Source organism: Chanos chanos, chromosome 4, assembly GCF_902362185.1.
Source record: "Chanos chanos chromosome 4, fChaCha1.1, whole genome shotgun sequence".
In the NCBI taxonomy this organism is placed as follows: domain Eukaryota; kingdom Metazoa; phylum Chordata; class Actinopteri; order Gonorynchiformes; family Chanidae; genus Chanos; species Chanos chanos.
The window spans coordinates 12351818-12491420 of record NC_044498.1 but is presented as its reverse complement, the minus strand read 5'-3'; the positions used below and the strand labels follow the sequence as shown (position 1 = coordinate 12491420).

Below are 139603 nucleotides of genomic sequence, written 5' to 3'. Positions count from 1 at the left end.
AAATGCATAAGGAATATGAAAGGAATATATAAAGAAAAAAACAAACTAATGCAACCATCAAAGGTAGAATTTTTATGATTTTTTTTTAAAATGGCACAGTTCTGTGCTTGAAAAAGATTACAGAATTATATTCTTTCATTTTAATACAATTACTTGTTGCAAATATTTTGTATAATTTTTGTTTACACAAGACTTATCACAAGTAGGCTATTAACAGCCCTAAGTATTAGTTTAAATAAACTGCACTAAAATGAAATCTCCTCTGATACATCAGTTCTTTGATTCATACTCATCTCATACTCTCTGTAGTTTTGCAGTTGTAGTGTGGCTAACCCTGGTTTCCTGTTCCTTTGATTTATAAAGGCACCAGAAATGTAAATACTGTTTTGAGAAGAAATGGTTGGTGAACTTCAAAACCCAGGAGATGAATACAAAAATGAATGATAGTAAAAACTAACAAACAAATAATAAAAGATATAACATAGATTTATAATTAGCAAAAAGGGCTATTTGGCCGAATCTACTCGTTATTGCACACGCTTGAATTTAAATATATTTCTGCATGTACGTATGACTAATTTTATTAACACATTCTGAGTATATTTTTATGAAGCGTGAGAATAAATTTGGCGGGTGCTGCATACCTTAAATATCATTCATAGATTGCATAGCTGACTGTCCCATCCTGATATTTGATACTTGGTTAGACCTTCCATGTCAGATGTCTGGTAACCCCGTCCACGGAACAGACATTTCGAACTTCCTCACCCCTACAACTGTGTGCCACAAGGGACAGCATTCAAATTTATGCTGCGCCTAGGAGTCTTCAGTCTAGTCAAGTTGGATTACCTAGGAATCCCTTAGGCCTGAATTCCAAGAGTGTCATTCATATTTTAAACATCTACTCTCACTTTCCTTTTTGGACCTCTGTCCTTTTAGGTTTACGTGAAATCCAAGTTCAAAAAGCATCACACATAACTCGAACGATCCTGCTTAAATTTTGAATGGGCTGACGTGGATCGGTCTCATCGCTCTAAATTAACACTGTATATTTCTAACTGCTGATCATTTTACAGTGTGTATTTGACTACACAAAGTAAGTCAAGAGATGTCATCATTTCATTATTTGAAAGGCTGAATGTTCTAGGAAGCGCTTCCGCTGTTTGTAGTTGAATGCGCTGAAGACTCAGTGGAATGCAATCAGTGACGCTGTACACATTCCTCGTGGTTATATATAACCCAGAGCAGAATGTAAAGACAGTGCTCAAAACGCAGCAGCTGTTCAGTCCGTCAGAGGGATTGTAGTCAGAGGATACAAAGCATATCAGTTAGCTTTCAGTCTTTTCACAAAATGCAAGTAAACATCCATGAAACGCTTTCTTTATTATACTGTTTGAACAGAACTATGACACGAGAATTGTATGATAAATTTTTTTTTTTATGTTTGAGAGATGTTAGAGACGTATGTCAATTAATATTTCACTTATACATCAAACAGATAAGGAGTAGCCTACTGCCCTGTGCCGAGACATCAGTTAATATGTGCCAATCCAGTGCAAAATTAACGACGAGAAAATGTAAAATGTCTTCATTTAAAAATGTACGCAGCAGTGTTTTCTTTTCATTTTCTAAATTTGTTCAGATTATTTATAAAATGCTGCTGATTTAGCATGTCCAACCCACGGAGTGTATATGGCGACCTGGTGTCACATGAATGAGACAAGAAGGCCAACGTAAAAAATGCATATTTGCCCATACTCAACGATTTATTATCAGCGGAACCAAATTAGCAGGCTAATTATCACTTTCAGTTTTACCAACGACAGGGTCTGCATATAGGCTTCAGCCTGGTACACAAATCATTCTATTGTATAATAAGCGCCCTTGTTTAGTGTGCAGGCTTGGAAGCTTGATCATATTCAAACAAAGACAAACAGCCAAATATAGCCTAGGTTTCTGTTGGCTGAGTTAGAAAGTCACATTTTCGTATTTCTTTGGAGAAAGTTGTAAAAAAAAAAAAAAAAAAAAAAAAAAAAACCTGGGAGACCAGACTGCCTCTTTAAGTAAGTCAATTAAACCCACTCTGCGTGGGCACAATAAATCTCCCTGTGACTGTCGGAGCGTGCTGACACTCATTCACTTTCCAGACCTAAATCCCCGGAGATTTATTAAAAATACCAAAATATATGAATCAGTTTGGTCTAAAGGGGAATCTAGGCGAAGCGTGTCCGACGATTTATGTCACTGTGATTAGGCGGAGTCGGCTTGTCGGGAGATGCTCAAAGCTAAATCCATAGACAGCCGGGTCCTCATTTGTTTCAAGAAAAAGGAGAGAGAGAGAGAGAGAGAGAGAGACCCAGTGAATTTCCGTATTCAATTCATATCTCTCCGAGAGTATTAAAATTACCACGGTGGCCACCGGATTAAAAACTACAATATAAAGGGCCCGACGGGGGCAGGAGAGCCGTACTGCACTTGGCATTCAGAGAGCTCACGCTTTCCCCAGGTGTACCTATTTCTTGATGTGAGGATTTCTTTGATGTCTCACCTTTCTTTATAATGAAACGTGGGGTCGAGAAGCGCCGTTAAGCCCTGCGCCACGCAAGCGGCCGTAGCTCGCTCAGTCAGGTCCATAAGACGAGTTATGAATACCAATGAATTTGTGCAAAGAAACGCTGCCCGCACTTTTATGATTTTGGATCAACACCGCCTCTCATTTATTAAAGGTAGACACTTAATTAATATTTTAATTAATATTGATTCATTCACCTTGACTGGCAGGCCAAAAAACACGCAGTCATTTGTTTTGTTTTAATAACCTATCTATCCTAATTTCCATAAGACCTCGGTCTGGTTGCAATCTTCTCAATCTTGGGACTTGCAGGATGCACTGACATCATGGCCGGGCATCTGTTTTTGACTGATCTGTCATGACAAGGCCCTGCTATTCATACTCGCCCCCATAACCCTGCAGCAAAGAAAGTACCTTGTCTCCTGATGGACAGCTGTCTTTACCAATCAAAATCAAGACAGAGAGGGTTCCCACAGTAGAGACGTGGGCACTGGACACAAAGTGATTCTGTACACTGGTCAGTTGTTCTTAGAAGAAACTCCTTGAGCATTTTTATTTTAGGTATGAGAAAAACAAAGGACCTTGTAACAGCCCTCTGCTGGTAATTCTTGAGCTCCACCTACACACACACACACTCACACACACACATACACCAAACAGCTCTGAGGCCTGCCAGACTGCCCATGTCGGAGACAAATGGATGATGTGGCAATGTCACAACCTGTGAGGAGTGCCGCTGGATGATGGGAAAATGGCAAAGTTCTTGCATGCTCAGCAGTGAGAGATTGAGCTGATCTGTGTAGACCCGTTACCTGAGGGTCTACATGCAGACAGACACACACACACACACACACAGACATACACTTGCGTGCTCTCTATCTTTCAAATACACTCAACAAATTGGTCCTTTACTCTTGTCAAATCAAACCATCTTTCCACCATCTGTCTATGTTTGCCTCCCCAGGAAAGAGGTAAGCAGGGGATGGAGAGAGAGAGAGAGAGAGCAGAGCAAAGCAGAAAAATCAACAGCTTTACAAAAAAGAGAGTGATTATCTACATCACTGAGTCAGCACTCTTATTCTAAGCTTGTATTATCAGTAAGCAACTTTTGACCACACACACACACACACACACACACACACACACACACACACACAAGTATTTATAGGCATGTCTGCATGCAAGTATGCTCTATCAAGGGAGATTGTTTATACGTAAAGACACAATACACAATCTAATGGAGAGAGAATATTGATCAATTGTTTATTGGAAACATCAAAACCAGTATACAATATTATCAATACAATTAACAACATCAAAACACACGTCAGGAAATATTTCACTCTCAAAAACGTACAGAAATGTAAAACGCTTTCAAGTACGGCCCAGATAAACAAGGACTGAAGGGCACAAACAAAAAATATATGGCCCACAAATCACAACAGAAACACAGATATATTAGAAAATTTGATTCTGCTCGAGACAGATGAAGCTTACGACTCTGAAGTTGATTTAACTTTCCTGGCTGACAAAGGAGGAAAGGGAAGAAGAATGAGGGAAAAGAAAAATGAAAGGAAACTAATAGCCATGTCTGTCTGACAAAAGAGTGGAGAGAAAACAGATGAGAGAGAGAGAGAGAGGAAGAGAGAAATGAACGCTTGAGTGGAAAATCTGCAGATCCAAACAACATCTTGCTGAGCTGGCTGCATTGCTTGCCGTGTCCTCCAGGAGGGCTGAATGTGCTGACTGTGAAAGGCCTCAGCCAGCTGGCCAAGAGGGGGGCCAGGCCCTGGAGACCTACATGAAGTGTTGGGAAGAGCTTTGGGAGGATGGGGATGAGATCCTGAGGTCTACGAAGGGATTAGATGTGGCATGCCTTTGTTGGCTGATGAGGGAGTGGCAGATTAGAAACGTCCATCTCTGAAGTATGGTGTGAAGATTGAACATCCATGTGAATGAAAGGTGTGTTGCCTTAATTAGGTGCAAAGGGATATGGATCATGCTTTGACTTTGTATGAGAGTTCTAGTGAGGTGAGGTGATTCAGGTAACTGAATGTCGTTTGTAGCTTGGTTTCTCATTCAAACAAATCGGAACATGTGTAAGGTTGGCTTGCTTTCATTATTTTTGACTGATATAAAAAAAAGCATTTTGGGACGAGAAGTTAATTACTACACTCGGGGATGCTGTGATACAAAGCGTATTCTCTGCGAATAGATGAGATCTGCAATGTACAAAGCTAGGTTAGCATAGCTTAACACAGTTACAATGAGTTTGCTGTCCCACGGGCACTTTCCCCTCGGGCATCCCGCGGGACGATGAGGTGTGCCATACTTTCTGTCAAAACAGTACACAGGCCACACCACGGCAGCGCTTAAATACAGCAGTACTGCCACAAACGTGTACACCACCACAAAACGGTCGAAGGGCAGCCTCAGGACAGCGGTGCGACCAGACACGGTCAATACCACCACAAACACGGTCACGGCAAAGCAGACAGAGAACACCACCACACAGTAGATAGTTGGGACGTGACGCGAGAACTCGCTCCCGTTAGCAAGAGTCCCGAAAATCACGCAACCCAGAAAACTTTGGACCACCTTCAAAAGGCCAGATACTGTGGCCATATATCCCACCACTTTTCCTGGTCTGGCTCTCGAAAGAAACACCTCAGCTCCGTAGGCGAAGCATCCCGCCCAAGAGCAGCATGTTACGGCGATGCGAAAGTTCCGCACCTCGCAATTATTATAGGGGCACTCCGGACGAACAAAATAAACAGGATAAACAATGGAGGCCGTTACATAGAGGAGCGTTGCCAGTGCAGCAAAGGTAACTGTCAGGTTTTCCCAAGAGATTGGTAGGCAGGTGTGCAGACGAGTTACATCCAGGGCAAAGATAGCCGACGAGATGGCGAAGCAAGAGCACCATACTGTCATGCAGAAGGTACCGTAAGTGGCACTGTAGCCCGCGCTGTGGGTTACCAGGGAGATGACAGTGCAGCCAAGGGCCAGTTGGGACAAACGGGCAGCACCCAAAAGGGACAGGACAGCAGCCTGGTTTAAATGGTGCCCTCCCTGGGCATTCATGTTTCAATCCTCCCCTTCAAAGCTTCACGTTTGTTACTGTTTGTCTCAAGAGTCCGAACGCCGTGTAATTTATTCTAGAGCAATATGTTGATATGGGCTCTTACAGGGTTGATATCTCAGCATCCAAGTGAACTCCAATTGAGGTGTATATCTGCATATACCCTGTGGGAATTTCTAACCAATCTTTCCTTGTCCTGTGCTTCCAGCCTTTTCCACCCGTTAGTAACTCAATATTATCACAATGTTGGTCCTTTCGTCATGTTTTCTTGGTGTCCCTTGATGTCGTCCTTACCCCAGCTCAGCCAACTGTAGTAGTTTCAGTCTGTTTGGTTATCAGGGTAGAGGTGGGTGATTTTGAGAATGACTTCTTTTCTTAGTCATTCCCTTCAGGCATTCTCCACTTTTGTACTCTCCTCCTGGGGACGCAGAATATTTCTGTCTTTATTTTGGCGGCCGTGACTCAGAAACTGTCACAAACAAAAAACGTCAAAATCACCGGGGACTTTGCCTCCAACACCGCTGATTCAGTCCTCTGTCTCAGCAATGTATTTACCAGACAGCACTGGATCATCAACCTCTAAAAAAAAAATCAGTATAACTATCAAAACAGTCGGCTTTATGTTAATTTACCTATCATTTAACACTTCTAGTCTGTGAGGTATTTACCATAGTGATTTAGGATGCGTCCACAATCTGATGAATGGATTGATGTTTTCGCAGTTTTGTCCATACAGGTATTCCAGATGAGTTCATATAAATAGCAGAATAGAAAAATAGCATTACAAATGGATTCTATTCTGGAATGTTCTTTTAGCCCCAATGACCATGCGGTGACCGAAAAATGTGTGTGTGTCCCAGGCTTCCGCTGATCAGACTAAGCTTGCTGGTTGTCACCCGTATTCTGGTCGACGCTGCTCAGTGACATGTAGTCATGTGTTCATGTGAGTTACACTTTCCTAAATATCCCCCTGTCCGCAGGCATGCCAGCTGAGAAGGAAAGTTATAAGTACTTGGGGTGGGGCAGGGAATGAGGGAGTGAAGGGGGGGGGGGGGGGGGCAGTCAAATGTCTTGGTCAGAAGCATGAGGGGGGGTGAGGCCAACAGGCAACTGACCAAGTCTTTCTGGGAGTAATGTCCAGCACATGGCCGTAAATAGAACCAATGATCTACCATAAAGGGCTGACTGGAGCTAAGAAGTGTCTGTCATAATGTTATACCCGCAGCCATGCTGCCATAACAGCACATCACCATAACTTACTTACCGTAACTTTTCTGTCTAACGTCAGCTACACTGTCATAATGCTAAACATCCAATCTTGAGAAAACACTTTGTAATCAAGTTAAAAAAAAAACATCCTTATTGTGGAGAGGCAACTGAATAGTTCCCTGTTGACTAAATGATGTATTAGGCATGCCATAGGAGACGGCTGGAAAAACATGATGAGAAGGCCTGATTCGCATTTTGGCCCGACTCACATCTGGGTAATTTCCAAGATTTTTAAAAGAAATTTTTAAAAGAATTAGAATAATAGTTCTTCTTCCCCCAGATATCAAACTAATAATTTGTATGGGTGATGACTACTGACAAAGATCTCAAAGCTAACAAATAGTGGATTTTTGAGGGAATACTTCCACCTAGTGGGCAGAGCTATTCACTCCTTTCAGTTATTCTCTACAGAGGCTTAGGGAAAACCAAAACACCACCAGAGGGAACTAGACATCCTCTTAAAACGTTCAACATGCTATTGTTATTACGTTTATCATTACAACATAATGATTTGTTTCTCTATATTCATCTCAAAACTGAGATACAGATTAGAGAACTGTAAATGCCTTTTCTAACACAAGATCTCTCTCCAACATTCAGGTGGAGGATGGATTTCTCTTTTAGATTTTAGGTTCATCTCAAGGTTTGCTCTCATCACCTAACAGCTCTTTTCTTAATGAGACCTTAAGAATGTTCAGTGGTGATGTCATGCCTAGCATTCTATAACGCTGCTACGTGGCAATGAGTTTTGTTGTACTCTCTGTCTGGTTGCACCTGTCTGTCTGTTTGATCCTGTTTACATATTGTTTTTACTGTTTCCATACTGGTTTACAGTTCTACAATGTTGCACCATATTGCACTATATTTATATTGCACTCTCTTTTTGCATAGATCCTGTTTACATACTGTTTTTACTGTTTACATACTGTTCTGCAGTTCTACAATGTTACACTACATTTATATTTATATTCAATGCACTGTGTCTTCCCAATGTATCCCCCCAGTTATGTAGTCCTTTTAGTATAGTGTTTTTCTCTATTTTTTAGCATAGCCTTTTATTTAAGTGTATTTATTGTCTGACTGAATGTGCTGCTGCCTGTCTATGTTGCACCATATGGTCCAAGGAGGACGTTGTTTCGTCTCTGCTGTGTGCCGTACTGTGTATGGCTGAGATGACAATAAAGCTCTACTCGACTTATTGTAAGACACTATTCAAATGAAACTGCATTGAATGAAACTGTGTATGGAGATAATAATTCTGAAATGCTTGGGTGGACATCATGTATCTACCTTTCCTACTTGATAGATTACCTGAAATGTGTAGAGAAAAACGGAAGTCCAACAGAAATATTCTATCATGGGATATTAAATAAACATAATAATAGATCTTATGAATCTGTCAATCACCAGTTATTTCTTAAGATAATGTGTAATGTGTTTTAGTCCAAATTATCATCTCTTTTTTCTAATTTGCAATGGTCTTTATTTGGGTGCCTGGACCCAAAGAACCATTCACACACATATTTATACTTCAAACTATTTAGGACTGAGTGCAGATACCTCCAGACCTCAGTGTGTTTTACCACAACCATCCTCGGGATAAGGTGGGTTTCTCCCGTGGTTATACACCATGCACTGTGTTCAACTAATTACTGACTGCATCTGCAGTGTTAAGCAAGAATGAGAAAGAAAAAGTGAGAAGGTGGCATTCTTTCCTTGAGGACATTTAACATTAACTTTACTGCTTACCACAATCCATGACTGCTCAACCTTGACATCTGGCGGAAGAAAACACCAAATTAAACAACAGCTTGTAGCAAAATGTGTCATTTTTCCCCTGTCAATATTTTCGAACTGAAGAATAGTGTCCTTACTCTGATTACAGACCCAAGCACCCCTATGTCACCTGCACACCCTTCTCCAGTGCCCCGGCAGGTGCGTTCGGCATGTGTCCCCCAATACCCCCCCCACCCCCACCTCCACCCCCCGGCTGGCTCCCCCTTCAAAGCCTCCGCCACAGTTGGAAGTAATTAGGGGGCTGAACAGGAGGGGGGGTGGGCTTGATGGAGAAAGGGGGTGTGAAGGGGCAGTCAGCTAGTTAAGGAATGACAAGTGCCAGGAGCACCAGGCGACCCCCCCCCCCCCCTCCCGTACACTTTGAAGCTCTTTCAGATGGGCAGCAGAGGTTTTTTTTTTTTTTTAAGTGGGGGTAGAGGTTGGGGAGGGTAAGCGTGTGTGTCTCAGTTCATTTGAGCGCGTGGGACTAAGGACATCAAAGCACCGGTTACCCTGAACCCACCTGAAAAACGTTAATTTGCAAGCAGCCAAAACGGAACTTTACTGAAAGATGGCTCACATCTGGCTACTTTCCTATTTTCCCTGAACAGTTTTTTTTTTTTTAGTTTTAATCTCAAACCTTCTCCTTTGCCATGAAAAAAAAAATAGAGAAGAGTGTTGCATTCCCCATACAGAACCTCACATCAGATGGTAACTTTTGACTTCAGATAAGAACAAATATGAGTGAATAATAATTAATAAAAAGACAGCTTGACTTCTGTGACAGCATTCTGTGGGTCACATGACAGTGCTGAGTGATGCTCTCTCTTTATCTGGGTCAGAGAGCGACAGGCGAGGTAAAGTGCTTACTCAGTGGAGAGGAGGGAGAGTTCAGGCCGGTACCAGCTCCAGAGAGCAAACCAAACCTGCATCTGACAAAAGTGATATTATCCTGTCTGACACTATAAAAAGGCCCATATCAGGGCCTGTCAAAAGCAATCTACCCTTTCTCTGTAGACACTCGCGAAACAGCAACAAGGCCGTCAAAAGAATAAACAGGCACGTCAAGCAAGATGTTCCAAAAGTGTTTAGCCCAAAAATATCTCTTTTAAGGTAAACTGAATCACACGAAGAGAAACGGACCGAGGGTCACGCTGACCATGGAAAAGTGGCAGATATGTAACGGTGCTTATAATTTACCAATTATGCTAACGATGTTGAAACTAACCCAGGTTTAATGTAGAAATCAAATCTGAGACCTCAAATATCTTCAATGTAGAACAAATACGACACAATGAATCACGGAGCATGGAAATTTTTATTAATGACTTTATTAATGACTTCATAAATCACTGAAAAACTGTCCATTGGCTATGGGGGGAGTGGCACATCAGTGTCAGAGTAGAGAAATGTCAGAGACCAGAGGGCTGTGTTACTATGGAAACCCTCTTAATTGGCCTTCTTCCTAAATTCACACCGGGCTTGGCTTTATTTTTTACCTAGAGGGAAAAAAACCAGGAAAAATAAAAATCAACCCTATATTTTGGCTAAACTTCCAAGAGGATGAATAGCATTTGAAACAAAAACAAGCAAAGTGTTACGTAGAAAGAGTCAAGTAACTTGGTTTTGCGTATAAAAAATAAAAAGGAGTATTTTCACACATCTACGCATTTCTTTTGCATTACTCTGCCCTCAACATGCGCACAACAAAATCACAAAGTGTGTCACTGAGTGATGTGGGTTGGAATAACTGGAGGCATTTTCTTCTCTTCAGAAGAATAGTCAGAGTTCCTGCAATTCTGCATATTTCAAAAACTCAACAACAACATACTAGAAAGAAAACTGGAAAGAAAAGTATACAGTTTTCACAAGACAACAGAGACTTATTCATCTATTTTGGGTGAGGACAGAAAATGGTCAACAAGCACTTGACGACTGATCGGAATGGCCGGACGTTTTTTTCCTTGAAAAAGCTGAGCTATGCTAGATACTTCCAAAAGGAATTCACACATGGAGCACAGAGATCACAGACACCCCCCCCCCCCCAATTCCTCTCCATCCTTTCTTCATTTTGTCTTCTTGTGTTACCAGTTTTTCCAGAACAACCGGATCTTGCAGTACTGTGCTCGCGCGTGAGAATAAACCACCAAAACACAACAAAGGCACAAAAAAAAACAAAAAACAACACAACAAATCAGCAGCAGTACCATCGCCGCGGCTGCCGCAGAACACACATCAGACAGAGAAGAGACCCTGGAGCCCCAGAACCAAGCCCCCACCCCCCCTCCCCCCGAGTCCCTTCATGTGGCCGAGAGAACGGCTCTTTTTCAGAGGCTTTCTGTCAGAGATGACCCCTTAGAGAGCTTGGAATGGCCCATCATTCCAAAAGACATTCTAACTTCTTCAGTCATCGCGTCATTGTTTCGCTCCCTGCATCCTGATGCTGGTTTATAGGACCTTAATGAGAGAGCTGTTGCGGACTGATGGTATAGGATAGTGATGGATGGGTGTGCGACTGCCTTACGAGGGCTTTCCGCTTATTACAAGGCTCCTCTGACGCAAAACAGCCGTTACTCAACCTTTCGCATCCTGTCTCTTTCTTTTATTTCTGACTCACGAGGACATAAAATCTCAGTCATTTCTGCGGGCGTTGTTATGATTGTTTACTCTTGTTTTGCTTTCTTCCTGTTTAGTTTCCGACATTAAAACACGGGATCGTTCACTAGACGATCATTCTAAACCCATTAGGCATCACCGTCTCCATCTGACTAGATGATCAACACCTTGGCATCCGTTGTGTTTGTCCACACGACACGCCGCCAAAAACACATCTAATGAAATATCTCCGACTAGAACCGGGCCTCACGTCATTGGTTTTTTCCCCCCCCGTCTTTCGGCTGAATCTGACTGGGCCGGGGTCTGTGTTTGTAGGCATATTTGTCTCCGCGTCCCCTTTCACAGGGTTTTAGTAAACTGAACGAGCGATAGTATGACGGGCACTCGTTTATTTCACTGCAAGGACGGTGGCTGACCCTGCAAACGAGCGTTTGGCCCAGGTACAACCTAAGTCAGAGTTTCATCAAAAAGTCACTTTGATGTTTTTGTCTCCCACATTTTGCCTCAGTTTGTGTGATGTAGCTAGCCAGATTGATAAGACAGCTTTAAAAAAATGAAAACAGTGATAAAACTTCATAATATAACAACAATAAAAATACTCACTTACTATGGCAGTTCGTATTTGCATTAGGGAAGCACTAGCACATTCATAAACAAAAGCTCCTAATTTCTGAAGATATATCAATGGATCCAGAAGGGAGAAGCACTGATTTACAGAGACTATGACCCTCCAAATAATTACAGTGGTAATAACTGTCTTTAAATGCTAATCTATGACTATTTTTTCAAGATATTTCTTAATATTAATAGTTATTTTATTTATATCTCTTCTTAATGCTTCGCAATGACTCAAATTAGAGTCTGACTAGAGGAAGTAGGTCAAAGTTCAGTACAACGTGGACTGCTCCTGCAGGCCTCTTCTGTTGGTGTTGGTTGCCATAGTGACGGCTAGAACCCACCTGGTAGTTTTAGCCATTTGGGCACCTTGCCAGGGTCGGTCCGAACCGGTTTTGGAGCAGCCTGATCATGTGTGTCAAATTCATCCTCTGCTGACCTCTGTTGACCAGCTGCTGCGCTGGACTCTTCATACAGTGGAGCAGTCTCCTCAGACAGCTGTGTGGAGCTGGGAGCAGGAGACCTGGGCATGCAGCTGTGAGAGTGGCGGGGAGAGAGAGAGAGAGAGAGAGAGAGAGAGAGATTGTAACACGGTAAGAGAGGGTAAAAGAAAAGCAGAGTAGAAGGAGAAAAGGAAAGGCGGAGGTTGATAGATGGAGGAGATTAAGTGGATGAAAGGAAAGAGAGAGAGAGAGAGAGAGAGAGAGAGAGAGGAAGACGGAAGACAGACAAGGGAAGAAGGAGAAAAAGAGAAAAGAGTAATTGGACCGCATTGCTCTTATCCTTCTGCTCATCCCAGGACCATTGAGAGTGATTTTGGAGTAGAGGAAGTATTCAGTCCTTATGACCCCTTTCATGTGAGAGAACTACGACAAAAAGGTTATAGGTCACGACCTGTTGAGTGGCTGCTGTTATTAGAAGCTTCCTGTGAAGAGTGACTTCAGTGAAAACATCTTAATCTTTCCAGCTACAAGCACTTCCCCTACATGGGACATTAACCACCTGCTGCTATTGCAGAAACATCTGTAGCTTCAGTGAAAGACACAAGTGTAATATCCAAATGTGGATTTCAGGGATTAAGAAAAAAAAACTCCCACTATACTTATTATAATGGCCCCATAACTTTCATACGTCCCCAAATACTCAATGTTGAGAGTTTGTCCACAGCGGATTAATACTGGGTGAAGACGGAGCAGTTAATCTAGACCTATTTTCTAATTCCCAGTTGAGATTTAGGGATATCAGCTTTAATTATTGTTTTCAGTAGGTCTTGTGACATGACGTGACCGACCCGAACCGTTCTGGCGTTCTCATCGTCCTATTTACGCCATCTCGCCCATTAAGTCATCTCAGTGACATGTCACACCAGGCTGCGTTTGAGCACCTCTTCCCCTTTGAAGTGTATACTCTAGGGGGCGACAGGAGGGGTGGGAGGGGATGGGGGGGGGGGGTGACACAGTGGGTGGCGGGCGATGATGAAGGGGAGAGAAGCGACAGGTGGGGAAGAGAGGACGGGGTCGGTAGTTGGGGTTTTACTAGGAAACGTGCGCTATCTTTGGAGTGGTCAAGGGGAGGTGGAGAAGGGGGCAGGGGTGGGGGGGGCGGGAGTGTGAGTGGGGGGGCTCGGTTTAGGAAATGAGGGTGTGTGGGGACACCTGTGGCTTTGGCGGAACGCTTCCATTCTGCCGGAACCTCAAAGGGATTCCAGCACGAATGACTATCCACTCCGGAACATAGCTGCCCTGCCACCGGGAGGGGGGGGAATGCTGCCATGTTACCATGGAGATAGCACAACTTTATTCTGCCACAGTCACCACTAATGAGAGTGGGCGGACAATGTAGTGTGAGGTGGGGGTGGGGGTGGGGGTGGGGGGTCACAGACAATAGTGGACTAGGCTCTGGGGATTGCTTTTAGCATAAAAATACTTTGAAAATACCGTTTACACAACACCGGACTAAAACATACGTGTCATATGATGTTACTTAGGAAAACATGAAAACCTTCTACAATATGTCAAAGGACCGAGACAAATCTGGCCCCTGGGGTGAGTGTCCTGCATCTGGGGTCCAGCTATGGGTATCTGGGGTGAGGATCGTGTTGACTGAGGACAGCGGACACCTACCCGGCAATGAGTTCATCGGCTTGAAGGGCAGACACACTGCTGTCCAACAGTTCCCTCCGCAAGTAGCACTCTGTGGAAAACACCAGCACACACACACACACACGCGCGCGCACACACACACACACACACACAGACGCTATCATTATGCAAAAAGACACATGCTATGCTTCTCACTCTGGAATGCCCCATCCTTAATTATCAGTATGGCAGCCGCCACCACTTGAAAAAGAACGGGTTATCCCGAAAAGCACTGTGGCATGACGTAGCAAGTGCATCGTTAGAGCGTTTTAGACAAGGCTCTTCTCCGTAAAGCAAAACAGTCGTAGTTAAACACGACAGAACGCAGTCGGAGCGGCTGTGAGAAACAGGTTAATGATACACAAACACATTAACAGGTTTCTAAAGACACCATTGCAGTACTGTTATTGGAAAACCCAGCAATTTCTTGTCATTATCAAAGCTGCGTTGATGTGGTCCTATATTCCATTACTGTGTGCAGATATAGCGTGCCAACTTTTTTTTTTTTTTTTGAAAGAGAGCACCTTGATAGGCTGAATGTAACGGCTTTCATGCAAACGCTGACTGTATAAACATACACGACAGTTTCTTCTCTCTCTCTTTTTTTTTTTGCATACTGGTATAAAAGCTGAAGCATAAACCAGTGGAATAAAACTACAATAAATCCTTTGAAACTCGCAAAGCGTGTGTTTGGTACAGATATCTATTTCTAAAATGGGATAAATAACTGTACGAATAACTGTCCCTGTGGACTCGGGGCGGTTGGAATTGTACTGGACCTCCTGCGAAAACAGGCTTCCAGTAAACGAGATTGGTTTTGACGGTATTGGTTTGGACAGGGGATGAAAAGGAGGACATGAACTGGAGGTGACTGTTAACGAACCTGTCGTCACGTCGGAGCCAAAGTACACGAGAGCAGCAGGGAAGAGTTTGGCCTGTGAGAGGAGACAGAATGATCATAGCAGAGCGTTACACATAGATTTACAATTGCACGTTTGTTTGCCTCACACGGAGAATGTGTGTTTCATATCATTAGCCAAGTTCATTTGGAGGACCGACAACTCAGGCTCTCTCTCGGTGAGTAGAACACACGCGCACGCACGCACGCACGCACACACACACACACACACACACACACACATACACACACAAATGCAAGTATGCAACAGCTCCCCAACTCACACACGCATGCACACACACATTCATTCTCACACAAGGAGATCAATGGAGATCACCAAGCTGGATCTGTCTTGGTCCCTGCTCAGAGTGCTGTGTTGCTATAGTGGGAAGACCGTGCTAATTGCTATTATTAGAAGTCTTTGAGGAAGAAACAATGCGTTTAAATGGGCTACAAGGCATTCTGTCCCCGCAAAACGTCCCCTGTTTGAAGAGTCGCTCCCGTAGGGGTTTGGGAGGGGGTGCGGGGTCGGTGGAGGGAGGGGTAAGTGGGGGCATGGTATCAAAGGCTAGCTGGGATGGGAAACATTCCTTCCGTGACATGACACAAAGTGATTAAAGATTCTGTTTGTGTGCCTTTAATGCTTTAAAGTCCTAATAGAGGGAGACAGAGATGGAGACAGAGAGAAGAGAGAGAGAGAGAGAGAGAGAGAGAGAGAAGGACAGAGAGCGAGAAAGAAAGAAAGAAAGAAAGAAAGAAAGAAAGAAAGAAAGAAAGAAAGAAAGAAAAAGAAAGTAGGGACAAGTACAAAAAAACTCCACCAGAACATGACTGTGTGCCAGGCCTACATACATATATGTGGGCAGAAATATTGGTAACATGACAGGGAGAGCTCCACACAGGAAAGCAAATGAAGTTTTGTCTCAAACACAGAGAGAAGGGACAGTCCACAGCTGAAAACTCATTCAAACAGTGATGGGTCTGCACAAATACACACACACACACACACACACACACACACACACACGCATAAAAGCACAGGCTAAATATACACACAAATAAACACGGACGTCTATGACGTGCAAAAAAACACTCACATATACACCTTATGTAGGCTGGAGGGTGTTGTTTTCTGCAATAACTCACACTCACACTCAGACAACCACTGCCTTCATTTTAACCGCTACAAACATTCACTTCTGGACAAACCTTTTTAACATCCACCACAAGAAACACACACACACACACACACCGAAAATCATCAAAAACGATGGGAACCAAAAAAAAAGCATAGCATGACAACTGGACAAACCACAAAACATTCCCTTGTTCTTTCATTTCTTTCCCTCTTTTTAATTCTCTGTCCATTGGTCTCTCTCTCTCTCTCTCCTGTCTGTGTGTGAGTGGTTGTTCTGACAGATGTCTGACACTCAAAATCCTTCTGGAGAGTAACTTTTCTCAGCTGTATTCTGAAAAAAACACACAACCTTAGAACAGTGTTTCTACTGGAAGACACCTCAGAGATGGCAAAGAAATACTGGGGATCTGTTTCTCTCTCTCTCACATACACCATACACACACACACACACACACACACTCTCACTTACTCACTCACTCGCTCACTAACTCGCTCACTCACTCGCTCACTCACTCACTCACTCACTCACTCACTCATTCTGTCTTTCTCCCTCTCACGTATGCATACGCTCAATGGAAACACACCATGATTAGTCCCAGAGACCAAAGGCACATTCAATTTCCCTCACACCCGTACTCATCAGTTTCAGAGAAACACAAACATGCACAAAGCCTCGTCCAGCAGGTCGTCTCATAAACACGTACACAAAAAACATACAAACTGTCAACATAAGCACGCAGAGACACGCAAATACACATATGTGTACATGCACAAGCTCACACATGCTGACATACACTTTAGTCATGCCCTTGGTGGCAAGAATGGAAAGTTTATTTCTAGCGGTGTAATCATAAGAATCTGCCCTTTCAACAATCAGCCTTCAAATTTTGTTTCATCTCCTTTTGCCCATAACAACATCAAACACAGCCCATCGGTCAGCAGGTCACATAGGGAGAGAGCGAGAGAGAGAGAGAGAGGGAAAGAGGGAGAGAGAGGGGGGGGGGGGGAGTGGGGGAGAGATAGGGAGGAGGGGGGGAGAGGGGGAGGGGGGGAGTAAGATCCAGAAAGAAAGCAAGACCATTGCCAGATTGAACCTCTAAGTCCCCTGTACTTGTTAGTCCACTTATATGCCAATGTGGTGCCTGGGTCAGAGAGAGTTTGTTTACGTCTGTGTGTGTATGTGTGTGTGTATGTGTATGTAATATGTGCGTGCGTGTGTATTTGTGTCCGTGAGAGAGTTGAATCTGTTGATTGTCTCCAATAGGCACTGGTGTGTCTCGGTTCATCCAAACCATCCAACATTGCCACGAAGAGATACTAGGAGGCTAATCCTCTCCTCTTTACAAAGAGAGAGAGAGAGAGAGAGAGAGAGAGAGAGAGAAAGAAAAAAACAGAGAAGAGGGTGGGGGTGAGATCAAAGGACCCCATATGCCAATTTCCACCTGGCAAAATCAAAGCCAGCTGAGGTCAGAGCAAAAGGAGAGAATGTTCCGGCCTTTTCCTTTGAAAAGTGAGTGGAGGAGAGGCCCTTCAAATCAGCCCGTCCTCTTTCATTCGTTCATTTTCTCCCTCTCTCTCTCTCTCTCTTTCTCTGTGCAGGGGGTATCCTCGTTCTTTGACCATCTTCTTAACCCAAACCATAAGCCTACTCTAAGCCTGGACTTGACACACTGCTAAATCCTAACCCTGAACCTGACCCTAACCCTGACCTCTAGAAAGTCACCGCTACAAACAGACAGAGAGGGGGAGAGAGAGACAGAAAAAGAGGAACCAATTACACAATTGACCGATGCAGAGAGAGAGAGAGAGAGCGAGAGACAGGGACGGAGAGAGAAAGGGAGGGGGGTGACAAAGACAGAGAGAGTGATAGACAGAGAGACAGAGAAGGGGGGGGGGAAGAGAGCGAGAAAGAGAGAGAGAAAGAAAGAGGGTGAAGGACAGAGATAGAAACAGCTACACAGACCTAGTGATAGGGAGAAAGCACGCTAGGGTTCATATATTTGCAGAAGGGGAAGTGGGATTGTGGTGTTTAAAGAGGTCAGAGGGGGTCCAAAGGAATTCCACAGAATCAACAATCTGCTGTAATCAAACAGTTATCTTGACAATAACTGGACTGCCATGAGCCCACCCACAAAGGGCTGCTGCTCTACACTACACACACACACACACACACATACCCAGTGTATACACACAAACACTCACACTCAGTTTGCCCACAAAATCTCACATACACACCCACATAGACAATCCTGCCACACACCAACACATGCCTCCAAGCTTCGTCTGACAGATATACACAGATGTGTAAAGCACGCACTACAACACACACACACGCTCTGGTTCTTCCCCCCTCCATGGGACATAAGGAGACCAGAACTGATGTTGTCCACGAGGTGCAATGTGTTCTGTGTGTGTGTGTGTGTGTGTGTGTGTGTGTCTATTCAGGGCTGATTATATAAAGTGTATGTGTGAGTAAGACATGCTGACAGACAGATGAGCAGAGAAATACTCTCTCACGCACACGCACACGCGCACACAGACACACAGACACACACACAGATACACACATACGGACAGACAGACAGACAGACAGACAGACACACACACACACACACACACACACACACACATTCTCTTATCTCTGTCTCACTGCCATTACCACACAGACTCGTTTAAAAACGCAGTGGAACAGTTTGTACCATTTTATGTCCTAATTTGAGTTTTCTGTCTTTTGATTTGTAAGGCAGAGACAGGAGAGGCAAAGAAATTTGTAATGTTCCCGGATGAAGATGCTGATCTCAGTGTGTTGTTTATGGCAGTTATTTTGTCAGTGGGTTCTTTGGTAGGCTCATATATTTCAATTGAAACCAATAATCTAAATGACAAAAGTTGATAGAAAGAAAGAAAGAAAGAAAGAAAGAAAGAAAGAAAGAAAGAAAGAAAAATTCATCCCCCTCAAAGTTATGTCTGTTTCCAATTAAATCATAAAAGCTTTGAATTTCATTTACGATAAAAGGAACACAAACAGGCACACAAAACAAGACAGTTAATTAGTTGGGAAATATAAACCGTTAGGAAAGGCAGACTGAAACTGAGAGAGAGGACCTGTGGTTCTTACCTGGAAAAGAGTAGCAGTGGAATCATCAAGTATTGTCTTAGGGGGGGCAATGACTGGCAATTAGAGAAAGAGAAAATTAGGCCGAGTTCTTAATATGTGTCTATGACAGAAAATGTCTCATATGTGTGGAGCTGAGTGAGAGTACAATACACATAAACTCACACAAATAGAAGCGGAGCTGAGGATCTTCTAGGTGTTTCCGCACAAACTCCTTCAAAACGCCGACTGAAAAACAGGAACTTCATTTTCAGATTATGTAAGTACAGCTGAAAAAAAAACCACTGAACATTGACAGGTGTCTTACATTACTGACAAGTCATGATTTCATTCCGTAAATATCTCCTTTAAAGGAGAAAATCAAATCAACCCTGTCTGATATACACACTCTTAACGATTACCTTGATATTCATCAGAAGTTTAGATAGTTTATTGATTTGTGTGTGTGTGTGTATGTGTTGGCTTTTTTGATTATTTGTTTGTCTCTCACCAAAACACTCATTTTCCAGAACAATCTAAAATGCCCTCAGAACTACATTGATTTACCAACCCATTAATAGTTGTAGCGAGGTTACCATTACATTTTCAAACAAATGATTTTTTTTGAACTTTGAAATAAAGAGATAAAAGAAAACAGACTTATACCTCACAGTGCTTTTTGAGTGTGTGTGTAATTTTTTTTTAACTTTTGTAATTTGTGCCTACAGGAGATGGAAGGATATCATTTACTAGAATCTCTCACAACAATCTTTTATTGGTCCCCGTGCTAGAATTCAAAGCTCTTTTTGTTAGGTCATCTGTACACTGTACTATCAAAACTCAAAACTATCAAAATTCAAACAATGAAAATCATTGGCCAACGTTAGTCTACTCAAATAATGTATCAACAAAAAAATACTATTGACAATTCAGTTACAAGAAGACTTCATTTCAGGGCTTAAAACCCTTAAATATATCCCAAACACATTTGAACAAAAAAAATCTAACACTCTCAAACATTCATGGAAAATTTCAATAATGTCACCCCTAAATACTCCCAAACCATTTCAATTCCTTGCCTCTAATGCTCCCAATCATTCACAGATGTTATGAAATCCTTACGCCGGCTAAAACTGCCAAAAACAGAACATGTTGTTATTGTTTGTTGTTTGGCATCTGGAGTTATTATCATATCGGTATTTGTATTTCTCTTTGATTGAAAAATGTCTCGCATCATGCTGATAGTTCCGGCTGGTAAACCACAGTGAGATTAGCATGGCAGTCATAGCTGTGGACAGTCAGTGTAAGGAGTGTGGTTTAGTTCCCAGTACATGCGTACGTGTCGGGGTGTGAGTGTGTGTGTGTGTGTGTGTGTGCGTGCGTGTGCGTGTGTGTTGGGATGTGGGGGAAAGAATAAAATGATCATCATCTTGAGGGTCAGTTTAGAAGATATGCAGTAAGGCTGTCGAGTATGTCTCTTTCTGGGTTTGCATTTCTACATTTGTGTATTTCTATGCTTCTACAGTCACCGTCCTATATATGTGCGTGTGTTGATCAGTATATGCTTCTTTTGTGAAAGAGTGTACACACTCAAGGAGGTCTGTGTACGTATAAATTTGTGTGTGTATTTGTGATTTCAGAACATGCTGGACTCTGTGTGTGTGTGTGTGTGTGTGTGTGTGTGTGTGTGCGCGCGCGTGTGCGCACGTAGCTTATATTCCAGTACATTTATGTATGTGTGTGCTGAGAGAATTTATTTCTGTGTGTAAATCTGGTAAATAAAGAGAGGGGAACATTTTAAATGAAATCAGGCCATGACAGTTATGAAAGACATAGACATCAAAGCTTAATGGAATGGCAAGAGAAGCCTCCTGCACCCCATCCTTCTCCTCCAAACACACTCTTTTAAAAATGAGGTAGAACTGTCCAAAATGTTTCATCTCCTATCTGACACATATATTATTCCATATGAAAGAAAGAAAGATAGAGAGAGTAAAGACTGACAGAAAGATAGACAGACTGCCAGAAGGAAAGAAAGAAAGAAAGAAAGACAGACAAACCTGTCTCCAGTGGTCTGAAAAACCCTTGTAAAACATGTCTGTCTGGGAACTGGACTCTGAGTACCACCTGAAAACAATGGTACAGCGTTACAACAACATTACAACAGCATAACAGCAACACCTCAAAAGAAACAGTAGATCACAGCAGATTTGTCTTATAATGTACAGTGAAAGTGTAGAGTACTCCTGTTGCCTTATGGGGGACCCTCCTATAGTAAATGACTCATCTGTTACTGATCTGCAGGTATGGAGAGATAACTAATGGGCAGATATATAATCTCACCTTAGGATACCTGTCCATCTTCTCTTTCATCTGTGACTCTCTAAGAGCCTTAGTCATCAGAGGAGTCTCCTCTAGCATCCTCCTGAAAAACAGAAAGGCAGAGAAAGTGAAATTTACTGGCCCGACTTTAAAGAGAGTTGGAGAATGTTGTTTCCGTACAAAATAGAGATACTCTTGAAAGAACCGACTTTTGAATTCCTCTGAAAAACTAAAATGTTCCAGATTTACTGCCAAAAAAGTGTTAACATTTGTGAGCGTGAGAGATGAGAGAGAGAGAGAGAGAGAGAAAGAGAGAGAGAGAAAGAGAGAGAGGGAGAGACAGACCGAACTCTGTGGTTCTATAATTCTATGGTTCATAATTGGAGACAATTATACAGTAGAAGCTGTGCCATCGGGCTGTCTGATTCACCAATGGGGCGACAGTGAGCCCCCACCAATTAAGGGAAGTGGGTGGGACACCTCAGGGTGTCTGGCTTTTGTCCAAGACAAACATGAACACAAATCATCTGATTAATGCCAGCAGATCTGTGAAACAGCGCATGCAAGAGATGCACTAAAGCTAACAATGTTAAAACCTGGGTCTACAGAAAACCCCTTCTCTACCAGAACCTGAACAACAAACACCAAAAGTAAAACCCACTGCCCCTGGAAAGTTCCAGACTTTTTTCTAAAGAAAAAAGTAAAGCCTTTTACTCTACATAACTTGACTGGAGCACTAGCACTATGATCCAGGCGAACAAGAACTTGAGCAATTCATATGAAATCAGACATGTCACTCAAAACAACAAAAATAGGCCATGTTTACTCATGTGAAGGAAACGATTGTAATGACTGAATTTTTTTGCGTGAGACAAGAAAGAAAACGAGCCAAGATTAACAAAAGTGAACAAAACAACAGCAAACAAATACAGACAATTATCTGAAAGCCGAGCGCAAAGCTCCAAAAATATCCGTCTGAAAAAGACGTGGACACGTCTGAAAAAATAACCGGAGAACGTACACACATAAACGCATACACTTGGCGTTGTGTAGGGTCCTAATTAAGCAGATGGCTAGAGTAAGAGTGACAGTTTGAACAGGGAGATGGGGACTGCTCCCCCTGTGCCTGCGTTTAATACGCTATCATTACAGAGGGGGCGGGAAGCACCAGCATGCGCCGCTGACAGCCTGATTATACCGTCTCCGTAAATGTTTAAGAGAGATGCAACACAACAATCTCTAAAACACGCACACACCCTCACACGCAAACACGCACACACCCTCACACGCAAACACGCACGTGCCATCACGCTGTCACAAAAAGGAGCAGGAAAGAACACCAAAACACCCTCTCTCTCACACACACACACACACACTCACAGTGTCAGCCACAGATAAATGATACACAGCCAAGGTTTTGCACATAAACACACAAACAAAACCGACACACACACACACACACACACACCCCACCAAAGCCCTCACATAGATGTTGTGTACTCCGAATGATGCACACAAAAGCAAACAAGTTCAAAGACCAGAGACGGAGACAAGCCTGTCAGTCAGAGCCGTTCGTCTGGTGCGGTAGGACACAGAAACCATTACGCACGCATACCACGGCAAAACATACACGGCACACTCGTCTGCTCTGCTCGTTCTGGAGTCAGGCACATGTCTGAGAGACAGGCCTATTTTCAACAGGTGCTTGTAAAAGGGAAAAAAAAAAAGTAATTAAGGCTCAGAGTAAGGGAGAGGGAAGAACAGAGGATAGAAAGAGAAGGGGGGGGGGGCGTGAAGGAGAGAAGAAGATGAGTGAGAGAAAGAGAGAGACGTTTTTGCATGGCTGTTGACCACTCCTCTGGAGCTATGGTGCGATTTCTAATGAGATCCAGGAGGGAAAATCATTTAGAGACAGAATATGAGTGATGTCCACAAATAGAACCAGCCAGGGGTCAAAGTGCAAACTTGCTGGGCTGGTGCTACACTCAACTAGAATAGCAGCAATATCTCATTTTTATCTCTCTCCCTCTTTCCCCTCATCCTTTCATCCTCTGCTCCGTGCACTGCTGATTCACTGTCTCTCTTTTTGGATATCTAGCATCAATCTCCGTCTCAAAACCTCACTCTCTCTTCATCTTTTTCTTTTTCTCTGCGCGTCGGACCCACATCCACAGTGAATGAAAGGACTAAAGCTACATCCACAGTGAATGAAAGGACTAAAGCTACATCCACAGTGAATGAAAGGACTAAAGCTACATTCACAGGTGACGTGCATTTGTTTATCGAGCCGTAAAAGCACAGGTACGCCTGAGAAACGCAGAAATGAAAAGGTAGAATTTTCAGCAGATGTAGATGGCAGTCATTTGAAGGGGGGGGGGGATTTACATACAAAGCACTGTCTGAGGTTTTAATGGATGTTTTGGTTTGAGGCTATAGCGCCGCTGGTTATACCAGTACCGGAGATATATACCAATATCTTCCCACAACTTACACCCCTGACCTCCTCTCTCACTCTCTGCCATTCTCTATGAAGACACAAAGCACCCCCCCACCCCCAAACGTATGCACCTCTCGCTCTTCAGCTGGGCAAAGCGCTTCCTCACATCATCCACTGTAACTTCGAAGAACTCATCTGGCAGCTCCTCATCATTGCTATGGCGACGGACGCCAGAGTCCAAATGGTAAACAAGTGCTTCCCTGTCCACAGGCTGCAGAGGGAAGCAGATTAATAGAAACGAGAAAAGAGATTCAATGATAGGTAGAGAGAACATAGTTATTAAGTATGACAAATGTGAAGAGAACAATCACAAACCCTTATTGATCTGAGAGAGTTGTAACACATATCTCTCTAATGGGTTCAGACAGACTTAGAATGCAGTTGGTGCTTAAAGTTTGGTTTGTTCGGCCAAAGTTCAGCTCAGTTTTTGTAATTAAAAATAGGAATGTGAGACAACCTGCATACCCTAATTAACATCAAAGTTTGAGTCAGTTTCCCACATGCACCTAATACACACACACACACACACACACACACACACACACAGTCTATTTCAGAGCAGACTGTGTTTTCTTGACAAGCTCCTTGACACTCTGACCTCAGTCAGATTCTGTGTGAGTTTGGCCTCATTGTCCTGGACCACAGGGGGAATGAGGAGCTATTTTTGGTCCTACTATGGAGGTTCTCTCTGGAGTCTTTGTATAATTCATTCTCGCTCATTCGCAGATTTTACACTTTTGCAATTTGTTTGGTCCCATTGCATTGACATTCAAGTGAAATAGTTTTTATGACTTAAATCTAACCGACAGTTTCACTCTTTCTTTACCTCCAGATGTTCTTCTCTCTCTTCTGTGTCACATGATCCCTGTTTGGCACGAGCTGAGTTCTGAAAGCACAAAAACAGAAAAAAAAAAGTACAGTGCCAACTTACAGACACTAATACACACACACACACACACACACACACAAAGACACAAACAATTATGCAGACTGGAACTCTGTCTTTCTATTCTGGACATGAGAGAATGAGTATCTGCTGTGTGCAAATTGGGGACATCCCATAATTACAGAGACGTAGTAACAGTCTGGTGCTTTCATCTCAAAAACATGTTTTGTTTCATACTGGGGTGGAACAAAGAGAATATGTGTGAGAGGGAAAGCGAGTGAGAGAGAGAGAGAGAGAGAGAGAGAGAGAGCACATGTAAAACAAATCAAAGAAACTACAAAAAGGAGTAGTCAGGAACAAAGAATGGAAGAGTCCATAAGAGCTTTAGAGCAGTAGAAAATTTTAAATAAATAAATAAATAAATAAATGAAAAGGTACAATAGGATGGTATAAAGACAAAAAAGCAAGTTTTAGTGGATAGAAGGTCAATTTTCTCATCCTATGTCATTCCTCCTCTCTCATCCTCTCTCTCACCTTGACGTCTTGGCTGGGTTTGGCTTTCTTGGCTTTGGGTGAGCCACTGGACTGGGATGAAGATGATGAAAATAATGATGATACATCCCTATTGCCACCTGCGCTAGGGCCGCCCAGGCGTTGGCCACCCCCTGAGAAGGGTACAAAGTTGCTCGGTACGGCCGTCTGAGAATGGGCGTGGCACTCTCTGGAGGGACCAGGTTTCTCTTCATCCACCTGTGGTTCTGCTTTTGGCTCCGGTTGCCCCTGGTTACCTACCATCCTGCTTTTGGGCCTTACAGCTTGCTGAGGATCTGGGGTCACCTTAACTTCTTCCTGTTTGGGAGGGGGTGTTTGGCTTTGGGAGGCTGGCTTGAGAACCTGCTCTGAACCAATGGCGGTTTCTGACTCTGTTTGCATATCTAAGCTCGTTGCACTTTCAGCACTAGCCCTTCCTCCAGTCTGCAGAGGAGGCTTGGAAGCAGGAGACAGGACCGATGTGGATGCCATCGTGACGGCATGCGTCGCCATGGCAGCCGTCTCCATAGGCTCATTCTCCTCAGTTTTACTCTTTTTCAGAACATATCTGGGTGGAGACAAACAAATGGGTCTTATTCGCCACCACACTGTATCTAACATAGGACAGCGAATATCAAATCATTATATATTCAATTATGTGCTCTATTACATAATATTTAAAGATAATAATTATTACCATGTTATAAATTAAATTAAATCCTTAAATAGTCATTAACCGTATGAATAAAAGGTGGTTATAGACACCTGATGATGGCACTTCCTCCAGTCAGACCCAAAGACTTGAGTGTGGTTTTCTTCACAGCTTCCTCCCCATTTATCTAGACAAAACAAATCAACAGATACACAGGCTATTACACCTGCATTCTACATTAATACACGTCTCCTACAGACACAAAGGGAGAGAGAGAGAGAGTCAAAGGAGAATCACTTTACCTCATCTCTCATATACACACAAACTGGTGTGGATCCTGATGTTTCTGAGTCAGCCAGTCTGTAAAAAGAAAAGGAAGTGAATGTAGCTGTGACTGAGAGAGAACACACGCACACACACACACACACACACACAAACACACGCACACACACGCACACACACGCACACACACAAGCACGAACACACACAAACACGCGTGCGCGCACACAAAAAAAAGCACACACACTGACAGTAGGATAGCCTGGTTTTATTACCAACGAGTAAGAAGTGAAGAAAGTTTATATAAATGTGTGTTTGAATGAGTGTTTCTGTGAGTGAATAACTATTAATGTGTGTGGGTGAGACTTGTGTTTGTTCAAACATAAAAATCAATCAACTTTGATATATTATCATTCGTCACTCAACATAAAACATCAAAGACTTCTCTGAGCCTTTTTTTTTTTTTAAACTTCCAATGCAGTTTCCATGCTCGGAGGATACCGTGAAAAAGTATGAAGTTGTAAAATTATGTCACAATGATGGAAAGCAGGCTATCACAATACAGAGCACATTGCTTGGCAACCACCCCAGGACAGCCAATAGGAGCAAGACATCAGAACAGGTGCCAAACAAACTGAGTAGCTGAGGCGGGGTCTGCTGAGAAGGGGAGGGGCAGGAAAGCAGAGGGAAGGGTTGAGATGAGTTGGCTGCAGTCCATGGCCCTCATAAAACAGGCTTGGGGTGTGTTCACAACTCACACACGCTAGCCACATCCATAACCACAGCAGGGGGAATTCAGCATTATCAAAGAGGAATGTGGAGTTTGGGCCCATCATCAAACAAACACACAAATAAGCATTCATGTTTCACGTATTCTTGTGTGAGTACAAAAACGCGCACACACACACACACACAAACTCGAGCAGTGGGGCTGGATGTATATAAGCAGAATGAAACAGATATGGACACACACACACACACACACACACACACACCTGGTTTGGGGAAAGTGATTGAGCAGCTCCCACAAACTCTGACCACTAGAGAAAGACCCCTGGAGACGAGAGCCATCCTCCAACTGCAGTGCGACCCGGACCTGGTCAAGATAAAAGTAAAAAACAAACAAACAAACAAAAAAAAAAAACCTTACACCCAGAACCAGACCTTAAACACAGTGTAACAATGAGCACAGCAATTAGCACTGTAGAGACAGCATTCAACAACAGGGATAGAATAGAATCACTTCTTTTGGAAAGAAAGAAACTGAACTAAAAAAAAAAGTAAATAAAATTAAAAAAAAACAAAAAAACAAAACAAAAACAAAAGAAGACTGGTTTCAAAGACCCACATCAGACATCACATACAGAATAAGACCTGGGCAAAAGATAAGAGAGTCTGTGCACATGTTTAAGACTGAGTGAATGATTCAGCGCTAGTAAGAAAAGCACGGACACCCACAGCCCTACTTGGAAGCGGATTTAGCAGTTCTTTCTTTCCCTCTCAGCATCCCGTAAACATGAGGCCGTTAAAGCTCTGGCTTCACCAACAGGACGGTGGTTACTGGTTACCCACCATGCTTTACTGCTGGCCCAGCCTCCCTGTTCATTAATCGCCTTTCCTTGATCTTTCACTCACAAATTAGGCCCCTTTACCCATTTACTGCAGAGAGAGAGAGAGAGAGAGAGAGTGCTTTCATCCTCCTTTCATCCTCCTTTCCAGCAACAAATTTACTCTGACATTCTTCCATCTCTCTTTCCTTTCCTCCACTCCTAAATTTCAGTGTTATAAACACATTCTTTGGATTAGCGAAAGAGTGTGACTACACTTACGGAGGGCGGCGTGGAAAAGCAAAGTTGCATCCCTCACCGATTCCGTTTCCTTTGACATCTGCGCCAAACACATGTTTTATACATGTAACGTAAACCTGACAAGTATATTATAACAGTCTATGATATGTGTTTAGCGGTGGGTGGCCCAGCTGACACACATGGATGACACAAGGCGGGAGAGGCCGGAGCCGAATGATGATGTCATTAACCCTAAGCACTACCGCAGGGTCTTGACCTCTTTTTCCAGGCATTTTCGAAAAACCACGGAGCCCCCCCCCAACCCCCCCCACGCCCCTTTCAAACAGGCCTCCTCGCCTCCTCGCCGTTCACCACTAACCACCAGAACCTCGGCACGCCCGTTCATCACACACACTTACTAAACACCATCAAACCTTAAAAGTGACGAGCACGACTTGAGGAAGTTATTTTTTAAAATTCAAGTTATTTACCGTCTCCGTAAACAAACCGCGGGGAAGAAATAAAGTGAGAAGGGAAGAATTTAGCAGAGGACCTTGATTAATTACGGTAGCCTTCAAAGGAAAGAGGGAGTAAACGAGTTGCTTATGTGTGTGTTTACTGGACTTGAAATGACTTGTGTGTTGTGTTTGAAGAACTCTTTTGCTGTAGTATCCATTGTTTAAAAAGTTCCTGCGCGCAAAACTATGAGAATTTGCACCTGCACACAACATCTGTTGTAGGAAAATTAAGAAGGGGCTTTGTGGCTGTAAGTACGTTTGTGTGCGAGTCTCCGAACAGTGACCTGACTAGAAAGTCTGCACTAACCACACTGATAGAAACAAAAAGCACCTGCACCAGTTTCTGACCTGTCAACCTTATTCACTCTTAACCTCTATCAGTCTTCTTAAAAAAAAAAAAAGAAAGAATTTTTCAAAGTGAAAGGGCTTCTGTCTTGTCTTGAAATAATTAGTTTCCTACACAAACAACCCATCATCTGCAGCCAATATGAGATTGGTCAGGGGGAAGGGGGGGGGGGGTGGAAACAGCACAGAACCTGTTGGGCAGATGTGGCCAGTCCTCTCTTCTCTAAGCCCTCCAATGAAGTTTCTACTATGGCATATTCCATGACACAGCCCAGGCCTGTCCAGGCTGTTTACCAACTGCTGGAGGGTGGCAGGCGGGCCCAGGCAACCCTGTCCTAAGACGGCGGAGGACTTAAAAAGCATGCCATCGACGTGTTAACACTCAAAAAAGCCCCAGCCACATGGCCTGAAAGGAACGCCTAATTACACCAGTTAAAAGAGAAGACTGGAAATTGTGGAGAGGGAACTCATTTCTGGAAAGAAGGGGAGGGAGAGGAAGAGAAAGAGGTGGGGGGGGGGGGGGGGCACCCGCAAACGTTCAAGGGCGGGGGGTGGGGGGAGGTGGGGGGGATTAATGGTTTTGGGCCAGGGAAGCAAACAAGGTGCTGACTATTTTTATGACCCATGATGCAGTAATAAACTGGAAGCACACGTTGTGATCCTGGACGCCACGATGGTGAAGTAATCCACCACAGCGCACCACGCTGTTTAAGCGCTTACTCTCGTAAATCAGCCCCAGCACCAAGCGTCACGACAGAAAATTAAAGAAATTTCTCCACAGAGTCCACATTAACCTTCATAGAAATTCCACTGTACATATAAATTAAATTAAGCTTAAAGGATCTAATAAAAAAAAATAACACAAATTATAAGAGTGGCTGATCACTTTATGATATTTACTCTGCAGTTGATATTGATTCGATTGCTATTGGAACTAGCTGTACTAAGGTATACTATATTGAGATCACACAAATGAAGATCAGTTAGTATTTAGAAGAATATTACAGCTGAGAGGGTTAAGTCGTCGAGGCTTTACATAAAATCTTGCAAAAGGAAATAAAATTACGATAACACAAAAAGGTAACCCGCTCAGACATTGTTAACCTAACTGATGACCCAGGACACAGGAGGCATATTGTGCATGTCCTCTGGAGCTTTCAGTGTCAGTAGGCATATATAACCTTTACTTAACAGATTCCTAAAGATTCATATTATTCATCTGATGAGGTGTGCCTGTTATCATTAGAGTCCACAGACCAATAGAAAATTTACAGAGGAGTGCTACACATTCCTCGTCCTTCACATCATTTTAATGTGGTGTCAGAACGGCATGTAAAGACAGCTGTCTAGAAAAATGTGTTACACTGCAAACTATTGTGCCTATAAGTCCAAAATCATGCAAACAGAGTAATGATCACCCACTGTGCCCTCTGTTGCTGCCTTTTGTCGGGTACTTGGAACCACTTCAAGCTTGGCATTGTTGGGTAGGCTTGCAAACCTCCACTGCAGAGTTAAATCCAGCACATTCCTCTGGAACCTGGGGATAAAAGAGGTTCGCAATGAATGTGGAGCTTTAAATGGGCACTATGGACATTGGATAAAACAAAGAACCTAAAAAAAAAAAAACAGCCAGACACACACACAAACTATGCAGGGGATGAAAAAACATGAAACGAAAGCAAGCAATCATATGATTATGACAATATGTCAATACTTTGAATTTCATACCGTTGTCTTAAAAAAAAGGGACCGTATATTGCTCAACGTACTGTTCAAATACCTTGGATAAACACTGCTAACAAGACCAAGTTAGAGTACATGTACTCGAATACCAAAAAGAACTTCGTGTTAATTGTTTGTGAGGCCACAAATAATAATAATGTTCTGCGTTATTAATTTCGCTATTCAACAATGTATTATGTATTCGCATATCCGAAACCGACAGGTTACAAATAAAAAAGTTTTACATAACACGCTGCTTACTCAGCCCTGAATCTGATTAGCCAGCTATACAGCTAACAGGCTAAAACTCAGCAAAACTCACTTCAGTCCGTGGTCATCAGGATTAAATCCATGCTTCTTGCAAACGTCCTCAAGGACCTATAAAGTATGTAGGGTTTAAAGGCACCATTATCAAAAACAGTATCGTCGAATGTTAGATTAAAACATTACTAGGTTCATCCAACGCTTATCAACCAAGCGAAAATGATCAGTCATGGCTCTCCGACGAAACAAAACATAAACGCAGATCTCTTGTGTTGAGAAGTTGCATGATTTACTGACAGCAGATAACGGGATGAGATCTAAGCCAATAAATACCTGAAGTAACGGTGTATTCGGGAAGACTTTTACAGTTTGTCTTCTTCCATTTGGAGTTAATACAGTAACTGCAGTGCTGCTGGCTGCCATTGCAATGTGACGTCACACTGTTTGTTTGAAATAACTTTATTACCAATTTGTCTGTTACACAACTAAATCATCTCAATCACCTACCATTATGAAAGTCGAATTCGTGGAAAACAATGTTAGGTAGTTTATAGTTCTTTTGCTATTATTACCTTGGATTAATTTAGCACAGAAATTGAACGATATATGTTGTTATGTATTACCTCCTTCAGAATCACGACAAATATATTTCAGCACCAAGAGGCACAGAACAGCGCCACAAAAGACAGTTTTTGTTACAAAACTATCGATGACCCATCCAAAAATCAAGTTCACAGAATTGTCACAGACAGTACAAGAAAAGGTGGAAGCTCAAGTGGGCCATTCAAATGTGATGTCACTCTAAAGATAATTACTAGTCCTGCCAGGTTATTTGGTTAGGCTGATACAACTTCGTCATGACTAACCACCTTATTCTGTATTCAGTGCCATGCTTGTTATTTTCCTGCAAATCTGTGAAATACTTCACTGATTTAGAAGAATAAATAAAAATCACACTTTTTGCATGGCGCCCAACACTGATTACCTGCTCTTGAGCTACAACCTTCAATGAGCGGTCGAGCCGGTATCATTTACCGTGTCCAATTCACAAAATTAAAGTTAAATAGTGTACCCCTGCAGTTTCAGGGAACCTCATATTACGCTGGCACCATTTTGTCTGTGAGGAAGAGAGATGCCACTTTAAAAGGGCAAAAAGACGTAAACAAATGCATGCCAAAGCGGTGTGTTCTTAAACATTTCGAGATCATATTTTAACCCTTTGTTCCCTAGGTGGGGTCCTGCACCTGTTTCTGATGATACGATCCCCAGTCATGTCCCTTTGGTGAAAGTGATCCCTCACTTGATCTCTTTGATGTAACGAGATCAAACGGTTCCAAATAAGTGGATTGGAAGCCTGCACTAATGAAAAGTAATACAAAGTGGGTAGGGGTATAGTGGTGGTTAGGGAAGCGCGTGCGAACGACATGAAGGTGAACCATAGCGAAGAGAGAATAAGAGCAGAATGAAGCGACGGAATGGACTGATTTAAAGTACAACAATTAGTTATTAACAAAACTCAGTGTGCTGCTACATCATTAAGTGGAACCGATACTGTCCATCATGTTGGAGAATCCAGAGGAAGACACAGAATCTGAGCACCTAGACTTAAGAAAAATGCTTCTCAGTCTTTGAGGTTTTAACCATTACCCCTTGATGTTTCTTGCCCCTCGTGCCTCCGGCTCTCAGAGGCGCGCATTTCGTGTCGCGCTGTTGTTTGCCGCGGCGGACCCATGAACGGATCCATCTGTGAGTGATTTAAGTGCCATGTTTTTTCTCTTAACGGGACGGATTGTGATAGAACAGGAGGTATATGTCAAAGAAACTAGGCTCAATCAGTGACAGATCCATTCCTTCGTGATGGAGCAGGGAGGGGAAGTGGGCCGTTAACACATGTCCACACAGTCATACAGGCATCCCTTTGAAGACCTGTGGAATGAATTCCACTAAGCGTACGGGTGTGACTCCTTATCACGAGGATACTCCACTTCTGAGCTCTGAGGTTCTTATCTGTGTTAACGATAACGCAGATCTTAATACCTGCATGCCCTAGACAAAATGCTGAATGGATTATGATCAATGATTTAATGATATGCGGCAAACCCCTGTATCTATCTGTGGGATATCCTTCAAGTAAAGGCTTGTCTCTAGAGGTGTTTCCCATAGACCTCTGGATACACATTTGCTGCCAGTAACCAAATGAGCTTAAGTGAAATAATCATATAGCAAAATATCCCAATTTCTAATGATTATCATTTTTTAAAAATTATCATTATGGCCTGACGCAAGATTTATCGCCAAATGTAAGAATCCGATTTTATACGTATTTGAAGATGTTCAACCCGTATGTGCTAGAAATTATGGTTTAACCATCTTTAAAAAAAAAAAAAAGAACTATGCGGAACATTGCATATTTTGGTCCGTAATCATCGCAGTGACATGCACCGAGGGTTCTGCACATTGTGAGGTATTCCACCCTGACACGCACGCACAGCGAGATGCGCCGAAACTCCAAGGCGCATGACACTTTCCAGTAAACTTGTAAGACCCAGTCGAAATATAATTAATAGCTTTGCCTTCTGATGATATTTGCGTATCAATTCCACAGGAAACAACCTGGCGTGGGTTCAGTTCTTGAGAGAGAGGACCCTCACACTCCGTCTATGCTATTAAAGACCCATAGCTGAGCACCTATTCACTTCATGTTTATTGAAAGCCATGAAGGTGAATAGCACTGCTTTGCCCTGGGGAAATTGCTACCGTCTGAATAAACAAACAGTTCCGTCCTTATCCGTCCAGACTATCAGCGAGGAAATAAAACTTCAAAAGGTGCCCTAACTGCCGTTTGAGCACCCGTGTTTGTCTAACCTCTGAAAGCAAAATAAGTGTAATACAAATCGGAAGTTATTTAGAGGAACGAGCTAACTTAAACGTGCGTGTATGTTTTTCTAACTCAACTTAAACAGTCTCAATTTGCCTAGCTTTATTTTGCTTTTCACTGTCCATCTTATCTCACATTTTACTGAGAACATTTTGATAGAGTTACGTTACACCACCCTATGAGATAGAGTTTTACATCAGCACATTCTATTTCCGATTTAGCCTGGCCATAAATGTTGTGTTGATCTTGAAACTGAAGCAACACTGGACTCACGAGCAGTAGTCTACAAGCTATGCGTTGTTACGCTTCGCAGCTGAGGCACTTTGACGCGTACACATAGCTCAAGAGTCAATCACTGGAAATACAACTTGCCAAAGAATTACAGTAATTCCTTTGGAACTTCAGAAAAAGCCAAATCCGCATACAAAAACACATGACATCGAATGAGACATCGAAGATCAAAGAAACCACCGTGCGGGTATCGCTCTTAATAAACTCAGTAGGAAAACTTATGTGTCGTAATGTCACGCCCCCAAGACCAGCCCATCGTACCGATTGGCTTGGAGGATGAAACGGGGTAAAAAGTTTGAATAAAAATCCCCAGTGCATGTCGAGGGGCTAATTTGAACCTACAATTGACACACAGGCGAGGAGACTGATATTTGACATTCTTCCAGCTTTAAGAAGAACAAATCATAAATCGGGCTATTGCTTTTGATGACCGAGCATAACCCCAGTCTGATCCATGTGCATGAACCTCAATACAAACTGCTCCCATTTGGAATTTCTTCTGAAAGTGCACCATTCTGGGAATAATAGGATTTAGGAAACGTGTGGTCGGCATGTTTTCTTATAATAAGCCCCTGATGTTTAAGCGTTTTAAGTGAATAAATTAAGAGAAAAATATCTGGACTGGGACAACTGAACCTGACCATGAACAACTAATATCAAGAGGAGGATATCAGAGCAACTGACATAGAAGCACGAAAAAGGTCTTTGTACTTGATTTACAACAGACATCTACAAGCGACTTCTTAGAGATACTTGTCAACATTTTTTGCAGTTTTGGACACTTATCCATTCTAACCTTCAGAAGGCCATTTGGACATGAGAAATAAGAACGCTCCGAACAAGATGCGGATCCTGGCATTGCTGCGGTCTGCAGTTTTGTTGTTGCTCTTATTCGTCGGGGGTCCGGAGGGAAGAAAGGTGCGAGGTGGACGGGCACAGCCCCGTAGGGCACAGCCACCTCCGTCGTACCGTGAGCGCAGTGAGGCAACTGAGAGCTTTCCCTTGGATTTCACAGCCGTAGAGGGGAACATGGACAACTTCATGACCCAGGTGAAGAATCTTGCGCAGTCTCTCTATCCTTGCTCTGCTCAGAAACTGGACCATGACATGAAGCTGCACTTTTTGGAGAACACATCGGTGACCTGTAACGATGGGACGCCTGCTGGGTAAGTATTGGTTTCACCTCTCCCAGCAAAAATCTGTGAACTAAGCCAGGACCGAACAAGCGTTCCAAAATGCGCTATTTTTATGTTAAAATATTTGTGTGTGTGTGTGTGAGAGAGACAGAGAGAGAGAGAGAGAGAGAGAGAGAGAAAACTCTTTTCTTGTTCGCGAAAAAAATCCTTGCTGTAATGGGCATAATCAGATCAGATTGAACAGCAATATGATAACAACTCTTTGTTAAACCAAACGTTTGTGTTATAAATGTGCCGGTTATCAGTAATATTTGTTACGGTCTTTGCTGGGCTGAGCGCTGCAGTAAATTTGTGGCTCTGCCCCCATAGTTAATAGCACTTAACAAGACAGTTTTGTCTTCATGTTCAGAGATGATGGTACCCCCTCAGGAACAACCAGGGGATAGTGGGGTGTGACAGCATCGAATAAGCAACGTTCATTTAATTGCTTACGTATAAGCATTATCGAATTATACTAATTGTGAGTATCTTTCTAATTTCCTGGGGGGGAAATGCAGCAGGTGTCTGTACCAGTTCACTGACGTCCGTGATTTTAAGAAATATCTTGGGAAGTCTTTGGAGTACCTACATGTAATGACACGAAAACCAATATTTCTGAAATAACGCTTTATAGCCTAAACAAAAATTTCCTACACATTAAACACCCGCGGAAACTTTCGAAAGTAGGCCTATATCACTGTTTAAACTGTATCCACAGGTTTCTAAATTAATCGGAAGACTTTTATTTGATATGGAACGAAAGGAAGGACTGCTTAGAAAGCATTTAGTTCTCATGAAATTTCCAGGTTTCTGTCGCGTGTTACCGTGTAAAAAAGCAATGGCTTCAACCACTGAGGTTTACATGGACATGATAGTACGTAACTCAAATCTGCAATCGGAATGAGCGAATGATTAATGGAGAGAAAATGTATACTTTCTAGAAAGCCGACTTTAATAGTGTAAGCATGTCAGTGTGATGTGTGCCTGCAGAATGGTGGGGCAGGGGTTTACTCTCCGTCCGGCTCTGTCAAGTCAACAAACTCACGTCACGACACTAAATCATGGTTTTGCAAGGAGGGGAGATAAAGTTCCTCTAATTCCCAGACAAATGTATTTAATAGCGCCACGCGGATGCCGAAAAGAAAAGATATGAATTATCTGTGTTTATTTCCTGCGGTGTGCGCAAAGACATGCGCAGACGTCTGGCTCGCATGGAGGAGTTAGGGGGTGTATCATTGTGGTCTGGTTTGACTTGGAATCCTCACATCCAGTTTGTGGTTTGAAAAACTATGGTCTTTATTTGGCCCCAGTGGTTAGGAAAATAAGCGTGCGTGCAGGCTGAACGGCTTCACGCGGGTAGCAGGTACATAAGATTGCCTATATGGCGCGTCACATCAGTATGACCGCCCTGCTGATACCTCCACCACCAAATTTGGCTACTAGTCGAAAGGTCACGAATGTTTTTTGTCTTTAAAAGGTCCACAAATTGTTCTAAGTAAATAGAAAGATAAACTGGTATTATTAGCCAAAATAAACACATTAAAGTTCTTCAAAACACTCTATGAACTCTATGACTTTTAGTATGGGTCTTAATATTTTAGGTCGCAGCTGGCACTTCTTCAAATGTGATATACAAGGAGGCAATAGAAGGAGCTATGGTTATAAGTGCTTTGGTGAAGCGCATTTCATTAGCATGCGGGTAGCCTACTATAAATGTCTCAGGTATAGGTTGTAAGGATAAGAGAATACAGTGTCAACCATTTTAGCATAAACAAGGGTTTGTGGATGTTCTGTCCCCATAGCAACCTTTACTCTTACCATTATGTACCATCTTGGACCTGTCATTGCAAAGCATATTCGACAGAGCTGTGAGAAGCAGGGTCTGTTCCTAAAGGCCCACTGAGTTTATTCACTGAGGCCAGAGGCACATCAAAGAGATTCCACCCTTGGAGACACAGCACTTTATGTGAGGCAAAAACTTCACTTCCAGCACTGTGTCTGGCTGCCATACTGAGGGGGAAAAACAGAACACACACACACACACACAGAAAGAGAGGGAGAGAGAGAGAGAGAGAGAGATGTATACACATATGTACACATACACAAGCATATGCGAGTATACAGACACACATTCTCACACACTAATATAAACACTCAGTGTGCCAACACACACACATATTCATGTGCCCACATCTAGGTTCAGCTCTTAAGGAAACACATTCTCTCTTACTTGTCAGCACACACACACACACACACACACACACACACACACACACACACACACACACACACAGCTGTCTGGTGAACACAATCGCTGATCAAAGAGGACCTAGGGTCTGTCTGCGAAAGCCACGGATGTATATATAAGGATATCTAAGGACATGAGTCCAGAATGCATAGAGCCCCACACTGAACCCTCCCTCCCTTCTCCCATCTATCTCCATCTCTCTCATTCCCAAGATGAAACAGTTTCTCTCTCTCATCTCTGAATCGATGTGTGTCTGATGGCTTTATTCTTGGAGTTTTTGCATTTGTCCTTGATGTCTGGGATAAAACACTGAAAGAGAGACAGGGAGAGAAAGAGAGACAGGGAGAGAGAGCGAGAGAGAGAGCTCTGTCCCCTTGTGAGAGAAGCTCCATCAGCTCCCTGTCCAGAAGCAGCAGCTGTTAGGCATAACAGCTGATCTTCACAGTGTTAATACACAACACATGTGCTTACACAATAATGGAGATAGATAGTGTGTGTGTGCGTGAGTTTAAGTGTGTGTGTGTGTGTGTGTGTGTGTGTGAGTTTAAGTGTGTGTGTGTGTGTGTGTGTGTGTGTGTGTGTGTGTGTGTGTGTGTGTGTGTGTGCGTGCGCGCGCGTGTGTTTTGCATCCGAGTCATCACCTTGGCAGCTATGATGAAGAGTTCGGAAACCCATGAAGGATGAATTTACACGTAGAGCCTCAGGCTTTATTACACACAAGATGGATATTCTGGCGTCTGGTCACAATGGGAGAATTTGGTTTTGATTTTATGCAGTGTAAAAAAAAAAGAAAAGAACTGACCAGGACTTAATGCTTAATATATGGCCAACAGACAACAATCTTGCTTGTCCTGTGTGAGGTTTGTGTACAACTGTTTGATGTTAAATGGAGACAGACAGTGATGTTTGGACATTCTTGCTTACCACCAGCAAGCACAATAGCTCAAATAATGCATTGTCTTTGATGTGGATATAAAATTGATTGGACACAAACACGTACAGTAATGTTTGTACTGTACTACATACAAACTGTGCGACAGAATAATTCCGTCAGACGTGTGTGTTTCATTTTTACCTCATAACTTGATGGCAGTCGGGCCTTCATCAGCAGGTTATAATGCTGGATATACCACTGCTATAAATGTCTTGCTTTAGTCAGTGAAAAGTGCCCTGGCTCTGAGGGCTCTTTTCATTTAGAATAACGGGTTTGGGATTTTGTGTTGCTCTCAGAATTGAAGGACAAAACGCCAGCAGGGGCTGCAGATCTTAACTGATCTCAAGTCTTAAATCTGTGTTTAAATTGCACAAAGTAACCAGAGTGATGGACACTGTGTTCACATGGACCATCATTGTCTGCCAATGGAATAAGTATCTCTGGCAATGACGCTGTAACCTAAACCACACGACATATGTTGATGGCTACTGTACAGATATGGCCCATAACTTGAACACTAGCCGCAAATGCTTTGATTTAAACACAAAAAAACCCCGCTGCCCTGTAATTTTTCTTGAATGTTTTCTTTAAAGGAAGGATAAAGAGGGAGGGGGCAAGTTGGCTGACTGAATGTAATTTCCTATTGTGGAGCCTCCACATGTATTATACTAATTCAATAATTAATAATAGTTTTCAGAACTCTTTGTAAAGGGCGCCAAATAAGCCCTCACCGAATAGAGGAGAGAGCTTTAGTTCAGAAATCAAAACCATATGTTTCTTCTTCATGATCAAAGGCATAGGTTGAAGCACATCGTTTTTTTTTTTGTTTTTTTTTCTTCCTAAAAGGAGTTATATGAAACAGGCTGGCAGCACTCAGTGTAACACTGTCGCCTGCCAGAGCGATTAGGGCCTGCCTTGACATAACATGATGGACAAATGATACTGAGGGGAAATAATCCTAGATTTCAGAGTTTCCACAAAAATTAGGTTTCAGAGAGAAGTTGGCACGTTAGTGACTCTAAATTTATACACATGCAAGCATGCACTCACATGCGCACGCAGGCACACACACACACACACACACACACACACACACACACACACATACACACTCTCTCTTTCTCTCATGGAGGGGTGGAAATTCAGCAATATAATAACAGGATTCAAAATTTTATGTCTGAGACTGATGAATTGGAATCTGTTCAAAACTATGCCGCTATCAGACATGTCACATTCCCATTATCTCACTGTCAACTCCCCTCACCTCGCTCTGGAATCATCCCAGTGTTGAAGAGAAAAGGCGTGGGATGTCTTTAATTTTATCTGGGCTGGGTGGGCTGCTTTTTGACATGAGAGAGCTTTGCACCTGCCAACACAATGGTTTTCAGCACTATTAAATGAAAATAGGTTTGTTTACAATGTTTCAATCAAAAATATTTGATTTTGGCTGACTACCCACAAAGAGAAGGTCAAAGAAGTTGAGAATTAGAGAGGCATGTACAGGAACACACACACACACACTCACACTCACGCACATGCACAGGCACGTGCACACACACTCGCACACACACAAGTACACAAAACATTACACCCCTTCATCCCCCCAGATGCCAGAGCTGTGATTGGTACAGTAGAGTAAAAGGCAATGCTTGCGGTGGTTGTTGGATAGGATTCTACTCCGCGGAAAATAGATCAACTGGGGGCACTTGATGCATGTGTGGATTAAAAAATGGTGAGTTTTGGTGCATTAAAGAATCTATATGGATTATAGTTTGGCTGCAGAGGTATGAGACAACACCCAAACATAGACCTGTTTGGAAGACTCGGTCAGATCAGGAGCTGCACAAGAATACATAAGATGGACAAAATCAAAATGACTCTTTTTGGTACCTCTAACAGGTACTACTTGAAGGAGTCCAGAGGGAGCAGACGGTGGCTGGTGTTCTTGGAAGGTTAGTGAAGGATCGTTGACTGCCTTGTCTTACTTCTCAGAATGGTGTGATGTTGATAGAACGTTCTCTAAACGTAGCTGTTGTGTTCCTCAGGTGGATGGTACTGCTTTAACAAACAGACATGCGACAGCAGATACAAAACCATGAGGAGGCTAATGAGCTCTGCCAAGTGGCCACGCACGAGGACCGGTAAGTCCCTCTCCGGACTTTAAAATCTCTCGCTTAGAAAGCTTTAAAACACTATGGAAAGTACCCAGACATGTTGGCCAATGATGCCCTCCGGTCATCAGTATTTTACCTTAGAGAAAACGGAACATGGTGGGAGTATGTTGTGTGATTACTGAAATTAAGTTTACCCTTAATTCCACTACTCATCTTATCTTGATGAGTATTTGTAGCAGCACCAGTATAAAATTTCAGTATCTGGAGTATCAAAAGGTAATTTATGGTTTACAGAAATGAGTAGAATTCAGCCTGAGCCGAGTCTTCTTGTAACCACCCTCCCAGTCTCCTCAACATGTACATATGGACACACATACAGTACAGTCTCTTTCCCTACATTCAGTCTCCCTCAACCTCATTCTCTCCCGTTTCCCGTCAACTTTGTCTCTTTATCTCTTTTCTCTCTCCTCCCATTCCAATACACATATCCCCCTCTTCTTCTCTCTGTATATCTCTCGCTTGCCGTTCCTGCTTTGTTACCCTCTTCTCTCCCTCTTAATCTTCGGTTCTCTCCCTCTTAATCTACCCTGTCCTATCTCTCTTAATCTCTAATCTCCAATCTCCATCTCCTCTCCCTCACTTCCAAACACACACACACACACACACACACACACACACAGGGATGCTGTGTACATCTTAAGAGTGCCGGTGGTCTGGAGTGTCAGGCCGTGCTGCGATATGATTGTGTGGGTGTGGAAGACTCCCGGCTGGGCACGCTCACTGCGGGCAGGGCAAAACCACACCGATCTGACTGAGCACTACAGCTTAATGGGATGTTATTCTTTTGGACGAATGGAGGAGGGGGGGGAGGGGGGGGACTTCAAATGAAACTTTCATCTGTTTATTTTTCCAAAGCAAACAGCCAAGACACAAACACACACACACACACACACACACACAGAGCAGTGGTTAAGCTAAGGTTTTCTGCTGCTGCGTATTGAGTTGGTTTTAGGGGTGGTACCGGTTCTGTAGCCAGTGAAACTGAACATGTCTCTAGAGGCCTGACCGCTGGGCATGATGATTAATGGTGCCACTGTTGAGCAAGCGTGTGTGTGTGTGTGTGTGTGTTTCCCAGGTACAGGGATTTTATCACCACAGCCTGAGGAAAACCCCCACTGGTGGAATGCCAACATGGTGTAAGTGCCCATACAGACTATATGTTTCCTGTGTCTCCACTCACAGCACCATTTAATGTTTCAGTCTTTTGTTTGGATCCCTCATCGGTGATGTGGCACCGTGAGAGAGCATCGTCTGTTTTTCTCATCTCTTTCTATCTTCCTTTTATTGTCTTCAGTTGCCTTGGCAAATCTGTGCCGATGTAATGTTCTGGTCTCAGAAATGACATAAAACTGAGGGAGAGAGGAACTTTTCAGCTCATCTGTAGTGACCATCCAGCCCCCTGTTCTGTTTCTGTCTCTCTCTCTCTCTCTCTCTCTCTCTCTCTTCCCATTTGCTATTCAAATAGAACTGTCTGAGGCCTTTGAGTCACGCAGAGTCCAGGCAGTAATGAAGGAAGTGTGTGTGTGAGTGCGTGATTGTGTGTGTGTGTGTGTGTATGTGTTTATGAGAGAGTATGTATTGGTCTGGATGTCTGAGTGGAGTTTTTCTTGGCTGGAAGTAGTTTAAGAAAGATGGAAGTTCTGTCCAAGTGTTTGCACAGTCTCTGTGTGTATGTGTGTATGTGTGTGTGTGGCCTGTAGATGTATACTGACGTACACTCTCTCTTTCCAGCTTTATTCCATACTGTTCCAGTGATGTGTGGAGTGGAGCCTCTGCAAAAACAGATCAAAGTAAGTGAGAAACTCAGACTCTAATGCGTATAGTAAAGTATCTCAGGATGAGAGACTCAGTCTGTGTGTGTGTGTTTTCTTTTCTGTGTTCAGGTGGCTATGCTTTCATGGGATCACTGATCATTCAGGAGGTTGTGAAGGAGCTCCTGATGAAAGGACTGGATAATGCTAAAGTTCTGCTGCTGGCAGGGAGCAGGTCAGTGGACCTGTTTGTGTGTGTGTATGTCTGTTGGTGTATAAGTACTTTAAAGAGAGAGAAAGAGAGAGAGAGAGAGAGAGAGAAAGAGAGAGAGAGAGAGTGAGTGTAAAAGCCATTTACACTTTGAGTTTGGTCATTGAAATGCGTTTTGTGTGTATGTGTGCTCTGTCAGTGCGGGTGGTACCGGAGTTCTGCTGAATGTGGACCGGGTGGCGGAGCTGCTACAAGATCTTGGTCACACTACTGTGCAGGTACGTGGTCTGTCTGACTCAGGCTGGTTCCTGGACAACAAGCAGTACCGCTGTACAGACTGCCTGGACACTATCAGCTGTGCCCCAACAGAAGCCATCAAACGGGGAATCAGGTGAGGAGAGAGAAAGAGAGAGAAAGAGAGAATGAGAACTGGAGTGAACTGTGTTCAAATATACAGGTGAGTACAGACATAGAAAATACAGACCTTCTGTGTGTTTATTGGCAGGTACTGGGATGGTATTGTTCCAGAGGGGTGCAGATTGGCTCATGAGGGAGAGGAGTGGAACTGCTTCTTTGGGTACAAAGTTTACCCCACTCTGAAATGTAAGAGATAACTCTAACTGTGCGTGTGAATGTTTAAGTGTGTTGCGTGCACCCTGCCGCCCTCTACTGTTTCTATTCTCTCATGCTAGCAGCACTGAGCTCTGAGCCTAGATTCAAAGATTTTGTTTGTTTGTTTGTTTGTTTGTTTGTTTGTGAGGCACAGACAGCCTGTTTCCTTAGTAGACATTAATCCTCACTCAGGAGGCAAGGAGAAAACTACTACTAAGAACATGTCTCTCCAGACCTTGATTCAGATGATGGAGTAGTTATCTTTGTCTTTGAATATGGCTTTGAGAGTGGATGTGAGAGACAGAGACAGAGACAGAAAGAGAGTGACACTACAGAGAACATAGAAAGACACTGACAACACTCGTTTTATACACCCACCGGGTTGTGTTTGTGTGTGTGTATGAGAGAGAAACTCACTCTGCCTTACTCTCTCATCTGGGTTTTGTGTGTGTGTGTGCATGTGTGTGTGTGTGAGAGAGAGAGAGAGAGAGAGAGAGAGAGAGAGAGAGAGTGAGAGACTCACTCCACTCTACTCTTTCCTGCAGGTCCTGTGTTTGTAGTGCAGTGGCTGTTTGATGAGGCCCAGTTAACTGTGGATAATATCCATTTGACTGGTCAGCCTGTGCAGGAAGGTCAGTGGCGCTATATCCAAAACCTGGGCAGTGAGCTGAGGAAAACACTCAAAGACGTCCCGTAAGAAACACCATCAAAAGTCTACTGTTTGTTTAACTGATCTCCACACAGGAGAATCACCAGTGAAACCTGACTGACTCTTTCTCTCTCCTGTTTTGATTGACAGGGCCATGTTTGCACCTGCCTGTTTATCCCACGAGGTCATCACAAGAAAGTGAGTGGCAAGTCATGTCTACCTTTGTCACTTCAGTCATCCTCATGCTTCCTTAGTCTGTCATTCTTTTACTCTCTCTCTTCTCCCGCATCCACTGCTTCTTAATGTTTATTTCTCAACTGCATATGTAACATGTAACACTATGTACTTATAATGCAGAAGGCTTGTAGTAATTCAGTGCTGTATTGTTACAAGTCATAATTACATAATCTGTTCCCCCCCCCCCCAAAGTTATTGGATGGACATTCACGTGAAGGGGACCTCCCTCCCTCGGGCGCTGCAGTGTTGGGACCGCAGTCTACACAACAGCATCCGCAACAACAACAACAACAGCAGCAGCAGCAGCAGCAACAGCAGAGCTCCGCCTAGGGGCTGTCCTTTGCATTTGATTGACAGCTGCCCATGGCCCCACTGTAACCCAACGTGTCCCACAATTCGGGACCAGCTGACCGGACAGGAGATGAGCGTAATTCAGTTCCTCACTCACATGGGCTTTGATGTACAACGCATTGCTCAGCAACAGGGCATGGAGCCCAGCAAACTGCTGGGCATGCTTAACAACGGCAACTGAATCCAGTACAGTTAAACCATTAAATAGGCAGCAGAGGGGTCGAGAGAGAGAGAGAGAGAGAGAGAGAGAGAGAGAGAGAGAGAGAGTGTGTGTGCATGTGTGTGCATGTGTGTGTATGTGTGTGTGCAAGTTAACAGTTAGACACAGAAGCAGAGGATCACATGGACCAATGAGAATGTGAGTGTCGGGGTACACAGTCCTATCACTGACAGGACAACAAAAAGCAGAAGTGGCCAAACTACAATACTTCTCCTTAAAAGATCTTATTCTGGAAAAAAAGGACAAGGGAACTGTATCAACTGCAATCCAGTTTTAAGGAAAATGTTTTTGTTTTCCTTATTCTAATTTACGCTAAAGATTTTTTTTCTTTTTTCTGAAAGAAAAAAATGACTGATAGTTATCTGACAAAAAAAAAAAATCTGTAAGTATGTGTTTTTATATATAATATATACACCTAAATATGAATATGTATGTACAGATATCAGCGCAGCATCTTACACAGTTTACAGACCTCATTGTTATCATTGTGGTGTGGCAACCTCATCTATGCTAGTGAAGAGAAAGGCATTGGATAAAAAAGAAAAAAGCTTTTAAGCCACAAAATGGCCTTTTCTAGTCACGTGGAAAAACACACAGTACATATTCACAAAGCTCAGGTCTTTGATATACATGTGTTCAACATACACCTCTTCTATATATCAGGCTCAAATGGGAGCAGATTCATATTGTAATCCATCAAACAAGATCTCAAAATGTCCATTTGAAAAACATTTTTTAAGTGTTCATTATCAAAGTCGAAAGATTATTTATTATATGAAACATTACAGAAAAGTAGATTGACTATTTGTTAAATAAACGTTATTTTGAATGGAGAATGTCCAGACAGGATGCAGTTTTAACCCAAGCCCAGGCTTTATCTGTTTCTGAGAAACTGGGCATATTTGCTGGTAGATTCTAGAGCAGACTCTAAAGGAATTAGGACTTTTTTTTTCCCTTTACATGTTCAACTCTGTAACACAACATCACGTTAATGTTTCTCAGCTTTGTTAACATGATCTACCACCCTCTGCTGGTGAACTGTGGTCATGACAGGCACATCACTAGAAAACTCTCATGCTCTCATGCCGCACAAAGCACATGAACATTTTTCTCAGACTCTTAGACCCACATCCACTACAACAGTCTATATCAGGATAAAACTGTGTTCCCGCCAAGGTACATCTGTGGTGCTATAATGTGGGTTTACAGTTACAGTCCGGTTGTATTTGCATAGCACTTTTTACAGTAGATCTTTCACAATGCTGTCTGGATTCCGGAGGAAACCGCATAGAGAACTATCTGATTAAATGGGAATCTTGAAGAGCCTGATTCAAAGATACCCATACTGGATTTCTTTCTGGCTAACACAACATGTAAGCAGAAGGTGACAAAGCAGACTGTTATTTGCAATTTTTAAAGAGCTTACCTCTTTTTCATAGTCAAAAAGTCTGTAACCCATGTTTAAGGGATACTTGCAGGATGTTCCAAGCAAAAAAGGAACTTACTTTCAAAGTCTTTGTCGTACTTTGTAACATATTTTTAAACAGAAGATAAACTTAAGCTACTTTGATAATATTACCTATTTATTTTACCGTGTAAATCATATTTATGAGTACTACTCTGGCAGAGAAGTGATTCTTTGTAAAGTGTACATACGTTTGGATCTTTCTTTCATTGTTTTGATTGCATGTCTTTGTAACAGATCTTGATATCATGCTGCATTATAATTAATTAAGGGAAAAAAAAAACATATGATGTATATTGGTCTGACTTAACTATATAAAATATATCTCTACCACACTTCATCCCATGACACTAAAACAGACTTAATTTATTTAAAAATGCATAAAACATACAAATACCACAAAGCAGAGAACTTAAAAACAAAACATACAAAAAACAAACCCTCAAACAGTCACACAACTGGCCACTTCTCAATCAGGATATTAAAACACATACATCAGAGCCAACGCAGTATGGTGAAGACAAACCGGTAGTATTGTTCAGTAAAAGATACTCTTTTTGTTTCACAGTCGATATAAAAGTGCTTATCTTATAAAATATAAAATTTAAATCAGAATACACTTTTTTACACACATTAAAAAAAATGACTATTGTTATACGATAATAATAATTATAATACACACTGACTTTTTCTTCTCACAGATTTAGCTACGAGTCGCATTTGCCTGGTTCCTTATTCCAGTGCTTGCTAATAAGCAGGCTGCAATGCTTTGTGAAGTTTGCCAGATTTGCTGGGTGAAACAAATCGGTCCAGTTTTGGCCCTGTACTGTAACCGTATACTCTGACCCTGGTTTTCCTTTTAAAAACACATTCCTATTTTAGCATGAGCAAAGTCTCTTCAGATCTACAGAACGTTAACACACAGGGAGCAGCGTTGCTCATTATCAACTGGACGAGCGAAGCAGTCTTTAAATGAATGCTACTCTTACACAGAGTGTAAATCTTTGTCTCCCCCTTTTTGACAAGCACATCATGTAAAAGTAGTGACATGGATTCTGTGCATTTCACATTAAAAAGACCTCTGTGATAAAATATGACAAACGTCAGAGCAATTTTCCGTAACGTGTGTTGCTGCAGGAAAATAGAGCGACTCTTAAATGGAAGTCAGAGCAGTATTGCTGATGAGGGAAGGTGAAAGGCAGTGTTATATCCCAGTCCAGAGGTTTGTTGTTTGAAATGGAAGGAATGTTTTCTCCTGTTCATATGTCTTGAGATGTTGGTGAGGTGCCTGTAGGAGCCTGCTCTCTCTGCCTGAGGCTCCACAGCTCTCAGAGGCAGAGCTGTTCTGACAGAAGTGAATTTTCCAGTTCTCTAGACATGGGAATACTCAACCACAAGAGTCTGCAGTTACACTGGCATGTTCAGAAAGCGCAGAGTCTTTAGGCAGGGCTGTCAAGAGTAACTGGAATCCTGAAAAAGTACAAGAATAAGAAATAATATGAAAGTTGTTCAGATCCTGTAGTAAATATGCTTTGTTATTCCACAGTTGGGGAAATAAACCATCTTTGCCCCGGTACACATATCCACTGAGTGACAGACAATCATAGAGAATGAAAGAAAAAAAAAGAGAGACAGACAGATAGAGAGATAGATTACCTCACTCGCTCCTCTGATTCGCCGTGGGGAGAAAGGTTTTTTCTGCTCATGGATAGACTGCAATTTGGTGATTAAAAACTTTTTGTCTTCCCCCTCCTGCAGAGAGAGGCCAAGAAAGAGAGAGATGTCAGGTCCATAAAGTCCATGTTTTACTCTGTTCTTGTAAAAGAAATAATACAAAACCAAGTCTTACATTTTCAATCTGCTCTTGCAGAAGACTAATGATCTGTCTCTGTCCATCAACCACTTGGGTGTGGAAGTAAATCACTATTCTGGAGAAAACAGAGGGCACAACATTAGATTATGGGGCAATACAAAAGAAAGATCTTAGGGAAACCTGTGAGCCGTGAATGGAGTTTGTATATATATGACGAGGCGGCGTGACTCACAGGAAAACAGTAGCAGCGATGAAAAGGAAGAGAGGGTTCTCCACCAGATAGGAGTGAAGACCGCTGAGCCACTTCAGTTTGGGGTCGGCTTCGGACAGCTCATCAATCCACTTCTTCCCTGAGTGGAACATCTTCTCCAGACCACGGAACGGACCACAATGCTTCGAGGGCTTGATCCTGAGAGAGAGGAGGGAGAGAGAAGCAGAGAGAGAGAGAGAGACGCAGAAAGAGAGTGAGAGAAAAAGACGGAGACAGTGAGAGTGAGAGAGCAAGAAAGAAAGAGAAAGAGAGCGGGAATGAGAATGAGTCAGGTAAACTTGTACATATTGTATGTACTCATGTATGTACGTATATGATGTATGTATTTACGTGTATGTTAAAGCATATTGTGTATAATGTGTATAACGTATGTATTCCTCTATGTACGTCTATAATATGTATGTTAAAGCGATGCACTTACGACCACATGGCGTACGTCACACACACAGCAGAGCCCAGAAAGGAGGGAAAACACAGCAAAGTGATGAAGATGGTGGTCATCTGACTGGCACGCCATGGTTTACGTGAAGCCTGGCAGTTCATCATCAGGCTGGTCTGAGGAGAAAAAACACACACAGGATAGGCTGAATCACGTCCAGTCAGGTCGATGTATGGCCAATGGAGATGTGACGCGGTCTTTATCTGATAAACACTCACTGCAGGGCAGGCCTTTTTCAAAGAGCAACTGTTATCAGTGTGTGGTATGACCTTTCTGTTTGAAACTCTCTGCGTGTGTTGTCAGAATGACATACCTTCTTGACATAGAACAGGATGAGGAGTTTGAGGATCTGCACAGCAGGTAACAGAGGTGTGAACAGCACACCCAACCTAGAACACACCACAAAGACAGGAAATAAACTGATGCACATATCCTATGCAACTGAGAGAGAGAGAAGGAAAGAGAGAGAGAGAATCCTTACAATCAAAATAAATATTGTTTGTTTACCAAGCCAGTGTCTGTCCATAAATTAACTCCAGAACATTTCTGGCAATGTCAAACACTGGTTTCCTCTTCCTCTTCAGTACTCTCCGTGAAAACAACCTAAGGGGAAAAATACAAACCAGAGGTCACTGAAAGAGGAAACGTCTGAGTGTGGGTGTGTGAGTGTGTGTGTGTGTGTGTGTGTGTGTGTGTGTGGGGGGGGGGGGGGGGGGGGGTTGCTGAGGAGTGGACATATTGGTGCTGGGCATTTGATTAAAACTGAACTACAGTCAGGCTACACTGAGAGAACTTACCTCCACAGGAATTCTCCAAAGAAAGTGTCCAGGAGTGTGAAAATAAAATCCATGAGCAAAAAGCGATAAAGCTCCTGTCCAACAAAGCTCTCCCAGCACTGAGGAAAAACACACAACCGCACTCAGAGAAAAGGACTAGACTCCAGCTACTCACACTGACCAAGATGTTAATATTAGACATAAGCAGGCTTTCAGGAGTTGGCAATTAGACACCAGAAACTGCCAAGCCTACGGCTATTCTGTATTCCAATCATACACAATAGTTTAATTATTTCAATTAGATTCAGGTTTTGAGCAAAACAGATAAATTCAGAGTGTTTCAGGGTTTGTGATTGATTGAATACACATCGCTCACCTGCAGTCCAAGACTAGATGGGTCAGAAGCTATCCGTCCCAACCAATGGTAGCACAGCATTCCAAGTACACAGATTTTTAACATAAGGTTCCTGTGGGGACAGAAGAGAATGGAAAGATGATAAAGTCTTTTTCCTGACAGACATGTTTGTATGTTCCTCAGACATACTGAAGATATTTGTGACTCACAGTGACTCATTTAACATCTGAACAGATCTAAATCTGCCTCACATCTCTCTTGTATGAACATTTGGGTTGGACTGTGTTGTTCCCATTCTTTTACACAGTCCCTTTTCTGCTTTTGGGAGTACAGTTCTACATGGATTGCGTTGTGGAGAAGAAAGACTTGATAAAACCACCTACGCTTGGTGACGAGCAACTTCTTACGAGCATTCACAGGGCTCAAAATAACAAGCGAGAGATAGAATCATCTCCTTACCCACAGGCAACAACAGAAAACAAAAAAGAAACTCATGTTTAGCATGTGTTTAAGACTATAGTCCCCAAAGCCCGAAAACACCACTGCTAAGAGCTGACTTCTGTCTCCATACAGCGTGCTGTACCCTTGAGATTAGATATTCCATTAATGTACAGAGTAAAATGGATAAGATTAGGTCTTTATGTGGAACTGGTTTGCTTCCAACTATGTGAGGCTGAATACTGAGTGAAATGAACACTGTGACAGTGTAAGTGCGGTGTGGTGGCTGTAGTCTCAGGGGCCTACCTGGCAATGGAGACATAGTTGCGTACACTGGGTGAGTCATACACCTCCATCCAGGCCACCAGGTTGAAGAAGCCTGGCAGCAGCAAGTTAATGCTGGACACCACCACAGGAAGGGCCAACAGACTGGCCTCTTTAACCAACATACTGCGAGTGCTCCTGTCAGTGCTGCGCGCACGGTCCTGTAGGTCCTGTGAGAGAGGGAGAGAAAGAGAGAGAGAGAGAGAGAGAGAGGGAGGAACGAGTGTGTTGTTTTAGTTCGTGTGAAACATATTCGTTCTACACGTTCGTCTATGCTTTGGCAGCGTGACAACCACACTGTCACGCCAGCAAAGCCCTCTGAAGTGAACTGGAGTTACGGAGAAAGAGTGTTAGGAGGAGTTCATCCAGTAAACATGTCCTGTCATATCTGTAATACGTCCCTGACATTCAGAGGATAAGCAGGACTACACTAGAGGAATACGGTAAATATTAGTTTACTGGAGTCTGAAGGCTATCGTGGAAAGTTGGTAATGGGTGAATGAATGTGCAGAAGCTGACCCTCTGTGGAATGAGAATGAAAGAGTGAAGATGTGAGGGAGGGTGTGCGACTGATGGCCGAGGCAGATAATCAAATTCTTTTAGCATTACTGTAAAGAAAAAAGAATTAAGTGTGTGTTTACATAGCTCAGTTTCCTGACTATGAAACAGAGAAATACCACGTTGTGTGTGCATGTGAGTGCACGCACACCTGTATGTATGTATTTATGTACGTATGTTTGTGTGTATACATGTATGTGGCAGGGCATGTGTGTATTCCTTGCGGTTTGCACATGTTCCGTGAAAAGTAGACAGCAATGTTATTGAGGGTTTATCAGATTTTGTTTTTCGTGTTTAGATTTTCAGTGCATGTGCGGTTGTGTGCATCAATACTTGGAGACAAGGTTATGTCAATACCCGCTCAGAGATGCTGTGGGGAGGCATCAGGTGATGGAAGCGCTTAAGAGATCATCTGAAACTGTTCTCTCTGTGTGTGTGTGTGTGTGTGTGTGTGTGTGTGTTTTCCTCTCACCTTGTGCATATATTCAGAAAAGTAGTAAACACCAAGGGCACAGCCGACTGTGCCAAACACACATATGGTCCAGGCCAGCATGTGGACTGACAGCCTAAGAATTCTCTCCAACGCAGTGGTCTTCTCCTTTCCGTGGTTCACCTCTGCCAGTAACTCCTACACGGGTTGGGTGAGGGACACTTTCATCAGAAGTTTGTCTCGCATAACTATAACATTAACTGTACTCATATACACAAAGAAAATGTTTGAGCAACTGGCTCAGTTGATTTTTTTAAAGGTTTAGTTGTTTGCAGAAGATAACCTCGGGTCCAGTTCTAACTGAACTTTCAACTGTCATCATGTGACTCTCTGGGACCATCAGAGACTATTCTATCAGAGCACAGTTAAATGAGTGGTGTGCTTTTGGCCCCGTAGAGAGCTGCATTTCTGTTCACATGAAACTGACTCGAGATTGCCTATTTCACTCTGATTTGATGTGGATATGGGTACAGTATACCAGTGCCATCAAACAAAACTTTGGAATTAAACTAGATTCAGGCTCAAGCTATTCTGCAGGCGTGAGACTACCCTGAATTCTGTTTGGGGTTTTATTGTAGTTGCAATAATCAAACATGATCACACTGAATCAGCATGCATGAAATAAGGGAAAAGATCTGTGTGTGTGTGTGTGTGTGTGTCTACTGTTGCTTACTTTGAGCTGAGTACAGATGTTCTCTGACTGTAGAACAATGGATGTCTTCTTAGTGACTTTAAAATCCCAGGAACTGAAAGCTTTCATAGCGAGGATTCCTTTTGATTTAATAATGCAAAAACTCTGACCAAACGACTTACTCATGCTATGGAAACACAAACACAGAAACAAACACATGCAACAGTTATTAATACCTGCATTACAGACAGACAGACAGACAGACAGACAGACAGATAGATAGATAGATAGACAGATAGACAGATAGACAGATAGATAGATAGATAGATAGATAGATAGATAGATAGATAGATAGATAGATAGATAGATAGATAGATAGATAGATTCTTTATTGTCCTTTTTTGAGGAAATGTGTTGTCACAGTTTGTACAGGGCCTCACATGAACACACAGCTTACATAAATACATAAGTTACATAAACACATAAACACACATAAACTTTCGTACTGGTTGCAACCACAGAACTGCCAAAACAAAGGAAATCCCAATATGAAGTGTATTATGAGGACACTGGGCCACAACAAGTCATAGCCAGAACAGGTTGAAAACGCTGGCATAGGTTGTTTGATGTTTTGTTGATAGAGGTGGAAAGCACCGTCTCAGGAAACGATGCAGAATTTCACTCTTATCAAACCAATCAGTTGACTCATGAGCACTGTGGATGGGGGCCCTGTAATCACGGAACAGACTATCCACACCAGATTAGAAATGCTTCAGTATAGGATGACGGTGAACACTCAAAGTGACTTTGGTCTTTTAGTGTTTACCGAACCCCCCTGTGAAGGTCAGTGAAGCTAAAACACGCCAGGAAAATGAATGCTGTCTATACCCTTTCACCACAGGAAACCAGAAACCAACCAACCCTTCAAGTTTCCTTTTTTTTTTTTTTTTTCACACCGTTGTTGTTAGGTTTTGATGTCACCACACACGCACTTGTCTGCTTCCCGAGAACACAATGCAGGACGACTCATTTCACAACATGACAGTTTCTCAGTAGATCACTGCATGCGTTCTTTGTATCGCTTTGCTTTTAAATGTGACGTTTAAGGGGTGAGGAGGGTTTACGCGCAGCAGTCTGAACGTAGCATCCGTCTGAGAGATGTTCTCCACAGACTGCTCTTCACTGAAACCGCCCACTCATGTCCTTGAGTCTTATTTACAACTAACTGAGTCAGTGTTTGTCTGTCTGTTTCGCAATGCGTTTTCTGAGCACACCACGCAGACATAACGCACCTACCATCCATTAGGCAAAAGAACACATGAAAGCTCTTGTATTGATTACATATATATTTATGCCTTTTGAAACACAAAGATGAAATCCACTGCACATCTATATATATATATATATATATATATATATATATATATATATATATATATATATATACACACATACATACACACATCTATATATATATATATATATATATATATATAGTGAAACAGAAAAAGTGTGACCTCACACAGAACTAGTGAAATTGAGAAAGCCTTACCTGTAAACGAGGATGAGGCAGGTGACGAAGAAGGCAACGCCGATGGTAAAAAAGTAGGCCAGAGGCATATTATAGGACAAAGGCTTTTCACAGCTTGTCTGATTCACAGCTTGCAAGGAAGTTTCAGATCTGCAGCTCTTCCTAAGAGTGCTGTTAGTGTAGTAGCCATAGTACATCAATGAGTTTGTAAAGTAACCCTAGGAAATAGAGAGACAGTAACAGACAGACATAATGTAGGGTGAGTGAATATTTGCTCTTTTGGCTTTCTCTTCCCTCTGGCAGAATTTCAGAGAAGAGCCGTTGTAAGTTTCTCATTCCGTCCAAAATTATATGAACCGAGTGATTGCATCTTTCCGTACCAAAATTTCATAGCCACTCAATTATACAAATGAACCATCCTGAGGTTAGCTGCTTACCGCCCCTGTAATCAGCTCTAGTCCCGAGGGCCCGTCGGACGTGTGATTGAAGACAGGGGGCCGCACTGCCTGAGGGACCACCAGGAAGAGCCCGGTGACCAGGAAGAGAAAGATGTTGAAGAAGAGGAGAGTTCTGAGGAAGACAAAGTAAGAGACGACCCCCGTGCCAAAACGGCCGCTTACTCTCTTCAGTGCTATCTGCCAAAGCTGCAGAGAGGACAGGAATGACAGCCAGCTGTACCAACCCTGCCTCAGAGCCTGGGATATGAGAGAGAGAGAAGGAAAGAAAGAAAGAAAGAAAGAAAGAAAGAAAGAAAGAAAGAAAGAAAGAAAGAAAGAATACATAAAATGAAGTTTTATGCTGGGACAATGTCTTCTTTAGCCTAAAGTCGAAACGGTAAAATCATGGTTCAAAAGCATTGTGAAAGGTTTCTGTGTCATAATAAGATTAACCTTTCAGGATTTCCTTAACTTGCCTTAACTTAGAATGATGCTTTTGGTTGAATTTGAAGCCTACTCTACACGGCAGAGAAATGTGGACGTTGTTCAGGGTTCTAAAGTTCAGTTAGGTCAGAGTGATTTTTTATGAGATTTTGTTACGGGCTCATAAAGACTGGGGGTAATTATTTAAAGCTTAAAATCACTTCCGTGTCTCATGCAGAGCAAACACTGCCGAAACCTAAATGTCAAACGCTGCGTGATAAAAGTCTTACTGGGCCAATAATAGCGTTCAGGACCAAAGCCATTGTGACTGTTATCAACAGGTCATATCGTGTTGCACAATGTCTACAGTCATTTGGAGGCAACGAGTTTCTAAACAAAGTAGACTGAACATTTCTCTGTTTACTACATGGCCAAGACCAACTTCTGTTGGAAAAAAAAATCTTTAAAAAAAAATCTGCTAATAGACAGTGAGAAGAAATGGTTGGATATGACTTATTGTAAGAAGCAACAGACTCACAATGATAAGGTAATACTTGAGTTGGCTGCAGCAGGGAATCTGATTGAGTACCGAGGAGTGTGAGCCTGCTTTACTGGCCAATGTCCTGAAAGCAACAAACATAACCAGAGAGTCACATATGTAAGGAATACATTTCCAGAGCTCAGTAAGTGAGAGGATGGAAACAGTAGGGAACAGGGGGGAACAGGGGAGAACAGCAGTGGGGTGAGGAAAAGCGTTAGCCAAGGACTGACAGTGCTTATGTTGGAGCCAAACAGGGAGGAAGGTTGCCTAACTGACTGAGAGACTACCTTGGGACAGAGGAGGGCATTACCTAGGGGAAGGGAGGTTGTATGAATGGGAAATGGAAAGAGGGGGAGGGACTTGGCCTAAAAAGGAGGGGACAAGTTGGGAGTTGTTACCAAATGGGGCGGGGAGAAAAGGGTGGTGCTACTTGAGAGTGGGAGGGGAAAACTGGGAATAGGTATTACCAGAGGGAGATATGTGAAACCTGAGAGCATTACCTGAGTTCTCTCTTCTCAGCCAGGTGGAGAGGCATGCCCTTTAGCATACGCACTCTGTCACTGGCAGACAGGTTCTGCAGGTTATTCACCAGTCGCTCCTTCTTGATTGCTAAAAAAAGCCCGCACGCACACAAACACACACACACATACCAGTTATTTACATAGATGCAACAGTCTGAATGTTCCTTGGAAGTGTACGATTATGCGTGAATGTGCTTGATGTGTCTTGCTGAGTGAGGATACTGAAGGAGAGGTCTGCTTTGGGCTGTTTAAATGAGGTTTAAATGACTGCACAAAAAGTTCTCCTTTTAAACTTTAACTGTGAATAATTCCATTGAATAGATAGTACTGAAAAGCCCTCACACTCACACACACACACACAAACACACATGCACATAACATAATGCAGACTTATATAATGTTAATTAATAACTATGCATTACTATATTACTACTATATAACTCACACTATTTACACTGTCAGACTATAGTGACTGTAAAAACCTTCTCACCCTCTCCATCTATTTCATCTGACTCCACACCGTAACCACGGATACTGGGTCGAGCAGAGCGAGAGAAGTTGCGTATGTCGGGTCTGCTTTGCCTGCGTCTCCTCAGCTGCATGGTCCGATTATAGTACTGAGAGATGATTGCCCCTCGACTGCGCCCTGCAGACAGAAGGACGGAACGGAAATAAGGGGTTAACAAAAGAAGACGGGGAAAAACAAGAGAGGCCTATCAGCGATTTCAGATCAGAACAACTGTCTCACTTCCTTCAACCCACAGACTGAGTCTGAACACTTGCTAAATAATGAATGAAAGACAGAGATGAAACAGGTGCTGATAGAAAAGTCTTCAATGTCTTTCATTCCGGTGATCATTTTCATAAAAACGCAGTTTATTTTACTGTATTTACACAACACACGGTCAAAGCAACAATTCGTCACCTTGACTCACTGACTCAATTACTGCGTCCACCAGATTTCAGTGACGGTGGAGTAATTTAACGTGACTGAACAACGATATTTAAATCCATTCCACAACATAACTGCCTTAGACACACAGGGGATATCCTGACACAGCCCAGAGCCCTGCAAGACTTCCTGTAATGAGACAGTGAGTGAGGTGAGACATTGAGAAAAAATTCTTAAAGTGAATCACGACTCCTACTTTGTAGAGCAGTGATTGCTAATCTTCCCCGCACATACCAGCTCCAGCCTGAGAGAGGTATATCTGATTCACTTAAATCAATGGGCTGAACATCTACTCAAAGACAGAGTCAGATCTAATGGAATAAGCCAGAAAATAATGAAATAGTTTGCACTTTAAAAGGGGGGAGAAGAGAGACGCTGGTCTAAAAGATTTGGTGTAAAAAAAAAAAATCTCTGAAAAGTTACAAAGAGGTTTCACCCAGACAGTGTTTTCAATCTCACAACTGTTTTTATGTAATGCAAATAATTTAGGTTTGTAGGAGAACAGACCGTGCAACAGTGTTGAAATGATTCCGTCTTATCTCTTCAGTGAGACGCTGCAACAAGCACCAATATCAATACAACAAACCTGCTGGCAGGCTGGGTAATCTAAAAAACTTCTGTAGGCAGGAAATCATGCTTCATCACATGAATCTGTGATATATTTCACTATATTTCACTTCCTCTCACTTTAAGTGTCAGGCATGACCAAACTGTCAGATGCCAATCAGAGCGACAGTCAGCTGACCGTAAAGAGCCAGTTCTCAGGCAGTGCGTTTGACTGCTGTGAATCATTCTCATGATCATATTATTAATGTCTTTGTATGTGAGGCAACTATGAAAAGGTTTAAGAAAGAAGTCCTTCAAGGCATGGAAAGTGGTGTCTGACTAATACACGGCTAACACAAAGGTGAGGTTTTCCAGGTGACTGACTCAGGGCACATGCATATACAGATAGGTGAGACTACAGAGAGAGGCATAGACAGACAGTATGGTCATGTCCTCCTGGTTGCTTTCTCTAAAGGACAAGGCCTAGGGCCTTGATTTCAAACTTTGGTTTTGGTGAAATTCTTCTGAAACTTAATAAATTTCATTTTCAATTTCAAGGACGTGCACAGAGACACAAACTTATACAAACACACACACACACACACACACACACACACACAAACAGACAGTGGACTGACCTATCGTGCGACTGGGCATAGAGGAGAGTATTCGGAGTGTGGCAGAGGACCAGCGCTCCCCAATCAGGGGGTCTACTTGGCGGTGATCCTCAGGGAGAGCAGCTCTGGAGTGGGCGGGACCGGCAAGATATGGAACATTATCTAAAAGAGATAAAGAGAATGAATACCATCAGTCTCATTAAGAGACAGACACACTCAAACGCCAAACAAACACTTACACAGATACACTTACACACACTCACACACACACACAGACACACACGCATACGCACACAGACACACACACAGACATAAAATAGTTAATATGAAATGGAAGTGTTGACATATGTGGGAAGGGCAGAACGTGAGAGAGATAGACAAATGCCAAGGAGACTTTGAGAGTGTTCCTGTCTGAAATGCAGTACCTCTGCTTTCCTCTTCCAGGTCCAGCTGACTGAGTTCAATGTCCTGTGACTGACGCCGCAGATCATGGCTCTGCTCCTGGATCAGCTGGTTAAAAGAATTATGAACACCTTCCTCATCTGCAGGGCTCCTGAAACACACACACACACACAGCAGAGAGATTAGGGACAGAATTTACATATATACTTCTCAAAGATCCACACACATGCACGCACACACACACACATGCATGCGCACGCACACACACGCACATAAACACACACAAACACACACAAACACACACAAACACACACAAACACACACACACACAGACACACACAGACACACACAGACACACACAGACACACACAGACACACACACACACAAGGTAGTGGAGAGAGAACCTAAAAAAAAAAACGTCCAGACAGACATAAACGCACATGCACAAAGGTCACTGCTCTCTAAAGGATTGGAAAGTTTGACAATAGATTTGATGAACATGGACTGATCCAGCGTGACAATTTTCTTAACTAAGAAACGGGGACACCAAAAGGAAATGAGTCATGTTTTACTCTCAAACACTGCAACAAAGAGAACCTATTCTCCCTCACAGAGACAAGGCTGGGGGACAATGCCTGTTTATAGTAGGTCAAGAACAAACAACAGAGGCTAGCACAAAGCTAAACCTCACAGAGCGACATTTTTCTGAGCTACTGAGGGAAAAAAGAGATGAAAGTTTAGAGTCCACAAACACAGCCGATGTTTTCATGATGTCCTGCACAGACAACACACGATTAAAACGCAGGAAAAAGGCTGGGTGAATGTCACTGAATACAGAAGAGATTACAAAAATGTTCATCTGCAAATCATGACATGAAAGACAACAACGGTCAGCTCGGCAAGATGAGAGCGTGACAAGCGGGCGAAAGAAAGACAGACATAAAATGGTGTGAGAAACATGGGATTGATCAGACTCACTCTATTCCTGCCTCCAGGTAGTGGGGATTTGAGTCAAAGTTCACGCTGTGAGCCATCCTCTTGACCTTGGTCCTGGGGTCCTGTCTTTATCCGTCAATCATCGAGGCGCTGTCGAGAAAGCTACCTTGCTCCCTCCTCCTGTCATTCTGTTACTTACAGAGAGAGGGGATGAGAGAGGGGCAGAAAGAAAGAGAGAGAGAGAGAGAGAGAGAGATAGAGAGAAAACATTTTCAAGGGAAGTGTCAAACTGATAGGTAAAACAGCTCCTCAGCCATGTTACAACTTGCCTGACATTTCTTTGGTCCTACTAAAGCATTTCACAGTTTCACCACGCCCTGTGCACGCATATGCACACACACACACAAACACACACAGAACTATACTAGAGTAAACCTCAACAGAATAAGGAAGTAAAGTGAAAGGGCACAAAGCAGTACCAGAATGAAACCACAGTATTTCTGGATAAGTACACTCAAAGAAGAAAAACGTGTTTGAGTGTATGTGCCTCAAAAGCAAACAACAAACACGGTTCCCTATTAAGATTTTGTTTGTTTCTCTGATTTACTGAGATAAATTTACTATGGCACAATAACGTGAGGTTTGTGTGAGTCATAATCAGCTGACCACTAATACTCTAACCCAGATGACGACTGTCGACTAGAATCTCACTGACAGCAAAATGCCAGTCGGTCAAACAGACTATAATGCTGAGCCCATGAATAATAGATGCCTTTCTTTAGAGGCGCTCTTTAATACAGCTCCTCAGTGATGAACAAAGGGTGTGGGTCCTGCAAAGGATAGTTCACAGTCAATAACGTGAAAGATGCAGAAAGCAGAAGTGCATTTTTCAAAAATGAACACAGGTCTGGACAACTTTTTTTTTTTTAAACATTACTTTAGGACTATAAAAACAGACTCATTAAAAGAGCGGTAACTCGTTAAACTGGCCAGTAAACTTTAAGGTTACCATTTACTGTGTCTGACTTGCCAGTGATAGAGAAGGAAACAATCATTTTGCCTATCATAAGGACACAATTACACCAGTGCTAGAGGCTCATAAGTGTGTGTGTGTGTGTGTGTGTGTGTGTGTGTGTGTGTGTGTGCGTGCGTGTGAGAAAGATCTCTTGTGGTGTGCTAATGTGGGTGGAGGTCTCTTTTCCTGGCACACAGATCACTGATGACATCATCAGCAGGCCGCAGCCAATAGTCACTGGAAATATGAATGAGATCTGCTCTGTTGTCCTCATGTGGAAAAACACCCTTCTCTGGGCCTCTGAATCCCTATATGTTCTGTCTTTCTCGCCTTGTTATTTAGGCACACATGTGTTTCATTGTCTCTCTCCTGGCTATCTGATTTTCCTTGTCAAAAGGTCTTTGTCTCTGTTTCTTTCCGTCCTTTTGTCCGTCTATCTCTCCCCATCAGTTTCATTCCTTTTCATTCTGTCTCTAGTTCTGAGCCTCATTCCTAGGCACAAAATGCTGATTTCAGCACTCGGCTGTAGCCTGTCCAGTCTCATACGGTTAATGAGTGTGTGTGGGTGTGTGAGTGAGGCCAGTTTTTTCTTTCCAAACCCTCTGTTCCCACAGTTGCCCTCTGTCACTTATTCTCTCGCGCTCTCTCTCTCTCTCTCTCTCTCTCTCTCACACACACGCACGCACGCACGCACACATGCACACTTTTGATCTGATTGAATTAACTGCCTCCACTGATAAAAAATATTGATTTTAGTAATTTTAATCTTTAGTCACTTTAACCTTTCATACACTGATTTCTAAGGATTCCACAAAATCCAAGGCATTCTTAAAAACAACCCTAAACTCTGAGCTTTGCAGCACAGTCAGTGACATAAAATACCCCAGAGTCATGTGACAGCGCGGAGTACTCAACGCTTGGAATAACAGGCTGAAAACACGAAAGGGCTGATGAATTCACTGAATGGGGAATCGTATGTGCCCTACACAAACAGTTAAAAAAACAAAAAGTGCAATCTAATCCAAATTCTTCAGTCACTAACTGTCACCAAAACAAAGCCAGAGCTGCTTGCTTTTGCGGGGGATTTGCTCACATAAAGAGCAGAAACTGACCCTGCAGATATCACTTAGAGCTGCGGAGAGACCCATACATTTGAGAAAGGCAAGAAACTATACACCCTTCTACGAAGAAAAAACATCTTGGGTTCTTGGCAAAATAACTGTAATGTCTTACGACAGTTCTTGAAAGGTTGCATGGCTGCGCTTCTGACAACTAACTTACAGCTCTTTTTGCACTTTTTTTTCTTTTCCTTAGAACAAATTTGAATCGGGCTGGTCTCTCAGACGAGAAAGGCTTAGAGCAGGGGTGTCAAACTCCGGTCCTGGAGGGCCGGGGTCCTGCTGTTTTTCTTGTAGACCAACTAAATAGAATCTCTGATTGGCTGAAGAGTGTCCGCACCTGTTTTCAAGGTGAAAATCAACAGGTAACTAAGAGGTGAAAACAAAAATCAGCAGGGCCTCGGCCCTCCAGGACCAGAGTTTGAGACCCCTGGCTTAGAGAGATTCGATTCTCCCTTTGGAATGATTTCCGGATCCGGTTCCAGACCCGGATGTCATGGGAAGGCCGAACTGATTTGAGAAGAAACAAGCCTGACATTTGATATCCTTAAAGGCCAAAGGTGACTTGTAAAAGTGCCAAACAAAAGAGTGCATTTTCTGGGAGCTTAAGCACAAACAATACAGCTGTAGTGTGAAACTTAATTAGGTCTTTCAGTCTTTCATTCTGTGCATGGCTAAAAGACCTGAATCTACAGGCCTAATGCAAACTACTCATGAGTCAAAACACTCGTGTAAGCACACCAACAAACATGGATTGTGCATATTTTAAAGACAGGACCACTTCTCTTTTGCACAGTTGTGATTTAGGCTGTTAAATGTGCAAGGATGCATATCTTGAGTGGTGTTTAAAATCGTGGAAAGTGTAGACCTCCCTCATTCAGCTCTGTAATTACCCACCACGGTGGGACACATCACCATGGCGACACCACTGCATTGAAAAGGAAACAGTCAATGGGCCAAAAGTGGCTCAGAGAAGGAGCCGGAAGAGCACTGAACTCTCCCGAGCACTCGGCCACTGAACTCATCTTTAAGCTTACATCAACAACGGGGACGAGAAGCACCAGATAAATGTACCACAGAAACACACCACTCATGCTAACAATTAACATGCCAGGTTCAGTGCTCTAATGTCTCTTCAAAAAAGCACAGACAGACTCCCATAATTTCAAATGTCACCAGACCAAAAATTACACAAATAGCCTAACTCTGAACAGGATTGAGACAATTTAATTTTTCCAAACAACAGATGAGGCACGCTAAAGCGCACAGGGACATACCCCTTACATACTTAAACATGAGGCTTTCATTTCCCTTTCAACATAACTACCAGCAGGCATCAACCATAAGAGGTGCCTTATGTTTTCATTTAACAACATCTTATACTGTTTCACATGTTAGTGTGTGTGTGTTTGTTATGCAGAAGATTCCAAGCACACAGTTTACAACAAGACAACTCACTATTGGCACCATGATGAGACCAGGTTGTGCTGACAGCTGTCTCATCTTGTCCAACGCACCAAATACACCCAAAGCCAGTGGGGGAGGGGGGCTTGTTTTAAGGATTTTTGTTTTTTGTTTGTTTGTTTTATTTGTCCGCAGGTTTTTGTATCTTTATGAACAGCTAACAACCGAAATACTGATTTTCACACTAATACCAGTGTCACAAGGCTCTCAGCACAGGAAGCAGCGCAATGTAGAGCACCAACTATACTGACAACCACAGTCTTACCTCACCGGCAACCAGAGTTAACACAATAGTTTATATCGGCAACAGTTCTCAGCAACTTTAAACTGTAAATTCTTAAACACTAATAGGCTGCAAAACCAACCACTCAAATGCTAAAGGCAAACAATAAACAAATACATAACCAACGACATGAAGTCCCTTTTGACTTTTTTTTAAGCTCTTCAAGTTATAACACTCCAAACAATCGACAGCACCGAGTCCTAAAACCTAACATGTAACGGAGGGAAACTTCATGAATTTGCTGATACTTACCCTCTCTGAACATTAAAATCCACCTCTGCGTTGTTCATTCAGCTCCACTGAGCATTCAACTAACCACTTTGTCAAGTGTAACTAAACTCCACAGACCCAAAACAACTTCTCGCGGGGGTGGAGATGCGAGCTCAGATTGTTTTTTGTAAGTGAAATAATACGAACTGCATCATAACTGACTAAAAACACAGATTTTAACTACACAATATTTGACTGATTTTGCATTTCTGATTACATTTTATTGGTGGAGATCATGTTCAGTGAAGTTATGAACTACACTTGAGGAACTACACCACTCTTCATAAAGGGTCACAGGGCAATGGTACAGTCCAATGTATTGTTAAACGCTCGGAGCAAACGCTTATACCGACTATGTAAATAAGCACAATGACAGACTTGAAAAATGGACAGGGATTACAAGGGACCAGTTACGGTTGTGCTCACCACATTCATTCTTCACAAAATTTAGAGCACCAAAAGCGCTCAAAAGCAAAGAAATAGCTAATAAGTATCGCTTCTCCAAGAGGTTAAATGCAGACAGTCACTAAGGTAATTGTAACTGGAAGTACAAGATTTTAATTCTATCCATACCCTTCGCTATGGTTAGACAAAATATAAAATGAACAGCATGCAGCACGAGCAAAACGCAGTATCGTAACTTGAACGAAACTTTCCTACTTACATCTATGCGCAAATGTCAAGAAGCTTAATTGTTTAGACGTTTTCCCATCTGCTGTTCCTTGTAACCAACAGGTTAAGCTAAAGCTTATGTATAAGTATGTTCTCTAACATTTCTTCAACATAAGCATAAGCATTTCCTCAGCATTCATTAGTTTCACCCTGACTGTAACTCGCCCCCACACTCAGGCACATACACATAGAGTTTTCCACAGGAAGCATCATATACTGGTGCTTACACTGAGAGGCTGCTGCTAGTGTTTCATATGTGGGTGTTTTTCAGTATAAGAACAACAGATGATCAGTGTATTCACTCCAGTCCCCCCATTACCTTCAATAGAGATGGTACACTTTTAAACATATGTGAAACGTGACCAAAAAAATCAATAACATCATTTAAAACCCCAATGGGCCCCTCTCCTACTTCCAGGAACACCATAGTCACTTTCCACAGGGTCACACCCCATCACCCTAGACCAGGGGTGGGCAAATCCAGTCCTGGAGGGCCGGTGTCTTGCCGGTTTTTGTTTTCACCTCTTAGCTACCTGTTGATTTTCACTTTGAAAACAGGTGTGCATGCTCTTCAGCCAATCAGAGACTATATTTAATTGGTTGGCAAGAAAAACAGCAGGACCATGGCCCTCCAGGACCGGATTTGCCCACCCCTGCCCTGGACACTTATCCATGGGTTTACATGAATCCACTAACCACACATGCTCTGTTGTAATCAAGATTTCAGGAGAGATTCGTGGAATACCCCCACCACTTGTTTCTCTGACACGTAAAGAGGCTCAAAAACGTTTGAGGCAGCGCCTGCAAGTGCTGGGTGATCATGTGACTTCCTGTGATACACAAAGTGTTCCGCAATCACCATGTATCTTTAGCATCTTTGGTTGCGCTGTACCAAACTGTTGTTTCAAAAGTGTACCAAACCCTCTGATGAGTAGCCTGTGTATAGCGTGTGTATAGACCGTGTTCTTATGTGTGTGTGTTTGCGAGAGAGGATCCGAAGAGTCTGCCTCGCCTCTGACTTGCAGTGAAGAGACATGGAAGACAGAGAGCGTAAACATGTCAACTTTCAAAGACTCATATCAGGTAATGAGAGAGAGAGAGAGAGAGAGAGAGAGAGAGAGAGAGAATTTTGCCTATGTTTGTGCTGCTATAACACTAAGGAAGAAGCGAGGATTGGTCAGGTCAACTGAATGTATGACAGAAATAAAATAAGTAAATGAAATGGTGTATTTCACTATTCTCTTTTCCTCTTCACTTTTCACTGCACATCACCTCCTTTGATAAGTGCCCATTTGTATATTTCATTCAGTTTGATGGTGCTCTTACGGGCTTTTAGCATTTACAGCTCGCCTCTAACTTCCTCTGCTTGGAGTTCTCTCTGAATAGTAAGTGTGGTTAAGTTTCCGTTTCAGCCACTGCTGTTCACAAACTGCTTTTAAACGCTTGTATTAGTGAATGGCTGGACTAAAGTGTTAAAGTGTTAAAGTGTTAATTTACAGTACATGCTGTATTAATATACTGTATGTGTATGGTTTGTGTTTTAACGCTTGCATAAGTTTACATCTGGCTCAGACTTTGACTACAAATACAGGCCATTGGAGCATGAATATCAGATATTAGCTCATGTATGAATAGTGTACTCCACCTTAGAAGCTCACAAAGTTCCAAATAGTGTGAAGCAACACAAAAACATAAGCGTACAGAATGCTGCTCAGAAGATGATGTCTGTCCTGAAGCACATTGTTTTGGATACATAGATGTTTGCCGTGTATGCATTGCAAGTAAATGACATATACTGGCACCTGGAGAAAGTAATTGCATCATGGACAGCTTATGGATGTTATTCTTAATTCATGAATACGAAACAGAACGAAAGTAAATAGGGAGAAGTGAAATAAACACCGAACTTTAAAATCCATTGCCACTGAAATCATTCGGTGTCTTGCTCTAAATTCACAGAAGAGAGCTGCAGCTCGACTCTCTCTGATGAATCCTGTGAGTATTATCAGACCGAAATTTTTGACCAGCTGCCCAGCTCGTTGCACCACCGCAGACAACGTGGAGGCAGTCATGGGTCAGAGGGAGGGCGCTTCAGCCAGCCACTCAAAGCCCTGCCCATCTCTCTGCGGGAGAAGAGAAACACCAGGTGAGCTCCAGAGATGGATCTAAACCACTGGCACACACACACACACATACAGTATATACATATATATACACACACAGAGGCAAGTTGCCAAAAAAAAAAAAAAAACCCACAATATGTAGATGGAGGTCAGTTGTTAGATGCTGTAGGATGTTTGATTTTGTTGTCTGCACAAACAAGCTTTTCCTATCTGTACCCTACACATGGTTAGAGGGAGCTCAGCAGGCATTTCCCAGTCTCTCACTGGCATGTACACACACACACATGACAGTTAGTTCATTATGAAGAGGAGCCATTTTTACATGATGTGTCATTAACTTATCCATATTTATCCAGTTCCCATCTTCTTCTGCTTAGATAGGGTCTCTGGTCAAATTCTTGTGTATCATTCTACCAGTTGTAAATGGCATGAAAACACATTTGGCTTTTTGCCATGATTGTCAACCAGGGAACATCAAAATCTTCAGCGGGTCAACATCGGCTTTTGGGAGTCGTGGAGGCAGAGCCAACAAAAAGGATGCAGACGAATCAGGGAACAGATGGGCATGGTTCTTTCAGGAATGTTACCATGGAGACGCACATTCCATAAAATCGAAGGTGAACAAAACACAATTCTTTGTGAGTGCATCTGTTAGAGCGAGAGAGAGAGAGAGAGAGAGAGAGAGAGAGCGAGAGTGAGTGACTGACTGACTGTCTGACTGTTTGAAAGTGGGTGAATGAGAGAGAGAGAAGAGCCATGAAGCTGAGGAATTCACTAACCTTTCCTGTTCCCTAAAAAAAAAAAAGGTAAATTTGGAGTGGGTGTGAAGGCCTATTTTGTATTCCTGAGGTACCTGCTGTTTCTCAATCTGCTCCATTTTATCATCATCGCTGGCACCGTTCTGATCCCCACAGTGTTGTATGACAAAAATGTCTCAGAGGGTAAGTGAACAGGGGGGACAATTTAATCAGCTGATTAAAGTTGCTATAGCTATTGTGCTTTTTTTTTAAACAAAATAAAGGTTCTGTTCTATTTCTCCTCTTGTAACTTTACAGATTATCCGAGGACCAATGAGAATGACTCTGTTCTGAACATTTTCCTGGGTTCGGTAAGTGGTAGCTCTCTCTATCTCTCTCTCTCTCTCTCTGTCCCTGAAAACTATTTCTTACTCATATTCTGTATGTTTCTTGCAGGGTTTTGTTGAGCGTTCACCTGTTTTCTACGGTTTCTACAAAAGGGGCTCTTTAGCACTGACTTGTCTGAATACACCTATACTCTTCCTCCTTGGCATTGCTTGCATACTCATCCTCAGCCTCTTCATGGTGGTTCGCAGGTCACAAAGCTTTGTCATCACCTCCCAGACTTTACACTAAAGTTGAAATTTTTCATAGATATCTGCAGAACCTTCACATCCAAAATGCTGATGAGTTATTTATGTACTCTCTCACAGGACGGTGGTTGGGTTTAAACATACCTGGCTGACAGAGAACCGTTATAGCTCTAACGTTAGCTACAAGGTGTTCTGTGGATGGGATTTCTGCATTCAGGACCCTCAGACTGCTTTGCTGAAACACAGCTTCATCAGAAATGAGCTGAAGGTTGGGCATGGGAACTGCAGCGTTGGCCAGTTACAAAGAAACACGTTCACTGATTTCACTCCTGTTTCCATTATTCCACATTTACCATCTCACAGCTATGTCTCTGTGTCTGTCTGTATCTACACTCTCTCTCTCTCTCTCTCTCTCTCTCTCTCTCCCCTTCCTTCAATTAAGTTTTTTTTCTCTCCCCACTCTCTCTCTTAATCTCTCTCTGTTGTAGATGGATCTTGAGGAGCAGAAGTTTCAACAGAAGGTGTCTCAGAGGTCACTGGGGCAGTGGGTTCGTCTTGTTTTCCTTCGGGTCATTCTGAACTTCATAGTATTGGTTCTGCTGACTGGGTCTTTCTGTATGATCTATTACGCCACCGAATACTCTCAAATACAAGTAAGAACGGTGACCTCAAAGCGCGTTAGGACTCTGTATCTCTATTTCTGCATCCTGTTTCTTGCCTTTTTATTGGCTTAAGCATCTGTAGCATTCATGTGCCTGATGTTGACATGGCGCTCATTTCATATCGTTCATGTATTTCACATGAGATATTGTGCAGTGAAGAATTAAGAAGTTTGGCCCATCTCATCATATCCTCTCTCTTCCTCTCTCGAAGTTGACTGAGCTCCATTGGATACTGAGCCTCTTGCGGGGCTATCTCCCATCCATCACTATAACCATAGCCAACTTTGTGCTGCCACACATCTTCAACAAGATCGCTGCTTTTGAAGACTACTCTCTCTCTGTACAACTCAACCTTACCTTAATCAGGTCAGACATGTGCTACCTTTCACTCTTTTATATTCATTTTCATAATTATAATCCCCATAACTATCATTCTCATCATTTCATAGGAAATGATGTTAACCACCTGCATTATTATCATCTTCAGAAAAATCATCAGTATAGGATCAACGTGTTTATTCTTTTATTGATAATACATCTGACCACACAAAAAACTGCATTTGAAAACATCATATTTATAATAACTATCTTCGTCCATCATTACCATGAGGAGAACCTGTCTGTATGATGTCCTGTCCACACCTTCAGTCTTTTTTAAAGGAAAGACTGTGTAGATATTTTAGCAATTATCCTCCCTCTCTCCACAGGAGTATCTTCCTGAAACTTTCTTCCTTGGGAATCTACCTTTTCTTTGTGTATACCGTGCGTGACAAACAGGTTTGCCTAAAACACACACACACAAAGAGTGGACCCAAACATTTACCCTGCACTGTTCAGAGTTGTTCTAAAAGTGCAGATCACTTCACAGACAGTATAATGAAACTGTTTCAGTGAAAACATTTTATTTTCCTGCTCATTCAATTCTAACTGTGTATTTTCAGTACCATGACAGCAGTGTTAATTTCGTCAACGGAAGCTGTGACGAAAAATGTTCACCAACGAACTTTTTTCCATGACGAAAACCATACAATAACTAAATAGCAATGCACCTTTGAAAATAAAAACTGTAAAGAAATATATTACCATTTTCGTTTACAAATAAAAAGACGATAAGGTCAGAGACAAATGAATAGACAAGCAATTACATTTTGACTAACGTTAACTTGGCAACTCTAATCATGGCTAATCTTGGAAGAAGAAAAGAACGGATTTGTGGACACATTTTAGCTATAATACAACTGAAAATAAAATGCACTGCAAACAATATGGGCGCAAAATCCCTGGGAAAAATACCACAAACCTCATTTGACTAAAATTTGACTAAAACTTGTATACTTTTCGTTGACTAAAACTAGACTAAAACTAATAATGATCAAATGACTAAAATATGACAAAAAACAATTACGTATTTTTAGTCAAAAGACTAAATCTAAGACTAAATCAGAATCACCTGCCAAAATTAACACGGCACTACAGTGAGCATGTGTTTGTTTCTAGAACCTTGAGTGTTGGGAGAACAAGTTTGGAATGGAGATGTACAGACTCTTCATATTTGACTTCTTGGCATGTTTCTTCTTTGCCTTCTTCCTGGTCTACCCAAGAGCGTGAGAAATTCTCTAAAGTGTATATTAACATGTCACACTATCGTAAGAATTTTTCACAGACAATATTGCTCAAAGAGACATTTGAACAAAATATCCACAAATCCATTTCATTGGATTTCATGCCTTTAAACTTTATCGCTGACTGGAATCTCCTTTGTCCTCACCGGATGGTACAGGCGGCTGGTGGAGAAAAACCCTACCTCCAAATTTGCGAGAATTGTGGGAAAGCAGAAGTTCATGATCCCATTCAATGTACTTGACCTTGTCTACAGTCAGACCATCACCTGGGTTGGCTTGTTCTACTGCCCCCTGCTGCCTGGCATGAGTGTGCTGAAGCTCTTATTTATCTTTTACATTAAAAAGGTATGTAGCTGAGGATTGGTGAAGATATAGTTTAGCACAGAACTATAGCACCGGTCTGCACATGCATAGCTCTCACTGTTGAGTTTGCTTTTGTGAATTCATGTTTAGTATTGTAATACTGTGTAATTCTCTCTCTCTCTCCCTCTTTCTCTCTGTCTCTCTCTCAGTTCACTGTCTTACGGTGTTGTGCTCCAGCATCAAGAATGTTCCGGACTTCCAGCTCCTCAGTTCTGTTCCATTTTATGTTGTTGCTGAGTCTTTTGTTGTCCATTGTTACCCTCATCAACAACATTGTGCAGTAAGAGAGTGCTGAAGTACAACAAACAAAAACGACACAAATGTCACAAAACATCAAGTTTTAACACATTATAGTATGTAGACTGTATTGACTGTATTGATATCGTACTTTTTTGGTGAGGGACTGATTCTTTTCTGATCAGTGCATTTAGATTCTACTATGAATGACATATTGTTGAATCATTCCTCTCTTTGGCATCACAGTGTTTGTGTCAAAACAAATGATGTGTATTGAAATATAATTGCAGCCACACTCTGCTGTGTAGTAATTACCAGTTTTAAGTAATTAGAAATGTAGTTTTTACAGTTTTCATACTTTCTGTGTTCCTAAAGTGAAATGAAAAACAATATGTTTGAAAAAGCCATGGTAACACCTTGTGTATCGTTTCTTTACTTTTAGGTTTGAACCTGGTACATGTGGACCATTTAAGGGTGACAAAACAGTGTTTAATGTGACAAGCGCATGTGTGAACAGTCTCTCAGACCCTGCTCGGAACGCAATAAACTACCTTACCTCTGAAGCATTTGCATTCACTTTGATTCTAGCTGAGATGTGAGTTTTTGGGATTGCAGTGGGTGCATGCATGCATGTGTGTGATCTGAATGTATCTATGTGAGCGTGTACACGTGTAAGTGTGTGCATGTGTGTGTTTCAGGATGTGCGTGTCGGTACATAACTGTATTAGTCCACTTGGTAAGATTCTCTTTTCTTTTTTTTTTCAGCATCATTTTGACTTCATGTGTGTCTCGTGGACAAGCCAATCGCCACGCTATAGAAAGATTGAAAGACATGCTTGTTATGGTAAGTTTTCAACAAACCAACAGACAAACAGATCTCTATATCAGCCCCCTGGAAAAAAAAGGACTATATTTACTCTTTGTATCATTTAGTCAGCAGCATTGGCAAATAAATGATCTGTCTTTCCTCTGATCTGTATCCTTGACACGCTGAAATGGGGCTTACCTGAATTTAGGTGTACAGGGTTTAAAATGAGTGAACTTATATTGTAACATATTCTCTCTCCCCCTCTCAGTGTAGTTCAGATAAGCGTTTTCTGGTGAAGCAGCATTCCACGTGGCTCAGACGACAGAGGAGGACCCAAACAAGCGTTAGATCTCCAGGCATTAGAGAGGGCACCTATTTCACTCAGTGGAACGAGACCTCAGAACCTCTGTCTGTGCCAATGGGAGAAAGCAGTTAGCATCTCTGTCACCCATGACTTTTATTTGGACTTGTCTGCATTTTACTTGCAGACCATAAACCCATTATGGAGTGTATCTGTTATGATAAACCTTTGTAAAATTTGCTTTAAGGATGTAAAGTATTTTTTTTAACAGTCAGAGGTGTTCTATAATATATTTGCTATGGCTTTGTCATTTTATTCATGTAAATTGTACAATGTTTGTATTTCTTTGGATTTTTGAAGTCTGTCATTCATTAATAAATTCTGTTTGTGTGTCTTAAGATATTGTAGCGTAGAAATTGAGTGTAGTGTGTGCAGATGACCGGTTACTCCTAGTAGCTGTATAAGCAGAAACAAGCTTTCCCTATCTGTACCCTGCACATGGTGAGAGGGAGTTCAGCATGCACCTCCCAGTCTCTTACCAGCATATACACACACACACACACAGAAACACATGCACACTCACAAGTCAAAAAGTAGGGGTGAAGACATGATGCCACCAGAGATTAACTAGGCATGGGGAAGAGTGTAGGTTCACTCTTACTATCTGTCTTTGGTGAGTTTTTACGCATTAGAGAAAAGACTTTCTGTGACATACTGCATAGATTCTTCAGTGACTGTTGTGTTTACTATCCCTTCGTTTGTGTTTCAGTTTTGGTCAACCTCTCTACAGAAACTGGTACGGTTCACTAGTCATTGGCTTATTAAAGAAACATTCAGTAAAAGTTTGTTATCCAAGAAATATTAAAAAGAAACCTCTTTTGTCTCTACAGGTGGCTCTGCACATAGGCCTATTCTAAGTGGGCCTAACTTGGCCTATGTGAACACTAAAGTAGAGTTCCAGTGTGAGATGCCAGGCTTGTCCATACCTGTGTCCTTCAAACTTTTTCGGAACAATGAGGACCTGGTCGCCACACGGAATTCCACCAAAGGTCGATCTGCTTCTTTCCAACTACAGGTCAAGGAAGGCTTGGAAGGACGGTATTACTGCAGAGTGACAGCTGGGGGACAGACCGGCATCAGCAACATGGTGCACTTACAAGTAGTGAGTAAGTAAGAGATCTCTCTACTGGAGATTTGAATGAAAATGAGTGAATGAGTGAGAGCGAGAGCGAGAGCGAGAGAGAGAGATAGAGAGAGAGAGAGAGGAGTGCAAGATTCATGATATTTCCATATTCTCTGTTCCTCAGTCCCCGTCTCAGGTGTCAGCTTGCTGTCTGACCCAAACCCACCAATCATCTATGAAGGGACAAGTTTTACACTGTATTGTGAGGCCAAAAGGGGGACTCGCCTCTTCTATACCTGGTATCACAACAAGCAGAATGTGACCGCGTCGTTCCACTTATACCACTTCGCCGGGAACTCACTCATCGTGAGAGGAGCCACAGAAAAGCATGCTGGGAAGTATTCTTGTTTGGCTGGAAACAAGATGGAGGTTAATGCCAGGTTCTCCGGCAGTAATGACATGGACATCGTTGTCAAAAGTAAATAAGTGTTTGATTAGAAAGTGGAAACTATGACATTACATGGCAAAGACACTATGAGCTTTAGCATATACATTTTATAAACTAATGTCAATCATATAAGTTAATGAGGGACATCAGATAAGCCTAAGGATATCAGATTATAATGGGCAATGCTCTGGAGAGAAGCCTTTAAGTAGTTTGTTTGAATAAGAAAACTGAATTTGAAGGATTTTAATGTTTGTGGTGGAAATGGAGCTCAACTTACATTTGAACATCTTCATCTTGAAAAAATAAAGTTCTGCAAACATTTTTGAATCAAACATGTTATCCCTCACCCCCTCCTCTATCAGATAAAATATTCAGTGCTGTAATCATTCATTCGTTTCTTCACAGCTTACCTCTCAGTACCAAAAGTGTCCTTCACACTTTTCAAAGAGGGTTCGGATTTCCGTGCCAACGTGAGTTGCTGGTCGACGCGAGGCAGTCCACCGGTGACGTTCACACTGCTTTTGGAGGGAAGAGAGGTGGACAACCATACATCAAACTCACTGGAGGCCTGGTTCTCAGTGCCTGTCACTGTGGGGATGGATATGGGCGTATTGCAGTGCAGGGCACAAACTGACTCCCACCAGGTACTCAGTGACCCAGTCGACCTGGAAGTTGGTGAGTAACAGGCACGTTGAAAGTTTGTGTGGGCATTTGCACTTGTGGAGAACGACAATTTGCATATATATAATAATATATGTGTGTGTGTGTGTGTGTGTGTTAATGTAACCGAGTCAGTCCTGAACATATGTGTGTTTACGCATCGTGCTGTCATAGACAGTACGTCATGCGTGTTTTTGGGACAGGTCATGAATAATAACTCAATATGTATAACTCTGACTGTAAACACTCACCCGATTTTCTCTGTGTTAGCTCCCGTGGGAGGTCAGGTGAGCGTACAGGTACAGTATCTGTACACGGCCGACTCCAGATTAGCAACTGTCCAGCTGCAGTGTGTGCTCACTAGAGGAACCTTACCCGCATTCTCCTGGTCATACAACCGCTCGCCTCTCCCAAAAGAGCGCCACCCCTCTTCCGTCATCCAGCATGGTCCTTTCCTGTTTCTCACAGACATCACCCCAGAGAACTCTGGGTATTACCGCTGTATGGCAAGGGACAGCTTTGATGCCAACTCATCATGGGTGGAGAGTGAGGAGGCCTTAATAAAAGTGGCAGGTTAGAGGGGTTTACTTAATATCTCAAAAATACCCACTTAATCTGTTTGTTCTTTCCCAGATTTGATATAATCTGTGTCAACTAATTGCTGAATTATTAAATGAGAAATAAGTTAGTTCAGACGTGTCAGTGCTGCTTAAGCAGAAAAATGACCTTTAGGGTGTGAAAATTGTTGTCTGGAAACACAACCACAAAGAACTAACCTTACTGACAGTCAATGGAAACCTTGGGAAGTTACCAAACACATCGCTGTGTACGGGTTTAATTGCTGAGAGGTTACCATGGTGACCAGTTAAAGTGTGGACTCTTTTACAGAACTGGGTGTGGCATCCATTGAGATTATCGCTGTGGGGTTCTGCTGCCTCCTGCTGCTGGTCTTGGTGGGGAGCGTGTTGTTTATGTTCTGCACATTCAGCCGTGAGAAAAGTATTGTCATCTATTTGTCAGTGATACAGACCACATTTTTGAATTCGAAATAATCTACCTACCATCTGTTCTGTATCTTTGTGTCATCTTGCTTTCTCTCTCCTTCGCAGAGAATTTGGACGATGCGACGCAAACCCAGTAAGATTTGTCGTCATTTGTAATTCCTGCTCACGTCGGTTGAATCAGCGTTGCTGTAATGTTTTGTTTATCAGCTTCTAAAACGATAGTGCAGCTTTAAAGAGGGATATATTACCTGATGAATCTGAGGTCCAGTCTCAAGCTCTAACTGCAAGTCAGAGTTGATGGCTTGAGCATGCAGTATGTAAAACTGAAAATATCATCCCTTTACCTACTGATTGGCTCAACGGTGAGTCTGCAGTGATGATATTTGGAAGGGAAGGAAATTTAAGAACAGAACTGGGCGAAGTGGTCGTTTATAACTGACACTGGGTATTTCTGATTTTCTCCCTCAGCGTGGAGGAGCTACACCAATCTGACTCTAGTGGTGAGTTACAGGTCCCAGTTGTAGAGACAGAAGTTGTGGAAATTTGTGTCTAAACAAAGGTACAAGTCCTATACTTAAATAACCATTGTTTCTATTGATTCATAGATAATACAGTATTTGTAACTCAAAAAAAAATAATTGCACTAACTGCTTCTTCTGCCCTCTTCCCATAGTTGCAGTGTTGGCATAACCTGATGAAACCCACGAAATGATGGACAGATCCGAGTGCATTCCTGAGAATAATCTGGAGTTTTTGAAAAATATGTCCCACGTAGACTTTAACTGCATTTGAACTCATGATGAATTGATCAAGACATTAATATATTCCCCTGTTTTTCATCCATTTATTGTACACAGTATATTTCAGTGTGAAACACCTTTACTTTTAAATGTGTTCTTGTTGGAATTTATTCTTCATAATAAAATAAAAGCCTGGTAATGTTGAAATGTCGTCCTTCCTCAGACCTTTTCATCCAAACACAACATTTTTTTTTTTTTGTCAGAGTTGTTTCCCAGTATTAAACTTTTTGTTCATCTGGGTATCAGACATTAACATTCACAGTATTATACTTACCTGCGAAAGGACACTGTTTCTGAGGGCTGCAAACAGTGCTAGCTTATCCAAAGATGCAGAACACACCCTCCAGAGCAACATTAAATTAAAAGTTATGTATACTTCTGTTTATGCTAATGACTTAACTGTTTACGTAATTCAATGAATGAATGAATTAACTAATCAGTCTTCACAAGCTGGTATGGGGAGACAAGTCTTAAAGGCATGGTCAGTTAATTACGTACACCTCTAGACTGAAAGGGGAAGTTTTTGAAACCTTTTTCGTATTGTTGAAGTTTGTTAGCTTGGGAGGACAGAGGAAAGTATGAAAAAGTTTGTTATCTGTTCATTGCATATGGTGAATGGTCACGATGGTCGAAAGAGGCTGAGCTGGGGTGTGTCATATCAGTTTATGCACCCAACTGTACTGTAGTCTGCATTTGTGCATACTTAAAAAAACACATGGGCCTTTAACTGTCATTAAGAAAACTGCTACACCCTCCAGCTTTGCTCTGTGTAAGAGCAATTCAAAAAGCATGTGTGAAGGTCGAACAAGACTCTCTATTCCTGTGTCTGAACTAAACCTCACATTTACATTCAAACCAATCCTGACCTTTAGATTGTCTACGGAGGCACTGCACTTGGATCATTCTTAAGTACTGACTGCCGTATACTGGACAAATTTACTCAACAGACCACCATCAGATTACATCTGAACATGGTACCTATGTTCTTATTCATTATGGGTAAGGCTGTTCGCTCTCATAATATAATGGGATATAGAATGTTTTATTTTATTTTGATTTATTATCCCAGGATCTTTTTTTTTTTACTATTTTCTTCAGGTTTTTGCACATTGGTCCCAGGATCATGTAAGTTAGCATTTATATTTTGGCATCTAAATAACAAGCTTAGCTGATGAAGTTCCCAAATGCACATGCTGCTTCTTCTGTATCTTTAAGTGTGCAGCTGCATGAAACCTTTTAATTCCTGTTCGTGTGAAGAAACGTATTAGACCTGCGTAAGTCTATCAAGAGAAAATACGATACGAAGTTAACAAAAAAAAAAAAAAAAAAATTGTGACCAAATGTTTGCGTGTTGTTTGGAAATGATTTGTCTGATCTGATGACAGTTTTCTAATACGTACATACAAGGACATGGTTGTTTAACAGCATTAACAACATAAAATCTTTATTCTAGATGCTCTCCACCTTAGCAAGCCTGTCCTACAAGGTCCCTCCCATGCCCCTGAAAAGTCTATTATTGAGTACTTCTGTGAGGTGCCTGATAAACCAGAGAATCTGACCATCCTGTATGAGCTGTTTACTGAGAACAATAAAGATCGACCCACTGGGGAATACACTTCTACTCACTCGGAAAAGGCAAATTTCCCTCTTAAGACTAAACTCTCTTATGAGGGTCCTATTGTGTGCAAAGCAAGTGGATTCAACAACTCAGACATAGTGCCGGCATACAGCAACAGCATTGACTTCAGAATATTTTGTGAGTAAAAACTGCTTATCATTGAATACATATTATTAATCTTTCTTTGATGAGAGTAATGCTTGTGGAGGGCATAGTTTTTTAACAGCATGGTTGATTACACTGAAGGAAAACATATTTTTTGTGCTATAGCTCAAACTGACCTGTAGTAAAAACTGATGGGCACTCCCGTATGTCTCAGATGTGTTTTGTGGAACAGAGAGTCTTACTACCTCTCTTCATTATTTAAATTGTATTGCTTTGGTTTGATTCGTTTTTTTTAATCTTTTGTTTTGTTTTTGGATTTGTTTTTGAGGGTGTGAGTGTGAAGGGGATGATAAATATTGTTGTTGGTGTGCTTCTTCAGAACATTTAGCATCATGTTTCCACATTATTTTGAGTTTCAGATCCTGTTAGTGAGGCAATCATCTCCTCACCTGAAGAATTGTGGGAGGGCCAAGATTTGATCTTGGTCTGTAACATCACTGCAGGAACCCACGTCTCCTATAACTGGCGGATAAACAATGTGGCAGTAGGTGTGCCCTATGATCGGACAGTAAACACTCTCACTATTAAGAATGTAGCCGTCCATGATGCTGGCAACTACACGTGTGAGGCCTCAAACAGATTTAATGAAACCGAAACCTTCACATCACAAAGCAATGCTAAAGATATTGTCGTCAAAGGTAAATGTCTCTGATGAAACCACATATTGTAAGCTCATCGCTGAAAAAACTGTGATTTAAAAGTTGAAGTGAGCTCTACCTTTTTCTTTGAAGTCTCTGTGACGTAATCATGAGTCCTAGAGTGAGCAGTGACCGTGATAAGGTTGTCATGTCTTTTGTGGTTTGAAAATCTTGAACCAATTTAAAGCAATTGCACCTGAGAGATAAAATCATACTTAGCTGACGACATTCACCAAGTATCCTTGTCCTTGTAAACTGCCTGGTTACCATTGATATCCTCCATTTGATCACCCCCCCCCCCCCTTCTCTCTCTCTCTCTCTTTCTCACTCACTCACTCACTCATTCACTCACTCTTTGTCTCTGGGCTTCACCTGCACTTTGCCCACAAAAGAATATCTGTCCAAACCTGAAATCTCATTCAGCATTGTCAAGGATGAAACCATTACAGCCCAGGTGACCTGTCAGTCATTCAAGGGGACTCCACCCATAAACTTCACACTCTACAACGACTCTGTGGTTCTGAGCAGAGAGACTACTGACAGCCTAAAACATACGTTTTCTGTGGCGATTTCCCTGAACCAGTATATGGGCACAGTTCATTGCCATGTGAGTAATGAAGGTAATGAGGCGCAGAGCCAACCTCTGAGGCTGGAAGTGGGTATGTACCACACACAACAGCACTAGCACAGAACAAATTAGCACTTACACAGAAGATTAAAATCACCTAAAGCTGCATTCATGTCAGTGAATGCACCCTTTTAAAAATGAATCTAACTATTATTATTGTTATTATTAGTGGTATTAGTATTATTGTTGTTGTTGGTGGTGGTGGTGGTGTTATTCTCATAATCATTATTATTATTGTTAATATTATTATTATGGTATTGTCTGATGTAAACATTTGCCCTCATAATGTGTTGCTGAGTGCCTTTGCAAACTGTATCACCCTAACAGTGTCAGTAGGGGGAGCCGTTACGATGAGGCGTGAGGTGGACATGGCTTCTAACTTCCAGGTTGTGGGTCTAAAGCTATTCTGTAAGGTGGACAGGGGTACGCTTCCTCAATACTACTGGTATTTTAATGGGAACCGACTGGATGAGCGTGGCACATTCTATGCTGTTGCGTGGCCAGACCATTCCCTCCTTTTACTGTCTGTCAGCCCAGAGAGTTCTGGAGTTTACCACTGTGAGGCTGGCAACAAGTTTGAGAACACCTCCATCGTAAGAAGTGTGAAACTACCGATCAGCAAAGATGGTAACGAAACCTCTTCTATTCTTCTGTGTGTGTTTGTTAAAGCACAACGTTTAATATAAAAATGTCATAGTAACACAACTGAATTTACTAAAAGAAGGCTGTCAAACCATTATAAACTAACACTGTATAACTCAGAGCAGTGTTTCAGTCCTTTTCCTGAGCCCTACATCATCTCACCAGTCAATTGTACTGCCCTTAGCTGAAACAGACATGTTAGAACTGGAAGAGCCCTCAAATATGCAATACTGTTGGCCTCCAGGGACATGGCTGGAAATCATTCGGTTAGAGTTTAACTAAACCTCAAATCAAATGGTATTTCCCTGTTCCAGCTCCTGGAGCTAATACTACTGTAAGTTTTTGCTCAGATCCTCCACTGCTACAACTGAATCAAGAAAACATCTGTTTATCAAAGCCATGACTGATTAAATCAGGTGTCTCGTCAGTGCACGAGAGTTAAAACATGCAGTGGTGTGCACTTCCAGGGACAGATTCAGGAAACACAGATGTGGGGATAACTGTTAAAGTATAAGTTTGGTTTAGTTGTCATGAGAATGATCTGATGAGGTATTTTTCAATAAATATGAGAATTTACTCACAGTCTGTATGTTTAATTAGAAGATGTATGTTTTAGCAAATGAATATGTAATAATCCATCTTCAAAAGGCCAGACAAGACATGTATGTGCCTTTATGAAGTGGCTCCAGGTCACTGATGGCGGAACGAGGATCAGCTATCCCATCCGTTCTGTAAATATTAATGTCAGAAAAATGTTTGGACCATGTTCAGGTCTCAGTGTTCTGTGTTTATTCTCATTTCCCATGTAGAGTTGAACAGGGTGCCAACAAAGGTGGTGGTCACTATATTCACTTGTTTCTCTCTGCTGGTTGCTGCAGTAACAGCCTGTTGTTTTTATGGAGTGATATACAGTGAGTGCCAAAAATACCAGAAACATTATAAACATTAAAAAAACACATTTGTAAATCAAGTCATGGTAAAATGTCTTTGTTTTTGTGGCTACATTTTGGCTCAACCAGACAAATATTTCAGACAATATCAACAAAGCCACTGGAGTTGTTTGAAAAAAAAATATACAAAATGATCTGAGATTACTGTGAAGATGTATTATGATTTTTTTTTTTGCATTTTTATTCTTTCAGGACGAAGACTGTCCAGTTCTGAATACATGTGAGTCTGTTTGTAATTTAACTGATCCAGGACATTCACTAGGTAGCACCAGTACAACCAATTAACTGGATTAATACAAAAATAAATCTTATTCACGGTCAGTTTCTGTAATTTTCATTAGACTGGATGAGGCAGCTACAGAAATGGATAGACTGCACGAAGGAGATGCAGAGACGGACAGCATGACTAGTGATGAATGCAATGAAGTGGTGAGATTTCTCTCTCTCTCTCTCTCCCTCTATTTCTGTTTCTTTCTTAACAAGGCCACACAATTCTTTTCAATTGTCTTTTCAAACATGTTTTTAGTGCAGCCACCATTTCAACACTTCTTTTATCTACCATACACAATATCTTCTAACAAACACCAGCCTTTTAATGTCAGCTGTCATGCATTAATGTTTCTGTTTTATATAGGAAGAGGAGGACTATTTGGAAGATGAGGATGTTGTCATAGAAGCCAAGATGGATGACTCAGATCAGGTATTGTGTGGACATTTAAATTTTAGTTGTGTCACAGGACAGTTATAATGAACAAGCTTCTCCCAAAGAAAAAGAGAGAAGTTTTATGTTTTATGTCAGTGAGACCAAACGGCACTGCTTGTTCCTTCTGTTTTAACAGACATTTAACAGACAAACACATTGTATGGCTAAAATGTGAGGATATGGCTGAAAGTGAAGATATTGCACTGAAAGTGACTGCCCTGTTTTGAGTATGTTGGTAAAGTTCAGAGTTCTCTGTAAATGTGATGTCCATAGCTGAAAAAGCACCGCGAACAAGTTACCACGTGTGGCTTTTGACCTGTTTTACAGAGTTATGTGGAGTCGGTGGAGGAACTGATTTCGATTGTGCAGGAACTCCTCAAATCAACTGAGCCAGAGAAGGATTCAACGAGTGAACCCTAAGAGACACTGGAAAGGGAGGGTCTAAACTGAGGGACCAATACAATAAAGCAAGGGGTTTAAAATACCCAACCTGGATAGTGCTATGTAATGCAATGCTTTTCAATGGCTCTGTCTCAGTAGTTTACGCTGTAGAGAGTTCAAATGACAGCACATTTCTGTTTTAATTTAGCATCAATGCATTGTTATCATTAAGTCAGTCTCAGCTCTCGCTGAGGTGTACTACTATAGCGTAAACTACTGAGACATACGTCTGGAACAAACTTGTGCTGTTACATGGGTGGACAGAACAGGTATTAAGAGCCTCTGGGCAAGTTGGGCAGCTGTGCTATTTTTTTTCCAGGTGACATTTAACAGTGCACATGCAACAGCAAACAGCAAATTACCAGGTATACAAATACAGTAGGTCTCCTTTAGTGTTTGTTAGCACAGCAGCGCATATTGAGGTTTACCAGCTTGCTACAGCATCATTTGGCTATGACTCCTATATCTGTGCTAACAATTGCCATACTACCATTATGGATAAATACTATTACATCATTTCCAATGTGAATGAAATAAAAAGTTATTTTAAATTGTGTAATAATTCAGCTAACTTTAAATTTTCATCTTCATCTCACCTTTTGTTTGTTGTGACTTTTTAAGGATGCCCATAGATTAGGCTTATGGCCAGTGTTGGGGCAGTTACTCAAAAAAAGTAATTAGTTACAAGTTACCAATTACTTCTTAAAAATGTAATGGGATTACTTTACTCGTTACTCCTTTTGAAAAGTAATTACACTACTCATTACTTTACTTTTGAGTTACTCTCTAAAACTACAAATTCCCCATTTTACCACATAAAAATACAAGGACAAACATAATTGTTCCTTCATTACTTTATTTTCAATGCAACAGCTACGCGTTGTGCCTAAGAACACCCCTTAGCTGCTCTAAAATAACTGTAAAGCGCGGCCTCATTCATGAGTTCACATTTTTTGACCAGTGACAAAAAATGGAAACACATCACTTTACATATCCCCTGGGGGGTACCGCCCCTCTCCTGCTGGGCTGCCAACTACCAGCACATCCGGCATGTATAAGACGCGGGCGTGACAATAATTGGCAGCGAGACAGCGATTGATGGGCAGTTCCCCCAAATTAAAGCTTTTGTTCCTGTGTCACAACCCACGTGACCCATAAGGTCGCTAGGTAGCAAGGTCTACTACATTTGAGAAAATCCGAAAATACAGTGTAGCCAACCAGGACAATAATATGCAGATCGTTAATGTTACTTTTAACCACAAAATACAGATAACGCAGCTGTCGGCTGACGATGATACCAAAACTTATAGCTACCTCAGAAACTACGGGTAGTTAGCCACTGAAGCTAAATGACAACATCCAGATTATTGTACACTGTACTGATCGTTAGATGAAGTTATGGAAAGTTCGCTCTCTTTTCTTTGTGGCTTTGCTCGGTTGTCGTTGTTTTTTTTTTTGTTTGTTTGTTTGGATTTTTTTTTTTTTTTTTTTTGAGAAATTTCGCACTGCAGTTGTGGTGTAGGCCTACCAGTTGTTCGCTTGTGATTACGACTCACCAGGGCAACCTGTGTTTTCCGAAATGAATAAAGACCTTTCTGTGCGAACATAAAATATTACACATGGTTAGTCGGTCTTGTCCAGTTTAACGGAGGCTACTGTGAAGGACCCAATCTCTCCTTGGTGATAGTGATTATAGTCATATAGATACAAAGTTGAGGTATATAGATGTGTGTCGCGTCATAGCTGCTATATAATCATGCATTTTAACATCGCTGGAACACTGTACTGACCAATTAGCACCGGTGGCCAGGACCTATCCGTTTTATAAGTTAAATTTAAATATTCAGCACGAAAACATTCTTTTGAAAAGGGGTGTGTAACGCAGGAAAGGACATTTTAATAATCCAGTAATTGTAAAGTGATTACAGAAATTTTAAATGTATTGCTTTACTTTACATCGTTAGAGAGGAAAGTAACATAATTACATCAATACGTTACTTTGTAACTCGTTACCCCCAACGCTGATTATGGCACAGAAAAGTTTCGTATGATAGTATGTTAGCTACGTTACATCCAACCGCATTTCGACATGTTAAATTGTATATGAGTTTGTGGGGCTGGGGTGCATTCCTAAGTGTAATATAAGTTCGTCACAGTCGTATTTCAGTATGTTGAAAACAGTGCAGCAACTTGCGAAACTGCCGTTATTTAAACTGGTATGTCTATTTGGTGACGGTCTCTATGTGAAGTTACGTATCCTCGACACTTTTCCGTGTTGGGTGGAACTTTCACTCTCAGGAACCGGACGGGTCGCAAAATCAACAAGCCTCCCTATTAATCTGCCAAGATCACCGCGGTTCAGGCCGGTGTCTTGTGACTTTAGACTGTCAAGTCAAGTGTTGTAAAATGGAGACGGGTACAACCAGCGTGTATGGGGCCTCACTGGCCGGTGGCAGCTTTGACCTAATAAGCTTTGTCAAAAAACCACAAACTATCGTGCGAATTCTCAGCTGGGTGAGTGACAACTGCCGTCATTTGTGGTAGAGAAGAGAAATAGAGATTATTTTGCTAAGTAGGCTATCCTAAAACTGTTTACAAGTTACGTAGCAGGCTGTTTTCAATGTAGAACTTAATGCTACATTTTACTGTCATGTTGCCCTGTCACTTCTGTATTCTATTGTTAAAGCAGCCGACATTATATTTGCAACCACAAATGTCGGTTTAATTCAAAATTGTTGTCGTATCTGGGCCACTTGTTCATATCTGATTATAAATGACCGATTGTTGTGCCACACTGTTATCCGAGCTGCGCTTCTTGCGTTAAATATGTTTATGCGTATTCACTATGTTCATGTACAAGTGAGAGAAGCCTCCAAACACTCGAAAAGGAACCGCGACTGACCCAGTTGTCTCAAGACAGACCCTGGTATTTGAAAATGAGGATGTAGTTTAGTATGACCTCGTTAACAGTAGGAGAAAACATATGAAGAAATCGTCTTTCTCCAGTGCCCGTTTGCATCATAATGTCACAACTAGGACACGACCCGACCCCTTCTGCCTAAAGGGGTTTTCCACTGGCATGTACCCGAAGTTTATTTTTTCTTTTCCTTTTAATAACGGAAATTACTGAGGAACACCACATGACCCTTAAAAAGGGCCAAAAAGGAACTCTCCTTAACTGGCAAAAGGCAACATTATTAACAATTGGGGGATTCTCCAAGACGTTGTTTTCACTTGCCATATCGTGTGTGAAACTCGATGATTACGCAGGTGGCGGGATCCCTTCCTGTTATCTAGTTAATGATCCCTAAATCCTGTGAACACTACCAAAATACCTGCGCGTTCTGTCATGACTGACCCTTCAAAAGAGACAAAAGAAAGTCAGTTGTGTAGTTAGTAGGTAATGTGATAACATGTAGGCTAAATACCCCAGGCACAAGGACAGTATGTGCCCTCTGTCGCCTTTTCCTAAACTGTGAAAGCATAAACACAAACAGACGGGAGGTAACATGATAGGCCCTGTGGCAATGGCAGCCAGGAGGCAGCTTTACCCGGCAGCTGTAGAGGCTTCGCTGGGACTGCGGCGTAACTGTGGTTTCTTCTGTTCAGCTGAAGTCAACACATCAAAGAGAAACGCACGCAGCTCACCCCGTCTCTCGGCTGTTCTCTCTCTGCTTTTCCATCGTCTTCTCTGTCTCTGTCCTCTCTGTTCTGTTCTCATTTGTTTGTGTACGTATGTCTGCTCATAAGGTTAGCTTTAAACTTTGCTGGGTACTATTGTCTGTCTATTTGCAGCACAGAGGAATTGCTGTCTGTAGGTTAAGACAATCAGATGTGCACTGTTGTACATGAGAGTGTAATCATTTATTTTTTCAGTATTTGTGTATAGTGTGAAACTCTTTCTTACACTGATTTTATTTCCCCTTTGCTCTCCTTTACACCCGTGTCTCCAGGTGTTTGCTATTGTGGTATTTGCATGCATCACTGGAGAGGGCTATGTAAATGTTTCAACATCCCCTGAAGCAAAGTGTGTGTTCAACCAAAACGATGGGGCATGTCACTACGGCGTGGGCATTGGTGTCATCGCTTTTCTGGCCTGTGTTGTGTTCATCATTCTCGATGCCTACTTCCCACTGATTAGCAACGCTAATGACAGAAAATACATTGTTGTCGCAGACCTCGTATTCTCAGGTGAGATCAAGCACGGCAAGACTAGAGGACAGACGTGAAACGCTTAAATAGGCCATTGTGTGGTTGTGAAACTGAGGTGTATTGTGCAGAACTGAAATTAAGAGACAGAGAAGTAGTGGAACTTGAGTAAAGAAAGGGACTGTGAATCACATTTAATCCACCCAGAGTATTTTGACTGCATCCCTTATTTTATCTGTGAATCTTGTGAGTTCTTGTGAATCTGCTTATGTGTCCTGCTGTGTTTGGCTCCACAACATTATCCACAATGTTATAGATGAACCATGGGTAAAACATAAATATTATGACTTGTGGAATATTTATAGAATAAAAAGAAAGTATGATTTAATGCTAAAACTGTTCCAGTCGTAGAAAATGTTAACTATTGTTAGTAGCTATTAAGATTGTATTCTTTCTTCTTTCTCATTGTTTATATCAGGAGCTTGGACTTTTTTGTGGTTCGTATGTTTCTGTTTCTTGGCTAATCAGTGGTCCCATACCACTGATCCCGGAACCATCCCAAACGATGCTGTCCACGCAGTTGTAGCGTTCTCATTTTTCTCAGTTGGTTCTTGGGTGAGTATTTTTATGTATACAATCACAGGAAGTCTTTTTATCTGTGGAATCAGCTAGATTACATTGTCTTAGTTAAAGCTCATTTGGTTAGTGTGCTGAGTATTAATATGATGATTTTTTTTTAAAAAACATTTGGTGGGACATATCAGTCAAAAACAAACTGATAAACTGATGGACGGGTCAGGAGGACTGATTTCTTTTTCTTAAACAGGCTGCGTTGACCTATTTTGCTCTGATACGATATCGTCAAGGTGTGGGAGAGGTCACCCAGAATTTTCCGGAAGCGGCGATAGACCATGCCTCACAGCCTCCTTACCCAACTGGTGGTCCCGATATCTACCAGCAGCCGCCATTCATGCCAAACCCAGAGTCTCAAGGAGAGAGCGGCTACCAGCCTCCTGCCTACTGAGAGCTCTCTCTAGGAGAGGGGATAAAAAGGAATAATTGGATGTCCAGGCCACATTACACGGGTGATTGAGGAGTCTAAGAAAGCAGCCAATGAAAACGCTCCTACAGTGTCTGGCTTTGGTATTCATGTTGATTGGTCTTCTTTTGTTATGGAGATACTTCCACTGCTTTTGTGTGAAGACAAGTGGGTTGTCTGTACATATTTGTCAAAATATGTTTTCAAATGCGTGATCTTTTTTTTTTTTTTTTTTGCATGTTTAAAATATTTTTTCCATTTGTGATTACATACTAAAATCCATGATCACACAGTAGCACAAAAGCTGCCTGTTGCTGCGACTGGTCCTTAATTGTGCTTATGTCAAATGCAAGGCGATTGCTGTGAGCCTGTCCTGCTCTGAAGCCTGGCACTGTTCTGTTCTTTGTTTTAGAGAATATTCTCCACATAATGATGGCTCTATTTCCACTCAAATGCCAAGTCCCATGACTGATAGGGATGTTGTTCTTGTTATGGACTGTTGTGCTAAATAGCACATCCTAAATCACATAACTGAACAGTTGAGGCTCAGGACAGACTTGCAGCAATTGTTTCATGATGTGAACAAAAGCAAAAAGAAATTTTTGCCCCACCCCCCCCCAATCATAGACATATACTAAGTCAGTGTCAGCCAAATACAGATACTCCTTCCCACCCATAGTTTGTGTCATGGCTACTCCCAGTGCTCAATTTCTTTAGTTTTTATTTGTTAATGGTTCAGATGAGACCCCATTCACTTACCAAATACTCACAAACCATGTTTGCGATTTCCCTTAATCCAATTCATGATGGCTCACTTGCAAGCTATGCAGGTCCCCTGGACAAATTAATAACCTCATTACTAAGAAGAATACATATTATAAGTTATTATTGCAATTATGGTGGCTTGTCTGGTGTTAAGAATTATTTATGAACAAATTCCCTATGAAGAAATTCTCTAGGCATACAATTGAGAAATGTGTATTTCATGTTTTAGATACTTTTCCATAAGGGAATAGCACCAAAATCTTTTGTATATGCATGTAATATCTGAATTTGGTAAAACTGTCATATTGCCAAAGTCAAAGGAGATTGCTGAGACAGGATAGTGATTACATTAATTCTCTATAAATCAGAACAAGAAAAATTCATGGGATTTCTTTACCAAATGCGTTTTCCATGGACTTTTTAAAATTGTTATAGATTTACATGGTCACTCGGCAATACTGTTATTAATATTATTATGGTCTGTATGTTTTGGTATCTCTCTTGATCGTTTGGTTCATATGTCTATGCAAACACAATGCATACTTTTTTTTGCCATAAAAACACTGCTGTTAAATACACACAGCATACACTTGAAAAGAAAAGTATTTACTTTTAATGCTTGTTTTACACTGTAATGTGCCTTTAAAGTCCTGTATTATTAGACAAAATCATTTGTTTGGCAGACATTGGAATTTCTTCAGATTTGGTGTTTCTTAATGCGTTATGGATTTTTTAAATAACATTTTTGGATTTGTTAACTAGATTTTATACAGTCAATGTGATCACATGTCTTCACATTAGTTGCACTGTCAGGGTCTAATTGATTTGCACTAACTACAATGACATATTTGGAAATGTCATTTTTGGTGAAAAACCTGTTTAAAGATTTAAATACAACCTGGTTTTGCATTTTTACTGAGTTAAGGGTTGCATACTGCGATGATATACATCACAATATCATTTATCAAAACATACATCATTTTAAAACAAAAATACCACTCAGCTGTGCCTTGGAAATGAAATTTTGTCTGTCGGACAAAGTTGTTTGAGTCCTTCCATGATTAAAGGTGCATTTTTGCCCTGTTTGTCAAAAAATCCTGTTCCTTATTGGCATAATGTAGTCTAACATCTTGAAAGCCTGATTAAGCGAAACAATGTTTAAACAAACTACTACGTTTTGTCTAGTGTTATGAATAGGTTGTGTGTTAGAACTAGGGGAACAAAGTAAACACGCCTTAAGAAACAAATTGCTGTGGTTTGTCTGATGGAGACAAAAAAAAAAAAAAGGTACAATGATAGCACGTACAAATATTATGAAGTGTGTGACAAAATCTCACCACAATTAAGCAGCCTTTCAATGACATTCAAAAGAATGTTTAATTAACATTTACAGCATAAATATAAATACACATTTAAAATGAATTAATGCAGGCTAAATTTAAAACACAAGTTTGACCCAAAACGTCATGCCCTCCTGTATAGCACATACAGACAAGGCCCACATTCTAGAGCATGTCAGTAGATTTAGGTTATGAAATCTTCAGCAGAATGAGTCACATCAAAAAACACTGAAATGACAGTTTTTCAATGTATAAAACAGTGCCTGAAGAAATCAACAAACGATTAATTCTTACAAATATGAATTACATGCCATATGAGGACAAATCTAAGAGATAAATAAGTAACCGATTCTCACCACGAAGCTCAAGAGCTGAAGTCTACTGAAATAAAATGAGCAGACGACAGGCACATTTTAAAGGTGCAGAGCTGCAAAGAGTTTGCGTGAGGCATTGAGGTGCAGAGATTGTCCTGCTGTAGTGTGTGGGGGCGTTTCTTCTCTCTGAGGGAGATGGTTCTCTTTGTTGTCCATCAGGCCTCCGTAACATGCTCGACACACGGCATGATACTTATCAGCACCTCCTATCACCTCCACCTGACACAATGGGGGAAGAAAAAACAACATTTGAGAGATTTTGTGCAGCCCTTCGATTGCACTAAGGGATACAGGTTGTGGTCTCGCTATAAAGGGATGTAACACACACACTGGGGATTTCCATCGTGGTGAATAAAACATAAGTGTGTCACGTACGACCAAATACTGCATCAAATACTCAGCTGACTGAAATCATTTTCTGCAATTTGTAGCAGTTAGGCCTGCCACAGATTGATAATCTATCCAGGAGTGCAACTAAAACAAATTAACTTTGAGGGGTTGTTTTTGTATCCAAAGGATAAAAGCCAAACATCTCTGTTAAAAGATTACAGTTCACCTGACATTTTATTCAGCAGTGGCTAGGAATAATAACACTACATGATTTACTTCACTAATAAAAACAAACAAACCAAACATATTGATATATTGTAGTTATCAGATTCCTTGTCAATTAACTTTAATACCAACCAGACAGAAACTTCCTGCTAAAGTGGGTACTCTGATCTGCATTAATGTATTACTTTGTAAAAAGGAATCACAGACTAACATCAGCTGTGTCGACAGCAACCCCCCCCCCCCCCCCCCCCGCAGTACAGATGACTCACCTCTTTCTCAGTGCCCAGTCTTTTTGTGTAGGAAGCCTCTTTGAAACACTGCATGCACACTGCATTCAGCTTAACAACACTTTCTGCCAGAGGTACCAGGTTCAGAATGTTGCCAAATGCCTGAACGGGACAGGAGATATCATGTAAGAGGAGAACAAACGTCTGGAATGGTGATACTGATGCTATATCACAGTTTAAATGTACATCACAAACAAACGTTTTCTGCCAACGCACCTTTCTCTGAAACGTGCCGTCGAGAGCTGCAACAATGACAGTTTTCCCCATGTTGGCCATTTCCTCACAGAACTCCACAGTGTCTGGGAACTGGGATACATGGAGGATAGAAGTTATTTCACAACTGTTGCAGTTTTATGCAGTAAATCTTTGAGCTCCATATCTTTCTACAGAGTATGCCGGTCACCTAATGTGAGACAGAGAGAGTTGAGCCCTGGCCAGGACCAATGCAAAGCTCCTGCTTAAATGCAAGATGGGCCTGTGCCACACATGCCTTTGGTCATGTTGTTGACTACCATCTAGGCCTACCTGAAATTTTATCTTTAGTATATTCAACTTCCCGACAGTTTAGGGACTATGTACTTGTCATATTACTTTATTAAATGTTACACAATTTACCCTGAATCACACTCTTTCGTTCACAACCTTTCTTTCATAACGGATTGTTATGAGAATAGTGTTAGAGTTTAAATGTACTCACAAACTGCCCTTCGTCGATGCCAATGACACACGCACCCAGAGCAAGGGGACGTACATCTTGCAAGCAGTTGGCTGGCACAGCTTCCATGGTGTATCTATTAAATTGATGAATAGCTGCTTAGTTTTGAACTTTGCTGTAATCAGGGAAAACCGTGCAATGTGAATGAATAAAACAAAAGAAAAAGCGACTTACTTGTCGTGTGTTGCCATCCCCTCTTCCGAGTACCTCGTGTCTTTTGCATATTTAATCACTAAACAATTGTATTGCGCAACTTGGAAACGCCGTACTCTTCTCATCAACTCAGTGCTGTAAAGAAGAAATCCAAAATGTTACATCGAAATATCCCGTAATTTATTACTTGCATAGTAAAGAGATTAACAATTGTGACAGGTGACAAAGAAACTTGGACATTCTTTATAGTGAAGTGAAATTTCTTAATCCTGCAGCTCAGCTGTTTTGGCGCCGTTTGTACGTCATCACACATACAAATTTTACCGCTTTTTTTCAATTTAACACAGCCACTCAACCAGACTATCTTAAAAATTCACGTACGTTTTGCTGTTTTGTTTCACACAGATGATAAACATGTTTCTCACCTTTTTCCTGAGAACATCGGCCCAAAAATAACCTAGGATGGAACGATACAATTATGAATAGGTAAATAATTCTAGTAGCTTGGTCAAGTTCGCTTCTTCTAGTTTATTTACAGGTCAGTGGGAACAATAACGATTAGCTCATGTAACATGAGCGACTAATCGAGCTATTTTATTTAGGGCTGGCGGTGAAAAACATTAAAATATTTTCAGTCCTCACGGTGTTGTATAATCACTTGTCCAGCTATGTTATTTAGCTGCCTGCTAAACGATATTTTCGAAACAAGAAAGTATTTTACCTGGATTTGCCCTCTTGCTTTCCTTGGAGAATTGGGTAAAATCCTGGGAACGTTCAAGCAGTCCATTGTATAAATTCTTATTTCACTAAACGTGCAAATGTACCAACGTACGGATATCTCTTGCTGAAATCAAATGTCCCGCCACCGTAATTTCACAGTACAAGTCCCTCCTGGAACGGAAGTAACCAATCATGTGAAGCTGAAATAACCAATCATGTGCACTGGTAGGCTGGCGTAACTTTGTACCAAGGAAAATTTTGAGATGTATGGCACATGGTATGTATGTATGTATGTATGTATGTAGTATTATTATTATTGGAAGTAAAAGTAGTAGTTGGTAGTTGAGGCAGCAGTGACATTTTTAACGGAAACTGATCAAAACTCTACTACCGTTCAGAGGAACGTGGAAAAAATAGGCCATTTTAAGGCTTATGATACAATTTGACCCTAGCCCTTTCCATTGACAATGTTTCAAGTCTTTCTCTGCACTCATACTGCGGTTAACAACTGCATGCTGTTAAAGACTACAACGACTTGGCACGTTTCACACGAAAATACGTGTTTTTTAGATACACCCGGAAACGTTTTAATCCAAACTATTTGACTCTACACGTGATCATAGTTATCTATTGATCGATAATTCACATGTTGTGAAAGACCCTGACAACTGTTGGTGAGGTCTGTTTGTCTAGTGAGGTCTGTTTGTCTGATTACAAAGGTCTCCACCGCTACTGCACTGTATGTAACAGAAATTGGAAACTGCGAACAGAAATGCAGGTGTGGAAAGAGATCAGTCAAGATGTAAGTTGGCAAATTTACATATAGAGAAATTGTTAAACATTATTACCAAATTATCTCTTCCTGCCAGTCTTGTGTAATTGGGACGTTCTTTTACTTCTAATGGTTAATGCTAACGTTATATGTAGAGCTAACTTGATTGACGGACAGGTTTTACCTGATACTGTAAGAAGCTGCACATAAAGACTCGTTGACTGCCTGACTGGGCATACTTAGACCATGCACATTAGGACCGTACGAAATAGCCACTGGGGATATGGTTTAACACTGAACGGGATATATTGGGATGAATACCAGCAGAGGGCACTCTGTGCGATTGCAGCACTGATCAGAACTAACAGCTCCAACTTGAATGGCTGTCCGTTGACAACAAACTACCATACTGTTTGACAGGAGCTCGAGAGGCAGTATTCCCCCAGCCGGTGGTCTCATAGAATGTCTGCAGATGATGTGATAAAAGCCCATGTGGCATCGTTGAAAGCAGGTCGGTTAACGTTTCGAATGTTTTTGTTTGGCAGTTTAGCTGTCCTTCTCACTGTTGCTCTCTGCAAGTCACAAATCCGTATTTAACAGTAGGGCTTGATGTGATCTTTCACATCGATGGCCGTGGCAATCTGACCGATGATTTATATTTGCGGTGTGTCGGTGTTCTTTAAATCCTTGCATAAAAGAATCTCTGCTCATCCATGAACTATACTTTTCGACAAAACAAAACTTAAAAGGAAGTCTTATTTTTCATGGCTTAATAACTAGGTTAATCTGTATATTAATGTAATGTCATAGTGCAGGTGAGAAGTCTGATTGAACTGGTGTTGATGTGACGATGATTAATTTGTTGACCTCTGGTTGTGTAGGTACAGATAAAGCTCGAGCGGTCGCTCAGACACTGTTGGATGTCCCGTATGGGGAGGGAGAGGGAGAGATTTTGGATGTCTACATGCCCAGTAGCTCCTCCCCAGGTGGGGCCTCAGTCTGGATAAAAGGGGTTTGAAATGCACAAATGTTTGCATAGTTTGTCTCCTGTTTCAAGCTCAATGACTGTTCCTTGCTTTCCTCAAGCACCTACTTTATCTTGTGCTTCAGTCAGATCTGTCTTTAGTTGATGAGGGTCCATCGGATAGTTGCTCATTACCCCCAGGTTGTGTGTGTCTGATGTGATCTGTTAAGCCAGCCCATCTAGCCTGTCTATAAAATTATTTATAAAATGATTGAACGTATAGATGTCTCCTTACTCGGAGCACTTTTGAACTGATTCTCTAGGTGTTTGTAGAAGCTGTTTCATTACAAATCCTGTTTTGCTGTTCTCTCCCTGATTTTTGGTAGATGTCCCACTGGTCATCTACTTACATGGTGGGTACTGGCAGTTTCTGAGGTAAGCTTTTCTACTCAGATGGTTGTCAGTGTCCTTTTCTATGTTTAATATGCTTCAGATTTCAACTGTTCCCATTATATGTTGTCATATGTGATATGTTGTTGTTGTAAAATCTAGACTGTTAAACTTCTGTGGTAATAGAAATATGTTTTTTTTCTTTCTTCTTGCCTCTGTTTTATTACTAAACTGTACATGTGTGCAGACTTGCATAGAAAAGGTGCAGCTTAGAAGTGCATAGAGGTGCCCGGCAATATGTTGTTCAGTGTTACATAATGCAAACCCCAGGAGATCTCACATATAGTCTTACAGTACCAAATGTTCTGATACAAACTGTCAGATTGGATCTGCACGAAACATATGTGTTTCTTGTGTAACACATGTGCTTTGAATCAACAGTAAGGAAGAGTCTGGTTTCATGGCTGTCCCATTGGTCAACAAAGGGGTTGTTCTGGTTGCTGTTGGTTATAGCATAGCTCCTAAAGGTACTGCTGTATTAGGAGAAAATTGGCAACAAGCGCTTTGAATTGGAATGAAAAACTTGAACAGCTTTTTGAATCTGTACAACGTTTTGTTGTTGACATTTTTACTTTCGCTCCTTCACTTTCCCCTCATTCCAGGCAATATGGATTTGATGGTGTCCCAGGTACGCAGAAGTGTTGTGTCTGTCATTCAGCAGTATTCACATATTAGGTTTGTACGATTTTTTGTATGTTTACAGTTATACAGCTTTGTTTTTACTTTTTTAAAGAATATGTCTGTCTGTATATTCTTCACTTTTATTCTCTGGTATCTTTTTCATTTCATCTTTTGTCTCTCATTCTTTCTCTTGACAGTGGACTTTACCTGTGTGGCCACTCTGCAGGTGCACACCTGGCTGCCATGGTCCTCTCAACAGACTGGTCCCAGTACGACATATCTCCCCAAATCAAAGGTGTGTGTGCTTCGTTGGTTTGTAGTGATGCTAGATAAACTGTTTCAATTAAGAGCATTTCCAGACTCACTGTTAGAAAGGTTAATCTAGTCTGAGGAGAGTATATTGTCGTCAGTGTGTTGAGGCATACAGTGCAAATCACACTTTTCACCATATGTGTTATTTTTTTTTAACAAATTACTCCCTTGCTGTCTTGATTCGATTTAGGGAATTTCTGGTTTTCTGCAAGGCTCATGGGTTCTCTGCATTCACTTTTCTTCTGTCCCTCTGTACTAGGTGCATTTCTGGTCAGTGGCATTTATGATCTGTTACCCATCCTCTCCACCTATGTGAATGAGCCTCTGAAGATGACAGAGTATGGAACTAGTTGACACATCCCCTCTATGCAAAATCATATATCACTATTATCCATTCAGAAGTACCTGAACACAAACATACATTCAGAATACAAAACAAATCATATTCAGTGCCAATATGTGAACTCCTTTTTTCCCCATAAAAGAAGAATTCTTCATAAGTTTAGCTGTTAAAAAGTTCAATTTATGTACACTGTTTTCTTGTACACATTTCTATATTTCTTCTGACATTGCGGTCTTGCATGTTTTGTGAGAGAGTTTACATATTAATGGAATGATATCATGAAAGAGATGCAAGAATGTGAAGCAATCTGTTTGTCTGGTAATCAGTGACAGACAAGGCAGCCGTATTCGTTCGTTGTTGCAGGTTCTGGAAATGTATCGGTTTTAGGCCTTAGTTATTTCCTTCTAGAACATACATACTTTGAAAGTCAGCGTGTGTTGTTCTGTCTGAGAGACATATAATCTCTGTATTATTTTTCCTTAGGGAGGTGGCTTTAAGGAACAGCCCCAGTCAGCTGGTGACTCAGCTCAAGGCTTCCTCCCCCGTCTGTGATATAGTGGTCGCTGTTGCACAGAACGACTCTCCTGAGTTTCGGAAACAGTCAGAAGACTACTTCAAAGTCAGTGAATGTTGTAGGATTCTGGGAGCTATCCGTATTCAATCCTTTATGCTCTTAAATATTGACTGCATTATTCTAATAGGGCTCCCTGTGTTTTTTCCAGGCTTTGAAATCTGCTGGGCTTAAGGTTACTTTTGAGGATGTTCCCAACACAGATCACTTTAACATCATTGAGCAGTTTGTCGACGCTGACTATCACCTTACACAGGTTAGCTCTTTTCATCAAATTATAGTTTATTTTCTGATTGTCAGAATAGCTTTAGAAAAGGAAAGAGGAATTCATTGTACACTTTGGAGTTAAAATGTACATAAAGGCCATTGAAACAACTCAGCTGAATGTAGACCTTGTGTTGGTATGATTATCTGTTTCTTCCAGCTCCTGCTGAAGATGATGGGGAAGAGTTGAGAAGCCATTAATGCAAAGATCATCAGATTACCCACAATACACCTTTATCAGAGCCTAGACTTCTGACTAATTAACATATATCACTGTGCTGCCCTTTGTCCAAATCTGATAATATGAATATTTCAGATGTGTTTACATCAGTAGTGTGTTTTTTTTTTTTTTACTTTTTTCTGTGCCAGTCTGGTTAGTTACACTGTTATTCAGCAAGCAGATGAGTGTTATCCTGTCAGTATGGAGGAACTGTTTCTGTGCCAGGATATTTTTGACTTAACCCTCATCCTGACCAGCTGACCTGTTAGGTCAGCCACTGACGTGACATAGTTGTAGGTTCACATTTCATAGTCTGAGAGTGTGTCAGTATTTGTCCATGAACATGAGTATAATAATTATTATTATTAATATTATTATTATTATTATTATCATTGGCAAATTGTACTTTCTTATACCTCTTTACCCTCATCACTCTGTATGTATCAGCTGAAGATCATGTACTTATTTCAAGTTGCTAGTACTCAGATATAACGTGCTGCTGGAAGTGCATTTGCTTGAATGTAGCAATTAACTTGAATGATATCATTTTAACGAATCAACAGGGATTTTAACCTTTGACACTTGAATTGTCTGACACTAGATGTATTGCACTGTATTGAAAATTGAAAATTGTCTAATTCTTGCACAATTTATTCTGAAAATGAACAAAATTAAAATATACAAAACTGTCTACTGGGGAAACTGTTAATGTCTTTGAGACTCAAGTTTTGTGTCCAGAAGAACCTCACAATTACACCTTCTACTGTATTACTGATCCTAAATAAATAAGTGAACTGTTTTTAATGTAGCTATAAATTATTGTCAGCATGCAATACATGGAAGCAAACTTGTTCTAACCGAACATGGACACCATTGTTCACAAAACTGGGTACAAATCTTCCTTCTGATACCGCCTCCACTGGGTTTCTCAATAGGTACATTGTGTTCTGAACAAGGTTGCTCTATTCCCTTCCCACATAGCGGGACAACTATGTTTTGGGAGTGTAATCTTGGACCAAAGCACTACTCTCACCATACTATACTTTCGGCTTTGCTTGGGTTTCATTGCAATTGATGAGGTATGATGTGTGATAACAATGTATAGGAAGGGGAATCCTTCGAAACCTCTTTAGTTTCCATGGCCACTGCAGTCAGGACAAAATTGTGAACTCTCCCCATCTTTAAGCAGGTCGCAGTTTATGCAGGATGCGTCGGGGTTGTGGGAGGAGCTCTTTCTCGTGCCGGTGCGTTGGCAGTGTCCGTTTCGTTGTTGTCGAGACAGTAAAAGAAGTACTGGCTGCTTCTACACTGTCTGAGCAATGGAGTGGAGGTACGGAACCTCATAAACGCTGGACTATCTTCGTCAAACGGACTTATCAGAAAGGCGTGCCTACTGACCTTTCTCCTTGTAAGTGATCTTTTCATACTCCGCTTGAAGCTGTACTGAAATCTTGTTTGAGCGGACATGGAAATCCTATTAGCAAACTTAGCTAAATTATCCTTATGGCAGTCAGGTAGACAGAGACAGTAAATACCAGACAGTAGTGTTGCTGGGTTTGCTAAATCCGTTGATATATAATAACTGAATTCAACCCTTACTACAGCTTACATCACTGAGCGGCATGCGTGACGTAGCCAAATAGTTGCTCTGGATAAAACAGTGCTAGTTACTCCACTGATATTCCGACAACCTATCTACACGTGAGAAAAAAAGGCCATTCGCTCCTAACCTTATGGAGAAAAAAAATGACAGAACGCCTGTAATAATATATTTGTTATTAAAGCTTAACCATTGTAATAGCGTTTTCCAAGTTCTCGATAACTTGGCCGTGTTGAGGCTGCCTCAATTCGGAGTGCCATCGTGGCTTTGAGGCTTGCCGGGGCAAAAAGTTCTTGTCAAGAAACTAACTGCAAAACAAAAGTGGACATGATCTGTGCGTATTAAAGCAACGCTATCGCCTATCAAATAACGTGATATGACCAATGTTAGGTCTGTGCTTTGACACAAACTTATATGAGGACATGTGGGGTTACTAACTGTTGAAAAGTTATGTTCGTCTCCTCAAAAATGACATTCATCTTTATAACACAGAAGTAACATTTTAACAAATGTTTTATATATAAATAGAGGTTTTGGTTTATATTTTGAACGAGCTGCATAAAAATACCGTTTGTCTTCTATTTTATAACCGGAATACGTATGACGTCAGAGCGAATCTCACGCTACGGCTTTACTTTTTATTTGCGTGTTTTGTTATGGCGCTTAAGTTCGTCATCCACTCCATTATCACTTTGGTACGCTCCAGTGGCTTGCCTGCCTGATACTTGTTGGCTAGGCAAGTAAGAGTTGTCATGATAAAGATTTAAATGGTTAAATGACGCTGTGTTAAGTAGTGTAATGATCTGAGTGGCAAGTTCCTCATTATAATGTAGGGACGTAAAGCATTTATCCCGGGATCTTTATACATTACAGTTAAAACGTTGAACCTCATTATGTGGATACTTTGTTCTCAAAAGTCCCGCGCCTATAATGATAAAATATGACAGAACTCACACTGGCAAAATACCCGTCTACTCTCAGGGTTTTTTTTTGTTTGCTTCTTTTGTTTTTTGTACTTGTACCTGTAATTGAGGTAAAGTTCACTGTCTTTGTGTGTGCCCGCAGATTTTTTTTTCCTTAGTCATGATTGCAAGTACATCCCACTAGAACAAGAGCAAAGGGAATAAGACACCATCAGATATAAGCAAGAGTAAGAGAGTGAGTGAGAAGCAAATTGCTCTTGTACAAAGGATTCGCAGCAAGTTGAGTAGGTTAGCGGAATAGAGAAGAGAAGAATGTCCTCTGTTCAGCACACATTAAGGAAAAGAGAAGATGGTAAATAGTCACGTGTATCTGTTTCTGGTTTAATGATTGGTCAGTCAAAAAGATCAAATAAGATCCTGTTTTAAAACAGGTGTGGAGAATTTTGCCAAGGATATAACTTTGATCTGGTGTGTATTTGGATTCATTGCTGTGTATGTGCTGTGTGGAGATAAGACAGTGAACATGAATACAGTACATCAGAGCAAATCAACAAGGATAAGGCTGCTTTACAAAATAACAGTATAGTGGTTTAGTGAACAAATCTGGTCTGTTATCTGTTTTCACAGACAGTGTCAGAATCAATGTTCGCTGCGAAAGATAGTAGACTTAGAATGAGCCATAAAACAAAACCTTAAAACAATGTTGATTTTTATAAGAAAGACACCGGTGATGTGGAATTATGTAAGCAATTGCGTTTTCTTTTAGCCTGCTGTATTGAGTGACTAACATTTTGTCTCTGTTTTCTGTCGAGTAGAACAACCACTCGACCTCCTAGTTTGCCTTAGTTGCTCTTGGCAACGGTTACGCAAGAAATGCAGGATCAGGTTGTCCCTAGGCAGGCGTGCGCTGGTCACACCTTTACCTTTACTCTGTGCTCATCTCCGGTTTCAGCTTCTGGTCTCTGTTTCTGTAACACACAAACCCTCTGACTTTTGGCTGTGGGATCAACACAAAAAACTGTGCCAACCTGTTATGTCAACTGTTTGAACTGGTCTACTAATATGGATGATTTAAATCATTATATTGTATTTGTTAAGTCAGTGTTATTACAAGGAACTGTTTAACAAAGCAGTTCAAGCACTTGCTGTCATGGTGTATTAGATAGTTATAATGAAGTGTAAAAAAAGAAAAAAAAAAAAGGCATTAGCAGTTTTGTATTAGCCACCAAACTGCTGAACACTTGCTCCTTAAAAAACAGGATTATAGGGATTTTAATAGGGGTGCTATTTTGAGACTGCTGCAGGGTTTATGATTCACACCAAAGGCTCAGTTAGAAACTTTTCTCTTCTTGTTGTTCAAAACAAGCCGTTAGCGACAAGGTTCTGAGTGTTATTGTGTTCATAAGAGTAGACCAGTTCAGGTAGTGGTGGTGTGAGAGTCTCAGGAGTTATTGAGTGTAAACAGATGTGATCCTGATCCGGTTTGTTTTGTGTTTCGTGCTGAGAGCCCCCAGAGCTTTGGGTGTTTTGGTATGATCGACGTTCCACTTCTTTATAGATCTAGACCCTTAAGGACCAGTTCCAGAAACCTGATAGTCACATTAGGACACAAACAGCCTTCCCTTAGGTAAATATAGCTCAGACATTTCTGTGTACCAGTCAGACCTTGTAATGTATTGCATAGACCATGAGGGTAAGAAAAAGAATTCAAATTACAGCAAAAACATGAACAGCTGATTAGTCCAAAATTTCTGCAAACTTACACTACACCAAAACACAATGAATGGACTGCAAATGTTAAGTGAAGTGTCTTTCCTCATCACGCGTTCTTTTATGTATTTATTTACATACGTACATCCGTACTATTTCATCTCTTTTTCACTCTGTCTTCGCAGGCATTTCTCGCTCAGAGAGGAATGACTCAATGAACTCTATGAGGCTTTCCGTTCGAGGCCTGCCCTCCTTGGCCTCCATAACCAGCCAGGCGTCTGACCCCCGCTTCCGCTTCCGATGGCGAGCCATCACTGTTACAATGCTGCTGGTTCTTGCCATTTTGATCTACATGCATCAGACAGCAGAGGTGGGTGGCAAAGACGACAGCAGATCCGTCCAGCGCCTGGACATAGGAGAGCTGAAATATAACGACACATACCCGCTCAGTCCACCTGAACGGACCGCTAAGGGAATCCGGTACCGGATCGGAGTGATTGCCGACTTGGACACGAACTCCCGTAGCCAGAAAGAGAACACCTGGTACAGTTACCTTAGGCGTGGGCACCTGTTGATATCGGAGAGTGGGGACAGGGTGGCTGTGGAGTGGGATTCAGACATTGTGGTGCTGGAGAGCCACCTGGCCGAAAAGGGGCGTGGCATGGAGCTCTCGGAGCTGGTTGCATTTAACGGGCACCTGTACAGCGTGGACGACCGTACAGGTGTGGTGTACCGGATTGAGGGTACTCATGCTGTGCCCTGGGTCATCCTTCCGGACGGGGACGGTAGAGTTTCAAAAGGTAGATTGTTAAGTCTTTTTTTTCTCCAGTGCCTTTTTTGCCGCTGTGTGTGATCTGCTCTCTCTGTGTCTCTTAAATGTTGTGTTCTCATGGCTTGTTCTGTCCACGCTTCCCCTTTCATTTGTCTGATATTAATTCAGAAGTGCTAATGTTTTTTTATTTTTTGTTTTTCATTTTTTGAAAGGGAAGTTTGCTAGTGAAACAGTTATATGTCAGCTGTGCAGCATAGCCAACAGATCCGCAAAGAACCCAAATATACAAACAGCTGACTTTGCATAAGTGCCAATATGTTTGAGTGTCCCTTTATTTGTTATATATTACACAACAGATGTGCATAATACATAACAAATAAATATCATTATGCATTACAAATCATTTTGTGTCTCTAAGGAAATGATATGATGCAGTGTCCTTAGAAAAATGGGAGGTTTTCCGCCATCCCATATGGCTTTTTTGTTTGTTTGTTTGTTTTGGTTAAGAATCACAATGCCTTCATTGGTGAAAGAAAAAACATGTCTGATTTGAAGGCAGCAGTCTCAGTGTTCATTTTCATTTAACAATGACAGACTAAACAGAAACTTCCCATGTTTGATATTGGCCTCCCTTTTTTGAAAGAACACACTTTAGCACTGTGGTTTTTCTTATGAAAGCAGAAAATGTGGAAATGCAGTGCGAAAGTGACATGTCTGTTTTCACTGATATCCTTCTTTGCCAACCGCTTTTTTACTTCAGTTTCCCTTTTTCCAAATGTCTTCTGTTATTGTCCTCTAACTCTGCTTTTGAACACTGTTCAGATTAGCGCTGGTTGTAGGGGCAGTGTTCGGTTTTTCATTTCTGTATCGTGACCTTCACTGTCTTCACACAGGGTTCAAGGCAGAGTGGCTGGCTGTTAAGGATGAGCGACTATATGTTGGTGGGCTTGGGAAGGAGTGGACCACCACCACAGGTGAGGTTGTCAACGACAACCCTGAGTGGGTAAAGGTGGTTGGTTTCCGTGGAGATGTGGAGCATGAGAACTGGGTGCCCCAGTACAACACGTTGCGGAGTGCTGCTGGTATCAAACCGCCTGGTAAGTCATTTTAAGACACAGTCAATCCCAATCTCTCATCATCTCCTCTCCTCTTGTCCTCATCCCAGTGCTCAGCAGTTACTCCAATCGTTCTTTTTCTTCTCTTTCTCCCCTTTCCTTTCTATCCACTCTTTTTCTCTCTCAGGCTACCTAATCCATGAATCTGCTGCATGGAGCGATCAGTTGCAGCGCTGGTTCTTCCTGCCACGTCGCGCTAGCTCCGAACGTTACGACGAAACGGCAGATGAACGTCGCGGTACCAATCTCATCCTCAGCTGTCCGTCGGACTTCAGCCACGTGTCTGTCAGTCACGTGGGCCCTCTGGACCCCACGCATGGCTTCTCCTCCTTCAAATTCGTCCCAGATACAGATGACCAGATCATCTTGGCGCTCAAGTCAGAGGAGGATGCTGGCAAGATAGCCACCTACATCCTGGCATTCACACTGGATGGACGCATCCTCCTGCCGGAGACCAAGATCGGGGATGTGAAATATGAGGGGCTGGAGTTCATTTAAACTAGAAATAATCACTGTTCTCAGCACAACACAGGCCCAGCAGAGTGGACACCAACAGCGGTATCTATGGGTTTATGATGCAAGCTCTGTTGCCGGGGAGACGCCATGGAGTCTAAGCAGGAGTGGAGGGTAGATTAAGTGAGAGAAATGAATGAGAAGAGCTGATTCAGAATGTACCGTGTGAGTTAGCTCTCTAAGAACTCTCTCAGAAAGGAGCATAAAGTCCTCTTAATGTTGTGTGAACCTCTGCTAGAAACCTGACTCATCAACACTCAGGGGATTAACAGTAAAAGTCTTTTTTTTCTTGGATGTAGAATCAAATCAGACAGTTTACAATGTCTAATTTGAAGACTTAATTGATATAAATTTATGAAACCTTTACAACTTTATTATTAAATTTTATTTATTTTCAGTGTTAAAATGCTACTGATGTTCATGCTGGTTGACAAATATATATTTATGATATTGGAATAATGCCCGGTACCAGTTGTTATGCTGACCATAATTCTCCCATGCAACTAAAAATGGCTTATTTTTGAACATTTAAACAAATTAAAAAGAAGTCAATTTTACAAAGTACGAGTTTATTTCTGCGAATATGTTACTGACATGGAATTAATTTTACAGTGTCAACAATGCAACCAAGAGCTTGAATGTTACAATTACAATTTTAGTGCAATTTAACTGATGTGCGTTTCTCGTTAGAATGAGATTTCATCTTTGAGTAAACAACCAATACAAATTGAAATCAAGGATCAGTACTCAAGTCAACAGTAAAAGAAATGCTCATTTCTGCAGACCCTGCAGTCAATCTTGAAGCAGCTGAGAAGCCTGTCTCATGAATTAATTCACATCAAATGACTCATTACTCTTTCACTCAGCGCAGGTTCACAGGCTTGTTCCCATAATGACCACGTCCTTTGGTAGCCCCTCTACTTTGAGCACTTGAAAGGAACCCAGTGTTCTAAGGAAGTTCAGCATTCTCTTGTCATTTGACCTCAGCTGACAGAACACACCTTTGGAACCTATAGGGAGAAGTAAAGTTTGCTTAAAAAATTCGGGTGAGACAAAAGCATGCAGTACATATAGAGACTGGCTACCATATGTATATGAACTCCTAAATATTTGCAGTTATAGTTAACACAGTGCATTTAAGCCTCTCTGTGATGATTTACAGCTTATTTAGCTGAAAATAAATTACGGTGATGCTGAATCAACTGATTAACTGCAGACTTGTGTTGAGACACAATAACGTGAACCGCCAGGGTCTGGACTCAAAATCCAAGTTATGGATTTAGTTATGCATGTAGAGAGCGCCTTCACTTTAATGAGTTTTACTTCCTTCAACCACCATCCCACTATATTTCATCATCCGAGGCCTTAAAAAGAACCCCTGAAAAATATCAGTCTCTTTCCATGTTACTGTACACCACTGGCATTTAAAACATGCATTCATGAAAGGAATTTAATAATGCATTATATCTTTGATCTGGAGTGTCACATGACTCACCACTGGTCCTCATTGATGAAATTAGGCTACCAATCAGCCGCTTAACAGCACTAGGGTCTGGAATCTTTGGGAGAACCTCAATGGTCACAAGGGAGGGGAACTCATGCAAAAATGAATCTGGATACTGCAAAGCAGACAGAGAGATATCCATTATCCAAACTGAGAAACTGACAGGCTGTACACAGAGTACAAAATATGTATTAAGTAATTGACCTCAGATATTCAGTTTTGCCCTTGAGGGCAACAAACCCTGTGTGTAAACATGCTTGACATTAGCAAAAGCAGTACTAACAAGCTCAAACCACACCGGGGCAAGGAATCACCGTAGGGTTTGGTTGGAACAAATTCCTCAGATATGAAATTCTTAGTTAAAGATCTCAGCTTAATAGCTAGGGTCTTATTCACTCAGGAAAATATTCATTAACCAGCTCTTAAATCCACACACATACTCAAATAAGAGATGATTTTCATTTATAGTCGGTCTCACCTGGGCTTTATTCATAACAGGTCCTGCCTCAGACAGGCCGAGAGCATAGCCACAAATCCCAGACTCGTCCTCCAACAGAAAGCCACAATTCTGGGAGGGAGTTATCTGACCCTCTGCAAGACTAAACAGAGAGGTAGAGCACTGATATGGCAACTGAGAGCTTGAAGAACCACTGACACTACACAACTGATCTTCCCAGTTCTACAGGTAAACCTGAGGTTAGACAGGATATAACTTGGGTTATCATAGTTGGGTTAGCGTAGTTAAAAATGAAACAGCCTAAAAATTCCTAACTTGACAACAGTCTTGCTAAGCACTGTCAGGAGGTGGCCCGCTGTTTTCCTAGTTGGCCACAGGAGGGAACCTAATTTTGAACAGTCAAGACACATGGATTTTTCACATGTGCCAAAATGATTTGTTTTTGTCTGTATCAATTTGTATCTGTGGTCTGAAATACACTTTAATCAAATACGCAAATATACATTCATTGGAAAATGCAGATCTGAGACTCGAAACCATTTTTATTTTTGCAAATATATTTTGCCAATATGCAATTGTACTTGCTGTTCACAACCGATAACATAGACTCTCTTCAGCAACCAGTCTAGGTTGTATTTTTCTGTTAGTGTACCACTGATGACAAACAGAGAAATCTGTGAACCACTTTTTGCATTTTAGGGTTAGGATCGTTGCCTCCTCCTACCACCCCAGGTGGAAGACTGGAGATATATATTTTAAAGGCCTTCCATGAATCTAGTAGCTACTATATACTCTCCTCAGGGGGTTTAATTTAGTCACCCATTTTAAACTCACCTGTCCCCAACCAGCTCTGGTTTTGCGATTGTATCCCCATGTATTTCTGAGAATATTTTGTGCACTTCAGCCTAAAAAAAACACACACACAACAATGTGATGCAGCTCTCCTCAAGTTCAACCCAAGACATAATGACAATAAATGTAAGATTGGGATCAGCAGAACAATTCGAGTTATTTCAGTGCAGTGGGCATGATGAATTGGGACCAGTGTCTAGGAGTGACCTGGTCTTTGATGGAGTACGGTCGAATGGTGTACACTCTTGATGCAGGAGGACTGCGGAAAAGATCTCGATTCCCATGGCAAGGCAACATCCTCTGCAGGACAAGTAACCATATAAAACATATCACCATCAATCAGGGTATCATACAGAATAGTTTCTTTTGTGTACATTTACTGACATACAAAATACAAAAATATTAAAACCCCATGTTTGATCTCCAACAGTTAGCCAGTCATATGTCCATAGAGGTAACACACATATGCCATACTGTACCTGGAACTCTCCAGAAAGACCACCCCTGAAGCCCCATGGCTCTGGGTCATCGTTCAGAAGTTGAGATGATGGAGGACTCCGACCACCTGAGAGGATAAAGACAAAACTAAGGTTGAATTTAAACATAATAAAAAAGAACAACTATTTAAGGAGAACCATTTCTTCTCTAAATTTGGTCAACGTTTTGGCACAGTCACAATAAAACCATAAATAGTCAGAAGAACCTCATCTTAAACATTCAAAATGGTCAATGCACATTTTAACTGTTATTGCATTTTCATATTGTTGAATTATTGAAAAAATCATCGTACCTAAAGACTTGACAAAGCTCCTTGCCATGGACACACCACTTTTGATGTCACAGATGTAGTTGTATAGATCGTACAGAATGCTCCGGTTTGGAGCGTTTGAGAGCCTGTTGAACATCTGCACGACCGCCTCACACATTTCATCAAACCTCTCTGCCCGTGCTCGCCATTCTGCACCCTAAAGAGATACAGTCAGCATGGATTTCTTTACTGTCCAATCCCTAGTCCTGCTAGTCCATCGAATGTAATCTAGCAAGAATAATTACATGCGCATTTCATTTGATGATTACATTTAGCTCTCTGACCTGGATGCCCATAAACAGTTGTGTGAAAGCAAAATGAGAAGGCTAAAAATTGTGTAAGAACACCATATGTTTAAAGTAAAAAAAAATGTGTGTGTGTGTATATATGTGTGTGTGTGTGTGTGTGACAAACCGTCACAGAAAGTCATGGAATATCACAGAGTACAATAGAATAGAATAGAACAGAATGTAACAGAAATCCGGCTAGAAAGAACGAACTGTTGAACTACACAGATATGCATCCTGTGTCCCCCACCTTCTCTGACTTTGTTGCCACGGTGCCGAACCCAGCAGCATCGCTGTTGCCACGGAGCCAGTGGAGTTCCTGCAGCATGGTGAGGGCTGTGGGGCCATACTCATAGGGCAGGTAGAAGAGTTCTGACAGCAGTGTGAGGTCGTCCAGGGTCAGCGGCTCGGCCGTGTACAGTGGGTTCTCTCTGGGACCTGGCACATACCCATCTGTTTGCATGGGCTCCTCCTCAGATGACTCTCTCTTTGGAACACCACCACGAGCAGCATGAGAGGCTAAACACACAGAGCCAAACACACACACAAGAACTTAAAAAAAAAAAACCCTCTTGCATTCATTCATGAAACATATAAACTGTTTCTATTCAAAGTTTTCAACGTGTACCGTTATTGTTAAAACATGTCTGATGCTAAATATTCTCTTCACAAAGCTGATTGGCATTTTAAGAGAAGTGATATTCTGTTAATTCTGTCATTATTTTTATTTATGATGAAATTTTTTCAAACTCAAATAACTATATGAGCTGCATTTAAAATGGGATCAATTATTGTCAAAGAATCACTCTCTCTTTAAATGACATACTGTTCTAAACTATAAACCAAGGGAAAGAGCTGTTGCTATAGCTGACAGCTGCTGAAACAAGCAACTGAGCATTTACTAAATGTAATATTAAGTCTTGTTTAAATATTTTTATTCTCACCACCAGGCTGGTCAGCAATTCCGAACTCCACCAGCCACTCAGCGAGGGCAAGCTGCAAAGCCTCTTGAGGACTGTAGTCAGATCCCTGGTCCTCTCCGTCTGCAGGAATATTCACATCAACAAAATCAGGGTTGTGGAGAAAAATAAAGAGTGAATGTACACCATCTGAAACATAAAGGGGGTTATACTTCACACGCAAATGGTTATCGCATTTAGCATGTTGGGGGAAACCAAATGTTTCATCAAGGGATTATTTTCATTTTTTTTTTTATTATTATTTTTACCAGTTCTGCAATTTTATTCTATTTAACAAGCATACAGAATTCTTACGTATGTTACTCAAAGAGGTAACTTTAATCTTACCTGCTTTGAGGACTCTTCCTCTTAAAAGAAACAAATGTTTTAACAACATACTCATACTCACCCATGGCAACATCCTTTGTTCCGTTATTAGCTGATTTGCACCACGTGGCTAATGTGTGAATGGCCACAAAGTTAGGCTCAAATTCACAGTTGGGATTGGTGAGCACACCTCTGAGTTTAGGAATGAGTTCTGTGGGTCGGTTCTTGAAGGGCCCGAGGAAGATTCTCTGGGGGTCATAGTCGTTAGCATGGATATTATCCCATATAACTGGAGGCCTTCTCAGTACCCTTGAAACTTCCTCTATGGACTCCACTGAGATCTCCTTCGACACTACTTTTGGGCCTGAGCACAATAAAAACAAGTATTCAAAAGCACAAAGTTTATACGCAAAAAACAATATTCAAAAGAAACTTCTAGAGCATTTTGCAAGACAGGCTATTCAACCCTGAACCCCAGAGCCAGGAGTCCTGCTGAATTTATGTGCACCATCTTGTTAAGGCTGATTTCTACACAGGAAACAGGCATGTAAATCCCTAACCTAATCAGAGACAAGTGGTTTGTCCAAAAAACACAGAGCAAGACTTTGTTCTTCTATTTTATTTTGTATTAACAGTACTGATGGGGATGATCCTACCTGTCCAAAGCACATCTATGCCAGGGAGGAGCTTCTCTCCAACAGTGTTTAAATATGAGGACTGGGGGACATTTGGGGTGCAGAAAGCAGCACAGTAGTCTGCCAGAGAAAAAAAATACAACATAAAAAAAAAAATAACAATCACAAAATCACAAAAATCCAAAGGTACATGGAGTTAGAGACACCCCGTTACTCGAACAAAAAAAAATATCTGATACATCAGTACAACAGTTTGCGGACAGTAGTCTTTCAGGTTAGTATAGAAAATACTGACTTTTAAATGAAAAGTTCATGCACTTCAACAAATTCAAGAGACATCGTTCAGTGATAAACATGTAATGTAAAACTTTCTCCTAAGCTCAGTGGCGTGTTCATATAGAGTTCATGAGGTCATGTGCAGTACCTGTTGGGCAGAAGAGAAACGTCTCGGGCTCCTCTAAATGCTGAAAGACCTCGTTAGTGACAGCCACCTGAGCATGCGCAAACGAACTGAAGGCCTCTTTATCAGCGGGACACATTTCTGTCTCAATGTCGTCAAACAGGAGGGCAAAGGACTTGCAACCAAATTCAGACACCTGAGGAGGGAGTAGAGGATTTCAAACACAGTTAAAACATGAAAGAATCTAACAGTCACCACATATACCGTATGGCATTAATAAAGATGTCCGTGTGAGCCTTACTTTATTATGTGTGAGATACTTTATTATGTGTGAGATTCACGCTTCCCTGTCGAGCAGAACTGTATACATTGCAGAGGGGCATAGTCCCTTTGCCGGTTTTGACTTATGTCTTTGGGAAAGGGACCGCTTTCTACCTTGGTTTATCTCCCGTCAGCCATAGGGTGGCATTTTAAGGCTAGCACACCTAAATACCATCAGGTCCTCTGGACTTGGAAGACTTGAGCTTTGTGTTTCTGATGTGTAGATAGATACTGAGTGCTGGTTCAATCGAGTGTTAGTGGTCATTCTGTTCTTGTGAGGAATGATCTTGTTTCTGACTGGAGCAAATTGTGCAAAGATATGAGGGATATTACCTGGCTCAGTTTCCTCTTCAGTGTGGCCACCTCTCTTGGGTTAGAGAAGGTGATATCCAGGCCAGGTGAGATGGCATAGATGAACTCAACATTATGTTCTTTAGCAGCAGTGATAAGTGCGATAAGTTGCTCTTTGAGAAATACAAAAAGGTAAAGAAGCATCCTTACTCAAGACAGAAACATCAGTGGAGGAGGTTGTATAAAAGGTTGGATACTAACTACAGTTACTCATATGGAACATATCTGTCTAAAGATTTACAGACATTTATATGATTGTTTCTGGGTTACTGCCATAATTATCTCAAGGTTATATGAGGGCAACCATGAACCTTTTTCAAAATCATGACAAGATTTAACAATCATTGACATATAGTGTCCTCACCAGCCTCTTCAGCAGTATAAAGTTCCCTCCAGTACATTCTGTGTTTGTAGTCATCTTTTGGAGCATACAGATATGTGTTCAACCCCCATTTCTGCTCCCTAAGGAAATAAAAGCACATGCACTCAGAACAGTACCATGAATGCAATACTAACAAGAGTCAGCTTCGCCATAAAGGATAAGTGCTGTAGCTAACACTATCGTTCATGTGACAGCATTTAAATTTTTTCCCACTTCCTGAAAAGCTCTCTCCTCTGTTCCATGGTCCATGGACGTCCATAAAAACCTGAGTGATACAAAGGTCACCGTGAGCAAAATACTTGACGAGAAAGTAATATAAAGGTCCCATTAGTCCTATTAAGACACCTAATCAACAGTTCCTTAATTTAGTGAAGAGGTAACCTATCTATATAGAGGCCAATTATGAGCACAGCCACCTACATGCACACGAATCTATTGCTAACATGATGCGTAGTGAACGGTCCCTATCTCAAATTCAAATGCAATACTCACCCTCAACGACACCACCCAAAAATCTTCTTTGACTAGTGTTTGGCTTCGCCATTGTCTTGACTCTTCTCGAATGAATTTCAACTGCAGCACTGACACAAGAAATCGCTTCGGCAAAGCTCTATGTGTACCCTTGCACTAATGCAAGAGAGTCCTCTGCTCGCGTGCACCTGACTTGACAGCTTACCTTCGTACGCTTCTGCAGAAACCGCTGAAGCTAAAACCAATGCCTCCAGTAAATAACAAAGGGCAGAACAAACGGGCGATCGTGTAACTACGAAATGCACACCTACACACGCAGATTCGTTTTACTGCTTTCGTATTTCATTGTGACACGTTCCTTTTTGCACTTTGTGTTTACACTTAGCGCGCACGCGCAATAGTACGTGACTGCCTAAATTACTTTGTGAAATTCGGACTCCCATCTAACAGAACAAATAAATTAATAGACGGATGTTATAAGCGTTTTGATGTATGTTGATCAGTTTATTTTGCCCATTTGGACAAATTATAAGAACATAAGTTGCATTAGGTTTACGTATTATGAAAACATGGCTTGTACGTGCGTTCTTAAAGGCACAGGGTGCAATATTTCTTAGGTTGCTGTGGACATAACGCATTAATGGTTCAAAGAACTGATAAAATATCGATATTTGACTTTCACACCGAGTGCCAAATGAGATCAAGGCAAGAGGGGAGTTTTGATTAGGCAATAAAAAAAGTGGAACTACATTTTCTGCCGATCACCGTCTGTCAAGAAAGCTTAACGCTTGGACAGCTATTTCCAACCTAGTGTAGGACGCTTGAATGGGTTTGCCCAAGATATCGTTCCATTTAGTGAGGAGAAAGACTTTATTTAATCTACAAGGACATGCTCTCTTTTGCTCCACGATGGGTTTTAACAATAAAAGTTTTAACAAAAGACAAATAAAACAACTACACAGTCGATAGATGGATGAGACATTTACTTTGTATTTGAGGATCTGTGGCTTCAAAATCACTCAGGCACTCCATGAATGTATGCCAGTACAGCTTTTGGTACCAAAGGAAAATAACAGTGCTTTAACGACAAAAAGAGCAAATTACACTCAATGAACTGAAGTCATTTCATTAAAGTGTGAATTTTAATTCATTCCAAATAAGACCACAAACAAAAGTGCATTTTGTTTCCAATTATTACCTCAAATATTTTTGGCATTACAACGCAAGCAAAACTCAAAACATTTAGGATCGCAAACATAATAAAATCACTTAGAACAAAACACACAAAAAACCCCAAACAAAAACATGCTTTACTATCTTAAGTACTTTAATGCTTGTCTGTTTTGTACAATTCATTCATTTCTTACAAATTTTCACTTAAACCATGGATCTTACTTTACAGCAAGGGTAAAGGAAGCAAAGGGTTAGTGCTAACAAAAAGAGCTTTGTTTTGCTCTGAGGTAAAATTTGGTCTCCTCTAATCACACATTTCTTTTTCTTTTTTTCCCCTGTTAGCCTTCTGTCCATCTCTCCGTCGGCATGGGCACATGCTGCTACCTTTTCAGCCCCTTCTGAGCCTGCTTCAGCAAAGTATCAAAGTCAATGCTGCTGAATTTGCTTTTGGTAGGGGCTGGGTCAACATCTCTGTTGGAATCTAAAAACAAGAAGACAAGGATAAACAACACCTTATTTATTTATTTTTTTTTTTAATGGAGCTATACAAGTCTGAACAACACCACAAACAAAGTGTCATACTCCAAGCTTTGAGAATGAACACAATGGATAACTGCTAAGTTGAAAATGTACACAGCACTCGTATTCAGGCAAACTCTTTAACTTACTGGAGAGCCTCAAATGTCAGTCATTGGTCAGTAAAACATTTCATAGCTAATGAAATGACCATTTTCACGATAAAACAAAACAGAACAACTGATAGGTTGCAGGCTCTGCGATGGACTGGCGACCTGTCCAGGGTGTTTCCCTGCCTTTTGCCCAATGAGCTCTGGGATAGGCTCCAGCATCCCCCACGACCCTAATTAGGATTAGCGGCTTAGAAAATGAATGAATGAATGACAGGCCGTGCCAACCTAGATCTGCATAGTTTGATTTGCAGAACTGCCGCCTTCCACCAAAGCAAAGATCAAAGGGAAGCTCATCCTCCCGCCTCAGGTTTCCTCCGTTCTCAATGGCAGCAAAGGCATCGTCTGTGTTGTAGTAGGTGACAAAACCATAGTTGTCCCTTGAAAGCAAACACAATGTCATAAAGCATTATTAGTTGTCTTAACAGCATGAGTATATAATTTTACTCTGGCTTGTGTGTCAGTGGAAACAATCCTTTATCTAAATGGACACCGTTTCCACTGAGACACAAGTGGAAACCAGGTCTTGCACTGAGGACCCCCGACTCCACACACACACACACAAAATAAATACAATGTCATCTCTTGGCTGCTGATCTTACCCGTGATTTCTAAAATGTAAGGTACAGTCCTCAATCATCCCGAACACGGAAAACCGATCCCTGAGCTCAGCCTGGGTCATGGTCCCTCTGATGCGTCCTACATACACCACTCTTCGCTCCTCCTAAAATTAAATGCATTTGAGAAAAGGGATTTGTTTACACTGATTCAGTCTTGAAATCACACAAAACTGTAAGCTGTATTCCTGCCCTTAAAAATAGACTTTCTTTTACTCACAATGGCTCTTTGCTTGCGAATCCTCTTATCTTGATGTCTGCTGTGGTCCCTTCTTCTGCATAAGGAACCATAAGAAAGCCAACATTAAGAAAAAAAAAAAAAGTCCCTATAAAAAAAAAAGAATTGTGGCCAGTCTCATGCTTAGCTCTTTGGTTCTTCCCCAAGCCTTAAGCATAATCTGGTCATATTAGCAAGATGCGTCCCACAAGACTAAGAATAGTTCCATTTATAAAATTAAGGCTTGAGAAGCACTGACAACACTGACAATGGCTCTCCAGAAACCGGTCTGCCTGCCGCAAATCTGAATCCGTATTCACGCCGCTTCTGTACCGATGATGTTCACACTGACCTGTGCCAGTCTCTCCACCTCTGATTCCAGTCTGGCTGTGGAGAACGAGAACAAGATCCTGAGCCAGATCGGCCCCACGATCTGGATCTTGATCTGGAGTAACGGTAGCGACGGCGACAGACGGGCGAGCGAGACGGCGAGCGGGAGGTGGATCGGGAGGATAAACAGGAGCTGCTTTCTGAGCGTCTGGATCTGAATCTGAGAGACAACAGGAAACAGATGTAGGCGTGTCGGTACGATAAACTTCAGATGGCAGGTCCACTGAATCTCTCCCTCCAGTGCCACATTCGCTCATACTTTGATCTAGACCGACTGTCCAGAGAACATCTTTTCCTCTGTCCCCACAATATTCAGAAACAACTAATTTGCAAAATTCTGAGACAAAACAGAAGAAGCGTGAAAAACAATCTTACCTCTTTCTGAGTGGGGAACGAGACCTAGAACGAGAGGAAGAGGAAGAGGCCGAGGAAGAGCAAGAGCAGGACGACGACCGTGAGCTGGAGTCAGGGCTCTGAGACCACCTGCGGTACCGCCTGGACCTTGTTCGACCTCTAACCGGCGAGCTGGAAGGGTGTGGGGAGTAACGTGTCCTTGAAGACTCCCCTTCAAAAGTATCAGCAGAACTGTCCTCCATTCTGCAAGGGGAGCTTTCTGGAGAGAGCAGAACTGAGCCTGAAAAAGGCCCCGTTTCAGGCAAAGTCCTGTAATCCAAGGGCTTCTGACAGACAGTTTCCTTATAATTACTGCTAATTGCAGAGGGAGGTCTAGGGTTTGTGTCAATGGCTGAAAATCTTTTACTGGTTTGGATCTGAGCAACCGCTTGTTTTCCCTGAGTTAAGCAGTAGTCATGGTCCGGGAAAGCCACAGACTGCAATGGGGAGGGAGTGGCCGTAGACACGAGGGCCTTGGCATGAGCCTTACTAGGGGGCAGAGGGCGAGGCTCAATGATTTGGATGGTCTTAGCCGGAGACGGTCTGATGACCTCTCGATGCTTTGGGCCCTGCGGTGCAGCAAAGGACTTCCATATTTGGTGGGGAGGTGTAGCGGGAGGTGTTAACCCTATAAAGAAGAGCAGAGTATGAATATCAGTATACTCTAGTACAGGACGAAGCTTTCACTTCAGAAAAACTTGTGACCAGTGAAAGTACTTACATGCAGTGCTGCATAGATCTGGACCTTTGCCATTTTGAGTTCCCATGTCTGGTTTCCCATCTTGGCAAGCCCCTAAGGACTCCTGTGCTCCACTGGCTGAATAAAATTCAGAACGACATTAAGGTCACTTCAGGTAATCATTAATATAATGATTTCCAAGAATGAGTATCATGGGGCCACAAACAATTACAGTCGAGTCTGCAGTGTAATTCTAATTTAAAATGTCACAATGCGGATCCATTGTGCTTGTGTTATCCGTTTGTTCTTTCTCTAATGGTTTCTCTCAAAAACAAGTTAAATTAAGACTGTGTGCAAGTGCTTAGCATAACCTCATATGAATGCTGAGACCCCCCCCCCCCCCTCCTAAACTAATGTTATTACTTTTGGTGCATGTCTGTGATGTAACTTCCAATACTAGAACACTAGAGATGCTGCCATGGCAACAGCTCTCTGCAATCTTTACTCCTTCCAGTCACAAACTGAGTCATCACAAGGTTATTGTCCTGTATTCTAAATACCATTATGACATTAAAAATTGCTGAGAAGAGAAAAACCCACCTCAGTGGGGATATGAAACAGCTCATCAAAGCTAAACCAGACATGACAGGCATCATATGTACCTCACATCTTGTGTGTTACTTAATGTGACTATATTGCAAAACTGGAATATAAAAACCACCTAAAGAGAATAATATGGGCAAAACAGGAGTCATATTACTAACCTTGAGTTTCCTCAAACTGCTCCAGAAGGCTGGTCAGGTCACTGGCTTCTATTGCTGCAACACACATCAAGAAAAGTTCCAAAGCATGTCTGTAGTTGTGCGCTGCCATGATACAGATAGAATCAATTGCAAAGTAGGCCCATGTGGTCGACTTACCCATCTCAGCACTTGATGCCTGAATTTGCTGCCCTTCAGGGCAGCTCTTGTTGGTGCCTGCAGAGATCTGTGCAGAGGGAGGATTGTTCTGTGTCGTCTGCACTGGTTTTTGTACAACTGGATCTTGAGCTGGATTTACTACTTGAATGGAGGTACTGACAGTTGTGGTAGCAGGACACACTGGTTCTCTGACCTCCGCAGAAGGAGTCTCACTAACTGAAGACGACGCAACCATCTTTTGGGACAGAGAATTAGCCTGCTTTAATGTGCCAAGGGTCTGGTCTATTACAGGCTGCGTTTGTGGCTTATCAGGTGTGGTATCCTGTGGTAAGAGGTCTTCCTGTTTCTTTACATGTTGAACGTCGATCTCAGGTAGAACTTTGTCACACAGACGTACTTTAGCTACAGTAGATGAGGAGGGGGATTCTCCTTTGCTTTCTGTGTGGCAGGAGGCTGGAAACTGAAGTGGTACTCTTACAGGGTTTGGTGGGTCTGAGGTTTGTACAAGCACTCTTTTAGCGACGCGGCGTTTAAGAGGGGACGCTGTAACCGGAGCAGGTTTGACAGACTTGTCTCCTTTGGATTTTAACACAGAAACTGGAGCAACAGGGGAGACATTCTGCGCTTTAGAGGTACACGGTGGAGGTTGGAATCCTGGTAAACAAGGAATAGGAGGAAGTTCACTGGGCGGCTCTGGCAGAGAGGGCCACTTGGTTCTCGGGTCCACGTGTTTCTTGACCACTGGGGGTTTCTTTTTCTGTCTGAGGAGACGGTACTCCTGCAGACTCAATGCTTTTGGCTTGGATTCGTGTTGTTGAGGGGAGATCTTTGTGGTTTCTTGGTCGTCCGAGACGGACGGAGCTGGGGAACCTACATTTACTGCGCTGCTGTCACCTTCAGTGTCGCGCACCGCGCGTTCGCTTTCACTGCAGTCTAAAACTGGGGTTTCTGACGGATCGCCAAGGGTTTCCTCTTGTGGGATTTCATGGTACAAGGTCAAATCAGATGCAAAAGTCACCCTTTTCTTCTCCTTCCCAGTGTTGTGCTTGGCTAAAGCACTCCTCTGAGGCGTCTCTGTTGAGCTACATGTGACAAAAATAGTTTTCCTTTCCTGGTGGACTCGCTCGTCTTGACTTCCGGACTTATTAAAGACACGGGTGGAGGACCCCTGAGCACCTGTCCCTACTCGTTCCTGAAACATACTCTGCTGAGTGTTCTCCTGTGGGGAGCAGCTTATTGCAGGGGTACTTTCCTCCTCTTTGTCAACATTCACAACATCCAGAATTATGTCATCATCTACAAGCTCGTGGGTATCTTCCTTACTCCCTTTTACCCCATCTTTTCTATCCTCCAAAGCTTCTGTGAGGCAGTACGAATGCATGTGTTTCACGAGGTCAACAAGGGACAGAGGTCTGTAGCCGTCGTGATCATCACCTTTTGGGTTCTGTGGATCAGGGCAAGGTGGATCAGACTTAGTCCAGAAAGTTCTCTGAGGGCAATTCCTGATCTCTTCCTCCTCATCTTCCGCATCTCTCTTCTGTGCACTCGGCTGTCTCCTCCTGTCTGAAAACGGACCCTCAGTCTGTAAACAGGAAAATAAAATTACAAGTAATGGCAATTCAGCAACAACAGAAGGTGCCCTGGGGGAAAATGACTCACATCAGTTTACAAACTCCACTTTTTTATGAGATGCAGCCCTGTATTTAATGAAAATATTTTTTTGCACAACTGTTTATTCAGAAAAAGCATCTTCCAACCCATCTTTCCATGCAGGTCAAAGACTGGACTACGAAAGCAAGGGCTTGAGGAGTTTTATTACACATAGCCAAGCAGCACAATCACACATATGCGTAAAGGGCCGCTAGTCTCTGAGAAGAGGATTAAGAAAAGTCAACTAACTACATGTACACCCTTTCTCCAACAGACTGCACAGAAATCACAAAGCTAACCTTAATCTCTGTCCATATACAATCTGTAGTCTCTCTATAAGACTGAAGAGGTACAAGTGGCCAGTGCGAGTTCATGCAAAGCAAAGTGTGACCCAAGTGTGTTAACCTCCAACCCTCAGAGGTTTCAACACGTATTAGATCCAACCATTCACCACACTGCCTGATGTTACCTGGCGGTCGATAAAAGCCTCTTCCGTTCCTGGGGTGAACTAATTTCTAAAATCAGGTTGTGTGGTTCATGGTTTGCCGCAAATACCTACATACAATAAGACCCATGGGCATTCCATTTTAATACCCCTGGTGTTGTACCAAATGTTTAATGCAGAAAAAAGAACTGCATGTCTTACATTTACTGGCCAATAAGTCAGGGTTTCAGTGGAAACTGGGCTTTGAGCGGCTGGCTCTTTGGTGCACTGAGCCCGCGGCAGACCCAGGAGCTTCCGCAACTGCGAATATGGAAAAAGAAAAAAACAAACATCGCAAAATTATCTGGCGGATCATAGCTCAGTGCCAATCTAGCATCAGAAAAAAAAAGTTTGTTCTATCCAAACCAGAGAAGCAGGTTTGGGTGGGTGGGGGGGTGCCTACCGGACAGTTTGTCTGCTCTTTCCGGGTTGTGAAAATGGCAGAGTCGGGAAGGGTGTCAAAAGGTGACAGGGTTTCATCGTCCACGTTGTCAAGTATTTCAGTGAGTGCACTGAGCAGTGTGGCCTCGTTCTCTTCGTCCAACCTGCTGCTCTCCTGCGAAACCACACGAGAGGCGTTCTTATCGGAGGACCATTTCTTAATGTAAACACCAATTAAGGTAAACATCAAAAGAGTGAACGGTCTAAGTCAGACGTATCGGAATTCAAAGTTATAACAGAATTCTATAACAAGGGATTTTTTTTATGTTGGCATTTCTGTTTGCTTTGATCCAAGAAAACAAACAAAAAACTAAACAAAAAGGACTTAAGAAAGGCCCACAGACCCAACTTTATCCATAATCTCAAGAAGGAGAAGTGTATTGGGCATATTCACTCACTTCTCCAGCAGCTGCGCTGTCCTCAAAAATGGAAAGTATGGAAGGGTCTAAACAGCCATGGGAGGTGTCTGAGGACCCCCCAGCACTCAGCCCAAATCCAGTGTCATCTGCATCACCATATCCACCCTGGGAAGGAGACAGAGCAATAAGATTAGCTCAGGTTCATGTAGGAAAACAAAATCACAGGACATACATGGTTTACAAGACCTAGCAGTTCAACTCCTGTGTAGAGGCTACAGTTAAGTTACTTTCCTCTACTGTGTCGTACTAGGCTGCATCAAGTAATTAAGCCAGCGTTTACATGAGCAAGATAGATATAAAAATACAAATCTATCCAACTTTAGCATAAACTGTTGTTCATACCCTAGTATTTACATACAATATGTATGTTGTATGCATATTTTGCAATACTACCACTGAATGTCAAAATGAGAGGAAACTCCTTCTAGCTGAGTCTTGCGCTGCATTGCAAGAAATTTCCATTCAACTTGGAATCTACTTTTCAAGCAATGAGCATGTTACTAGTATAACTGATCTGACAGCTCACAGCAACCATTAATTAGCTTTAGGAAGGACAACGGGCTGTCTCAACATGAATGTTCTGTGCAGAAACACCCTCACACAATGAAAAGGCGCATGCGCAATTTTAGGGTACAACCGAAAAGAAACTTGCCTGGGATGCAGCACATAAAGGACTGGCTGAACACAAAATGTTTTTAATTGTTATTCTGTGTAAAAAGCATTGTGGTGGAGAAAAACATGCAAGTGCATGCATAGTAAAGGTGATAACTTTCACAATGCATGTGGCACACTGCATTCTTCATAAAATCCATAGCTTTCAGTAGTGAACAAACAGAATGAGTGCATCCTCAATCAAACAACATTTAAACATGTTGGTTATGTGCTGTACAATGCCAACCACAAATGACTGCTGTTGTCAACAAATCATTTGACTCTTAACTGGAAGAAGATGATATCCAAGTTTTGAGGAAAGAATGTTTATTTTAAATGGATGACACCTTTTAAGTGAGCCGTTGAAAGACAGTCAACATACTTTTCTCGTACAATTAGGTAATATCAGTCCCCATTCAAAGCAAAGAATATTAAACTGTACCTGTAGAAAATGTCTCAAAATGAACACAAGCTTAAAGGTATTACTGAGCTGCAAATACAGACTTCATTTATGCAAGTATACAGTATTTGCATAAATGAAATGTCACGGATTTTTAGCAGATAAATTGGACTTTGTATTAACTGCTCTCAGACAAAACATCTCTCATCTGCTTCATGAACCTCCAAGAGTTTTGAAAGCTATTTGCAAACTTGCTTTTCAGAATTCTCAACTGAAAATTGAGATAAAAAGAGTCCAAGAGCTTCCAAAAGATAAAAGTAATATACATTACATAAATTATACACAATAAAACTATTCGTTATAAACGTTGTTGGACACAGTTACTGTCACGGCTCTCACCAACATAAAGGAGCTCACAGATTAAAATTCAGCAACGATCAAGTTCACAAAACCGCTTCCAAAACATTCCAATATTATCAATACGAATATACACAATTACACTTGACCACGAATTTCACAAGGAGGTTACGATCAAAGAAACTGTGACAAACTGACGTTTTAAAATGGGCTGCAATGACTCATACAATCCATCACTCAATGCAGTCCCGAAATAACCGTCTGGCACCCAAGTTACACAATAAAGCACATCAACATTCGATATGATTTGATGAAACTCTATTATCATTTAAGTAGGTATAATACTCTGAGAAAATTCAAACGATGCCTCCTGTATTTTGTGCAAATTGTTAAATCGTAATAAGTAGATAACTTATTGGTCACTTTTCGAAGCACAGTAAGTAATAGCTACTCCCCTCTTTCCGGTTTGTCTACCAACGCCAATAAACCGTCCAACTTCAGGGTGTCTCTCAGCGAACGACACATAAATATTATAGAGAAAAACGACGACTTGCCCAATGCTGTGTATTTCTGCAAGGAGTTATGTTATCCCTAATAGTTCCGCTACATACTGCATATTTTGCTAGTAACTACAGATAGCCAACGAGCTAGTTACATCCACGTGTCACATGTGCATCCACGGTTGGTCAGAATCTTCAAATTACTAAGCAAATGGAGGTAAATAGGTCTGGATCTACGTATCTCAGTTGATAAAATTGAAAACTGCCAAACCTGAGAGCCATATAACGTCTCTGAAGTGATTAATTCAAAGGAACCAGTGCTTAGATTCTTCTCTATAACGCCATGTGGCGCCGCCATTTTGCACTACTAAGATTCATTACAGGCTCATGAATAAGCCGGCGTGGAAACACGTGGTATGGCATTTCCCGGGAAAACTGTCATGCCGGAAACAGTTACATACGCGTTCTCTTTTTATGTGCATGTTTATGTGAAAATCATCGAATGAAACACTGTACTTAAATTTACTGTAGGATTCAATCAAGAAATCTTTTTCATCGATATGCGATTTCTTTTCAAACGCGTGTAAACCAGGAAGTGGACTTGATTAAGGGTGACATCTAGTGACCAATAAGTAGGTGTGTGTGCGGCTCTTGTTGCTGGTCCAAGGCGGCACGACCGATTTAACTGACATGTCTGTGCTCCCAAACAGAGGGAATACCAAAACATAGTGTCTTATTTGTGTGTAGAACCACCAGAACAGATATGGTGTACTTAGGCATAGTTTGCACAAGTGTCTAAAGTTCTGTAGGAGACATACAACATAAATCCTCCGTCAGAAATTCTTTCACTGTATGTTTTTTTGACCTTGCTTAACTAACTCAGAAAACACACCTGTGTGAAAGCATCTGTTTTAAACATATTTCCCTCTCATTTACTGAAGTTTTTTATATGGACAGTCAGATACTTGTGTGTGCTTTCTTTGATGGACAGTAGAATAAAGGTATGTAGGTAGTTCCGATGAAGTGAGAAGTAGGAGTCCTCTTAATCCAGATTTTAAAAAGGCGTGGGAATAAAGTTTTATTGATTGGGAATAAAGTTTTATCGATTGATTGGGATCTCCAATCCTCCTGCCAATAACACTTTTTTATTGTTTCCATTTTAAAATCACGTTAAATCACCATTTTGCAAAACCCGTAGAGTAACTCCCCTTTCTTTTCTTTTTCATACTGCTGATGGCCATTGTATTTTTCAGTACCCCTTGGTCTGAAACAAGTTGCTACCCTTTTGCCTTAATTTTAGTATTCAGCTGGTCTGTCTCTGGCGCTGTCTCTCTCTCTCTCTCTCTCTCTCTCTCTCTCTCTGTCTCTCTCTCTCTTTCTTTTCTCTCTCTCTCTCTCTGTCAGTGTTTAATGTGAATTATGGATTGTTGGACAGTGTACACACACTGGTTTGCTCCTTATATATAACTGTAAAGTGACTTTGACACAGGGCACATGAGGACAGTACCTGTTAAACGCCATTTCCCTTCACTGAAATCTTATATGTCTTTACCAGGCAAAGGCCTTTGACATATACACCATGACTATGTAATGTGTCTCTCAGCTTTCTGGTCAACAAGTAGAGATGAGATGATGAATGAGGTAATATTATTGTAACAGGTTGTGTCAGAAGAGTTTTCAGGTAAACTCTGTATATTTTTCAGGTGTTGGGGGAAAACCCCCCAAAAAAGAATAAAAAAGGAAAAGTTAGAGAAAAAAATCAATTGTCCAGTGTATGTCACATGATGTATTTCCTGGGAGCTTTTGCTTTTTTACCCTCTTTGCCTCTTCTGGACACAATTTAGCTATCTTGAAGAACATCATTTTTCTTTTTAATGCAATATATGTGCAGTGACAGTGGCCTCATTGACACTTAATAAGCATCTAGACTGGATGCAGAGCACAGTGACAAGTATGATAGAGTGACCGATTTCCTTCAAGTAATGGAAAGCCGCTGTAGGTGGGTTGTGTTATGCCAATTATGATGTTTTCATATCTACCCCCTAAACCCCCCCCCCCCCTCCAGTGTTGTATCATAGGACTTCTCTGTCGCTTGTTACAGTGCCACCCTCTTCTTCTTCTTCTTCCTCTTCTTCTTCTTCTTTTTTTTTCTCTCTCTCTCTCTCGCCCTCCCTCCCTCTGTCTCTCTCTCTCTCTCTGTCTCTCTCTCTCTCTGTCTCTCTCTCTCTCTCTCTCACTCTCTCTCCCCCTTGCTCCACATCTTGAAACCCATACTGTTTGAAATGGGGCCAGCACGTCTTCAGAGACTGGAGGGAGCCTTGTGAAAGTGGGTCACCTTCTGGTTCTTTCTATACTCTCTGACACTCCACTGACTGTCTCTATGGAGATGTCTCTATTATCTCCTCACAAACACAGATATATACACACACACGCTCACATATGCAGGTATATTTAAGCATTTTAAACTGTAAGGAGATTCAGAGAGAGAGAGGGAGAGAGAGAGAGAGAGAGAATGAAAGTCGCCCTTTCTACCCCTCCTCTCTTCTGTCTTCCCCATTCTCTCCTTTTCTCTTTCCCTCCACCCTTCTTTTTCCAGTCTCACTAGAGGCCTCTCGGAGTTTGGCAGGAAACCCAGAGTACCCCTCTAATGGAAAAGAAAGAGGGAAAGTCGGGAAGTTCATTCTAATACACGTACACACCCAGAGATCATGCTCCTCTGGTTTTCATACAAACATAGACGCACAGTGAACATTTGACATCAACTTTAGAATATTGTAAAAGGCGCAACAAAACACAGATTTCTCTGAAAACCTAACCACTCTCTATGCCTAAGTTCTAACCTATTTGTAAGTGTTCTTTTTAAGCTGTGCGGTTTGTGTACTTCCTTCAGTCAATCTGTGTATGCTTGTAACACCTCTAATTTGACCTTATTAAGACTGCCCAATGTTTATAGCCATTGGTCAGTACTCCAGAGATAATAGAAAGAGCAGAGGATTATAAAAAAAATCAAAGGCCTCCTGACCTTTAACCTGAAAACACATCTGCCACTGGTCACTGGATGCCAATGGAGTCATGATGTTAAGTCACTGGCTGCAGCCCTGGGACCAATGTCAAGTGCTTGAAACTGATTGCCCACACAGGAACATGCACAAGAGCCACAGATCTCAGAACTGTTAAGTAGAGCAGAAAATATCACAAGGTGGTAAGGGCCGGGGGAAGGTGAGGAGTTGTACTACTACTATCTGTCAGGGTTTTTTTTTTCTCCCAGAGATGTTTTTGCCTTGTTCCTGTCTTTTAAGGAGGAATGCCTTCCCATGTGGAGAGTAAAGCATCTAGTAGTGAGAAACAGTGGAACTGAGGGATAGAGAGAGAGAGAGAGAGAGAGAGAGAGAGAGATACAATGTGATTTGACAAAGACAGACATCTTCATCAAAACTGTGAAGCATCTGAGAGGCGAGGGACAAGCTGCACATCCTGACATAACCAACAGCTGCTGCTGTGGGAGATGCAGAAACACAGAGACACATACTCATTTACACGGGTTGACAAAATAAGCGGAACGTCAAACAAAATATGAATATTGTTGTTGTGTTTGATCGGGGAGGGCACAGAACATGTTTGATTCCGTTCGGCTGTTCATGAAACCAGTGCTGAAACCCTTTTGTAGAATACGGTTGAATATGGAAACATCTTTAGAAAACAATGTTTACTCCATAGTACCTGGTTTTAAATTCCTGTAACTCTAATATGTAAAGTAATTATCAAACAAACACAAGGTGTTTGGGTGATTAACACTTAGGAAAAGGCAATTTTGGTTGAAGGCTTCTGTTAGCTTTCTTCAAATATAGACCCATCCAGATAAACGAAAAGAGAAAAGAAAGACCAGACGAAAAAGAACCACTCAAAGATAATACTTTTTCCACTGCTTAGAAATTTTGTTTTTGCTGAGCCAAGTTATGGATTGTTGTACATTGCTTTTGTTTACAAGTGCTTTCCAAATGTCACCCCAACAATAAATATCATTTTGATGCTCATTATGTATTTGTTTTTGTTGCTGAGGTTGGGTCAAAGTGGTGTAAATTCAGCTGTGTGGTAATTTTGAAGTCGTTGTTTTTGCGGTTCTTTTTACTAATTATCTTTTGTATTTTCCATTAGTCCCTGTTTTTCCTTGTTTGATGTGTGCTGTCATGATTTTGACTCCATTTCCCTTGACTGCTTTCGCAGTGTTCTTGTGTTTGTCACTGCTGCATCTGTAGTTTGGGAACCGACTGGTTGACCTTTCTCAGAATCTGCTGTCTCTGTCTTTGCTTCACATGTGTTAACACAGAACATTAAACTTGCATATTATAGTATCGATTTTATACCAGAAATATTTTGATACTTGGTACTGAAATGAACGTGAAACACATATGTTACTACGTTTTTAAATGAAGCCTCTTTACTTAAATAACAGAGTCCTCTTTTTGCTGGCATTATTTTTACACTCCTGTACATATACGTATGCGAGCAAGCACTTAAGGGCAGATGAGAGCACGTGGAAGAGCTGAGAACAGTCACACACACAAACATAAACACACAAAAAGACACGCTCTCTCTCTCTGGTCCTGGAGATAAAAGCCCATTTATTGCTTTCTGGACCGGACGATGAATGCTACACACACACACACACACACACACAAACACATTACACACACAGTATGGGTGCGCGCAGAGCAAATTCTCTTAGTTATGTAATGTGTGTTTTCATGGAATACATCCTGTGCACACAGGAGAGTTTGTCTGCAGGAGAAGGGCTTTAATACTGCTTTGGTAAACCTTAACAAATTCAGCTGCAACCCAAGCAATTTCCTGTCATTATTTTCGTTTGTAGAAACACTTCATTTATAGAAACACTAGCAAATGGAAAACATATTGGACGTATGAACTGAATGAGTTTGGACTAAAGTTAGATGAATAGGTGTACAAACCTTTTCACAGATTATTTTTTATATGATGCATGAACGTAAATGTATTACTGAGTGTCTGTGCATGCCACATACTGTGAGCATGAGTGTGTGTATGTATCTTTGTATTGTTCTGTTTACATTTTTTTTTACATTAAAATATATGTTTTTCCATCTATCTAGGTGTGTTGAGGACAGGTGAGGATTTCTGTGTGCATGCATGTGTCTTTGTGTGCGAATATGTGCATGTATATGTATGTGTATGTGTATGTGTATATGTATGTACATGTGAATGCGTGTATGTATGTGTATGTGTATGTGTACATGTATGTGTATGAGTATGTGTATGTTTATTTGTATGAGTGTGCGTATGTGTATGTATAACTGACACTATGTCTGTATGCATCTCCGTTTGTCTTGTCTTTGTGTTCAGATTTGACTCTGTGTGTGTGTGTGTGACACTGTGTGTGTGTGTGTGTGTGTGTGTGTGTGTGTGTGTGTGTGTGTGTGTGCATGCGCACATGTGTGTGCATGTGTGCTCTGCCTGCGCAATTGCAGTTCTGCCACATTGCCATGGTGACAGTGCCCTCTCTGGATAATGTGGGATGGGTACGCTGTTCTATGGCTCTGTGAGTTAATCCTCCACCTCCTCATGCTGTTCTCCCTCACTCTTCCCTTTTTTCATTCCTCTTTTCCCTTTCTTCCCTAATTAGCTCTGCTCGACATTCTCCCCTCAGACCTCTCCGAGAGCAACCAGATACAGCACAGACTGACTAACAAGAGAGAGAGAGTGGAGGAGAGACAGAGAGAAGGTGAAACGGAGAGGTAGAGAGGGAGATGGGGAGAGAGGGTAGTGAGGAAATGGAGAGAGAGAGAGAGAGAGAGAGAAAGAGGGAGTGAGGGATGGAGGGAAAGAAAGAGGGAGAAAATGAAGAAAGATAGAGTGGGAGGCTGACAGAACAGAGATGTCCATTATCATGTACCTTTACCTTGAAATAAACCTAACCTTTAAAAACAGGTGGTACTTTTAAGTTAATGAAGAGCTGTTCTTCCAACAGTAGCTTTCTCAGAAAAAAATGGCAGAGGGGAAGAGGTGAGAAGAAAAGAAACATTTCCGACACAGGTTCTGTGTGTGTGTGTGTGTGTGTGTGTGTGTGTGTGTGTGTGTGTGTGTGTTTAACTGCGTGAACGATCGAAAAAGACAGAGGCCATTTTTTCTTCAGTGCAGCAAAAGAAGGAGAGCATGCATATGTGAGAGAGAGTGTTTGTGTGTGTGTGTGTGTGTGTGAGAGAGAGAGAGAGAGAGAGAGAGAGACAGAGATAGAGAGAGAGGGGAAATCTGTGTTTCATGCAGTGTTTGCAGGTGTGTGTGTGTGTGTGTGTGTCTGTGCAAAAATGGAGAGTTTTGTGTGTTCTTGTGTTTGTGTGTGTGTGTTTGTGTATGTGTATGTGTGTGCAGGGTGAAAGACAAGATGATCTGATTGTGCAGTCAATGGTGAAGCACGTTTCCTGTGCTCAACACTTCAGACTCCATCCCCTGAGGGAGTGTTTACGTGAGTTGAGACGCTGTCACGCAACCATTAGCTCCCTCAAATCTGCTTTTTGTCCTCTCTTTTTCCTCTCTCCCTATCTGTCTGTTTATCGTTTGAACACTGCTCTTTCATTTCAGTGTGTTAACTTAATGGCTTTGATTTTGACTTGATCTTGACATGACTGAGTTGACTTTTAGTGCATGGTCACTTACTGTGAATGTATACTATATTTTGATGAGTCTGCTTGTATAGATGTAATATCACTGTGATATTCAAAACTCATTGTCCAGTCCAGAAAGCAATAAATGGGCTTTTATCTTCTCTAGGACCACAGTGAATGCGTGTGTGTGTGTGTGTGTGTGTGTATGTGTGTGTGAGAGAGAGAGAGAGAGAGAGAGAGAGGAAGAGAGAGAGAGTGAGAGAGCTACTCTTAGAAGGGCCCATTGCCAAGAAAGGGGCTGACCCATCAGTTTGGGGCCAAATTCGGGGATGGGAGGTTTTGGATGAGAAGAAAAGAGAGAGAGAGAGAGAGAGAGAGAGACAGAGCAAAGAAAATGACAGAGTAAGGCAAGGGGAAGGGGTATGTTCTAGAAAATTAAATCTGTCCAGTGGATAAAGGGGGACTGGAGGGGTGTGGCAGGGTCAGGTCAGGGTCGGTCGGATGAACGGAAAACTCCAACCTTTATCACACTCTGTTTGCACCTTTTCACATGTTTCATTTCATAAAGAACAACCTGCTCTCTGGCAACTCTACTCCAGGTGGCTTCTTTCCTCTTTCATCCATCCAGCCTGTCACTCTCTTACACAACAGTTCTGCAGAGAGAGAGACAGAGAGAGAGAGGGAGAGAGGGAGAGAGAGAAAGACAGAAAGAGAGGCATAGGATGAACAGTGCAAAGAGCAGTGTGTGGGCAGAGAGAAAGATGGAGGGGGGGGGGGGGGTAAAGAACGATGAAGAGTGAGGAGGGGAGGGAAAGTGATAGAGGGACAAAAATGGATGAGAGAGGGGGAGAGAGAGAGAGAGTGATAGACTACTGAGAGTGGACTGGGCTCAGCATCGTCAAATGACCCTTTCTCCCCCCCTCCCTTACAGTGGATGGTTGTCAACGGTAACGAGCCACTCAGACACCACCCCCCCCCCCCCCCCCACCCCCCACACCGCCCTCCCCTTTTCCCCCCGCCCTCGCGAAGCCTGCCACCAGACTCCCCGCTGACGCTGTTCATCTGGCACAGCACAGCACAGCACAGCATCGCACAGAGAGCACAGAGGAGAGCGAGAGAGAGAGAGAGAGAGAGAGAGAGAGAGACAGAGTGAGAGCAGAAAAACAGCCTGTACATCTTTAAAAGGAAAAAAAGGAACCCACATGACATGGTTGTTATTCTCTGAAATCTGCTTCTCAGGTCACTTTGACAGCCCTCTCTCTCTCTCTCTCTCTCTCTCTCTCTCTCTTTCTCTCTCTCTCTCGCTCTCCTCTCTCTCTCTCTCTCACTCTCTCTCTCCCTTTCCCTCCTTCACTCCCTCTCTCTCTCTCTCTCTCTCTCTCTCTCTCTCTCGCTCTCACTCTAACACACATAATCAGTCCTTCTCTCCGTCCCCCTCTGTCTCTCGCTCTCACGTTCTCCCCTCCCACCTGCATTGCTATCTGCACACTAATGAGTAAGAGGGCAGTCTAGGCAGCAGCAGCAAGATCACAACTCTTCGCTCTCCACTCCTCTCTCTCTGCGCTCTCATTCCTTTGTGCTCTCCTTCCTTTTTAACCTTTCTTTTTCTCTCTTTTGTGCTTTCTTTCTCTCTGTTTTTCTCTGCTCTCTTTCTCTCTCTCTCTCTCTTTGCCTCCCTCCCTCTCTTTATCCCTCACTCTTGCCTGACGTTTGTGTGTGTGCGTGCGTGTGTGAGAGAGAGAGTGCATGTGTATGTGTGTGTGTGTGCGTGGACGTGTGGAAAACAGACACCCATGTGAGTAGCAGAGGCAGCAACGGATAGAGCAAGGGAGAAAGAGAGAGAGAGAGAGAGAGAGAGAGAGAGAGGAGAGGAGAAAGGGAACGCCAGCGTTCCACCATTCTGTTCTGAGCTGTAGCGGGACCAGACATGTGAGAAGATGTCCGTGGGAGGCTGTGCGTGTCCAGGTAAGGGCTGAAGCTGTCGCCGTGACTACAGTCGGTCGCCGCGAGTGTTGTCAAGAGCGTGGCTGTGGCATAAGAAGGTGGCCCAGGGCCCAAGGGTTTTTCTTGCAATGACATATGGGAAGGTACAGAGGATACAAACATGTTTGTGAAACATGGCTTCCCTTGTTGTGCTGCAAAGTGGTGTGGTTTTCTTGGACTTCTTATTTTTTTTTTTTTTGGAAATTGTCGCTGTTGCTGTTGTGGAGTGGAGAAAAGCAGCTGTGCACAGAGACAGAGAGAGAGAGAGAGAGAGAATGGAAGAGTTTGAGCTGTGTTTTTAATTTTCCCACACAGCTGGTTTGCATTGGTGACACTCATGGCAAAGGACTGCATTGCCAATGTTAGCTGCCTTCATGTCCTAGCTCTTGTTGTTGATCAGTGTGGCCTAGATACCAAACAAGCTGGGGAAGGGAAACGGGGGATTTTTTTTTTTTGCGTTGCTAGTTTTAAAATATGAAAACAGTTGAAGAGATGCTTGAGGCTAAAAGGCTTTTTTTTTTTTTTTTTGAGTGGATTTTGGAATGCGGATTTTCCAGATTGGGACATTTAATTTCTCTGTGTTATTTTTTTTCCAATCAAAACAAGATAAGAGGGCAAAGGTCACTGTGAGTTGGCCTGGCAGCTCAGGGCACCCCACAGAACCTGGACGTGAGAAAGAAAGACGGGTCTGACAAGATCGCTTCATCTGTGCTCTGTGTCTATTCATTTCCAAGTATTTCAGATTAGTATAACACATTGTTATCAGTTTATAAGTTTGCATGTGTGTGTGTGTGTGTGTGTGTGTGTGTGTGTGTGCTCATGCAAGTCGTTGTCACAGGGTGAAACTGAGGTGTGAGACGATAAATGTGTTTAGAATTGGATTAGATCAACAAGTGTCTGAAAGTCGAGCTACATTTGAAAACAAATCTCTCCAGGTGGTTGTTTCAAAACCCCCCTGGTTGTACAATGAAGTCTTATGAATCTTCTTCTCATGCTTATTCTTGCACCTCACATAAGTGAAATCCTAACTAAACCTCTGTGTTTGGATAAAGCAGTCAAGCAAAGTGAGAACTTTTTAGCCATTTGGAACTGTCAATAACTATCAGTTTCTTTGGGGTTTTTTTTGTTCAAAGTCAGTCTAGGAAACTGTTTGAATAATATGGACAACACAAATCTATACATTTGGGGTGGATGGGTGTTTATATTAATGATGTTATATTTCTTCTAAATAGAGTAGTATACTGAAATGACCCTCCTCTCGCAGTGAGCATGAACTGGTAAGGTTCTCATGGGCCACCATCCAGATCTGTGATGGTTATGAGTGTTTCATTTCATTGTGGTTTCAATAAGGCTCTGTGGTTGTTCACTGTTCACATGGAAGTCTCAGCAGTACATTGCATGCAATTCTTAGTAGACGCTGTTCACCTTTCACATAAATGGACACTGTAAAAATGTGAACTCTGTGACCAGGGCATGGTTGGCTTTTTTTTTCTTTTTATCATTTGATGTCACGCAGGCCTTCGCTGTCACATGATTAATTACACAATCTGTGATTTCATGATGAAATGCGTCTATATCGTACATATCTATACAACGTTTGCTGTCTCTTCAACAACTTCAGTGACTGTTTGGGTAATAAATATGTACTGCTGTTGAATTACAATGTAACAAAGCAGAAATTCCCTCCAGATCACGCTGGACTCATAGGTGTAACTTCAGCAGAAGCAGAGGCCCTTGCTATGTGCAGGGACAATTTTTATTTGTGTTGGCTGAGTGTAGGGAGGGTGTAGTTAAGGAGTAGAGGGTGGATGTAATTTCACAGCTGACTCAGCCCAAAGCCTCGCTCTGCTGCCCAGGCTCATGGGCCAGGGAGAGAGTGCCCCTCACGACAGCCCATTAAACGCCTCAGCACCCTCTCTCCTTTCTACCCACCGGAGGTGTATTTACAGAGGTAGTCCTAGAGAGAGAGAGAGAGAGAAAGGCAAAGAGAGAGAGAGAGAGAGAGAGAGAGAGAGAGAGAGAGAGGGTGGAAGGCCAAGTACCAAAGAGGGTAAACAGTGTCCAGATTAGGGTGCTGTCTCATCATGGTGGTGTTTTTTTTTTTTTTTTTTTTGTGGCGTCAGGGTTCATCCAGACGATGTGCTGATGCCACATACAGCACTAGGCAGAGGGCAATATATATATATTTTTTCTCTCAAATCAAATCATTACATACTTACAGAGAGAGGTCACGGAAATTTCCACTTTCCACAGCCCTCCTTTTTTTTGTTTCCTTTTCTTTTTTTCTGGAGAATGACAGCGAGAAACAGAAACTGAGAAAATAAAATATCAGGCATACTTTAAACATCCATTTCTCATTACACCAGAGCTTGACAATTTTTTTTTTTTTTTTTACCATGTTTACTAGAGTTTTCCTCATTTTCTTCATTTCTCAGAGGATTATGAACTCTGTCAGTGTCTCAATGAATTTCTTACACATATGATCTCAACTAGAATTACGCCAGATAGGATTTACAGTCCTTTAGAAAGCACAGAACGTGACAGAGTATCAGCTAGGGAATATGAATCTGTTGAATGTTTTTCATATAGAAGCCAAAAGCCAAACTGGGTTTAAAATAGGACACAGACCCACTTACCCACTGACAGTAAGTGCCTTTGGTTAACATTTTTAATACGAACTGAGAGTATCACGGATACATTTATGTTAAACTTGAAATCCATTTTTCTCTTTTTAAAATAGATGGATGAATGGATTCAGACTCTTATTAGTTGGTTTATCTGATTTGTTTGTTCTGGGCTCGACTGTGTCATTTAAAGCTATGTGGTTTGCTGGGGTTGCCTAGTGTCAGTATAGTTTGTGTTTGTGTCTTTGCATAGTTGGTGTTCTGTCATCCTTTGACTGTCAGGTGGCTGTGGTTGGTCTCAGGCTACAAAGCTTGTATGTGATTGATACTGTGGAGGGAGACTGTTCTCTCTTTCTGTGTGTGTGTGTGCACGTGTATGTGCGTGTATGTGTGGTGTATGTGTATGCTCAGTCAGATACTGTTTATGATTCATGGCGTGTGGTCATGGAATAGTGAGTGTGTGTGTGTGTGTATGTATGTGTGTGTTCGGGGACTCAAGGAGCATGCTCTGTCTGGACCCAGTCTGTTTACATTCCTCTGTGATGTTGAACAGTCAGGACCTCCCACTTCTTGTGTGGTCTGAACTCTAAGTTCATGTGTTTCGGTCTGAGTTTCAAGTTCATATGTGTAGGTGTATGTGTGTGTGTGAATGTGTGTGTGAGTGAATGAGATATAACACTGTCATGCATCTAAACATGTGGATAGCCTATGTGAGGCATGATGTGGATAGCCTATATGTGTCCCGTGCTGTGGATATCTAATTTGGCCTGTCCAGTCATTAAACATGGCTGAGTTATTTTATTAGAGGGGCAGGCTGATGTGCTCCATTGTTGAAGACCCTCCAATCGCTGCATCCTATTCTCTCCTTCATCCTCCAAACGCCTTGCCCTATATCCTTTTTTCACTCTTTCTCTTTCTGTCTCTCTGAGCATCTCCTCCATTTTTCCATTCCCCTCGCCCTTTTCCTTCACAAGCCCTCCCTCCCTTTTCTTCTCACTGCTTCTCTGGTCCCCTCCCGCCCTTTCCCCCTTCCTCTATCTCCCTCATTCGCTCTCTCTCTCTCCCTCCCTCCCTCCCTCTCTCTCATTCCCTCCCTCTGAGTTCCCTTGTTCATGCTCTCTCTCATTCAGTATCAGGAGAGGTCTGTGCCTCCTCATGCAGAGAGTCACATGATGCCCTTGATTAGAGGAAAATCACTTAAAGCAGTGCGCTAAAATGGCAACCATACACACAAAGCCTGAAGAGAACAGGGTTACTCAACCACAGGCACGGAGCAGGGTGTGTTTCAGTTAGAGAGAGAGAGAGAGAGAGAGAGAGAGAGAGAGAGAGAGAGAGAGAGTGGGGAAAAATATAGTCAAAGGATATTTGTGAGAGGGAAGCTGAAAAGAAAAAGGAGAGTAAAGGGAAATTGGGAAGAGTGAGCAAACACAACAGACAGAGAGAGGGACAGCAAAAAGGAGTGAGAGTGAGAAAAGAGATGATAGGGAGAGAATGAGAGAGCACAGGAGAGCAGAAGGAAGAGGACAGTGAGAGAGAGAGAGAGAGAGAGAGAGAGAGAGCGAGAGAGAGAGAGAGAGAGAAAGAGAGAGAGAGAGAGCGAGAGAGAGAGATAAAGCTCACTTAGCCTGAGTGTTTCTCTGGGTTCGGCAGGCAGACTGATCTGTCTTTGCCCGTTTGGAACCTCCCTGTCTCTGCAGATCAGACCTGTCTCTTAGCAGCCACAGATCTGAAACAAAATGGCTTCCTGAGCAGAGAACTGACTGAGCATCAGGGCAATGTCATATTCCCATCAGCCCTGAGGCAGAGAAGCACAGAGGGAGTGAGAGAGGAGGTTACGCAGACATGTCCCATTGCAGTGGTTATGCTCTATGGTAAAAAAAAAAAAAAAGAAGAGGGGATTATCAGTAATGAGAGTTTTCTGCCGTAGAATACAACTACATTATTCTATAAATTAATGAATGCATTTGAGAAGAGTGTAGGTTTTATCTGTTGGTTAATTCTTATCAACATGGCATTAGAATGTGACAATACATACAATATATGATTATTACTGGGTTATTTCCATTAATCATTTAACCGTGGTTAGAACTAGACGCTCAACCTCTGTGCTTTATTAACATAATATAGCCACTGTATTGACATTACATTCTAATTTAGGATATGCTTAGCTCCCGTAATCCTCCCATAATGTTTTACAGCTAGAAACCCCAAGTAACAGAGAATGATTCTCAGACTCTGAAACAATAAACCTGCCTCATTATTTCTCTCCACTTTTACAATGCTGACAGTGTCTGGCATTAGCATTTTGGAAATACACTTTTAATTACAAACAACACATTAAAATATCGAAGTGCACAACACTGGTGTGTACTAAAGCACTAATGGATCATTACAGGATATGAGCAGGTTATGAGTTTTTGCTTTACACCCTCTAAACTGATGCCTAAAGCAGCAAATCCTGCACTTATATTTGTACGCTGAATGCATCTTAATAACCAGAACTTTTTTTCAAATAACACTCAGTAATTACCTTCCAAAATACAGTCATAAAAAATAAGGCACTTTACGTCATAATAATAATTACACAGTTTGTTAATATGTAATTTTAATATCCCTATTGAATTTTATTATATTTATGTGAGGTATTTATAATAGTACTTGTATGTCAGATAAAGGGGTATTTTTTGTTTCGTAAGTTTTCTTCGCTACTTTTATTGATTGATTCAGATTGAGGATCAAGCATGTTTGAAATTTGTAAGGCTGAATCACAGCACCAGCTGCTTTCAACTTCTCACCACTAGATGGTGCTGTTGATGGTCATGTTAATTGGCTGTGACACAACTATTTCAAAAGAGCTCTTAAATGACTTCACAATGTTTAAAACATCACGGTGGCGGGGGTGATTAATGCACAAATGACAATGGAGTAGCTTTATCTCCGTATGCTTTTGCCAGCTGAACAGATCTTAAAGCAAGCCCTGTCATTAGAACATCAAAGCAGCACTAATCTGAGACATAATAACCTGCTGCAGAAATGCATGACCCAGTGTGTAAACTGTCAATCCCTATAATGTCCCACCCTTTCTTCATGTCATAGGAGATGGGAGGAGCTTTGCCTCCCTCTGTGTTACACATTTACAGTATTTGAAAGAACACAACTATGAAGAAAATCTGTATTCGTTATATAATAACACTGTAGCACTCTCAAATGTTTCCAAAGTATTTTCAAACACAAATCATGTTTCAAAAAATGTATGGTGTAAAATTTATGGTGTAGCGTTCAAGTGTTTGCACAAAGGTCACGGTCAAATGATGACCAAATTGACAGTTTCCTTTGATCGTATAGCATTAGGTTCAAACCGCATTCAGTCTATGCAAGGTTGAGCTCAATGATGTCAATATTTGGAACTTAACATAAAGATCATTGTAAATTTGTTATTACAACACCAGCAGGCAGTGTGCATGTCACAAACAGTTCCTAGTGTATTTGGGATGGAGGCTATTTTAGCTGTGACAGAATTCAAAATCAGAGCCTTACATGTGTAGGCAGGAGATGTGTATATAGAGTCAGTACAGTCGTGGAGGGAGAGCGAAATGGACAGAGGGGGTGGGCCTATACAAGGGACTCTTATCAGAACTGTGACAGATGTGGGCCTCATCATGGTTTCCTGTTGATGAGCAAGCAGAGATGGTGTAAGAGCCATCAAGTCCCCGAACTTTAAAACTACGCCCCCTCACCCCAAAGCCTGGGGAGCACAGATATCCACAAGTCTTTAGAGAGAGAGAGAGAGAGTGAGCGCGTGTGTGTGGACCGCGGGAGATAAAGAGAGAAGGGACCACCACACATGCATTTGTAGTTTGGTCTAGAACTTCAGCTTTGCTGCCATGGCTGACCAGCTGGAGACGGCAGGTTTGGAATACTCCTTTTTGTTTGTTTCGCTCTTTTTCTTGTCGTCCCGCTGTCTTTCCAGCTCTGTCACACGCTATTGACTTTCTGCATGTGAAACAGGTTTTCAGTTGTGACATTTTTGAATTCAGAACCGTTCTGTGACCCGAGGCTCGGTCTGCGTGGTGTTTCTAGCTAAAAGGTGTTTTCTGTTGCTTTCTGGAGATTGTTTTGTCTATAATTAAATCAAAAAGGGCACAGACTCAGAGCGGCACAGCTGGGCTGCACTGTACATTAACCATCAGATATTATGTAAAACTGAGGTACTGGTTACTGTAATAGACTACCATGGTCACAGTCATATAGATAGTAGATTAGCCATCATAAGATACTATGCAGTGTACCTCTTTCCTAAGAAAAGGCTCAGACATTTGATTTAGTTGATTTAGTCAAAACACAAGCTTCTTGGCTTGTGCGTCTCCCTTTGTGTTACATTTGTAAATAAATCTTCAAAATATATCACAGCTGAGGCTGCTGTTTTGACTGCTTTTGGTTGCTTGTAAATGCTGATCGAGCCTCGGTCGACATTCCTTAACCCGTAAAATGCAAAATATTAAAGACAAATTGAACTCATGGCTGCACATTGGAACAGCTTGAAGCAGCTCTCCTGTCCACATGGTGAGGGCACAGAGAGAGAGAGAGAGAGAGGGAGAGAGAGAGAGAGAGAGGGGGGGGAGAGGGAGAGAGAGAGAGAGAGCTGCTGAGGCACTGTAGATAAGGCTTCCCTGCCATTCCATACTATGACAGCTCAAATCCCCGGACTATGACTGACCCCCACACACATGAGGGGATTAACCCTCATGTACCATTTCAGTGGGCCATTGCAGCCCCTCACCACTATAACAACACCATTGACTGTGTTTCCATGGTGATAATGAGTAGGAGGGAGGGCACAAGATCAGGCTTAGAGATGGAGCACTTTGGATTTGTCGTAAACAAATGCTGATATGTGCACTTGCACACAGACACATATGGAAACACAGACACAGACACACACACACACACACACACACACACTCGAGTAAGCAAATAGCCTACCAGTAAGAGGCAACCATATGAACAAAAATATTCTCATTGTATCTTTAGTGTGCAACACAAATGTTTTTCCACTGGTTTATGTGTTGGTGTTGTTTACTAGAGTAGAGGGCTGTGTGGACTGAGGGTTTAAATTCAGGGTTAATATGTATTCTAATACAGCTCTGTTATTGTCCTGAAGAAACACCAGAGGTCTTCCTGATGCCTCTAATACGACCACCAGTTGTTAGCATTAAAATGAATGCGTACAGAGACACTGATGTTGACTGATACCTTCTTTAGGTGGAACTGTACTCGAAGTTACTAGAACGCTAAAAACAGTACAAATGTCATAAGTAAGATGTGCAGAACGTCCCGAGAGTCGCGCCCATAGTTTGCTGTGACATTGAATGTCTTTTTATCGATTTAGTCGAGACTGATCATTTCAAACCACCAGCTGCATAATTGTCATTTATCGGAGACCGGGTAGATGAAGACTATAGAGCTACGAAGTAATGCAATTGAGATGTTTGCATGTGTAATTGAATTATCGATTTGTTTAGACAAGGTTGATAACCATAATCTCTTCAAATGTCTTCGTCCATGGAATGCTATTGATTGGAATCTTGACCTATTCAGTTATCCAGAAATTAGTTTAACCGATAAGATTATTAATTCCGAATCTGTTGTGTGTATGTGCATATATATATATATACACACACACACACATATGTGTGTGTGTGTGTGTGTCCGTCGTTTTAATATTTTTAAGGATAAGATTTTCAAATTATGCGTATTAATTGTGTCTTTCTGTCGACCATAGGATAACGGTATCGGATACATTATTCTATCAACGTCAGCATTATCGTGCACCGTTTAACGTGGAAACTGATTTCTTGTTCGTTTTCTAGTTCCGTGATTGTCAGTGTCCATATGTGTCGATTATGATGGCTAGTAGAGATGTGAAATCTGCTTAGCAAACAACCTTACAAGGGGGGGAGGGTGCGTGGAAGGCGGTGAGCTATGTTCTCTCACTCTCTCAAACGGTTTTATTCTGTAGATAGAGGTGAGGAGAGAGTGGGGAAAAGAGGGGGGTGATACACGGAGCAGGAGGAGGGCCTACAGCTATTGTTCATGCCTGCCCTGGAAACAAAGGGCTTAACGGGGTCTGTTCGCAGGACCACAGCGGGCTTTCGCCTCTGGAGAGGGCCTTGTATTAATATAACTTCAACGGACTGCTTTACGTGCCGTCTTTTCAATCGTAAGGTTTTATATATTATTATGTGGGACGTTTGAAATCGTTTCATATTACCCAACCACCAGCCAGCCACCGTACTCAGGGCAGCTACGTAAAGAGCGTGCTATACGGTCGACTCTTAGTGGATCTGTAAACACAAATTTCTGAAAGCAGTTTTTACAGGTAAAAGAAGGTTGCTGTTTCATATTGCACGCGGAAATCATTAACTGTGTTGCTTAATTTCATGATTATGCTACCTTTATATTTTTGTGCTCCGTTCAACTGTTTTATTTCGGGGTTTATTATGGCTAACTGAAATGCTAGCTTTCAAGCAGCCTTAGCTTTCTGCCAATAAAAGAGGGGATGTAATGCTAGCTGGCGATTGCTCTTGGGCCTAGTTTTATATGTATCGTTTATTTGCATTCGCTGAAGTAAGGTTAAATTACTTAATGAAGCTCGTTGAAATAGTTTGCTGATATTTTAGTCTCTAGTCGATGTGCTATTTAACCTACCTACCCAAGTAAACATTTCCTAACGTTAGCCTTCTGAGGTACTGCTGCAATGACATTGTTGCTATTAGCGTAAGTTAACCTAACCTAGCTGGTCACAATTATGCAGCTATCTGGACAGTGTGAGGTTTGTCTTGTGACTAGACTAAACTTCACACTTCTGAACAGTTTTCTTTTTTTATTTATAAGCTTGAAGCACGAAACATTAAATAAAGTGACATTTCATATTTTTTCAAAAGTTAGAATTTCAAAGTTATCCTGCTAGCTAAGGAACAAATCAATTCACTTTTGACATCTAGTTGTCCACGTCGTTAGCAACTGCTTTTATTGATTACTCTCTCTACAGTTTGTTTTGTGCCCTCTGCAGTAGTAGCATTTATGACGATGTATTATGATGAAGCTGATTGTGTGACTAGAAAGAGTAATTTGTATTTTATTACTGTGTTTTTTCTACACATGCCAGTTATCAGGCTGCTATCGCACTATACCAGTGTCCATCTTCAGTGCTCGGTTAGAACAGTGGTCACTTGTACATTGGTGATCTGCACTTGATGCTTAAGTTTTTTTTCTTCTTTTTCAAATGAGACATTAACACAAACGTTATTCGACAAACACACCGTGGTGCGAATTACAGCACAATAAACACAGTGTAGCTGGTAAGATGGATCCGTCTCATCCATTTGCTTCTTATGGATTATGCACTGATCACATAGCACATCCGACCGTAAATTAGATTACCACCATATTTTAGTGTTTATTAGGAAGTGGTGTGTGTATGTGTTTGTGTGTGTGAGAGAGTGGGGAATGCTCTTTTCAAGAAAGCAATTTACTGCACAGGAAGTTAGAGTTTGCTGCCTGATTTGATTTAGACAGACAGTCATTAACCACAAACTGAGCAATCCCTGTTAATGGTATGCTCTTAAGATCTAATGGACCATTGTTTGGGTACTTATTTATTTATTTATCTATTTATTTATTTGTCTTGTTCGTAATGCGGTGTTGAACAGCCTTTTCACAACATATCACCCCTTGCTCAGAATGAAAATAATTCTACCATGTCTCCGAAAATCTATTTTGATTCTGGCATTAAGGTGATGTTTTTTTCAGGTTTGTTAAATCAAAATGTTTGGCAGGTGTGTTTTACATTAGGTAGCACCAGTCTTGATTGAGTATAAAGTTGATATGTGGCTGTTTTGGTTGGCTCATCTGCTCTGCTCCAAGCAGCGAGGTGACATTTGACAGGACCGTCACTGTGTCCAGTGTCATCCGCAGTGAATATTTAATGCTTTGAGTCTGTGAGATAAATGTTTCATGAAGGCCACGCAGCGATGGTGGAAGAGCTGCTCGCTGTTTGTTTGTGTGTGTGTGTGTGTGTGTGTGTGTGTATG

The 139603-nt window shown here is 41.8% G+C and overlaps 14 protein-coding genes across 22 annotated transcripts in view; 8 read left to right on the top strand and 6 right to left on the bottom strand.

Annotated features, from left to right (window-relative positions):
- Nucleotides 1-4741: 4741 nt before the first annotated feature.
- Nucleotides 4742-5656, bottom strand: LOC115810891 (myeloid-associated differentiation marker-like protein 2). Its single transcript, XM_030772920.1, has one exon. The coding sequence runs from the start codon at nt 5654-5656 to the stop codon at nt 4742-4744; it is 915 nt and encodes a 304-aa protein (XP_030628780.1).
- A 4426-nt stretch (nt 5657-10082) lies between these two features.
- Nucleotides 10083-31427, bottom strand: aspscr1 (ASPSCR1 tether for SLC2A4, UBX domain containing). Its single transcript, XM_030771685.1, has 17 exons — nt 31338-31427; nt 31063-31118; nt 30441-30555; nt 27364-27464; nt 26392-26449; nt 26203-26276; nt 25441-26005; nt 24847-24906; nt 24092-24231; nt 21545-21626; nt 21262-21328; nt 19388-19450; nt 19226-19278; nt 14955-15006; nt 14054-14123; nt 12275-12465; nt 10083-10198 (listed from the first exon to the last, which is right to left on the bottom strand). Exons 1-17 carry the CDS (start codon nt 31425-31427, stop codon nt 10188-10190), a joined length of 1848 nt encoding a protein of 615 aa, XP_030627545.1. The 3' UTR covers nt 10083-10187.
- Nucleotides 31428-35016: 3589 nt separating this feature from the next.
- Nucleotides 35017-44696, top strand: notum1b (notum, palmitoleoyl-protein carboxylesterase b). Its single transcript, XM_030771309.1, has 11 exons — nt 35017-35339; nt 40430-40482; nt 40576-40671; nt 41780-41840; nt 42436-42494; nt 42588-42690; nt 42866-43057; nt 43172-43269; nt 43824-43971; nt 44078-44125; nt 44357-44696. The coding sequence occupies exons 1-11, from the start codon at nt 35017-35019 to the stop codon at nt 44694-44696; spliced, it is 1521 nt and encodes a 506-aa protein (XP_030627169.1).
- A 1934-nt stretch (nt 44697-46630) lies between these two features.
- Nucleotides 46631-63387, bottom strand: tmc6b (transmembrane channel-like 6b). 2 transcript variants are annotated; one of them, XM_030771308.1, is made up of 21 exons: nt 63335-63387; nt 59245-59390; nt 58289-58416; nt 57885-58025; nt 56239-56394; nt 55728-55836; nt 55225-55309; nt 54264-54521; nt 53848-54044; nt 52338-52482; nt 51647-51802; nt 50599-50786; nt 49876-49966; nt 49521-49618; nt 49231-49326; nt 49037-49112; nt 48706-48839; nt 48246-48422; nt 48050-48128; nt 47857-47952; nt 46631-47670 (listed from the first exon to the last, which is right to left on the bottom strand). In XM_030771308.1, exons 2-21 carry the CDS (start codon nt 59298-59300, stop codon nt 47653-47655), a joined length of 2484 nt encoding a protein of 827 aa, XP_030627168.1. In that variant the 5' UTR covers nt 59301-59390; nt 63335-63387; the 3' UTR covers nt 46631-47652. The 2 variants fall into 2 exon arrangements, with proteins under 2 accessions (XP_030627168.1, XP_030627167.1); XM_030771307.1 differs by having other exon boundaries at nt 59245-59396; nt 63335-63374.
- A 1671-nt stretch (nt 63388-65058) lies between these two features.
- tmc8 (transmembrane channel-like 8) lies at nt 65059-71605 on the top strand. The gene is made up of 16 exons (XM_030772075.1): nt 65059-65107; nt 65984-66170; nt 66616-66764; nt 66954-67088; nt 67203-67255; nt 67341-67480; nt 67598-67745; nt 67966-68130; nt 68351-68505; nt 68847-68916; nt 69646-69743; nt 69920-70106; nt 70274-70404; nt 70804-70956; nt 71127-71205; nt 71438-71605. The coding sequence occupies exons 1-16, from the start codon at nt 65059-65061 to the stop codon at nt 71603-71605; spliced, it is 2067 nt and encodes a 688-aa protein (XP_030627935.1).
- A 454-nt stretch (nt 71606-72059) lies between these two features.
- On the top strand, nt 72060-75637 carry LOC115809878 (Fc receptor-like protein 5). 4 transcript variants are annotated; one of them, XM_030771728.1, is made up of 10 exons: nt 72060-72143; nt 72240-72266; nt 72361-72636; nt 72778-73071; nt 73447-73716; nt 73972-74274; nt 74590-74691; nt 74811-74838; nt 75174-75264; nt 75379-75637. In XM_030771728.1, exons 1-9 carry the CDS (start codon nt 72104-72106, stop codon nt 75256-75258), a joined length of 1425 nt encoding a protein of 474 aa, XP_030627588.1. In that variant the 5' UTR covers nt 72060-72103; the 3' UTR covers nt 75259-75264; nt 75379-75637. The 4 variants fall into 4 exon arrangements, 2 of the variants coding, with proteins under 2 accessions (XP_030627588.1, XP_030627587.1); XM_030771727.1 differs by having other exon boundaries at nt 74590-74700; XR_004025242.1 differs by lacking the exon at nt 75379-75637 and having other exon boundaries at nt 74811-75067; nt 75174-75253.
- Nucleotides 75638-76295: 658 nt separating this feature from the next.
- On the top strand, nt 76296-81760 carry LOC115809939 (Fc receptor-like protein 3). Its single transcript, XM_030771826.1, has 11 exons — nt 76296-76504; nt 76604-76630; nt 76959-77261; nt 77648-77926; nt 78319-78585; nt 78882-79181; nt 80006-80107; nt 80339-80366; nt 80488-80575; nt 80781-80846; nt 81177-81760. Exons 1-11 carry the CDS (start codon nt 76477-76479, stop codon nt 81267-81269), a joined length of 1581 nt encoding a protein of 526 aa, XP_030627686.1. The 5' UTR covers nt 76296-76476; the 3' UTR covers nt 81270-81760.
- Nucleotides 81761-83599: 1839 nt separating this feature from the next.
- syngr2b (synaptogyrin 2b) lies at nt 83600-88162 on the top strand. The gene is made up of 4 exons (XM_030772720.1): nt 83600-83804; nt 85244-85481; nt 85918-86054; nt 86266-88162. Exons 1-4 carry the CDS (start codon nt 83697-83699, stop codon nt 86461-86463), a joined length of 681 nt encoding a protein of 226 aa, XP_030628580.1. The 5' UTR covers nt 83600-83696; the 3' UTR covers nt 86464-88162.
- An 834-nt stretch (nt 88163-88996) lies between these two features.
- tk1 (thymidine kinase 1, soluble) lies at nt 88997-91454 on the bottom strand. Its single transcript, XM_030772751.1, has 7 exons — nt 91389-91454; nt 91093-91124; nt 90689-90802; nt 90497-90590; nt 90016-90105; nt 89782-89901; nt 88997-89176 (listed from the first exon to the last, which is right to left on the bottom strand). Exons 1-7 carry the CDS (start codon nt 91452-91454, stop codon nt 88997-88999), a joined length of 696 nt encoding a protein of 231 aa, XP_030628611.1.
- Nucleotides 91455-92099: 645 nt separating this feature from the next.
- Nucleotides 92100-96239, top strand: afmid (arylformamidase). The gene is made up of 11 exons (XM_030771164.1): nt 92100-92189; nt 92580-92670; nt 93041-93145; nt 93510-93558; nt 93955-94040; nt 94176-94248; nt 94392-94489; nt 94766-94844; nt 95333-95468; nt 95572-95676; nt 95845-96239. Exons 1-11 carry the CDS (start codon nt 92160-92162, stop codon nt 95872-95874), a joined length of 882 nt encoding a protein of 293 aa, XP_030627024.1. The 5' UTR covers nt 92100-92159; the 3' UTR covers nt 95875-96239.
- Nucleotides 96240-97149: 910 nt separating this feature from the next.
- On the top strand, nt 97150-103052 carry cant1b (calcium activated nucleotidase 1b). 2 transcript variants are annotated; one of them, XM_030772664.1, is made up of 4 exons: nt 97150-97312; nt 100323-100937; nt 101803-102006; nt 102152-103052. In XM_030772664.1, the coding sequence occupies exons 2-4, from the start codon at nt 100352-100354 to the stop codon at nt 102520-102522; spliced, it is 1161 nt and encodes a 386-aa protein (XP_030628524.1). In that variant the 5' UTR covers nt 97150-97312; nt 100323-100351; the 3' UTR covers nt 102523-103052. The 2 variants fall into 2 exon arrangements, with proteins under 2 accessions (XP_030628524.1, XP_030628523.1); XM_030772663.1 differs by lacking the exon at nt 97150-97312 and adding an exon at nt 98757-98779.
- Nucleotides 103053-103233: 181 nt separating this feature from the next.
- ogal (O-GlcNAcase like) lies at nt 103234-110535 on the bottom strand. The gene is made up of 16 exons (XM_030771247.1): nt 110313-110535; nt 110034-110085; nt 109803-109900; nt 109421-109551; nt 108791-108962; nt 108388-108486; nt 107814-108095; nt 107390-107488; nt 106696-106964; nt 106141-106315; nt 105830-105915; nt 105558-105650; nt 105333-105403; nt 104520-104640; nt 104033-104156; nt 103234-103547 (listed from the first exon to the last, which is right to left on the bottom strand). Exons 1-16 carry the CDS (start codon nt 110362-110364, stop codon nt 103411-103413), a joined length of 2061 nt encoding a protein of 686 aa, XP_030627107.1. The 5' UTR covers nt 110365-110535; the 3' UTR covers nt 103234-103410.
- Nucleotides 110536-111652: 1117 nt separating this feature from the next.
- LOC115810148 (peroxisome proliferator-activated receptor gamma coactivator-related protein 1) lies at nt 111653-120626 on the bottom strand. Its single transcript, XM_030772074.1, has 13 exons — nt 120540-120626; nt 118340-118465; nt 117904-118056; nt 117669-117761; nt 115367-116948; nt 115211-115264; nt 114489-114584; nt 113750-114395; nt 113337-113534; nt 112988-113042; nt 112753-112874; nt 112379-112530; nt 111653-111945 (listed from the first exon to the last, which is right to left on the bottom strand). The coding sequence occupies exons 1-13, from the start codon at nt 120624-120626 to the stop codon at nt 111845-111847; spliced, it is 3465 nt and encodes a 1154-aa protein (XP_030627934.1). The 3' UTR covers nt 111653-111844.
- An 8193-nt stretch (nt 120627-128819) lies between these two features.
- ldb1b (LIM-domain binding 1b) overlaps nt 128820-139603 on the top strand; it is an 18790-nt gene continuing 8006 nt past the window's right edge. Inside the window, exon 1 of one of the 4 annotated variants that reach the window (XM_030771235.1) lies at nt 128820-128868. In XM_030771235.1, the coding sequence (XP_030627095.1) occupies nt 128841-128868 (28 nt within the window). In that variant the 5' untranslated portion in view covers nt 128820-128840. Of the gene's footprint in view, nt 128869-135330; nt 135420-137573; nt 137731-137777; nt 137890-139603 lie in introns of those variants that run through there. The other 3 variants (XM_030771236.1, XM_030771234.1, XM_030771237.1) reach the window with 3 other exon arrangements.

Coding starts and splice junctions, on each gene's coding strand:
- LOC115810891 (XM_030772920.1), bottom strand. CDS start 5,656: ATGAATGCCCAGGGAGGGCACCATTTAAACCAGGCTGCTGTCCTGTCC.
- aspscr1 (XM_030771685.1), bottom strand. CDS start 31,427: ATGGCAGCCAGCAGCACTGCAGTTACTGTATTAACTCCAAATGGAAGA. Junction 24,907..25,440: donor AACCCAGCCAAGACGTCAAG/GTGAGAGAGAGG, acceptor TTGTGCTTTCAG/AACTCAGCTCGTGCCAAACA. Junction 15,007..19,225: donor CCACTGCTACTCTTTTCCAG/GTAAGAACCACA, acceptor CTCCTCTCACAG/GCCAAACTCTTCCCTGCTGC.
- notum1b (XM_030771309.1), top strand. CDS start 35,017: ATGCGGATCCTGGCATTGCTGCGGTCTGCAGTTTTGTTGTTGCTCTTA. Junction 35,340..40,429: donor AACGATGGGACGCCTGCTGG/GTAAGTATTGGT, acceptor TACCTCTAACAG/GTACTACTTGAAGGAGTCCA. Junction 42,495..42,587: donor CTCTGCAAAAACAGATCAAA/GTAAGTGAGAAA, acceptor TTCTGTGTTCAG/GTGGCTATGCTTTCATGGGA.
- tmc6b (XM_030771308.1), bottom strand. CDS start 59,300: ATGGCTCACAGCGTGAACTTTGACTCAAATCCCCACTACCTGGAGGCA. Junction 56,395..57,884: donor TATGCCCAGTCGCACGATAG/GTCAGTCCACTG, acceptor TTCTGTCTGCAG/GGCGCAGTCGAGGGGCAATC. Junction 52,483..53,847: donor TGCCTCATCCTCGTTTACAG/GTAAGGCTTTCT, acceptor GTGTTTCCATAG/CATGAGTAAGTCGTTTGGTC.
- tmc8 (XM_030772075.1), top strand. CDS start 65,059: ATGGAAGACAGAGAGCGTAAACATGTCAACTTTCAAAGACTCATATCA. Junction 67,746..67,965: donor TCATCAGAAATGAGCTGAAG/GTTGGGCATGGG, acceptor TCTCTGTTGTAG/ATGGATCTTGAGGAGCAGAA. Junction 68,917..69,645: donor ATACCGTGCGTGACAAACAG/GTTTGCCTAAAA, acceptor TAGAACCTTGAG/TGTTGGGAGAACAAGTTTGG.
- LOC115809878 (XM_030771727.1), top strand. CDS start 72,104: ATGGGGAAGAGTGTAGGTTCACTCTTACTATCTGTCTTTG. Junction 73,717..73,971: donor CCCAGTCGACCTGGAAGTTG/GTGAGTAACAGG, acceptor TCTCTGTGTTAG/CTCCCGTGGGAGGTCAGGTG. Junction 74,839..75,173: donor GACGATGCGACGCAAACCCA/GTAAGATTTGTC, acceptor TTTCTCCCTCAG/CGTGGAGGAGCTACACCAAT.
- LOC115809939 (XM_030771826.1), top strand. CDS start 76,477: ATGGTACCTATGTTCTTATTCATTATGG. Junction 76,505..76,603: donor TATGTTCTTATTCATTATGG/GTAAGGCTGTTC, acceptor TATTTTCTTCAG/GTTTTTGCACATTGGTCCCA. Junction 80,847..81,176: donor AGATGGATGACTCAGATCAG/GTATTGTGTGGA, acceptor CCTGTTTTACAG/AGTTATGTGGAGTCGGTGGA.
- syngr2b (XM_030772720.1), top strand. CDS start 83,697: ATGGAGACGGGTACAACCAGCGTGTATGGGGCCTCACTGGCCGGTGGC. Junction 83,805..85,243: donor TCGTGCGAATTCTCAGCTGG/GTGAGTGACAAC, acceptor CCGTGTCTCCAG/GTGTTTGCTATTGTGGTATT. Junction 85,482..85,917: donor CGCAGACCTCGTATTCTCAG/GTGAGATCAAGC, acceptor TGTTTATATCAG/GAGCTTGGACTTTTTTGTGG.
- tk1 (XM_030772751.1), bottom strand. CDS start 91,454: ATGGACTGCTTGAACGTTCCCAGGATTTTACCCAATTCTCCAAGGAAA. Junction 90,591..90,688: donor GGGATGGCAACACACGACAA/GTAAGTCGCTTT, acceptor TCAATTTAATAG/ATACACCATGGAAGCTGTGC. Junction 90,106..90,496: donor GCATCGACGAAGGGCAGTTT/GTGAGTACATTT, acceptor CATGTATCCCAG/TTCCCAGACACTGTGGAGTT.
- afmid (XM_030771164.1), top strand. CDS start 92,160: ATGCAGGTGTGGAAAGAGATCAGTCAAGAT. Junction 93,559..93,954: donor GGGTACTGGCAGTTTCTGAG/GTAAGCTTTTCT, acceptor TTGAATCAACAG/TAAGGAAGAGTCTGGTTTCA. Junction 94,249..94,391: donor CAGCAGTATTCACATATTAG/GTTTGTACGATT, acceptor TTCTCTTGACAG/TGGACTTTACCTGTGTGGCC.
- cant1b (XM_030772664.1), top strand. CDS start 100,352: ATGAACTCTATGAGGCTTTCCGTTCGAGGCCTGCCCTCCTTGGCCTCC. Junction 100,938..101,802: donor GGACGGTAGAGTTTCAAAAG/GTAGATTGTTAA, acceptor GTCTTCACACAG/GGTTCAAGGCAGAGTGGCTG. Junction 102,007..102,151: donor TGCTGGTATCAAACCGCCTG/GTAAGTCATTTT, acceptor TTTCTCTCTCAG/GCTACCTAATCCATGAATCT.
- ogal (XM_030771247.1), bottom strand. CDS start 110,364: ATGGCGAAGCCAAACACTAGTCAAAGAAGATTTTTGGGTGGTGTCGTT. Junction 108,963..109,420: donor TGAAGAGGAAACTGAGCCAG/GTAATATCCCTC, acceptor CTCCCTCCTCAG/GTGTCTGAATTTGGTTGCAA. Junction 105,404..105,557: donor CGTACTCCATCAAAGACCAG/GTCACTCCTAGA, acceptor TGTTTTTTTTAG/GCTGAAGTGCACAAAATATT.
- LOC115810148 (XM_030772074.1), bottom strand. CDS start 120,626: ATGGCGGCGCCACATGGCGTTATAGAGAAGAATCTAAGCACTGGTTCC. Junction 113,535..113,749: donor CGTTCCCCACTCAGAAAGAG/GTAAGATTGTTT, acceptor GTTGTCTCTCAG/ATTCAGATCCAGACGCTCAG. Junction 112,531..112,752: donor TTACATTTTAGAAATCACGG/GTAAGATCAGCA, acceptor TTTGCTTTCAAG/GGACAACTATGGTTTTGTCA.